We start from the raw sequence: 129,625 nt of genomic DNA on the forward strand, positions 1-129,625 counted from the left end.
GAAAAACCTCACGTCATCCTCGTGGCACACGACACTTTCCTCTGAAACCTAAACTAATAAAACATTCCAGATTATCCAACTCTTTAAAAAGAAGGTGACTTATGTGACCTACTGAGGGTTAACCTTTCCACCTACTGTACCCATCACTCAACAATTACGCGATGAGTTTCCTCTCATCACAACGCGAGTTTGTTTTCTGTTTTATTGAACTTTCTATGGAAGAAAGTGAGAATTCTTCAGTGTAATCTGCAGATTATACAGAGTAAGACGGTCACTGTTTGTAGAGTAGTAAGGTCACAGTAGATAGAAGTAAATAAATAAAATCAGTCACCTGCATTGTGCTGAAGTGAAGCCTGAAATCACAAATACAGGACAAAAATGTTGTAATTTGCAAAGATGAACATGCTCGTGCTTATCTTCAGTTAGTTTAACACACATCATAACAGCAGGAGACAAAGTCCAACAGACAACGGATATCTGATAAAAGGCCGACATATCGATATGTACTTGGAGGCGTCTGATTCCACAAATACAAGAAACTCAAGGACAAGCATATAAATACACACACACACACACACACACACACACACACACGAGCAAGCAACTGTGACCACATGTTTGCCTGGTAGCAAGTCAATAACCACAGTTAAAAGAGCTTCTTCCTCATCAACAGGAAGCCCCCCAGTTCAGAAGCTATGAACAGGTTATGGGATCATGTTCACAATGCAATAAAGACACACACACACACACACACACACACACACACACACACACACACACACACAGGTTTACATTACACTAGTGTGTGTGTGCAGAGTAAAACTAGGCCTGTATACACTTAATGAGATGGAAGTGGAAGTGAAGGTGGGGATTGGACATTAACTGTTTGCATCTGGCTCTCTCGCTTTTGAGGCAGAAGGTTTGTCTGAGTTTATGTTTCCACTTGTTTAGAAACGCAATAATAAGACTTGAGGCACCGAAGAGAATTGTTTTTCTGGAAGGGGAATTTACTGATGTTAAACGTAACGGTGTTACAGTGATAAATGCCTCTCAGAAACCACATACTTGGACATTCATTCATACCACACCGTCTTCATCAGCAGATGACGTTTGCTCAGTTGTGAACGTTTTCATTCCTCTGAATGTTTTTAAGGATTCAAAACTTGTCTTCTTGGAAAAAAAAGTGACCACAGTATGTTTTAAGACCTCCAAAGACTACATTTGGAAAGTCTAGGACCCACAAGTAGCACTCTACACTATGAGAGCAAAGTGTTCTAATGGGAACATATGAAGGAGCTTATTAGGTGATGAATGATAACTAACATTTTAACAGATCATAACATTACATAAACTAATTGAGACTTCTGGTCTTTTCTAGTGATGATTTTTGTTAAAAGATATCAAAAAAACTCCAGGTCTCCCACCACTCTGCCATCACGCTCAGTCTGCAGGATGAAACCGAAGATGCATAAGAAGAAGAAGCAGTAAAGCCAGAGAGGAAGCAAAGGATGTGGTGGAGAGAGCAAGCAGCAGTCAGCGGAGTGCACCCCCTTTGTGTGGCTTTTTTACTGCTTCCTCCTGACTCGGCCACATCGCTCACCACATCTCCACCACTGGAAAAACATAAACAGCTTAAGTCTCCGTGCTGGGAGAGAGCACGCCAAAACTTTTCACAGTCACTGGTGGAGACAAGAGACACTGTGACACGTATCACGTAAATAAGCTTTACCCTATAACAAACAAGAAAATCAGGATTTATCAACCACAGAAATCCCTTTAAAGACCTGACTGAAAAATGTAAAGTGTACTTAAACCATAGAAAGGGCCCGAGGACATGAATCGTATATCATTTATTCATATAAATTATGCTCGTATGAGGAGGTGCAGCACAACTTGGCGTTGCAATCTGTTTGCAAAAATGCAAAAGTAAATAATAAAATGTGCAGAAGCAACAAACAGCTAAAACATGTGCTAACACACACACACACACACACACACGCAGAGGTCATGCGGCAGACATGCGACGTCTGTTTTCATAGCTGCAGCTGGCTGTGCTGGATGTAACAACCATATCGACACACGCACAGAAATGGAATGTCTGCTTGGCTGTACAGCTGAATGTCCTTAAGAAGTGAAGTAAGACATAGAGAAAATATTTTGGTGTTACACACACGCACGCACGCAGACATGAAAAAACCTTCTTCGACACAGTCCAAATCCTGATTAACCCACTGAGCCCTGAGAGAGACCACCATGGTGGACATTTAGTATCACAGACACTCATACAGTATGTACACACACACAGTCCTGGAGTTAAGCAGTCTGCGTTTGAGCTACAGAATGAGGCGAGGTTGTCCTCATGTGAAATGGACAGGTGATCCATCTGTCTCCTCGCTCTCAGTCCTCCGCCTCTCTCTGGATGCTCGCACATCCTTGAGAATCTGGGACTGGTGTAAGAGACACTCCTTCAGCTTGTCCTCAGTCAGGGTGAGACGCTCCTCCAGCACCGAAACGGTCTGTAGGAAGTGAGGAGGTGGGGTGGGGGGGGGGGGGGGGGGGGGGGCATCAGAACTTTAATGTAGTCATAGAATAATTGGTAACAAGAAGAGAATCAGATGCTCAATGCACCAAAAATCATCAACATATCAAAAAATAACAGAGCTGAAGTGAGAGCTAAATACGAAATAAACAAATATATATATAAGGAAACTAAATAGGACAAAAAATACATTCTAGGTTATCTGATGATTAAACCATTAATTCACCATGTCTCTATGCACCTGTTCAAACAGGTTTCCAAGTGGGCAGGTAAACCATAAATCATACTCTAAATGCTTTGAGCTTACAGAAGGGATTAAAACCTGTTTTGACTGACTGTCCTAGTGGGGAAAACAGATCAGATTACAATCTGGATCCCGCAGAGGGGAATTTTGGTGTGTGAAACTAACCCAACGGAGGGAATCAACCCTAAAGTGAAAGATGATTAACTTTCAAACATTTGTTGGCTTCCCTCTCACACCTTTCATCTTAATTTATCTGTTTTTATATTAACTTAAAATGCTTTTTGTAGGGTTCATCTTCTGCCAGCATCATTGACAGTTTGGAACTTTCGAGTGATTTACCTGTGTAAGAATGTCCAACTGTTGAACAATGTGCCTCAGGATGGAGTCCAGACTCGATGGATGACCGGAGAAAACTTCAAGTGGGTGTGTCTGTCCTCTCGCCTCGTCCTCTGTCCTCCCTCTTCCTCCCACGCCAGCACCAGTCTGTCTCCCAGCAGTCAAACCTGCTCTACCGGCACTGTGGTCCACTGTCCATCCGTCCACACTTGAAGTGGCAGCGTCACGGGCTGGCAGGCCATTGGAGTGGGGACTGTTGGCGGCAGCCTGAGTGGGCGTCAAGTGTGTCTGACTGTTTAAGAGCTGGAAATAAAAGCAGCAGAGAATGAAAGACTTGAGCTGAAGGTCTTCTGCTGACTGATTTTTACCCGGGTGTTTTCTTTGACATGCAAGTGCTGTGCTCAGATGATGACTTTTGCCCTCATCAACTGCATTGTGTCCCACAAAGGACCCACATTAAATCAAATCGCCACTGTAACATGTGACAAGGACATGCCACTGAAAACAATGGGCTCTCAAAATAATAGCCCATAACAGGCGCCTCTGATCCAGTCGGTTTTAACAACCTGCTGGAAATAAAAAAGAAAGGAAAGAGAGAGAGAAGCAGAAAACATTTTTAAAGAAAATACAAGTGTATTTGCTTTGACTGTGAAATAGTTAGGAAAGTATTTCTTAAAATGCTCCTTTGGAAATGCATCTAACAAAAACTGAAAGAAACATCGGCTGAGTACAAGTACACAGAACGCAGTCAGTCGAGTCAATGGAGCCTTTCTGTAAATAACTTGCCTTATTGCCCTGAAATGTCCAGGAATCACACTCAATAAAGCACAGCCATATTAATTAGCCTGACTAATCTGTAACCGTGATACATAATGCTATGCAGGGTTAGCCAACATCCTGTCTCATTGTTCTGTCACTGGAGTAGGCCTTGAGCCTGTTGTAACTTGGCAGACTGAAGGAGGTGGATGACTCATACTGCTGGATTACTGACTGAATGACAGACTCTGTGACCCACTGACTAACTGGCAGGTTAAAAAGTTCTCAAGGTCATTTGCACTAAGACGGTGAGAGCAAACAGAGAAAATCTACTTTTACTTTTATTAGTAATTTTGACAAAATGATTTTTCTTTTCACGAGTAGAGAAAAACACATGTCAAGGGGAGACTGAGAACATTATGTTCAGTTCAGCCAGGGACACATCATTCATCATTTATCCAGAGAGAAACAAATGTGCATGACTTCACACATGCAGTGTAGCTTTACACTAAAGAAAGTGTTAACATGCTAATATCTGGTAGTTTTCTGTTCAAACCACTGCCTTTCCAGGCTCAAGCTTTTAATTTAACTTTGGGTAAAGGATGGATTCACTTTTTTTTACATTTACATGATCACTAAACATGATTTTACCTGCTGTAACAATTCCTCCTGTTGCTTTTAAGAGATGTCTCCAAAAGATCCTCGCTTTGAAGACAAGGCTAAAGTGTTCAAAGCACAAATTCCTCCATTTCTTAGTTGCTTAGAGCAACTAAACAGGGATGCACTGTGAAAAAGCAGTCCCTCCCTTATACCTAAAAGAATTTTACTTTGGTAATATCCACTTGATTCAATAAACCAAGACTATTGTGCCTCATTTTAGTAAGAACAAGGACAGTGGGTTTTGGCCTTCATCACTTTGTTAGGAACTTTAAGAAGAGATCTCTTTGTGGCCTGCGTGAACACGAGGAAAGATTATTGCAAGAAAAACCTCTTTTGCTGGTTCATAATAGCACTTGACCGTTGTTTTAAGCAGCAAATCTTCACATTTGGGAAGATGCACCAAGTAATGTTTGACATGTTTAAAAATGACTGATCAATTAATTAATCAAGACCATTGCAAACAAGGAAACTTTCAACAGCTGTACTCAGATCGGTGTCTACACTAATAATAATCTGCAGCAAGTGAAGCTTTCGGCCTTGTGTCTTCTGTGAAAGATGGAAGGGGGTAGATGGTGCATTGAGTGCATGAAGAGGAGCAGAACGGGGGAAATAAATGAGTGATGTGTCGGGAGGATGGAGGAGGAGGGGGGTCACACATTCCTGGCCTAATGCATGGAGCAATTGATTCCTGCTCACTTCCTGAGCACTGCCCTCACTTCAAAGAGAGCGTGGAGGGAGGCAGGAGAGGAAGGAGCGATGGCAGGAGGAGAGGAGCAGTATGCACAAGTATGTGTAAAAATAAAAAAAGAGAAGAAGGGGCGGGGGGGTACTATTAACTCCTGAGTGGAGGTGAACAAAGCTGTTAGTGTGTGAACGCTGAGTCTCACTTGTTATGTTCTCTCTTTATTTTCTTCTTGATTTATCCCCCACACCATACGCCCACCCTCCGTTTCCACATCTGGCCAACATCTGCTCAGCTCATTTACACTCAGCAGATCCAGGCCTCAATCTCTCTGTGCACCCCCCTCCTCCAGGAAGTTTGGGTGCAATCAAATGTTTAACAGAAAGGGATCCCCGGCTGAGTGTCAGTCAATACAAGCACACAGAATACAGGCACATTCAAATACATTAAATCACACACACGCGCACACACACCTGAAACAGCACAAATACAACTGGAAATATTGAGAGTTTTGCAACAAATAAATATTTAGAACATGAAAGTGGTAACTTTTTTCATGTGAGCATGTGTAAAACTGTGATAAGGGTTGTTCTTGAAATAAAAATCATTGTTATAGATGCCAAGGGTCATGGATTGCTGTAACTGGTCAGTAGTGCCAGCCATCTGTCTGATGGGAGATGAGTGGGTGGTTATGCCTGGATAGCAGAGGAGAACAAAACTTGATGCTGTAATAATAAGGGGGCAGTGGGAGCGACGTGACAGTACCCCAGTGCTCATAGAAAGCCAACAATGTCCAGTCTATGTGGTGTTGAGAACAAAGCGCAATTGTATCTCATATTTTGTGGGAGGTTTGGTGCAGAATGGTTTTTGAAAGGCTTCTAGGTCATGACGGGTGCTAGTAGAATGAGAACAAGTAAGTAATTAGCCAAGTAGATGTTTAACAGTGTGTCGCTGATAATCAGATGTAAAGCGAGAGACGATGCAGACTTGAGTAGCTACTGTCAAAGTAGAGACACCAGTAAATGCTAATCAGTGATTATTCATTGCTCTTGTTCTTGACAGCATCTTTCCTCTTCACGACTGCAGCAGATGTACCCAACATGGTAGTGTCACCATTAGAAGAGCCCATGTTAAAATGTTAACACGAGCTGTGATGTCTACGATCAAAAGCATCCGCAAGAACAGAGCTCAAAAATAGCCCTCCATTTCCAAATCACAGCTGCGTGATCAAAAACATGATTACCATGAGCAACAGAATTAGCTGCCCTCTCTCTTATGGGAGGAAACCTCAGACACTGTGACCCTTACATAGAAAAGCTGTTTGATCTTAACTGAAGAGTCTCTCTGATGCTTGCCTCTCCTCACTACCTCCCTGCTTTACCTGAAGCCACACACTCAGCTTAAAAAAAAAAGCCAGCTTATTAGGCAACACTGGAAATCTTGATGTGATGTTTTCCATAACTAAAAAGTTAAACTACACTTTTATATGCAGTCCTTTCTATGCAGTTTCTGCATATATTCAACAACTTTTTGACAGTAAATAGCTGACATTTTAATTGTAAATCAGCAGGGGTGAGCACACCTCATTAAGTGGTCTGTCACGTTGGTCTGAGCACCCTGTCCACTGGAGAGGACACAGATGGGTTCTCAAGCCGTGCGATGTTTAGTATTCAGACTGAGCTGCCCGCTCTCATGATGCCAAGTACCGGCTATGTTTACATGTTGACCACAATGTGACAACTATTATAAGCATACTTAATATGCACATACTCTATAAAATGACACATAATAAAATAATGACCTGTCTACTGTGCAAGACCATTATTTAAAGATAATGTGTGAATGTTAAAAGTGATATATATATATATATGCACATATATTTAGATTTTTGTTTTTGTCTAAATATGTGCACAAACCAGCTCATAAAAAGTAGCATTGTCTTGTGTTTAAGCAGCCAAACCAACAGGTCTGCGGTTGGTTCACTTTGTCTCTCGTTGTGGTGCACACAGGATACAGACTATTAGTAACTGTCAAGCTCCATCTGTTAAGAGCATTGGAAATGAACCACACTGCTTTACTTCCTCCAATGCTCTTTGTCCAGTTTGTCACAGTGACACAGCAGCTTTATCTGTGAAAACTAAAATGAAATAAAAAAGAAAATCATCTATGTGTGAGCAAATCAGTAAATGAAAACTAACTCAGACAGGAGGTGATGAAGTACTGTGTGTACACACTTTTTTAAATAAAAAATCCGACTGTGCAGGTGCCAATTTGCCAAGGTCACATTCAACATGATGGATTCACTTTGTGTGACTGTATACCCATCATTTATGACTGAATACAACTCATTGTACAGCACTACAATTTAAAAAGAATTACCTACAATGACTCTGGTGGATATCTATCATGTAACCTCTCATGTACTTTACTGTATGAGATGGTAGGTGTTTTACTGAAGTTTGTCCAGTGATGGGAACATTTCCTGGTCACAGGAAGCTCTGTAATGCTGTTAATAGACCAGGCTCCACAGAGGGGGGGCATCCTTGTTAAAAATCAAAGCAGGCATTATCTGGCCCTGACCCTCCTCCCTGGTTTCACTTTCCTATTTTTGCAGGCCAACACACACACTTGCACATGCAAACAAATAGTTGCCTTCTGGACACATAGACATCAAGCAAACATTATTGGTGGCAGGAAAACACACACACACACACACACACACACAATTGGCTCCTATCGGTACCAAAACACAGACACACACAAACAATTATTCACACAGCAACTGCCACCACACACCCAAACACAACCCACAGCTGGAGTCACTCTCAAGAATTCTTTCCTTGATTATTAGCAGCAGTCATGACCCAACTTTTCTCAACACACAACAAGGCGACCATTTCGAACTTTGTGACACTTTAAGCGGGTGTTAAGACCAAAGGTGGAACTGAATTAAAAATGCAAAGGCCTGCATTAGTTACACATTACAGTGTGGCCAGTTTGACTAACTCTTTCATGAGCGTGAAAGCTTAGACACCAACTCAACTCTTTACCAACACTGACAATGAAATGACTCTATCCTCCTCCGGGACGCTGTGTGTGAAGGTGAGGAGGGTGGTGGAACCACCACTAGCTACAAAACACCAGAATCAAACAATATTGTACAACACCACACAACTTTGTTCCAATGTACACTTCTTTATTTTATATAAACACACACACACACACACACACACACACACACACACACACACACACAAAAGTGAGCTTTAAGCAAAACAAACTGGAAAACAGATGTTGAACTAAAAAATATCCCTTCAAGTGGTATAAAATTAGCAGCAGCAGCAGTCTTGGGGCAGAAACACACCAGGCCTACATAAAATAACTAGTAGTACATTACATTGCCTGTGTCAAAGAAAAAGAAGAAGAAAGAAGAAACATGACTCTAAACACAAAAATGTCAGACTACGGCTGACGGCAAATAACGCTCCATACCTGTGGGTGGCAGTAGTTTTGGGGTGTAGGGTTCCCATTCCCATTCAACTGAATGAGAAGTTGCATGAAAAACCTGTGTTGTTCTCAGTCTGAATGCTTCCTTAATCATAGCAGCAGTAGTTGCAGTAATAGCTTTAGCAGCAGTATTACAACAATTATTAATTGTTAATTATCACATCAATTCATAGGCTGACCGCAGCTGAAAGATATCTGTAGTTAACCTATAAAGGTAACCTACTTCCTGACACTTCACACACACACACAATATCTCTCCCCCACCTCTGACCCTTAACCTTTAACAGGAAGTCAGCTTGCAGGTAGAACTGGAAAGAGATCTGAAGCCTGTTTTTTCTGTCGGCCCTGCCAAGACACCACATCATAGGATTCATTTTTCACTTATGTCGGTCACACATAATTACCATGTGCCCAGGTGTTGTATCCACACCCACACCATGGCATTGTATCTCTTCAAGCAGAACACGCACGCACGCGCACACACACACACACGCACGCACACACACACACACGCACGCACGCACACACACGCACGCACGCACGCACGCACGCACGCACACACACACACACGCACACACACACACACACACACACACACACACACACACACACACACACACAGTTAAGGATGTTCACACCCACATACTGACACACAATCCGACACACCAAAACATATGCACACAAGGAAAGAGCAGCCAAGCACATGGTCACATGAACCCTTAGACAGACACAACGTTACTATAATATAGCTGGTCTGATATAATCGAAGGTTGAGGCTACTTTTATTGTCTCCCTCAGGAGAGATTACTTTAAAATAAGGGGAAATCACTGCATACCTTAAACCATATAACATCCATGTCAATAAAAATACATAAAACTTTCAATAGTTCTTAATCTTACAGGAGCTTTATCAAAGGTGTAGCAACTTTGATATTTTGTAAAAAAGCCTGAGGTGAAAGATGAGCAGGAAGCTGAGAGAAGATTCATGTGGCTTTGAGGAAGTAGATACATCCTCTTTATTTCTCACCCTCCCTCCCTTCTTCCCTCTCCTCTATCTGTCTGTCTCTGACATCCGCACAGCAGCCACCCACACACTCAGACGAAAATATCCTGCTCCGCGGCAGACTGCCATTAAATACAGTGTGTTTTCTGACCACCACACACACACACACAGACATGAATGGGGACAGTAAACACCTCAACCACAGCCAATATAAAAAAAAAGCAGCTGAGCCGGATATCTCTAGCTCTGGTGAACACACACACATTTCTATTTTAAACAATATGAACTAACACTTAAATGTGCATAGTGAACAGTCCAAAAAAGCAGAAAACAAACTGAAGCACACAGTGGAAACTCACACAACACATTATCAGATAATCATACAGGCACAGTCACTTAAGCTCACAATCACACAAACAAAAAAGGCACATCTACACAGAAGCACACGTCGCATACACACATACAAATCAGTCAAAGAATATGTGTGTACGCATTCCACATATCATAGAAGAAACTCTATTTCCAAGCCAAAGCGCACACACAAACACACACAATAATTCCTTTTTGAATACAAATCCTACGAAAGCAGTGACTCGGCCATTCATTCATAACAAATGCTCGTCACTAATGACTGAGCTTTGATGTAACAAGGGACCTCAATGGATGTGCTACGGTAACACAGTGTCAGCATTAGTTTGATAGTAATAAATTCTGGTTCTTGAAAGGTATGGATTCAATCCAAATGAGGCATATTCCTAAAAGTATCTGACATGAGTCTGAGGATGAGAGACAATAACCATTACAATACATTAAATACATCACACTAACTAGGAGTCTTCCTGATTCTAAAAAACACACCCATGACCCTGTCCTGGTGATCAGTCTGTTTATATACACACTAAACCTCCATTACAAATAAGTAATACTATTGTAATTTGTGAAACTGGGAATATTTTAGTAACGCAAATAAGAAAATGTGTGAAAAAAACTTTTAAACCATGGGAAGAATATGACATAAAACAAGTTTAACCCTGCAGTTCCTGTGCCACCAGCTGTGCCACAGAAGCGTCCCAGAGGTTCTACCATGCTGGAAAGCCTCCAGCATGGTATATTATTTATATATAATAAACAGGTAGACTCCATTTTACTGTTGGACTCTATCAGTATTCCTAAAAAGTCTACTCTTTATACATGGCACGGGTATATGTACAATAATTCAGTGTATCATTTAGAATTTGTAATGTATCAGTACCTTTAGATAATATATAAGGGTGAAACTTTTCTGTGTGTTCAGTCCTGTGCAGCCTGATGAACAGAGTACAGTACTTCACATTGATAAGGTTACAGGTTCCCACTCATGCTAAAATTGGATTCAGTGTTGGCAATAGAGGGCTCTGAAAAAGGCTGCCCAGCGTTCATTAAACATGGTCAAGTACTTGCAGCGTTGGTGTTAGAAACAGGCTTTGCTGGCCGTTGGGACTGCCAGGCTGCTTCAGCTATTCTACCCTCTCCCCATTTTCAGCTTTTGGTCTGAAGATGCCTTTAATGCATGCCCTCCGCTTGAAGGTGGAAAGTGTCACATTAGAACTGAACATAATCAACACTGGTTTTCCAACTAAAAAGAACAGACTAATATTTATAATATATGGACTGCAAACTGTTAATTAATTTGATTTAATTTAATTTAAAAAAAAGTTTTGGCTGAGAGTTCAAATGAGGACAGCATGTTTAAAGGTTTTGGCAGCAGTAGTTAGATGTAGTCTTTGGGCAACATAATGGTTAAAGCACAAATACAGAGTTTTAAAAAGGCAACACCTGTGAAAAAACAACTGTGCTTATACACCGCATAGAGTGCAACTGAAAGAGGATCAGAACTGACAGACCACATGTGCAGGTGGTCAATCTGTAATCAGATCTCAGTTACAGTCAGTCAGGTGTAAATGCAATTAGTCCAGCTCGCTTGCCTTTATAAAAATGTGTTTGCCTGGGATCTGGTTTCCCTGTGACTAGTTTTAAGAGGACACTCCACCCGCTTATATAATAACATCATGCCAAAGATGAATCATCATCACGGGACACAGAGGTTAAACTTTCTGCAGCTGCCATGAAAAGCAGAAATACTGTCATGTTAGAGACAGAAAACACTCCGATACAATAACAACACACAGAGACTCACCAGCATGTTTGTCATAAAAGGAAAGCTACATGACATGTCCCGGTTTAACACTATTAGATCAGCTTTATCTTAACTTATCTTCACCCTAAGGGAGGTAAACTTATCCCTTTCACAAACAGTCTCGTAGAATCTTGCCAGTGATTACAACAGATTGATATAAATGCTGTGTTTACGTGTGCATGTATACATTTCAGTGCTGAAAACAGGTCAGCCGTGTAACAGGGAGGTTAGACAGGCTGTGGCGGAAATAAACAAATGTGTGGCACTGCTACAATACATGAGAGCAGGAAGCTATTAACATGGCATTACCAGACCAACAAGAGTCAGGAAATTCAATTTGGCCGCCTCTGAGGAGGTTATGTCACAGCCCTCCCTTGTGGTGGGTAATTGATAATTATGTCTTTCCACAGCTTCTGTGCTCATATTTGTTTTCCACTTGAACATAAAACGTTTCCTACATTTAAGATGCAATAATTAGCATGATAAGCTACCCAGCATACCTCCTGCACCACCAACTAAACGACATTTCTGAACCAAACCATAAGATATCTAGATAAACAGCTGCCAAATGACAATATGTCAATGTAAAAGTTCTGCCCTTACCAATCTTGGCTTCAGTCACTCACTTTTCTTCTAACGTACAGCCACTGAACTCACTCAAGTGTCAGCCATATTTAATCAGTGACTACTGTAGGCTCCCCCTCTTATACCCAGTTCAGTTAACAGGGAGTGATCTGCCAACAAAACCTCTACAATCTCCACTTTGCAGATCATGGGTTTCCAACCACACTCCTCTTCCTATGCTGCCAACCCAGTATATCTAAGTTAAATGGTTGGTTTCTACTTCATGCATGTACCCATGATCTGTCATCTTGACAAAATACTCAACTCACTTTGTGTCTGACCACAACACAAGATGGTTTTAGATTAGTAGTAGTGATCTCCTGAGCCACTATGACTTGTTCATCTTCACAAACAAGCAAAATCCCATCTTGTTAACTTTTTGAGGTTACTCTAACAACTTTGCTCCACAGGACTAATTCAAGTCTCTTCAATCTCACATCTTACTCTCTGTGCCAGCTGCTAGACAATGCAGCACTTATTGCATGAGACTTGTTTTACAGCATGATATAATGTGTCAAATGCACATGCTGAGTTCTGTCCTCACTTTTCACTTGCTTCTCTTTTAAATAATTGACGTATTAATTATAAATAATTGACTCAATAATTGACTTCATGTATGTCAGGTTGAAAGCAGAGCTAAAGAAATACCTCATTATCTAGTTTATGCTTCACCCCATCAGCAGAATCCTTCATCTTAGGTATGAAAAAACCCTCCGGCCCCTCTCCAAGCCCTATTGGCATAAGCTTACTACCCTGATAAGCCTCCACAAACTCACAACTGCAACACATTTGAAGCATTTTTACACAGCTTGTAGGACACACCAATAGGCCTAGAGGTTTATGTCAACCTTGCACACCTAACTACCATTTACATGTATGTCAAGTTCCCTATCTTTCCGTCTCTAACTCTATCTATATTTAGTTTTTCTAAGTAAAGTCAGAAGATAGCTGTAGTCAGAATTAAGCAGATCTATAGTGATCAGTGAAACAAGATTGGAGGGGTGTATGCTGAAATATCTAGCATTTGCTGTTCAGAGAAGCATTTGCTAAAAATTGCATTGTACAAGAAGAAATCAGCATTTATCATTATCAGCCAGTAAGGAACAAGTTGCTCATTTTATACAGAGGTTTATAACATTTATTTCAACATCCTTGACACTGTTCTTGAGAAGTCATTAGACATACAATTTTATTTCTATCAGTTTTCAATGTTGCTCATTAAAATGCAACAAACAAAAGGCCACTTCTTACTGTTACTGCTATCCAGAGCTGCTGTCATATTTTGTAGTGTGTGTGTGTGTGTGTGTGTGTGTGTGTGTGTGTGTGTGTGTGTATGGATTCCAAACTGTAATATGAGTAGAAACTCATGCATCCTTCATGTGAGTAAAGATCAACTGGAGGGCAAATGGAAAGTATGAATTGAAAAGCAAATACTAGTCTGAAGATTATAATCGTTTGCATGTTATAAGGTTAAGCTCATACTGTGTACACACACACACACACACACACACACACACACACACTAAATCTAACCCAAACCTTGTTGATCATTAACGCCAAAGACCAGGTGGGTTCTGTGCCAACTTTCTTTACACCATGGTAAGAGGACAAAGCAAACTCCTCTTGATTATGACAATGACAGCAAAAGGGCACCGAAGGTTCTAAACCAAACAGAATGTTGATTTGGAATTTTTGAAGATTGAATGTGCCAAGTTAAAATAAAGATAAAACAAACGTGGTAATAAATTTTCAGAATAATGGATTAAAAGATTGAGGCAAAAAGAAAAGGCAAGAGGTGAGGAAAAGTGTGCCATTAAACAAAGTTGGTTGAGGTGACCCCAGTGCATGCAAACATACACAATCACCCACATGCACACATGGAATATCAGTATCACACACATAGACATGATCATACTCATGCAAATACACCCACACACAATTCTAGCCGATGTCCTGAAGCCGTTAATTCTGTTTACTTTAAGTTACTGAGCTACTGTTTAATATGTCTACCCTAAGCCGGTTTTATATTTGCATACTTCCCCACACCTGTTACACTGACCAATTTACATGACCTTGAAAAATTGCTTATGGCTTCAGAACAGTAGGTTTCTTTTAATTTTAGAATCAACAAGCCTGGATTCTCATTAAAATCACCGTTACCAGTATTAGTGGCAGTTGAAAAACATAGTCAGGAACATTCTGCATTCTGACTGACAACCCCATGGTACTGTTGCTTCTGTGGAAATAGGATGTTAACTGGTAAATGTATTGAACAGCCATTCCCCCGTGACTGACAGCGCTGTGAGAGAAACACACAGTGCTCCTTTTTACAGTTTACAAAACTGTGTTAACTAAAGCAATAAATTGTGAAAAGTGACTTATTTAGATGTCTGCAGAGAACTTTGTGGTGGTTTTAGTCTTAGTCTGATTTTTAGCGGACTTAAGTTCAAAATGAGGCCGTATCACTCTGTGCATTGATCTCTCCTTTCATCCCGCTGCACATCTCAAGTGATAGTGGTAGTAATGTAATGTATGTGCTCTCGAAAAAAAGCCGTAACCACGTTTTCTGTTTACCACTGTAACCTGGTTACTTAAGTGCATGTAAACACATTATTTGAAAGGCAGGTATTCACTGGCTCCTGACTTTTAAACTCATGGTGTGTTGTGAATGACACATAAGGACTGACTAGTGCCACAGCTGCTCAGCACAATTAAAACATCAATCAGTGGTCTTGGTGTGTCAGGGTCTTTACAGCCTTCTACATCATCTTACAAAAACCTAAAAAGTAGTTTCTACTTAGTTGTGATTGTAATATTCTGTATCTACATATATCATTTTTTGTGAGATCAGAGGTCAAATTTAAAAGCAGAGCAGTACCCCTAAAATAATCAGTGTTTTGCTGAAAGGCTTTTCTGCAGGATGTTTACTGTCATGGGGACTTAAACATGAAACATGGCTCACATGTAGTCAACTGATTAAATTGATGTTGCACATATGGATAAGATTTAATAGCAGACTTGCTGCTAAAATGTAAACAAACAACCTTTCAAAGAGCAATAAATAGTGCCATAAAGGGAACACACAAAACTAAACGAAGACCAACAATTTGGGTCATCAACCCAGACACCAGAGATTTCCCTTCACTTTGCTCTAACCTTTGGTTCCCTTCTTGTTTTGTACATTATATGAGTCAGTAAATCTAGTTTCCCTTGTTTCATTGCTCTCCAAATTTTTTCTTCCTCTCTCCTACACTGTGCTTCCTTTTTGTACTTCCACTTTTCTCTCATGCCAAAAGCTCTTAAGGTTATCTGATTCCTTGTTTTCCCCTGGGTACGCCCTACAATAAGTATTTGCTTATCATCCATGTATTGCATCTCTTACTAAACAGCAGACCCACAAAAAGGGGAAGAACATGTTTAATCATCTTCTGTTGTTTGGTTATTGTCATTGCAACAAAGTGAAATAACAAGATATTTTGCATAGCGTGCAACATGGAGTAATGAATGCCTTGTTGTGCTGGAGAGTTTTGCTTTTTTTCCAGTGGAGTATGTGTTTTTATCCAGGTGTAATTGGGGTGTAGCATACACACCATGACTTTAATAAATGTGTTCTACGTGGTCCATTTAGTTAGTTTCATATCTCAGATAATTTTCCTTTCTGAAGAAATGGGTCTAGGTTCTTGTGTGTAAAGTTTCCCGTTTTATGGTACACAATTTTTAAGAATTCCTAATGCAAGAGATCAGGTTTGTGCTACGTGTCTGGATGTTTAAAAGGCACCACTAATTTTGTTGTTATGGAAAAAGAAAACTTAGACTAAGTTGTTTATTGTAAGTATCTTATAAAAGGAAACCAGGATTACTTGAATGTTACATTAAATATTAGCTAAATGTAAAGGAATTTACGTTTAAACCACTTTGTATTAACCAACTGTTGTCAGTGTTGACAATTTGCATCTATTGCTTAAGTATAGAATTCCTTTACACTACTTCAAATTGAGTGCTGGGATTCCTGACAAAAAAAATCTTGTTAGAGAGAAAATTAGGGTTTTGACAAGTTCAACAACTCATATCTAATCTCTTTCCCACCAAAGGCTCAAGTGGAGGTGAATTCTTTCACAGTGAGGAAGTGAATGAGCATTATTGTGGCTTTGCATGGGATTAGCCCATTTTAAAGCCCCTTAGTAAGATTTACCCACATTATTAACATTTTAATGGACATTCCAACCCACACATGCACATCCTGACTAAAATCTAAATCTGCGGCAATGAAATAAGGCGGCAGGAGGCTTAATGCAAGAAAGGGAGAAATATCAAGGTTCATTGACCTCACCCAACTCTAAGTATTGTGCGGACATTGTGCGATTATTCAAATAATTAAAATGGGGAAAACAGGCATACAGGCGTTGTACTTGTCTAGATGAGTATACATGAACATACAAAAAGTATTTAAGGACATAACTCAGTGACAGCAGATACCTGTACAAAACCAATCAAAACATGGAGGTGAGTGCATGGTGCACTATCATAGCTGTGATGGCCTCGAAACAACAACAGACAGCCTCCCACATAGACATTTCCCAGTAAGGCAGGGGCTCTTTGAAGTCTTTAGTAAAAGCATACTACATGTGTCATGTCTATGTGTGTCATGCACTATGTAGTGCAGCAGTGTTGAAATATTGCAACCAAAATACTGATGAAAAAATAGTTATATGTAATCTAGACTTTGACAAAACAGTTAACAAATTCTGTTCACTTTGAACCTTGATATCAAGTGTTTCTTGAGTAAGTGTGTTCTATGAATATTATAGCTTAAAATAAATCTCAAAAACATACTATGCATATTTTGCATTTAAACACTATTCACATGCTGTATGTTAAACATTTAGTTGTTGGAGAAACGCCGCATACTACAAGTAGAGAAAAGGACTAATGATACCGTTACACCGGGCAGCATTGAATGAGGCCCTCTAATGATTTTGACAAATTAGGTTACCACCCTGCTCACACAAGCACTTGCTTACACAAGTAAATGCTATGCTGAGGAAGTATCCTTATTTAATTAGCACTGTTAGTAATTGGTCTGTTCCACTTCATCAGTGCAGAAGCAACACTGCATGAGAGTCTAATAGTTTATCTCACGGTGGCAATTAAAAGAAAGCTATTTTCATACACTGTGGTTGAAAATGTCATATTGAGTTTGGTAACTGAAATGAAGTGAAAGAGCCAGCAGGCAGCTCTAACACTCTCTAGCACCTCACCAAAATGCCAACCTGTGGGAAACACTGATCGCAGGTGGCTAAATGAATGGCAAGGAAAGGCCAGCTGATGGGGTTAAAGAGGCCCTCAGAGAGGAAGCAGTGAGCACTGCCACCATTGAGTAGCATCACAGGAAAGGAGCAATGAAAGAGGGGAGAGGTGGCGTGGTGGGCGGCTTGACTGGCAGTTGGAGCAGTGGGGGGTTAGAGGTCATGCTGTTCCTCTGCCCTTCACAGTACAGGCAGGAGGGAGCAAAGAGAGTCTGTCCGAGTCTGTGGTATTCACAGGTGGGCTTTGTGGTCTGTCTTCATGGGTCCTATAGTACCAAGCTGTCTCTCAGCTCTACCAGAGAGACAAACAAGTAGGCTTTTCTGTCCCTGTCTGTCTGTGTGTATATAAGTTCTCTTTGCTCCCTCCCTCCCTCCCTCCATCCTTTATTTTATGTGTAGACCCATATGTGGCTGTGTGTATCTTCATACCTATGCTTCTATCAATATTATAAATAGCTTTGGTTTGTGTAGAAGCTCAATATATTGATTGTGCATCAAAGCAGTATTAACAGTAAGACTGTAACTGTAAATCTCAGGATATACATTCAGATGAAACCTAGGGGTTCCATTCTCTTTTATGACTTTGTGCCTATTCAGGCATTGACTTTGTTTCTCTGTACTCATCTGTTTAAGTAATTATTTTTTCAGCATTCACGTAGGTTTCGAGATCGTGATGTCATGCTGCATGGATGAAGCCGTGCAGCACTAAGGAGACAGATTAGATCCCGGCTGGAAGAGCTAAATTAGGCTGACATCCGCCGCTAAGACCTTACACATCAAACGATGGGATGCAAGAGGACCATGATAGATTTCCTTAGAACAGAAGGTACCATGCAGAGTGTGTGTGCATTTGTGAGTGTTTAAGTGTGTGTACTTTAAAGCTTTTTGATATGCAGTCCAGACAGTGTCCAGAGAATCAGGTCCGGGCATTGTCTAGAGTTGCCCTTTCACACATGTAGCACATAACAGGAGATTGTGTGTATCGGACGTGTTCTCACCTACTGGAAATACCCTGTTTGATTTAGGCAAAGGGTGGTGCCTGCAGAGTAAGCAGGACACAAAACTTAACATGCTGCGGAAATCCCAGTATTTAGTTTATAGAGCATCCACATGCCCACTCACTTGCGATGAATTTACATGAAAATTACAATGCTCTATTCACATACAATTGAACCTTAAATGGACTTTGTATGTTTAATATCCAGACTAACTACTTTACACATTTGCGTTCTCACAGGCAGCACCTGTCTAGTTAAGTTCAGGATTCCAGTGTTTTAAAAAGGCTTGATATTCACAGAAACCGTATATAGTATATTATATATAACAGGGTACGGTACTACCTTTTTGTTACAAATGAGACGCAACGTGATCTAAAATCAATTCCTGTAAATCGTTAAGCTGCCAATCTCAGGTCGAAGAAAGTTCCTCTTCTGGGATGTTTAAGAAAATTTAGGGATTTGTTCCTGATTAATTCGTCTGTAGGTCCTGTCTGGAACCTGGTAAGCCTGCATACTATGAGCTTTAGAAGATGCCAAAAACAAAGAGATTAGCAATTTAGTCTTGTTTCCAAAGCTGATCAATCCAAATGGCAAAAGCAATGTTTGACCCATTTCTCTATGCAGAACATCTGGTAAACCCAGTGAAGGTCCTGCACTTACCCTCCTCCTCTCACATTAAAGCCAGGTTTTATGTGGTCATCAAGTCTAAACAGCACAAGGGATAGTTACATCAGATACAGTGTATATTGCAAATATATTCAAATATATACGCCAACATAGGCGTCCAAGCTCTGAATGGTAAAAAATGTGGTAAATAGTAAATTGTGTTCACACATAACACTTCAAGACTAATATATCATTAAATTATCCTGGTTGGCTCAGATTCTTTATTTATGTAGTACCCTAACTTTATACTGAAGAACAATCAATCCTAGGTCATCATCTTCCTCACCAGCCTCACACACAGCTGAAACTAATGTGCAGACTGGAAATATAAGCTGTATTGTATGCATTTGTTATTTTTGGGAGAGAGAAATGCAACAGCCTACACTTTCCAGTGGAGGAAGAAGACTCCAGAGGTGGGAGATGTCCTGCTGGGCAAACATCTGAGAACCAGAAAAAACATGTGAGAGACGAGGAAAATCATTCGAACATTGAAGCCCTTTTGTCATTTGTATAATACCACCTCCACAAGAGTCGGGAGTCAAACAAGCCAAACCTTCAAGCCCACGTCTTGAAACAGGTGGATCAACAGATTATCACGTGTTTCCTCCTGGGCACTTCCAAACACTAAAGGCTATTGTGCTTGACTGTGAGTTGCACTGAGATGCAACTCATTTAATACTAGTGTACTACAAAGTTTAGGTTTGAAACTGCCTTCTGCTTTTACCATCTGCTAAACTCTTTATGGTATGGAAGCTAAATGTCTATCAGATGCTGTTCTTCATAGACAATCTGCTCAAGTAGTCAAGACACTTAAATTTTGATAAATTAATATACAGTAGTTTCATAGTGTGTTCTTAAGGGAAAACCCTAAGACATTTGAATTTCTCCTTCCTGATCCAATTGGTCCTTGCCTAATTCACACTGCATTCGCTGTGTTACTTGTTGACCAGACTTCTTGTCATTGGCCCTCACGAGAGCCTAACATAGCTCCTGTTGTTCTTGACCAGGACCATGGCTGTCAGTTCAGACCAAGGCTTTTGAAGTGTTCAAATGAATAATCAGAGCACCAAAGGGATTTTCTAAGAATAATTTACTGTAGAGAAGAAAATAAATGGGTGACTTCTTTTCATTAGGCTCAAATAAGTGTTCAAATATAGACGGTCACAAGGGGACTGGCTGCACAAAGGTTGTGTGTGGACATCTCACACAGAAAACTGTAGTGGGCCATACTAAGGTATACATAATGTACTTTTTAATACAGCTTTCTGTCACAGTAGGGTTGTGCAATATTGACAAATGTATGATAAAAAATACCTTTCACAAACCTCAAACATGCCACATTTACATTTAGTCGTTTAGCAGATGCTTTTATCCAAAGCGACTAACAAAGTAAACGCAGGGTAAGTGCAAAGAGGTCTTGCCTAAGGACCACTACTGGAAGTAGGCCAGTAAAACAATACTATGATCAATACTGTGACTATACATAGCATGCTTCACTTTCTAATAGTAAATATCCTGATCTGCTTGGCTTATTTGAAATTTGAAACTGTGATATTCTCACTGCTGAGTTTGATTTGACACGATCAGCAGGGCAGTTTTCCATCTGTTCCAAGCAATAAATATTTCAATCGCATATCAAAAGAGGAAAAACAAAGATATGAAAACAAACTACAAGTTTTAGGCACTTGCAATCCCTGTACAGCACTCGCCGCAGTATTGCAGGTTATAAAACCAGTGTCCCTGCCAGCGCGCCACATTGGCAATGTAATACATATGTGAATCTCTCCTCTTACACCTCTGCGAGGATAAAAGTTTATACAAGTACAGACAGCTATATGTATTTTCAATGTGTATGGGTCAATAACAATGCTGTTTGGGAGATGAAGGCCAAGTAATTATTCATTGTCAAGGCAAAGAGGCTAATTAGACAAAGTTAGCTAGTTACCTAACACGAATCCATAATTTTACTGTCTTCACTTCTCTGTCTTCACAGAGACTAGCTTTTGTTGCATTGTTGTCTTTACATAGAAAGCACAAACTTTAACTTTTTAGCATGAAAACTAAATATTAATTCATAATCAGTCCTGCTGCTTTAATTTTTTTAAACTTATATCAATTCAGATCCATCTCTCAATAGCCACCAAGACAATCTTCACCAGTATTTTGGATGAATTAAATACCAATGTGTAATCATTCTACACAGTTTGCTAACTGACAAGCATCCTTCATTAAAGTATAACATTTTCCAAACCACATTCATGCGTGAAGCACCAAGCTCTGTAGTAATGAGCAGCCAAGTGTTACACTACCATTCACAAGGTGTTCTGTTCTTCTGAAAGACAGTTACACAATGCTGTCCAGCTTGACCAAGTTAATATTTAAACAACTGTGTCATGGCCAATAACAATAAACCTGGGTGGAAGAATGGGTAGCAGGATACAACTGCAAATGCAACTGAAGGACAATCAGGATTTGTATTCAAGAAAGAAATATGTTGACATATGGAAGGCTTAGGTGTTTGTAGGACAACAGGAGGTTAATCTTGTAATCTTGACACATATCCAAGAATGAGTCATATCCTTTTACATCTGAGAAAGCCAACCTGCAGTCATTATACAGGTAAACAACTTAAGAAGAGAAAGAGTGACAGAGATGATGGACAAACAGCAAATGAGATAACTCTAAGTGTCACAGGAAATCCCGTGCATGAAGTTCATCTGCAGAAAATACTCATGTTAAAGAACATAAAAAGTAAAGAAAGAGCATCTAAACATCCAAATGCATTCAAATATGCATGGTCCATTTACAAATACTGTAAATACTAAAGTAAGTAGTAATGCAATAATAGCAAATATTAAAGCTAACATTTCAAGGGAAGTAGCTCTCACAAAAAAGTGCCAAACAGATGGGTATCAACAAGGGAGATTAGATGGCGGTGCATTGCCACACAAATGCTTGCTAATCAGATTTAGCACTTAAGATAATACCAAAAGGACTGCAAAGCACCTGTGGGAAACTCATTGGTCATTCAGAGTAACCCCACTGCTTAGTGCTAATTGCCACTGTAAGACAATGCAAGCTCTAGGCTAGTGCTGATCTCCCTCTCAGACTACGCTAGGAACCTAATGTTTCCCATGTTCCCACGCATACTGGGCTCATAGCCACTGCACATGTAGTTAAGCATCTTTAACCAAGACCCTCACATCTGAACTTTGACAAACAATCAAACAAAAAATAACAATAATGCCACAAAAAACTTTCTCTGGATCAAAAAAATGACTCTTGATCTAACAATATGAAAATTGTTTGGTATGGAGACCATAATCACAACTGTTGGCATAGAGACTACATTTCTTGGCTGGATGAGTCTACATCTGATTAAAATCTTCTCAAAAGATCAAAAAGGTATCAGCAAAGTTGAAAGGCTGAAACAATTATAATTCCAGTGCAGAGTGGTTAGTGCAACAGTGGAATAGACGTTCATATTTATTGTAAACAACATAATACTTGTACTTTTGTATTTAAGTTGAGTTCAGAGCATGTACTGAGTACTTCAACTTGACTAAAGAATTTAAAGTGGTACTACCTACTAGTCATACTTCTACTTACAACATGGGACACTGTAAAAAGGTCCATCACAAAACCTAGATCCTGGAAGAACATTAGCAACGATGTACTACTCAGGACTAAGTTCTCTACATTACGTGTACTAAACGTAAACAACGCACATGTGACATATGTCCTGGAGTTTAGAGTAAGTGATATTAAATGGTGAAAGATTCCCTGGATAAACGTGGCACATTTGCACATTCCCCAGACCCAGCTGAGGAGCAGTTGTATTAAGTTGTGATACATGTTAAACAATACACTCTCATCATGAAGATGACATATACAAATTAAAAGCACTGTAAACCAGTTTCAAGTTGATTTGGTAATTATACAGGTTATTTAATTTATACAATTTCCTGTTTTCTTAATCTGCTCTTTACATTTACTCTGATTTTGCTATTGATTAGCTAATTAGATCACAAAAATAAAAATATCCGCATGGAGAGGACTTCAGAATGTAGGTAATGTTTCAACATAAAATTGATGCTGCAACAAAACCTTATTTCATTGAAAAGTTGCATATGTGAAAAAGACACGGACACTAAGTGGAAAAGAGGAAAGAAGTCATGAGCAGACAGAGTAAAGAGATAAAGAAAGGAGATTAGATTTGGAAAAGAAAGAGTAAGAAAGCGGATATATCAAACAGTAAAAGCCCATTAAAGCCATCCATCAGTTCGGCTGTGGCCAGAGGTGGGGGATCCAGTTATCCCTCTCTAGGGAACAGTGAGATGAATGACTTCCTAACAGGTGGACTATGAGCTTAACAGGAGGGGGGTAGCAGCAAGGGGAGATGGGATTTAACCTGGCAGTTTTGGGTTACAGCTGCACCTCCGGAGAGAAACCATGACCCTGTTGCTTTCTCACTGACAGGAAATGGATTTGTTTTCCTATTCCTTTCCCAGTAATCCTCCTTTCACAGACACATGTTTGGGTGTGTAGACACAAGTACAAGGAATCCTACACACAGAGTGACATACAAAAATATACAGGGCCTGGCCAAAAAAGTCACACAGTCTCATATATTCCAGGCTGCCTTCTGCTTTGCAGCACACATTCGCTGTGACATCATTTCAATAACCTTACGCAATGTCACGTTTATTTGCACTAATTTCTCTTGTACTGATGATGGGATTGGACTACTGCATAATGTCTTCTCCAGCACATCCCAAATTTAGGGTCTATGGTGGCCAATCCAGATGTGAAAACAGTGTTTTATGTTCCCTAAATCAGTATTTCACAATTTAAGCTGATGAATTCTGATGATGATGAATTGTCTTCTTTGGAATATGCCAGTACCATCAAGGAAGAAAAAAAATTATGGAATAACCTGGTCATTCAGTATATTCGGGTTGACAGCCGACCTCACTGTGCTAGCTGTAATTATCCAGGGAAGGGGAAGGCTCTTACCTATTTGTTTAGTGAAATCCAGGTGGTGGCTTTTTTTGGTCAGGCAGTGTATGTGCAAGGAAGACAAATGGACAGATATTTTTGGAGACAGACAAAAACAAAACTGTACTTAGCATAAAATATGGATTTGGGTATGCTACTGTACACACATATACTGTATATATAGCACAATTAGTATAATATGTGGAAGAACTATGCCACAACACATATGAGATGAACCAGTACTGTATCTATTCCCATCAAACAGCTAAACAGCTAAAAATGGCAATAAAAAAAAAAAAATCAATTCTATATTCAAACCTAAATCCACTGCGAGTCCAGTAAAAGTAACCTTCTCCCCAATCACTCAAGGTCTGCAGGTAGATGCCACACAATGGGTTTAAAAAAGAACACATAAAAATGTTCAGAAAAATCAATAATTTGTTTCTGTGCAAGCCTAGATGAGCTGTACAGAAATAATCCCGGCCGGCAGCAGAGCCATGAGGTGTCTGATCTGCCTACGCAGTTCACCGGGCCACATCCTCTCTGCCTCCACTCAGGAGAAAATAGCATCAGCGAACAACACAGCCAGATATTAGCCTGTTATTTCCACACACATGCATACAGTGCCTAGCAGTTCCTTTACATTTAGTTTAGTTACAGTGGTCCACCAATTAGACAAACCTAAATAGTCTGAATATAAGTATTTAGTCAACATGTTAGTCAATAATACAATAGAAACCTTTTTAGTTAAACAATCTAGAGCTGTTGATTAATCTAAGTAAAGTTCATCTACAGTACACAAATAGCACAGCACCTAATGGACTTTTTTACTGTAATTCTCACAACATACAGTGAAAAACAATCATAAAAGGTAGCTGGAATATTGATGTTGAAACATTGGCAAAAGCACTCAGGTGTGCAGTGAGGGGAACATGGGGAACTGAAGATAAAGGTAAAAACATCATTTAGTTTAATGTTGCTCTTCTTAATGGCCGGTACAAAATGCACCGAGTATGGCAAAGGATGTTTCTTTTTTGGCACACTGGAAGGGGTGCTAGTTCACAAAGCAAGTCAACATATAAAAGAGTGTTTTTATTTTACTGTTTTTCATCAGATGAAAATAGGAATGCTGAACTCCTGAGTCATGGTTATCTTTCTACTTTGCTTTTATGAAACAGCTTCCAATACAAAAGAAGAAAATAGAAGAAAATACTTAATTATCACTTTGAACAACCTTCACTGGAGATTATAAATATAAAAAAATAATGTACAATCTCAAATACTGAAACCTTATGTGAGAAGAGCACAGATTTAACAAATCATTAGAAAATATATATAAAAAACAAATCAATCAAAACATGAAACAATCACAGAGTAGGAGGAATACCACAGTTGTTTTTGCTTTGCTTTTTCCTCCTCTCTTCCTGCTAGGATCTTACAGGCAAGATGACGACAACATAGTTAAATCTCGCATCTCATCCAAGGTCTATTTTCATCTTTCACAAAGCCTCCCCCTATTTCTCTATGCAGGGATAACAGCAAGCAAGGAAGAAAACACAACACATCATCATTTGCCTTTCAGGTGTCCCTGGTACCTGTAATAGACCTTTCTGGTTATTTTTAGCCTCTTCCACGGTCCAACTCTCAGAACATATCCAGTAGAGGCCCCTAAGGATACAAGCTGTACCCTTGAGAGAACACATTGAGAGGGCTGGGTGTTGGTTGAATGCGGAAGGATAGCGGAGGTCACATGCAAGGAGGGAAGCCCGTGCAGTGACAGTAATGGAAGTAAACAGCTCTCAAAACTCTCCAAAATGTTGAAGAGAAAAATACTGTGGCAAAAATAGTGATGGCAGGCATCAGATGGCTTGAACACTAGATAACTGTTTTTCATAAGTACACTTGCCAGATTTAAATAAGATACTGTATGTAATAGTATAAGGAAGGTTTCAAGACAATGAACTAGTTTATTCTTTATTTCACATTTAAAACCCTATATCTTAAAAAAACAACCCAAGAAAACAGACATCCAGTCACATGCTTCCACGTCTCACCTTGGTTATACATATTCATTCACAACACAACAATGTGCATAAAGACTTCATGGATTACAGTGTCCTTCCAAGACCACAAAGTAAACAAGACCTTTTTTATTTATTAATTTGTCTCTAAAGTATGATCTCTTATTACAGCGCTATTTTAAAAATGTACAATTGTAGTTCATGTTTTTCTAGAGATTATTAATAATTAGCAACATATTTTCCATAGTGGTGGTTATGCAGAGTATTCAACTTGTAAAGGAGACAAAAATACGTTTTTATATGCAACAATCCAAGGTCAGAAAAACTATACTCCTGATGAGCAGAGAAACTAAATGCAACACGGCCCTCAAGTGACCACCTGCTACAAGTGTTAAGTAATGCTGAGAGCAGGAGAAACAGGAAGGCTGACAGAGGTGAGGTGAGGAAAGAGAGAATCCTGCTGAATTAGTGATGAGGCTTACCCTCCTCTTGTATTTTTGATGAGGAAGATAAAGTTTTCGGACACTTGAATGCCAGCACCAGAGAGGCCGTCAAAGGGAGTCTTGTGGCAAAACAGATTTATTGAACGAGAGCGGTATCCCGAGACAGGTTTCCTCTTTGACTTAATGTTGCTGAGGCTATCAAATGGTCAGGAGCTAGCATGTTTAATCATAACATTCTTAGTTATGTATTGTCCCATTAAATACATACACAACTTGGGGCAACATGTAGTTCAGTTGGTAGAGCAGTCATCTATTAACCCCAGGGTCAGTGCTTCGACTCCCGGTTCCTCCTGGCTACATGTCGAGGTGTCCTTCACAAGACACCAACACCCCCACAGTAGCACTGTCATCTACTGCAGCTGTCAAAACAACAATTTCCCTAAAGGGATCAATAAAGTTTGTTGCCGTTAGCTACATTATGTGCTTTCAGCACACTATTAGGACAATTTCATATTTTAGTTTTGTTAAATATGCACTTTCAGCTCTAGTTTGGTCTCCACCACTTCTGAGAAAAATCTCTCTCTCTAGTTAAATGTTCAACCTTTTGCTTTATTCTGCTGTTGTGTGGTTAACAGATAGTAAATTGTACTTTGGTAAAATATATTTGTTTTAATTTACTAACTTTACTAAAGGAATAAAATGGTTGTACTGCACATGATGGTTTAATAATAAATAATAATAAAAACACTATTTGTTTGAGATCTAACCATTCTGCATGGTTTTCAGATTATATCTGCAGTAGACTGAGTGTGAGAATAAAAGCCAGTATGAATGAATGTGCTTGACTGTGTTTCTGACTGAGCATGCACAGGGGTGTATGCGTGTGGGTGTTTGTGAGTGTGAGGGTGTTATACAGCCTCTGGGAGCCTATGTCCTGGTGAAAAGTGAACCATCCTGCCCCCAAGAGTTGTTACTATCTTTAGCTTGCTTCCGTTGTGTCATGTCACTCGTGTTCTCCTCTACAGCACTTCAATTTGGTATCTAAACCTCTGGGCTATCTAGTATCCTGTGCACATGAAGCTAAAGAGAGATTAGGGGCGGGGCTATATATGTTACAGACTGTGCAATTACACAAATGGGTAATGCTTTACATTTTCACAGTTGGTTAGGACAATTAAAAATAAGAGCAGGGCACAATAAATCTACTAAACACCGTCACGTATGATCAAGATTAATTTACACTGGATGGAGAAACACACGTCTACAAAAAGAAACACATTCACTTACAAAAGGTCTGTGACACGAGGCCTGTTGATAGAGGACACCTTGCGATGTTTAAAATGTCCCTTTACCCTTTAGCCTTATTGTTATGCAAGTAAATTTCATTAGCAAGATGCATAAACTCAACTTGATCCTAACTTTGTCTCTAAACTCTGAATTAAAATGAGATTAACTGTTACATGACAAACTGAAGTGCAAACTTGCCCTAACTTGCTTTCCTCTGGAAGATTTTTATGGACTTACCTATGTGGACATTAGGGTCCTCATAAAGACAGACAGACACTCATAGTATAACTTCCTCCTTGGCCTCATTTCATGCTTGCCATTCTTCATGTATTTCACAGATGACTTGATATCTATTCAGTGCAATGGATTTGACACTTCCCGTGTCGTCACCCACTCTGCTGCCTTTCATCAAGAGGAGAGACTCAAGCAGACAACAGACTGCACTAAATTTTAAAGAGACATCCTGTCACACCATTCAACAAAAGTATACTTTCTTTACTATTATCAAAAAGATTCCACACTTATTTTCATTTTTTGTGGCAAAAGAATCGCAAACTTTTTTTTGTAGGATACATTTTCTACTCTACCCTTTTCTTAATCTCATCCTAAATTGAAAATAAGACAATTGGAAGGAAATAATTTATGTATGTTGTGCACATTAAAAAGGACAAATTAAAGTTTCCCAGTTAAATTAAAGTCAGTCAATGAGGAGAAATTAACATTGCTTTATTTACATTTTATGTCATTTTCTAAGTCTATTTAGCTGGCAGCAGGTAACTGTGGAGCTCTTTGATTAAAACAACCTCCTTCTAATTTAGCTCAGATACATCCTGGAGGTCCTTTAACAACCTCACTCAAATGTAGCTTGTGTTATCCAGAGTGAGGACAAGTACAGAGCTCAAGAACACACAGACAGGAGCACTGTGTGACTGTTGGCACAGGTGAGATATGTCATTTTATGGTTACTGGTGTGTCTATTAAAGCTCTATAATGTCAATGGAAGGTGAGGACACTACTCATGGCCTCTCTCTGCTCTGTAATGACACTGTGTTTGGTGATAACACTGCCTTCAGAAGCACTAAACCCTGCTAGTGTCACTAGCTCACAGCACAGCTTAATGGTTAATGCAGAAAGAGACTGAGAGAGGGAGGAAGGACACAAAGCCACAGCTGATACCGCATCAGTGTTATCGTGTTATTACTGCCATCAGCTCTCTGTCCATACAAGCATTCGAATTTCGATGTTATGTGCGCATGTAAGAGATTACAAACAACTTGAATGTCTTAAATGTTTCTGCCTCTGTTGGCAAGTCAGCTGGACTTTATAGCCAAAAATGTATGAACATCACACTATTACAATTTATTACAACACGTTCTTCTGAGAAGGCCGTCTCACAGATCTATCAATCAGTTAATGTTTGCTGAAGTATTAAGACTTCTCTTCACTCGAACTAAGAGACTTGGGACAAAATAGGATAAACATTCACAAAAAAGTGCAAGAATGTAGTGGACAAGGTTATCCTTGCCTCAGCCAAAAGAGGACATTACAACATATAATGCAAACTATGATCAACAGAGTTTAGTGGCACCAAGGCCAAACGACAATGTGAAAGAAAAATAATGCATAAGTAATAAGCGGGGAGACCCTAACTTAAGGACATGAAGGTCACTGATGGCAGAAGTAACTGAGTAAGGGAACCTCCCCATCCATCCACCTACGCACCAACCTCAGGCCATTTGCATCTCCCATCCTTTCCCCATCTCTCTCACCATTTGTTTGTCAGGCTCTCTTACCCCTTATCTGTCCGTTTCCGCCTACGCTTGGACCAATTAGGGCAATGGAGGGGAAACACCGACGCAAGGCGGAAGGGAAAGCACTCTGAGGACATCAGCCATGATGAAATGAGGAGGAAATGACCAGGGGGGAAGGATGAGGAAACACAAGAGGAAAAAAGGATGAAGGCAAGAGAAGAGAGGAGAGGAGAGTAGAGGAGGAGTTTCGCAGTGATGGAAATAAGTTGATGAGAGCTGACAGGAGGAGTAGCACTGGGGGCTGCCTGCTCTGAACCAATCTAGACATAAATTACCCTCATAAACACACATCAATGCAGGTACGCACAATCCAACCCCAAGTACCCACACAGATAACTTGAAAAATTCACAAATCTGCTGACACATGTACACGTTATGTAAACGCACATGCAGGCACTGAGGCAGGTTTCAACAAAGGAGGCGTGGAGAAGAGATGATGTGATGTGAGAACTTTGTTTTAAATTTGACCACAGTGGTGCACTGACTATGTAAGCATGTTGTGAACCAGCGCTAATTTTACTATTTTTAGCAAGAATACAACCGATGTACATGTATTAAATGTTTGTGACACAAGGGTGCACTGAGTTAGTTAAGCAGGCAGGCAGTACTCCAGCTAGTCTATTATTAGAGCTAGGGCTGCTGCTTCCTGGCTGGGGCCCCCAGGGGGCCTGGGAACCGGCACGTGGATTCCTACCTGCCCCCCCCATCTCTGTGATCTCTATTCCTCCCCATCTCACAAGCATTTCCATTGAGGCATGCTCAGCCGATTCATACAGGGGACAAAGACAGGCTCCTTCAGCAACAGAGAGAACGAAGAGCAGGAAAAAAAGGAGGAGGAGGAGGATCAGGAGGAAGAAACAAAAAAAGACAGGAGAAGGAGCTGAACCTGAGAAAGAGGCTGCTGAACTACACAGCTTGTTTTACTTAGCAAAAAAACAAGAGCCCAAAACCAGAATATATGCATAATGAAGCATTTTCTAGCAGTTTGTATCCAACCTAGCTGTTGCACTGTAACTTCCCTATGATTTGTTTTCAAAGCAATGTAAAAGAGTATACTGATGCATTTCCTTGGATGTTGTGTTAAGGGAGTCTTCATTTCTGTGGGTGGTTTTATCTTAGATCTGTTCGACCACAGTGAGTATCAACACATCAAGTAACTACTTATTTACCTTTTTAGTAAGATGAGACTACTAGACACGTCAAATCTGTCAGAAAGCCCTTCCAGAAAGGCTGCTTCACTAATAATGACTTTCATACATCTAACAATATAACAGAAATCAGCCATAACTGTAAAGACATCCATCTGATACTGGGTTAAAACAAATAGCTTCCTTTACCTGCACAGTTCCTTGGTAACATCATAATGTCAAGTCATGAATGGCAGTTCAGTTGTGTGTTTACTGGACTCCTGAACCCAAAACACTTATCTGACTTGGCCATCTTCACTCTAAATAACTTCCACTTGGCTTGGTTCATTCATGGCTTTCTTCCCACACACAGCAAACCAATGGCAGGGAAGAAGACACTGAGACAAGTAGAGCGGCACACCACAGAAAAACTGAGCTGTCACTTATATAGACTACAACATGCTTCATTTTCAATGATTTAAAAAAAGAATTAAATAAAATACTTATTATTTAATATTTATGATAACAGGCAGCTGGATACCGTAGTGGCAACATCACAACCATCCATGCAGGAGACCGCAAATCCTGGCTGTGACCTACCTATAAAAGCATCTGACAAATCACTAAATGTAAATGTAATACCTATAACATCACCTTTTCCTAACAGCATAATAATGCCAGCTCAATGACAACAATATATATAATATAAAATGATCCATATACAGCTGTGCAATGCACTCAAAAGACCTTCACACAACTTGACTTTGAGTTAACTTCAGAAAACATACCCATATCCAAAAATAACACAGGGCCCACTCACATTCATCTGCTTATACAGCAGCATACTCTCATTATGCATCCCAATGATTTGGATGCAGAATATAAGTAAGTTTAAAAAAAAAAAAAAAAAAAAAAAAGAAAATCGATGAATGAATCTTTAATAAATACTTAAATGGCATTTTCAATGACACACATATACACATATTACAATATATAGTGATAATTTTGTCTGTGCTTGACTGAAGTCTTTTGTACAGGCTATGTAACGCACCATGAGAGCTTCTTTACCACAGTAAATGTTTAGTTCACGTTAAAAAAAGGTTAACAACCATATGTCATGACTATCTGCTTTGTCCTTATAACGCTCAATGTTTTGTTCCTCAAACTTGTCATTCTTTTTTACAACACCAGAGGCCAGTAACTGTAACATCCCTGGGACACTGCACAAAGGAACAGTCTGCTACACCTTGCAACATAAAGTGAACTCGCTACTTAAGTTCATGTCCATGTCAATACTCTGCCGCCCTAAACGAGGTCTGAGCAAAAATAAAAACTACTGGAAGGAATTATCTGATAACACAAAGTGGCATTCACAGGGTTGCTGGATGAATACCAATAATTTAGCGAGCAGATGAAACAGTTGGAGAAAGAAGCTTATAATGGCAAAAGGGACATGTTGCTTTGCCCATGAATTTCATACTTGTTTAACTGTATTGCAGCTGTAGGAAGGAACAGGGTATTTGAGTAGTGAACATCATCATGAAGTATTCTGCTAGCATCACAGCATTTCAACAAGTGATAGGAATATTTTCCTTATAGGCAGGCTGCAGCAGGATCTTACAGTTTTTCTCAAATGCTGAAACACTATAACCAGGCAAATGTCATTTATCAAAAAGCACAACCAATTCCCTATACTCTAAACACTACTCCCCTGTTTTGTCACGAGCCAGATTTGTTGAGCCTACACACAAATCCCTTCATTTCTTATTGCGTACACCATGTGGTCCTTTTGCGGTCAAAGCACAAAATTTCAGCATTCAGTACAATTCACGCTTGTGTGTGATATCTGAGGACAAAGTTTGTTTTTTCAGCAACTATGAATGTTTGAGTGTAGAGTTTCAATTTAACCAGAAAATTTAATATTTGGGGAATTGGGTGACACGTTATGGATTTGAGTTTACTGTTCTGAGAATACAAGACACCAGAGTGTCTTTCACACAGTAAACTGTAAAGACTGCATGGTCTCCACTGCCACCTGGTGGTCACAGGGACAACTATTGACAAATTGGACAACCTTGAATCTTGAATCTACAGGTACAAATGTTTAATTTCAGCCTCTAATTGGCAGCACGACTAATTATTTTAATCTGGTGAGTGACTGAATATATCATTTTTTCCTTTTAGGTAAATATCCTAAGTGATAAAAATCCTGAGGTTGTGTGATTAAAGTTCAGTCATTCAGTTTGCCAGCTTACCATGGTGCTGTGAACAGCTTGGCCCAACTCTATGACATGCGGGTGGGTGGACTGAGTGTCTGCCACTGTTGGACTGATCTGTGGAGAGAAACAAATAATTTTTACCTTTTACTTTTTGTTAGGTATAGAATGTCAATATTAAACTGTAGACAAGGTTTCTTTTAGCATTTGTCAGTACAATAAATGTACAGGAATAGTTTTAATGCTTGAACATCAGTTATTTATAACAAAACAAGAGACTTCAGTTAAGTCTAATTTCTGTTGTGTTCACGTATGTATGGTGAATGATGTGTTCAAGAAAAACAAAACTAAGCTATAACTGTATACCACCATGATTTTAGAAAACATGAACTAGCAACTCATCATTTTTACAAAGAACTCTGTTCAGTGTGTAAAATAATTAAAACAAATAACTAGCATATAATAACAGTAATAGTATAAAATAATTTGCATGTGTATTTTAGAAAAACTGAACTGACCTGAATAGCTGTGGACTGTGGATGATGAACGTGAGGTCCTCTAGGATGGACGTCGCTCAGGTGTGGTGGAGGATCAGGGGTGGACCTCCGGCTGTGTTGCTGCAGAACATCCTGATAGGATTTTGTGTCAAAGTTTGTCCTCCACATCAGCACCTAGATGATTGAGGGACCAGCACAACTTTAAAGAACCAAGACCCCTGATGTTCTGCTAAAGTAAAGCAACACTGAAATACCAAGAAACACCAACCTGACCATCAGCTCCTCCTGAAGCAAAGAGATCCCCAGCTCTGGAAAAGGCTACTGTCATTACAGCACCCTGAAAAAATGTAACATTGTTAGTTAATTTAAAAAAACATGACAAATGTTACCAAAGACTAATCAGGGGAAATACTTGAGCTGCTCAGACTGCCTATGGAGTCTGATGTCTGCTGGTGAAGTGAGCAATGCTATAGCATCACCTTGTGTCCATGGAGGGTGTAAATGAGGCGTCCCTCCAGCAGATCCAGGATTTTAATAGTGCCGTCACTGGAACCGCTGATTACATAGTTGTTGGACGGGTGGAAGGAAAAGCTATTGATTCCAGCACTGTGGACTAAACCAAACATTAACAAAAATAAAATAGATGTTACATCTACATTATGTATATCCTAATGCCCAGTAGAATAATAATGGTCAGGATTCTCTTTGAAATTGAAATATAACTAAACAGAATCCATTATTATAACTATGGCATACCTTGATAATGCTGAATTAGCTTGTTGGTCCGTAGATCCCAGATTTTAAGTGTACTGTCTGCCCCCGAGGACGCAATACAGGTGCCGCTTGAGTTGAAATCAACAAATGTTGCTGATCTAGAATAACAGAAACATTCAGGAATCACAGACTTACAGCACATTAAAAGTCTAGAGCCACCTGCAGGAAAAACTTAGAACTTGCATATATTTGAAAACTGAAACAGCTATTTAGTAATAGTAGTTTTTTGTAAGAAGTCTGAATCTACATTGTGTACTCATGTCTTTCTACTATTTGCATTAAAGATGGGAAAGTATATATGTTCAGACAGTTAAAATAAAAAAGAAATTCTGATTTAACTATCTAGATAAATAAGACTTTAGTTGCAAAGCTAGAATTAAAACTATATCCACAGTGATGCAAACATTACAGTAAACAAGAATACCAGGTCTCAAGCTGGCGGTTTTTGGGACCTACCCTCCATAATCAGAGAAACAGTTGATACAGTGTTTGGTGGATGTGTCCCACAGCCGGACAGAGCGGTCGTCCCCACAGGAAGCTATGAGTCGCCCATCTGGAGAAAACCTGAAGCAGAAGAAAATGTATTTTTACCTTGATTTTGATTATATGATATTCTATATACATGCATTCAAATGCACATTGTAACAAGAGACGGCGCTGACAGAACCATACCTGGCACAGCGCACCCAGTTTGTGTGCTGGTTGAGAGAGTAGACAAAGCACTGCCGGTGAACACTCCACACTTTGACCGACTTGTCATCAGATGCCGTCACAAGTCTCTGGCCATCATTGGAAAAGGCTACACTGCGTACGGCAGCGGTGTGGGCTTTGAACACTGTTGACTCTCCTTTCCTATAAAAACACACATATAATGAATATAACTGACCATATTGCCAGTTTACTGTGTTACAGTATCGTCATCCACCAAAATGCTTTACATTTTATATTATTGTCAGTGTACTTATAGTTAGATAAAGATTGGGATTACGATGACATGAAAGCCTACATGGAAGGGGTCCACAGTCGGACAGTTCTGTCCTTTGAGGAGGTGGCCACCAGGTTGCCAAAAGGGGAAAACTGCACACCAGTGATGACATCTTGGTGGCCAACAAAGCGGAAAGCCCTTGCCTTTGGAGCTAGATTCCAGATCATAAGGCTCTTATCCACTGACCCAGAGGCTAGACAAAAAACAGATGAACGGATAAAATTTAGTCAACGACTAAATTGCAGTAGATTTAGATAAAAGGTACTTACATACATAGATGCATATCTATTCGTAAGATCTATTATATTATTTCATAAAAGGCTTTGACTAATTACACTACGGTTTATTTTTCAGTTTCAAGTCAGGCTAATGCTTAACAGTTTTAGGCTACAATAAGTGAGAAAATAAATGTTTCAGCACAAATATTGAGCTAGTATTAGGTCATTTTTGGGTGACAACAGCACGCATTTCCATTTAGTAATTTGGCAGACGCTTATATCCATAACGACTTGCAAGTGAGGTACAAGGTACAAGGTCTCCCGCATGGAGGGTGGCGATGTAACCACTACACTATCCAACCACATGCTGTACAACTACAGAAGCATCTGCCTACTGACAAATAAAGTCTGAATCATCTCATATTCTTAAGCTTGTTGTGGCAGTTACCCAGTTGCTTGCGGTTAGGATTGAAGTCTGCACAGGTGACAGCATCTTTATGTCCCTTGAAGTGTCTTTCCAGGGAAGGATCCTCCTGCAAAATATGTTCACAACCAGTCAAACTCTGTTTCTCCATTTTTTATTTTCTTATAGATGTAGCTTGCATAACGTGTGGTGAACATGTTGGGTCTTTCATGGACTATACAGTCATGAAAACAGCATTTTAAAGATGGCTGGTAGGAGTAGAGCTGAGTGATCCACTTGGTTCAACACATTTCACACAGTAATTGAGTTGAGTGCACATTAAAACACGCTGTTTCACACTGATGGTTCAAACTTTTCTATCACTTAAATCCAGGCTGAGGGACCAGAGCTCATGTTGTGTAAGTGAATGGAGTTAGGGAAACCGTTAAAGAGACATTACACTGGGAAAATCCTCAAGCACTGGAGCACTTTCCTTTTTTAACCAACAAGTGAGACTACAACGACTAAAAGGGAGCCACGGTGTGTTAGCTTCATCCAGTAAATCCTCTTAGTTTAGCAGAGACGCTGCTAGCAAAGTCGCCGACTCAGCTAGCGTTACGATTAACGTTAGCACCACCGGCTCACATTATCAAGTTAGCTTTAATGAAAGTATTGAAACAAAGATACTCACCATAACAGACGCCATAGAGTGAATGTGCTGTCGTACAGAGACAGTGTTGTTTAAGGGAAAGTTGGTCCTCTGCTCTCTAACGTTACTTCCATGACTGTTAAACACAGCGCCTTCAACAACCGCCTCAGACCTGAGCTGTCGAACTCAGATAGCTTTATACTGTTACCCGTTCAGGAGACTTTCGAGCACAGTCAGTCAGTTTAGCTGACTTTTAATGCGAATTCGTAATGAAAATTTAGATTTATTGGCCTGATTTCGCCAAAACAGCTCAATAGCTAAAGTTAGCCACCTGTGGCTTCATGTTGTTGTGGCTGAGAAAAGCGCGATGCTGCATTCATGACACACGGAAAATACGAGTACATAAAAGAACCCAATACGATATTTCCATTAATAACTTGAAAATCACAACTTGACTACAAATTCAAGTTAAATGTATGCTATCAGTGTATACTGATTTCAAAGCATAGAGCGTTTATGATAAAGAGTGGCTAACATTCGTTTTAGCAATTTCAATATACCGCCAACGCAATAGGAATTACAGCACAAAAGTTACTGTTATTCCCGTGGACTTGAATGCAGCACGTCATTAAGGTGGAGCGTCTTCCGCTGCTAAGCAACTACCCAGCTATATCATATGAGACGGCTGTGGAGGAGAGGGGGCCTAGTATCGACCTCTCTGATTGGTCCATGAAAAGGCACTGACGAATCACCAGCGAGGTTGTTTAGCTTGGAAATTGATGTTTGGTATTACGGTTTGAAAATATGTCGCTTCGTCGGAGCATCGGTGATGTCGAGGTAACGTTAGTCAGTGAAATGACAACTTTAATGTACCTGCTAACTGCTAATGCTGAAGTATCGAGGATATCATGTACTGTGAATAAAGTGTAGTTAAAATAAACCTAACAGAAGCTAGGTTAGCTACCGTGCTAGTTAGTTAGCTGTGGCCCGTGTTAAGTTACCATATCAACAGTGCACCTGTGAGAATGAAACACTAGCGATGTAACTTAGCGTCAGTTAGCTGCTCCTGCTAAAAGCTTTGGACAGGCCAAGTTAGTACTTCACTTTTGTTAACGAGCCATTGCTTCTGGTGATACAGCTAATGGAAATCCTGCTGTCTTTTTCTTCTAGTACATGAAGAAAAGGATACCAAAAAACGCCAAGTACCAACATGTCAAAACACGACTGGACACAGGTAACTTGTCTGTCAACAGATGCTATAACTACCCTTACTATGTATAAGCCAGTGCTCTTATTATGTCTTGTTATGTCAGTTTGTTTAAAGCTGCATTTTATTCCTTTCTTATGTCACTGTCACGCTTCATTCGACAGGATGCAGCCTAACAAAGTATTTGGAAAGACTGGAGGACATTAAGAAAAGTGAGTAACTTATTTAGAGCGCAGATGACTAGCATCATAAAAGTTACACTAAGAGACTTTTTCTAAATTAAAAGAGTAAAAATGATGAGAACAATTTGATGTATACCTCAGGTAAGGTTTGCCAACCTGGCACCGACTTTTCCCACGGATCTGTGGGATTTCTTTTCTCTGTCTGCTCGGGTACTTTAAGAGGTAAATCAGAGACGTTCTTAGTCACAGATAGTTAAATAAGTTCTTTGTGGATAGTGGTCATTTGGTGTTGACACATCCCCTGATTTCTCAGGGATAAGTGACACTGATATCCTAGTTTCTAATGGAGTACTGCACTGCTGTCCACAATTGCTCCTCTGTGGGACTGGTTGTGGACAATGGGAACATGCTGGTCAGGCACCTGCAGGGATCTTTGAGAAAGTGTGAGCTACTGGGGTTACATCAGTACCGTATACAGTACAGCACTGTTAAAGTGGATTCTGAGTAGTGTAGTAGAAGCAGTTTTGGCTTAAAGGTAACATGGAAGTAGACAGAATAGAGCTGAAGCTTAGGAAGGCATTACACAGGAATGAGGAGAAAGAGGACCTGCAGAACACAGGTGAGTTGCAGTGCTTGAATGCAGTAGTTAAGAGCATTGGTTAGACGAGTGCATCAGGAGTCATCCTACATTAAATATTTCAAAGCTGTGATCAGGGCTGTGAAGCACTATTGGTTTTCTTAGATTTGTTTTTATGTTGTTTTGTTTTTTCTCAGATTACAGGTATCGAAAAGATGAAATTTTCAAACGGTTGAAGGTGACAACATTTGCACAGTTGGTAAGCTTTACTATTTGTTTCCTTGCATATATAATAATGTTAAATCACAACATATAATATAATAACCAGCTTTGGACATAAATCTCCAAATTCATTTAACCTTCTTTTATAGACCGATTTCATTTGCACATTTACTTTCAATTTATTGGCAGTTTTTTATTCTTGGTGAAAGTCTCTTAGATTTCCAAACCTGTTTTTCACATCAGGTACTTCAAGTAGCCTCTGTGTCAGACCTGAACGAAAGTGAGAATGACTGTGAATCACATGGTCTGGAAGGTAAAGCAACTCCTGAAATGACTTATATTGTAAAACTATTTGTCTCCAGCTCAATGACATTTTAAAGCTTTGGCCATTAACATCACTTTTCTTGGAAATAAGTTGTTACCAGGTGGTGACAGTTGATTTTCCACTCGCTTGCAGATGGTGATGTGGTGTCTAATGCAGACCTGGAGTGTCTGTCTGAACGCACCAATGGCTCCCTACAGGTGTCACCTCTTTCAGATCGCCAGGATGCTGGTGACACTAGGGAAAACTGCTACTCTGCTAGGTCAACACTATTAAGGTAATGTACCCCACAGATCATGTTACTATTGTTTCTGCATACAGAATGCCTCATTAAATCATGATGCAAATGCATGAATTTTATTCCACTGCACAGAACAGTGTATACTGCAGGGTACATATACAGCTTTAATGGGGGATTACTGTGTCCAGGAGTCTTAATTTATTTTTTGAATAGAAAAGCATCTGCAGGATCTGCTAGGTTAGGTCCATAAATTAATGGCTTCTGAACAAGTTTTAAAGGGACAGTACGCCAGAATTACATGATCCTCAGTCATGCAGAAAAAATATATTTTTCCCAGGTCTGCCTAAGTAATTTTAGACAAATATGCATTTTGATTCCATGTGAGCTGACGTTCAATACATAAGAGCTATCAACTCTGTCGACAGTAACAAATACTTCATCACACCAAGCATCCAACAGTTTTACTCCTGTAACTCTACACCCACTGTCTCAGCACCAAGCATAATGTACAACCTCTTTTTGTGCCAACCCCGCTACCCTCCTATACACTGTACAGTAACCTCCCTCAATCTGTTCTTGGTGTCCCCTCCTTTCACTCGCACCTTCTACAACTTCCAGGCTGAACAGGAACCCCCAAGAGAACTCTATCTGTGGCCGCAGACTCGGTCTGTTTAATGGCAGGGCTTTTAGGCCACTTTCATCTTGTGGGGAGGACAGATGGAGAAAGAAAGTAGGGTAGAGCTGGGATAAAACCTACCTAGGGGAAAGTAGTGAGCTTCTACAGCATTATTTGGCTGTTTTCCAGTGGACCAAACAAAATACACAAAAACTACACTACACTGATAATCACAGATGTACTCAAAGTAAAATAATACAGAACAACAGATGCAAAGATTGTGTTTCCACCATTGTTGCTACATGTCTCATTGTGTGGCAGTTAATATTTAAAACCTACAGAGCAGTCAACAATTTAAAATCAATACACATGATTTAGAGCTGTGGCCTTTAAGTCATTGAATCAAAGTGAAAGTGCCAGTGTATCTGTATTTTTTTATTTTTTTTGCACCATTTCTCACTGAATAGCTGGGTGTCTTGTACTGTTGGGCAGACACAAAAAGACATTTGAATCTTTGACCCTCACAGTGTTATCAGTGGTGTGGGAGAGTTGAACCTCGACAGGAACAATCAGAAGACCCCGAATGAGTTGGTGTCCACCCCCGAGCCGGCTGACACACCGTATCCTGACTGCCCCTATCTGCTGCTGGATGTACGGGACAGAGACCAATACGAACTCTGCCACATCATCAGTGGTACGTGTCAAAAATGCTAAGCTGGGTTATAAAGCTTTTCAGTCCAGATAGAATAATTTTAATGCTTTCATTTTTATCACCTTTTTTTTCTGCAGCACAAAGTTTCCCCATTGCAATGTTGTCCCGAACAATGAACCCCTACACCAAAGAAGTCCTGGGATATGTATCCTTCACTATAAACCACGTTGTCATTTTTTTTTTAAAGCATTTCTTTTCACATAAAAAATTATAAGGTTTTTAAATGCACTTGCAACTTAACCCACACTCTGTTCAGAAAAATGCTGCAGGAAAGATTATCATCGTCTATGATGAGGATGAAAGAATAGCCAGCCAGGCAGCCACCACCATGTGTGAGCGAGGGTTTGAGAATCTGTTTATGCTGTCCGGAGGTCAGTTCTAATATATTAAAAATTAATAATTTTCTATATACAGTATTTAGCCAATGTTAAAAATTCAATATTTCCTGTCTCAGGTCTTAAAGTAGTTGTTCAGAAATTTCCAGAAGGAATGACAACAGGCTCCATACCAAGGTCATGCCTGTCCTCTCCAACGTCATCAAAAGGAAAGAAGAGCTCGGTGCAGCAGCAGCAACAGCAGCAGCAGCAGCTGCAGGCAGCAGAGAAGAGGTGGCGGTTTACATCAGACGAGTTGGCAAAGATCCAGGAGCAGCTAGAGGAGATCTTCATTCCCAGTAACTCCAACAGTAAGAGCAACTATTTCAACACCCCTTTTGTGTATTAGTTGTGTATTAAATATTATGTCATTTGACACTAGGTTAAATACAGCAGTCCACAGCAAGTGTTTCCGTGTGGTTAATTGTATTTTTACATACATTTGTTGATATCTGGAGAAATTTTCCCACAATTAACACTAATTTCCACAGTTACTTCCAGAAGCCTTGCCATAAAATTTATCATGTATAAGCTGTTGTTATTAGAAAGAAAACTACACTGATTATTGTCGTTTCCTCCCTGTCTCGTCACTTCTTGTTTGCATGTGTGCTCACTGCAGGCCGAATGTCCAGTCGCATGTCAACCATCAGCTCCCAGTCTGGAGCGTCCAGTGCTCGGAGTCGACAGAGTTCCTCTACAGCTGGGAGGGACAGCAGCAGGGTTCAGAGCAGTAGAGTCTGGAAATAACACCACCCCGATTTCAACCACACAAATATACGCAAATATACCTCCAACACAAAGTTAGTTTTGATCACCTCTGACACAGATGCTGAATATTGATTCTTCTCACGTTTTTCAATTTTGGAAATGAATCTTACTTTGGGAAAGTAATTGACAAGTAATATACAACACTGAACAAACAATCTAAAGTTTAATTAAGACCATGACATCTGAACAACTGCAAACATAAAAACTGAAAACATACATGCATGAAAAGTACATTTACTGACTCTTTAGTCAACAATGGAATGTTGCACTTCTGCAGATTAATGTCGGACTATAGTATTTTCCTCATACCTAATATTTAATAAATTGTGTACATGTGAATGTCTGCACAGTGCCTCATCTGCAAACTTAAAAACATATGAATAGTTTTGCACATTTCACATAACACTATTCTTTTTCACCATTACCTGAATCTGTTCATGAATCACTCAGTTCTGTTTATTATTTATGATTTATTATTGCCACAAAAGTCATGTTTAGCTCAGTCAGTATGGCAGCCACCATATAAGTTACAATCCTAAAAGATGCTTTTATTGCTGGATACAGAATCATTAAATGTCGATATGACATGAAGGATATGCTGGGAGTCTCTGTATAACATGGGACCTAATCTACATACAAGTAATGTTACAGAGTTTTATGTAAAGTTCAGAAAAGCTGTGCTGTATTTATGAAACATGTTTCATGCTGTCATGATGTCTTATTGGAATTCTTTAACTCATGTTTATGTGCAACCTTTGAGTCCACTTATGTGATCGTGACTTTGTGTGTGTGTTGATCAAAGTACTGCTCAGACACACAGGCATCATACACTCAGTGTCACTAAAGGAAGGAAATGGTAAATAACGGTGTGTTTAGAAATGTGAAAAACAGTATTTCTAATTTGGGGTGTTTTATTCTGTTGGTTATTGACTTTCATTGTGTTTGCTCAGTTTTCCCTTCACACGGTCTTCTATGAAGTGCATTTTTATTTTTTTGTGGTGAACATTGTGTTATCACCATCTCTCTTACTGTAAATGGATTTTTCCAGCTGATCACATGGTTTTGTTATTAATTAATATGTGTGAATAAAGTGTATGATTGTTTCTTCTATCATAGTTGTTTTTATGTCAAATGTAGCACTTATAAAAGATGCTTGTGACTTACAGTGACTTACTGTAGCCTGAAAGGGGGGGTGTCGTGAAGTAGAATTAATTGTACACATTTTCTGAATATATCCATATATGTGAATAAAGTTTATCCTATTTTTTAATAACTTAAATTTGGATTTGCACAAAAAGGGACAGGGTCAGGATGAAACATGAATATTGTTGTGTTCCACAACCAAATTAGCAACTCTTATATTTAAGTAATGCAGACATGTTTGAATGACTTGCCATGAATTTAAAGACTGAACTTTTATATACAGAGCCCATCCAGAAAGTCGCACACTAATATTTCATCGGACCGCCTCTAGCTTTGATTACAGTATGTATTCACCATGCCATTGTTTCAATAAGCTTCTGCAATGTCACAACATTAATTCTCGTCCAGAGTGGCATTCATTTTTCTCCATGATCTTGTTTTAATGATGGGAAAGTCAGACCACTGCACAAATTCTTCTCCAGCACATCCCAACGATTCACAGTGGGGTTAAGGTCTGGACTCTGTAGGTGGCCAATCCATGTGTTAAAATGATGAGTTATGCTCCCTGAACCACTCTTTCATAATTTGAGCCTGCTATTATCAACTCGGACTATGTCCGTGCCATCAGAGAAGAAAAACTCCATTGATGGAATAACCTGGTCATTCAGTATATTCAGGTAGTCAGCTGACCTCATTCTTTGGACTCATAATGTTGCTGAACCTTGACCTGACCAACTGCAGCAACCCCAGATCATAGCACTGCCCCCACAGGCTTGTATCATAGACACTAGACATGATGGGTGCATCACTTCTCCCTCCTCTCTTCTTGCTCTTCTTACCGTGATGCTCCATCACTCTGGAACACGGTAAATTTGGACTCATCAGACCACATGACCTTCTTCCATTGGACATTTCTTAACCCAGTTTTAGTAGTTTCATGAATCTCCTTAGATGTTTTCTTTGATTCATGTCAATAATTTGACCTTTCTGTTCCTTTGTCTGTTTATGTCTCATCATTTATTATGATCTTAAAAGTGACATTTTTGCATCAGGTTTTTCCACTTGCATATAGGTTCTTGTAGATGTGATCCATGATGGCCATCAGAGCCAGCCAAGTCTCCTTGGCAGTGGGGATGATTTGATTGGCTGGCAGGACAAAGCCATAGAAGCCAGTGTCTCTCAGCTCAAAGGTGTAGGAGTACTTGATGCCCTGGCTGTATGCCCAGTCAACACTGCCACCACTGACTTGGTCTACAGTGACAAAAACAAATGATTCAGAGAATTAGTCTTCACAAGTGATTAAAAACTGCAGCTGTCCTCGTTTTCAGCTTTTTAAATCCATTCCTCATCCTAACCCTTACAGCTTGTCCTCTTAGGGTTCATGGGAGTGCTGCAGCCTATCCCAGCTGTCATGGGGAAGAGGCGTGGAACACCCCGCACAGATCACCAGTCCATCATAGAGCCAATTTTACTGAGGTCACAGTGGGTAAAGTTGGGTAGAAAGATGTTCCTAATATTTATATAAATTAGGTGGCCATAATATAATAAAAACACATTTCAATATGCTGCAATGCTGTCAAATATCAATGGAAAACCACTATCTCAATGATAAATGTAGTTAAAATACCTCTGATGTTGATCAACTTTGTCAAGCATCAAGTTATGGCTGGAGTTGATTGCATTATACTGTATGGTACAGGTGTACTTAATAAATTGGCCAGTGAGTGTATATAACTACGGTAATAAAGAGTATTGCTGAAACTTACAGATGGTTTTGATGGTGCTGCCATATCTGTATTTGGTACCGTACAGGGAAGCCAGGACTTCGACAGCCTTCTTAGCAAGACTGTGCTGTAGAGAGAGAGATTACCGTGATCCACCTAAAATTATTTATGCTTCATTTTAGGGAACAAGCTGAGAGAATTAATCTTTATAATAATAATTTGGTTTAATATATAAGACACTGTTTTACTTTTTGGATTTCAGGGACATTGCACATTCATTTACATTATTGTAAATGTGCCAGTGTTAGAAGGATAATTCTCATCCGTTTTCCTTTGGCCTGATGTTAAGCAGACATTAAATGTTCAATGCACATGGATGAGTGCAATGTCATGCAACTTGCAAAAATAACAGTAGATGCATGTTCTCTTCTTATTCACTTATTAAAAGTGTTTACCAGCTCAGCCTGGTCCCTAACTGGAGTCGTGGTGTAGCCATAAGGATACAAAAGCATCTGGGAGTAGGAATGGATGGAAATGAAGGCCTTGATGTTGCCGTGGGACTTCACAAAGTCAAAAATGGCCTTGACTTCAGACTCAGAGTGAGGACTGGGTCCACGGTAAGTCTCTGAGCATGAGTTGCTGCTGGCACCAGGTCCTGCAAATGACAAGAGTCATACAGAAGAAAACATCACGGTCTATGAACAGCATCTAAAGATTTGTGATTACTGCTCATATTATAAGCATGAGGAAAATTTATGGAGTATGGTAATACTCACTGTATAAGGGTTCCAGGTTTGACAACAGTATGGCTCAAGCACTAACATATGTTATTGCTTCAATGTGTACTTTGTGGTTTAAAAAAAAAAAAAAAAAAAAAAAAAAAAAAAATCAGATGAGTCTAAAAGATCTAGTAAGATCATCCTGTTTAAAGCCATTTTGTTCAGGATATGCAAATCTCCCACTTTGGCTGTACGTGATGGTAACAATATGAATACAGACAAAGAGCAATGAATGTTGCAAAAAAAAAAAAAAAAAAAAATTTACCACAATCTAATGAATGTTTTCTATTGTTACTCTTATTATCAAAACACAATTCAAGTCATTCCAATAATTTCCTTAAACCGTTTTAGCCCATTACTCACCCCCAAAACCAGCGTCCCAGTTCCTGTTAAGGTCGACTCCAACGCAGCTAGAGCCAGGGTTGGGCTTCCTGGTCTTACGCCACATACGATGCTGGAAACAGAGTAACTCCTCTGTTTTTCATTAGACTTGCTCTTATATCAGTATTGTTTCTGCCTCGGTTGCCTTTTTATTTTGATATCATACAAAATTAAAAAAATGCTTTAAGTCACTTGAAAACATTTCTTGCTTACAGTAATGTAAATGGATGCTGAAACTTGAAGACGGACATTTTAATATGAAAACCTCAATGTGAACTGTCAAGGACCTACACTGTTGTGGGTGTAGTAGAAGCCGTCAGGGTTGGTCACGATCTCCAGCAGGATGTCCATGTTGTTGAGGATGGCAGTCAGAGCGGGGTCGGTGCCATAATCAGTCACGATCTGATGACACAAATGGAAAAGGGTGCAATATTCAGTGCAGTGGGTTAGTGGTCAGAAGCTGCAGAGACAGAAGTGTCAAAAGTTAAAGTTCAAAGCACCTTCTTAGCAAACCAGGTGCCGCTGGCCTGAGTGACCCACTCTCTGGAGTGGATTCCAGTGTCGATCCAGATGGCGGGACGGTTGGTTCCACCAGTGCTGAACTAAGACAAAACAAACAAACAAACAAATTGACTTAACTGTACTTCAAATATCTTATTTTCTATTGACTACAGTCTGAGAGATGGTTTAAAGCTTTTCCCGTTCTCAGCCTGACTGGAACATTAGTTCAGATTTGTCACTGTGGTCGTTCAGCATGAGGAGATCTCTTCATTTAGGGTTGTCGAGTTCTTTTGTAGGAACATGTTTTAACTAGTCTTCACGTCTTGTTTGTGTCGTTTACCTTGAGAACGTTGAGGGGACGGCCCTCATAGCTCTGACCGGTGACTATCTTGCTGACCAGGTTGGGATTCTCAGCCACCAGCATGTCCTGGAAGCTGTAGATCTAAACCAGAGACAGAATCCTGGTATTCAAGGACTGGACTGTTGATTCCTTCTAGGGAAATAGCAGGTTAATCAAGAACAATGCAAAGATGTAATGTTTACATCAGACAGTTTAACAAGATCCAAGCCATCAACACATTTAACCTGTCAGTCTTCAGATTCCCTTTTGGCATCTTTAGCATTTCTAAAATTCTGTTTTCAATTTGGGGAAACAGTCGTATAAATAACATAACTGAAAAAAGTGAAGGCGTCTGAATCCTCTCAGTGGCCAAAGCACCAAAGAGGGTGCATGTACAAACCTCACTAAGGGTGTGGTAGGTGGAGTAATTAAAGCTGTCAATGTTTCTGGGTGGATCAGTCTGAGTGGTAGAATTCATCTCCTGCTGCTCTTCATCCAGCATCACCTGGAGACCAACATCATTTAAGAGTCAGTTTGTTTAAGCACTGGCCCAAAAATGTGCACAAATGCTGTCAATCACTACTGTTTCTGTTCCAGCCTCGAGCTGACAAATCAGCCATTTCACACCTGCAGGTCTTTGATCATGATGGAGTACTCAATGTTCTGAGCCTCCAGGTACATTCGGACAGGCTGCCAGCTGTGGAGGGGAACTCTGACATCCACAGGAATGACAACATCTGTCACACCTCTCCAAAAGTCCAGCTGAAAGAAAAACACTGATGCTGTATTATGCAACAAATAATAAAAGAAACTCTAATTTCAACACATTCACTGCATGTTTTGAACAAAGAAAAAAGGGAAGTGTGTTACATATCTGCCTTTTCAATTTAGATTTTTATTTCTACTTTAAAATATGTTTATTTATCATTATTAATATAATTCATAGATTACCTGCAACTCAATCATGTCCTCCAGGTCCTTCAGCAGAGACAGCTGGATCTGATCCTTTGGAATGATGTGAAGCACCTGATGCCTGCACAAAGAACCACAAGGTTTTAAAACCTTTTCCTGAAATCAGGTTCTCAGAACAAGAGAAGTTGGCACACATACTGAACATTTCTCAAGGCCGACTGGTTCTGCTTTGGCAGGAGTTGCAGTCAGAACAGAGTGATGATGATGATGATGTTTGAGTTTGTTAAATTGGCGAAAAGCCTTTTGTACAGTACACTTTTAAATAAAAGAGTTGATGAGAGTTTGTGGAGGCTAAATTTAAACCACAAAAACAGCACTCCTTAGAACTGAGTACTATGATCTACCTGTTAATGGCAACAGGCTTTAAATCTATTACATAAGTACAAATACAGTGTAACTGTCACTAAGATCCAAAAAAAAAAAAAAAAACTAACGTGAGGCTACTTGACTCCTAGATAAGTTTAATTTATTGTGGAGGAGGTATTAACACTGTCTGATCCACTTAACTACACAGTAACTTCAGTGTGCTCATTGGCACTACTGATTTAAATACATCACATTTTGTATATACACCACACAGCAGCGCGAGACTGCAGCAGGCCCACTCACCCCTCAAATTTCTCTTTACCATAGACAGTCACAAAAAGCACAGCAAGCACGATCAGCCCTCTCATCATGGCCAGCAGTGGGACCCTGTGAGGGGAAAAACAGGCTCTTGTGGCTGAACGTGTTCAGTCACATGTCCAAACCACGACCTTGCTTAACATGATGGAGGTGTTATTGGTTGTTCCCTTTCCCACAGCAGCCTGGAAATATCAGAGGAAAAGGTGGTTTTACAATGAAACAAATGTGTGTAATGTGTGTAAACCGTAATGAAGCAAAGCTAATTTGTTTTAGCTATATACTGAAGACATGTGGGTTTAAAGGAACGAGCATTTAAAAGTGTTACTGCAGTCCAAATTCTGAATACTGAACAGAGCCAGAGCCACGCTCCTCTGCACAAACCTTCACTTATTAGTCATTAAATGACGAATAAGAAATTGAAAAAATGTTATAATCAAGCAGGCATCATTGAAACTTTTTGATTGGTAAAATTACAAACCTTGCTCAAAAACATTAAGAAGCAAATATCTCTTCCACTGCTAGTGCTCAACTTCACGAGGAGGCATCGACGGAGCCTCGCCACAATAAAATAAGCTTAAAAGCATATTTCTACTGAAGATTTGGAATTAATTTTTTATTGTAGCAGTCCAATCCCACACACTCCCACAGGCCCCCCTACCAACCAGAGCACCTGCACCATGAGATACTCTCTGTTCAGCCTCCTCTTCCTCCTCAATGAGTATGGACAGAGAACTCTGGGGGTATATCAGAGTGTCTTGACTTCTGTCCTCTAGTCTTCTGCTCCAATTTCACCAACCCCTGTCTGCCACCATCTGCAGCTGTATGCCACCTACCTCATCCATCCATCACCTATCGGCCACATTGTGCCCCACCACCACTATTCGCTCTGTCTCCATCAGCCTCCACTCACCACTCTGGATCCTTTATGCCTTGGGGTGATTTCACAAGCACAGTTACCATGTTGCCACCTTTTCAGTCACATTTACTCGACAGTACAACAAAAGCTCTGTCACTCAAAGAGCATCTCCTCACACTGTCTACCCCTTTTTCTTCCCTGTCACCCGGTTCTTGTACCTGTTGGCCTGTCACACCATTGGCTAAGGCTGAGCCTCTAATTTAACACAGGTGTTAGGAGTTAACAGTCAGTGGCAGGAGGTTAAGTTTGTTAAACATAAGCATGCATCACAGTAGCCATCACAACATAAGCATAACATATGCAACCAAAACAAAAAGTGAAAATAAAATGCACCAACTTGTGCGAGCCACAGATAAACCTAATTTTCACCTGGAGAAAGTTACAGTACAGAGACATGGTTAACTCCATCATCATGGCAGCCCACTAAAAAACAGCAATTCCTAAAAGATATCAGGGCTTGAAAGAGAAGAATTTATTGTTGCAGTGATGGTATTAGATGCTAAGATCAGGCCTTCACACAGACAGCATTGTCTCCAATAGTGCACTAGTAAATGTAAAGAATAATGCTGCTGATAAGTGACCTTTTATTGCTGTTAAGTGACTTTCTTTGTGCTTGGCCGTTTTTCTTTGATGCACTCTTCGTGGTCTTTGTTTTGTGGTCAGTATTGTGTTGTCACCATCAGTTTTAAACAGATTCATAAAGCTGCAGTGTTGCAGTTATAAAACGAGAAATAGCAAGAAATGATGAATGAAAATCAAAATGATCAAATGTGTATTAATAGAAAGTGTAATGAGAACAGTTTGTGTTCAAAAAGTGACAAGATCAGGATGAAGCAGGAGAAATAAAGTAAGGGAGTAAAGTGTCAACATGTGCCAGGTCCAGAATTTATTTCTCATTTAAGTACTGCAGACATGTTCTGAATTAAAAGTTACATATAGAAACTGCAGTTTTCCAGTGTGTTCGTTTATTTGTCTGTTTCTGGTTTTCATGACGTCTGAATGGCCGTGGAACCAGACGACGACGACGACGATGATGATGATGATGATGATGATGGTCATGTCAGTCGTAAAGATGACATCCAGGCTGCACCATAGGGTTTCCCACTTGCATACATACATTTTAATATGGGTTATTGTAGGTGTGATCCATGATGGCCATCAGAGCCAGCCAAGTCTCCTTGGCAGTGGGGATGATCTGATTGGCTGGCAGGACGAAGCCATAGAAGCCAGTGTCTCTCAGCTCAAAGGTGTAGGAGTACTTGATGCCCTGGTTGTAGGTCCAGTCAATGGTGCCACCACTGGCTTGGTCTACAGTGGAAACAAACGTCATTCAGAGAACTATTTTTCTGGTATAAAACAACAACAACAATAATTCTGAATACGTCATATATAGCTTTTTAGAGTTAAGGTTTGTTATAATTTTATATCAATGTACATTATCAATTAGACTTAATAAGTGGTTCACTGGTTAACTAGATAAATCTGAAATGCTACCCAGTTGAATGATAATAAAGATATCATTACTACTGCAAATGCAGTTGAACTGAAAATGAAAAGAATAAAACTGAAACCCTTTAATAAACAATGTGTTGCTGAAACTTACAGATGGTGCTGATGATGCTGCCATATGTGTATTTAGTGCCATACAGAGAAGCCAGATCAGTGATGGCCTTCTTAGCCAGACTGTGCTGTAGAAAGAGAGAACCAAACCATGATATCACGTAAGTGCTGATTCCTAGATTCTCCTTTTGCTGCACATGGTCATTTTGGGAACAACAAAACAGGAAAGCTCAGAAAATATCTTACAACTATAATTAGTTCTGAATAAAGACGTTAGAAAGTGTTTTTACCAGCTCAGCCTGGTCCTTGGCTGGAGTCGAGGTGTAACCATAAGGGTACATGAGCATCTGGGAGTAGGAATGGATGGAGATGAAGGCCTTGATGTTGCCGTGGGACTTCACAAAGTCCACAATGGACTTGACTTCGGACTCAGAGTGAGCACTGGGTCCACGGTAAGTCTCTGAGCATGGGCTGCTGCTGGCACCAGGTCCTGCAAACGAGGACAAAAGGGTTTGAGTAACAAGGAAATGTCACTGTCTGATGGCTTTAACCTCTGACTCAGACTGAAGAGACAAACATTTGTGACCCCAGGAGGAGTCAAGCAACACAACGTGTTTCTGAGAGAAACCACATGAGGTCATTCTGTTTAAAGTAGGATACATACATTTGAGACGTTGGTTGTATCATTTCCTCAAACATCTTTACATATAAGACAGTTTTGGAGCTTAAGAAATAATAATTGGGAATGACATTAGGTATTTTGGTATGTTTCAAGATGGTACCTCCAAAACCAGCGTCCCAGTTCCTGTTAGGGTCGACTCCAACGCAGCTAGAGCCAGGGTTGGGCTTCCTGGTCTTACGCCACATACGGTTCTGGAAACATCAGAGTAACTCATCACAGTTTGTTTTTCATTTATATTTTATAATAATTTTTCTTTGTCATTTGTTGTACACATCTTTTGTGAGGATTGTCATTATCTTCACTCCAATATAAACGGATACTAATTCACTATTTTTATATATTTAATCAGTTTGAACATGTATCATACAAATGTTTCCTGTATGGTCACTGTAAGTCACATGACATCCATCACTGGTCTTGAGACCTAAGCAGAAGCCACTTAAGGACAGTTGACTGTCAAGGACCTACACTGTTGTGGGTGTAGTAGAAGCCGTCAGGGTTGGTCACGATCTCCAGCAGGATGTCCATGTTGTTGAGGATGGCAGTCAGAGCGGGGTCGGTGCCATAATCAGTCACGATCTGATGACACAAATGGAAAAGGGTGCAATATTCAGTGCAGTGGGTTAGTGGTCAGAAGCTGCAGAGACAGAAGTGTCAAAAGTTAAAGTTCAAAGCACCTTCTTAGCAAACCAGGTGCCGCTGGCCTGAGTGACCCACTCTCTGGAGTGGATTCCAGTGTCGATCCAGATGGCGGGACGGTTGGTTCCACCAGTGCTGAACTAAGACAAAACAAACAAACAAACAAATTGACTTAACTGTACTTCACATATCATATTTTCTATTGACTACAGTTTGAGAGATGGTTTAAAGCTTTTCCTGTTCTCAGCCTGACTGGAACATTAGTTCAGATTTGTCACTGTGGTCGTTCAGCATGAGGAGATCTCTTCATTTAGGGTTGTCGAGTTCTTTTGTAGGAACATGTTTTAACTAGTCTTCACGTCTTGTTTGTGTTGTTTACCTTGAGAACGTTGAGGGGACGGCCCTCATAGCTCTGACCGATGACTATCTTGCTGACCAGGTTGGGATTCTCAGCCACCAGCATGTCCTGGAAGCTGTAGATCTAAACCAGAGACAGAATCCTGGTGTTCAAGGACTGGACTGTTGATTCCTTCTAGCAAATAGCAGGTTAATCAAGAACACACAATGTACATTTGAACCAAGGATTAAGTTGGTTAATCAAAGTACTAACCTCACTAAGGGTGTGGTACTTGGAGTAGTCAAAGCTGTCAGTGTTTCTGGGCTGAATAACTCGACGTCCTGACTCCATCTCCTGCTGCTCCTCATCCAACATCATCTGTAAACGAATGGTATCATTTGAAGTGAGATAAAGCACTTGGTCCAAAATGAACTCATTACTACTGTTGTTATTCAGAGCTCGAACTTAAAAATGTGACTATTTGCACAAGTCCTACCTGCAGGTCTTTGATCATGATGGAGTAGTCAATGTTCTGAGTCTCCAGGTAGATTTTGATGAACTGCAGGCTGTGGAAGGGAACTCTGATATCCACAGGAATGGACACATCGGTCACACCTCTCCAGAAGTCCAACTGAAAGAAAAACAACACATCAAGGTGTTTTTTTAATTTCTTTGCATTTTTTGTTTAAAATGTTTTTGAATTATTAATAAAAGTTCATAAATGACCTCAAAATCAATCATGTCTTCCAGATCTTTGATAAGAGACAGCTCGATCTCATCCTTTGGAATAACACGAAGGACCTGGTGTCTGCAAAAAACAGAACCACAATGTTTTACAAGTTCTTACTCAACTTCAGTTCTATAGACTAAGATTGAATCATGCACGCATGCATGTGTTTAACAAGTGGTGTCATATTCCACAACTGCAACCCACCTGGAGTGACCAGAAGTACAAGGTGTTCAGTGCTCAGAGACATAGCCAAGGTAAAGAAGGCCGAAACCCGACCACCACTGAACAGGACACATGTTGAAACATCAAGACCGGACCAAGACATATCTGAAGACCGATTTTTTAAAGGTTTTATGAACTGATGAGATGAGAGTTTCTCTTGATGGACTATATGGATGATCCCGTGGTTGGATCAGTAATGGGCTTGTGGCTGGCTACTTCAACCTAGACTTCAGCCAGGCGGAGGTGGGGTACTGTTGTGGGCTGATTATTAAAGATAAGCTGTTTGGACCTTTTCGGGCTGAAGATGGACTCAAACTCATCCTTTTGACACTTTCTTCAAGCAGTGGTACAGGACAAAGTCGGCATCTTTCAAGAAGACCATCACACTGTGTGGCTAGCCAGTGAACACCTTAAAGATGAGACCTAAACCCTATCGAGAACTTGTGGCCATGTCTCAAACAAGTGATTTAAACAGTACAGGAAAGCAGTACAGTACATCTCTGAACTGTTCGAAGGTTTATGACTGTTGTTGAAAAGAAGGGTGACTATATTGTTCACTGTTTTTTTTTATGTCGGAAACATTTATTTGCACATTTTGATCGATTGAGTCATTGTCATCTCTTAAAGTGAAAACAGTAAACGAGTGAGATTGACATTGTTTCTGTTTTTCATTTAGTTGCTTAATAATTCTGCACACTAACAGTTGCCCAATAATTGTGCACACATAGATATTTCTCCTAAGAAAGTCAAAACCTCCCTTTTACTTCCTTGAATATTCAGGTTGAGGTTTCTTAACATTTTGGATTGACAGAGAGCACTGTATTTATTCAATGATAAAATCAATCTTCAAAAATACAAGTTGCCTAATATTTGTGCACACAGTGTACGAAAGAACCAAAAGGGTTCAAGCACCTTTTGAAAAATAACGTTAATAGACGTGTGTTTGTCTTGGGCATACATTACACATAAATATAACTTACACTGCGTTCAGCAGTGAGAGGCATTGACAGGCCCACTTACCCCTCAAATGTCTCCTTGCCGAGAACGGCCGCAAACAGCGCAGCAAACACGAGCAGCCCCCTCATCATGACCAGCAGTGTGAGCCTGGCAGGGGCAAACACAGGCTTTTATGGGTGAATGTGTCAGATCACGTGTCCAAACCACGACCTTGCTTAAGGTGATGGAGGTGTGTCAACGGCTGTTCCCTTTCCCACAGCAAGGAACTATCAGACCAAAAGTGACACCGTGGACTAATGTGTATTGAAAATACTGAGGCTGTGTTTAGTTTACAAAGAAAGAGGAGCGAGGTTCAGGGTCAGATCATTTGTTTTTGGTTTCTTCTGAAACAACCCAAGAAATTTATGTATTTATTCATTCACTTTCAATATTTATTAAAGGTTCTACAGAAGACCCAGTGCAACATTTTCATTATCTATTAGTTTTTGTATAAACGATTTGAACAATCATTGAATTATCAGAACTGTCTATTCACTGTTCTGTTCAGTGACTCACTGACTAATCAGCTGTTTGTAAAAGGGGTAGTATTTAACAGTAGCATTATTCTTTATAGCACTCACACGGGTTCTTCACTTCTTTTGCTGTCAAAGGAAGATTTCTGTGCCTAAGTTAATTCATTTTCTGGTCAGGGGTAAAATTTAAACATGGGTCCACTTTCATGTTTGTCCTTTAAAACAGTAAAAAGCCGCAGTCAGCTTAGCTTAGCATTAAATGTGGAAACCAGAAAATGGCTAATTACAGAGAGTCTTAACGTCACAATGTCTGATGTTTGAAAACTTCTATCAAAATAAAAGTCACAGACACATTCTGGTGATTATAGTCATCGAGAATGATTAAACATTGAGCAATGGACACTTTTAGTAATTATGAACTTGTTCCTTACAGAGACAGCCCCCTGTGCCCTGATTGCAAACTACTGTATACACGTCCGAGTAAGTAGTTGTTTAAAGCCATTTTACTAATGATGATAGTAAAACACCTTGACTCTACCCATTAATACAACCTCTCTACAACATACAGGACACACAATCCATGAGTCTGGCTGATGCAACCCAGCTGATAAAAATGCTCCAAATGTAAGAGACAAGTGTGGAAAACACCTGCAGGAGTTCACAAGGACTGACTGTAAACTTACCGCTGTGTTGCTCCACATCCATGTGTTCTGCTGAAGCGTCCTTGAGCAAGATACTGAGCTTCTACGAGCTTGATCTCGACATGATGAGTCATCGACCAAGTGCTCAAAAGAGACAGATGCCGAAATTCTGTCTACCTCACAGTGAAACAGCATTTTGAATAAGTAGGACTTCCCTATTTAGTGTTTTTGGTCGTTCTTAGTTTCTAGGTAGTAAATGTTATACTCTTCTGACAGAAATACAACGAAATATACATTTAATGATCTTATTGTTCGTATAATATGTTAGAATTGAGGTTTATATGGAGGAATGCAGCACCTCTAATTAATACTGATATAGACTAGACTGTTCAGTTCGGTAAATGAACAATATGGCCCAGTTTAAAAGTGCTCACACTGTTTAAATGCTGCAATATACGAATACAATTTTTGCATTAAGGATAAAAAGTGCAAAAGTGATGGAGAACACATTTGGCAAAGTCTGACACTGTTGCAGGGAAAATCTGCCTGAGGTGGTGAAAAAAACTGTGAAGTCAGACACTATCAACTTGCAAAGTTTCCACACTTCACAGTTTAAATGTTTAAACGAATTCTCAAACTAGACCTTAAAGTGGTTGAGCTTAAAAAAAAAACAGGAGAAAACAAGTTGATGAAGGTTGAGACTGATGGATAAAATCATCAACAGGTTTGACACAAAGTGTATAAATAAATGATGCTGTTTTATTGTTTTCTGGTGTCTTGAGAAGATAGTGTGCTAACAGGTCAGTTCTCAGATTTGGCCTGTGGCGCCACCTACAGCCTGGAGCCAGCAATGACAGGAGTGAGAAGAGTGAAAAACTAATCCAGTCCACAGGAAACACAGCTTGGGTTTTTTTACCTCTGGATTTACATACATGTAGATAAAAAACCAATAACAAACAGATTTTTGTTTTATAAGTACAGTCTTTATAAAAATCTGACCTGTAAGTACATTACATTTTATTTTTATTGTATTTTATTTTATTTCAGGGACATTGCATATTGATGTGCCAGTGTTCAGCACAGGGCTAATTTTCAACTGTTGTGTCTTGTCCAGAGGTAAAGCAGTCATTAACACGGCAAAACACACACCATGGTGGATAAAATCATGACAAGCAACACAAGACGTGGAGCAGTTAAACAAGACATAGAAATACTAAGATGAGCATTGTAAAAAAAAAAAGGTAGAAATACAAAGCAGACAACACACAACAATATAAAACAGGCAATCAGCACAGCAGTTTTAATAACACAAAATCATCACACATAAAGTACAGTCAAGGTCAAAATGGTTGATCCCCCTTCAAACCAAGTCAAACCAAGCTCACCAGTGGGACGACAACATCCCCTCTCTAAATGTCTAGTTTGTCATCGCTCCTCCTGCTCATGCTAGGATTTAAAATTAAATGCTTTTAGAAAACACAGCCGTTGTTTGGTGCAAAACCCTTTAGTTTATCTGAGGCTGCAGTAATATGAGGCTTCAGATGGCTGACTCATCCTAGATTACTGCCTTTGAGTATAAAGTTCTCTCGTACAGTCGGCTGCAAAAACAGAGAATGTTGTTGGAAAAGCACTCATTTAGGAAAATGACTTCTTTGTTCTCACTGTTGAAACTTCATGTCATTTTGATAAATGTGTGAGCAGCACAGGCATCTGAAGAGTCAGCCGTCGGATAACATGGGATTATTATGTATATATCATTATGTTTTTTCTAACAAGAACATTGTTGTCTATCAGTCGATGTACACAGTCTTGTTCAGGGTTGCATGAGCTGCAGATCACAGGCGTTCAGAGGGATAAACACACACAGCATCTGTGGGAGTGGGGAGAAACAGCTGTCTGAGAGTTTATAGACACAAAATGCTAAGATACAAGCATTCGTCCTACAGATGTTCATTCCAGACTGAATAGATCAAACATCGCAGCACGTTAGTGTAGAAAACAGCTCACACGCGTCTCTCAAAAGAAAACTCCCTGTGACTTGTCATGTCGTTTCCTCTGAAAAGGCCATCAGCAGGTCACAGAGGAAGCTGCTTAACACCATAGTTTCCTGTCATTGAGGCAACAAGCAGCATTTCACAACCATAAAACAAGATCTCACAGAATAAACCAGCTGTGGTGTCTGTGGTCTGTACCTGTGGGATTCTGTCAGTGTACAATAATGTTTTATGTTCATGTTTATTATCTTTTTAACAGGTCAAGTGTTTTTAGAAACAATTTAAAGTACAACAGGACTCAAACTACAATTATCCTTTGTTATGACGGAACACGCCCCGCTGCTCTCTGATTGGTCGTCCTGCGCTCAAGTGGCTGCTTTATAGGTTCCTATTGGCTGAGTCAAAGGTCCATCAAAGCGGAAGTGCCCCACCTGCCCGTCCATGAAGTGAAGTGTGAGAGGTCGTCAAGCTGGACAAAGACTGCTACGTAGTTCCGGTGGTGAAGATAATTAACTTTCAAAATAAACACACGGAGCAAACGAAAAGGAAACAGATATTCGTGCACAGCTTTTTGTAATATTATATATATATGATGAAAGTGTCATGTATTGGAATCTTTATTTGTTTTTCAGGGGTTTTCAACACTTTGATCTGTATTCACTAATACATACATACATACATAATAATAAATACGTTGTTTTGAGCTGAGTTTTGCCCTGAAAGGCTTTTTAAAAGCTGTTCTTATAATTTGAATCTCACAGGTGATAGATTTTTCATTTTATTAAATCAACACCAGGTCCATCGTTTGTGTGTGAGTTTATGGGCCGCTTTAGAAAGCGTTGTTTTATTTTGAAATCCCTGAGCGGAAGCACCTAATAGAAAGCTGCGTGGCCTCTGAACTCTGCTCCGCTTTCTGTCGCTTTTTGTTTCTGACAGCTGCGGTGGGAGAAGCTCCAGTGTTCGCTTGGTGTGGACCCAGAAGACCTGAAGTTCCCAGACACCAAGATGGAGATAGAGAAGGAAGTGAAGAAGGTGAGCTGTGCGTGCTCAGTGCGTGTCCTCCGTGTCCCGCACGGAGCGGGGGGAACGCCCTGAAAAGGTGCGTGGAGCGCGGGGCAGGTGGAGAGAAAAGTTCCCCTGTCACACACGGATCTGTGTGTTTGGTGGATTGAATTAGTTTTAAGTGGTTCAGAGTTACTTTTAGTCTTTTTATTGACATGCGCAGTAGTTTCCGTCTGAATTAAACAGCTGATTAATTACACAGATGTTCTTCTGTTCCTCTTTATGTCCGAGCACTGACAGGTTTAATGGAAGAATAAGATCTGTTAAAGGTGGATGACAGTGACAGTCCAGAGTTTGTCCAGTGAGGATGATCATTCTCTCCAGATCCAGGTCTTTGCAGCTGATTTCCTGCAAACCTCTGATTCCTAATGTTCAGTCTGGTTGTGATATAATTAATCACAGTAGTCTGTCATAGGTGCCGCTGTTAGATCTTGTGCAGTTTGCATGTGTCTGTTTAGTTCAGCCTGAATACACGAATGTGGCCTAAAGGTGCTGTCAGATCCATGGGATCCTTGCATAGACCTGCAGATACTGTAGCTGTTGGTGGATCAGTATCGACTGCTGCAGGGGCAGACACTGGCTAGTGTGTGTGTGTGTGTGTGTGTGTGTGTGTGTGTGTGTGTGTGTGTGTGTGTGTGTGTGTGTGTGTGTGTGTGTGTGTGTGTGAAGCTGCAGCATCAATCACTCAATAAGCTGCAGCTTTAATTTGTCAACATTCTGGTGTCAGTCATCCATTAAAGTTACTGTATTTGTATTCTGCCTGCATTAAACATCACTGTGTTGCCAACAAAATGAACCAAAGATTCCTGCTTCACATGCACGGACTCAACTCAAATGTGTTGCATGAATGTGATGCATAGATTTGTTAGGTTCCCTGGGTGTTTCGTCTTTCCACAAGGTCACACTTGGTTCTTTTTTTGCCAGTTTTTGAAATAGAGCATAACAGAATTCATCACAGTCAACGTCTCTAATGAGGTAGGAGACGTCATCCTGCCTCGTTTACAGATCTGCTGTGTGGCTGCTGGTCAGTGAGATGTGTCAACGGCATTAAAGGACAGGAATCATTTTATTTACTGTAAGCAGCTGCAGCAAAGTGGGTTTGAGCAGATGAGTGACCCAGATAGCCTCAGTCTGACATCTGCTTTAAATCTCCTGAGCAGTTAAGTCTGCTGCAGCTGCTGGAGCCCCTCAGTCAGTGAAATGCTGCTGTAATAACTTTCAAACTATAATTGCTCTTTAAAAAAACACACAACCTCTGTGTTTAGGTAATATTATGCTCAATTAAGCTCATGCAGTCCTCCAAAAAAGGCCGGAGTAATGGGATGTGACAGTGAGTACACTGTGTACAGGCTGGGAATCAGAAAATCACTGAGGTGCTGTTAAATCGAAGTTGGTTCTGGTGGTTTTTCCTCTGAGGCTCTGACATAATTGGGAGCCATGTTCCTCTCTAAACACCAAAATGGTTAGTTGAAGCTGCCAGAAGCCAAAAAGTGTTGAGTGATGTAATCCTACTAGGCTTTCTCAGTTTGCTCAAATAGATTTTACATTTCAGACATTAGAAAGAAGTTAAACAAATCACATATAAAAATACAAAACTGTCTCCAAAATAGCAGCAAGGAGGCGGAACTAAGAAGTTATTTTGGACGTTAGATACTGGACGTTCAACCCACACAGATACTTCAAAGGAGGAAGTTCTGGTCGGAGGAGACTGTGCTGTATTAAAGTTGATGCCTGAAATGAAACCAAAGTTGAGCAGCGGCTACAGTGGCAAAAAAAAGGAAAGTGCTTATTAAAAGTAGAAAAAGAGGTTTTCAAACGTTGGGTCAACACATGCCATGGATGTCAGAGAACTTTCCAGTTTGAAGTTTAACATGTATTTTGGCTTCTTTTGAGTGTTTGAGACAAAAGATGTTGAGGTCTGACACCAGGTGCAGACCTGAAATTAAAGCGGCGCCAGTAGCCAGTGACTAACGTCATCACAGCAGCCGCTGACCTGCAGCTCAGCTCAGCTCAGCTGCAACAAAATGACTCCTGAATATGACTCATCAGACTTGAAGTGTATAATTTGTGTCCGAGCAGCCTCAGTGCAGAGAATGAATCACCCTGCAGGCTCAGTCATAATCCAGAGTCACCGATCCTCATCCACTGTTAATACACACAACTGTGTTCTGAAGAACACACACTGAGTGAGCCAAAAGGGCCAGGTCACTCCACTGTACCAAGATCAATATTTACACTTCCTCAAGCAGTCACCACCTCAAATCCTTTTGCATTTTGCTTCACTTGCACAGAACCAGAACAGGTTATTTGAAACCGTCAGATCACACCCACTTTTAAAGAAGTGTCGGGGGCAAGTTTGTAGTTCACAGCACGGACAGAATCCTCATCTCTCTAAAATAATAAAACAAAAACAGAATATTACCACGTTTGTGAAGGCAGAATTTATTTCAGAGCTGTTGTAGTTTAAGCTACATGTACATAAACTGATTCGTCTTATTTTTGTCTAGATTATCTAAAGAAATTAGGTCAAGACTGCTACCAGACATTTTTTATTCATCTGTGCCTAGAATGACGGCTGATGATGGACAATTTGTAATAAAAGGAAGAAACGACAGCCTGGACATATTTGCATTGATCAGCTCCATCACTTCTATAAACTCAAACACATGTGCTTCAACTTTTAGCAAGTGGGTTCAAAGATGGTCCGTTCCAATCCTGTTATTCTCTGTAGTGTAATTAAACTTTCTTACAGTGTGTAACTTTTTTCTTTTTGCCAGAAATTTGCTCCAAATCATCCAGTCGTTCTCCTGCTTTTTGTTTCCAGGCCACTTTTCCGTGTGACTAGAAGAAACTGAGGTGAAATTATTCTCGTTAAATTCATTTTACACTGCGTATGTGCAGCTTCGCTGAGGTTCACTGATGTGGTTGCCACTTAAATTATTGTCACAAATCATGCTGCTAAATCTCAGCCTTGTGCTCTTCAGTGGATCCCAGGGGAGGAAAATGTGATGACTCTGGAAGTTATGATGACAGCTAAAATGTTGGCATCGCTCCTCTGCCGTTACTGACAGGAGTCACTGTCTGCATTCCTCAGTAGTGAGCGTTGTTTGGGTCAAAACCTCCTCTCTCACAATGGGAGTGCCTGCTGGTTCCCACAAGGCTTTCAGCATCAGTGAATAGTTGGCCATGTATGGTCATACGCTGTGCTAATGGCTTAAGGCGGACACACGCATTGTTTGATGTAGACCTTAAGGAGAGAAGAGCGAGACTAAAGCAGATTTGAGAAGGCTCCCAAACAAATCTGCATTTTGTTGTTCTCTGTGCTTCAGCTGATTAGTAGTCCCTCTTTGGCTGTAAGCTTTGGGACATTGTTGACTAGCGGTTAACTGTTGTTTAAGTCTCGGTGCAGCATGTTGGCGAAGGACTTCTCTACAAGCTCCTGTTATGAAATCAAGCATTTCTTCCTCTTATCGTGTTATTTCTTTACTGCTGAATGTGATGCATTCTGGCCCCTTTACCTCTGAACCATTGTCACTACAGAGAGTTGGAGAGTAATTATTTATTAAGAGTTAGGGTATATTGTTTGGGTCACAGCTCCACAACAGTTCTTTTCAATTCACCTAAGGAAAACTCTTTTCTATCTGGCAGTATTTCATATCATGATTTAAACTTCACATTTTTACCCAGTTGAATGATGCATCCCACCCCAAGGAAGCTCATCATTTCCTTTCAGTGGATGAGCACTCAAACCATAACTGAGATAACACCTAATCTCTGTCGTGCTCTGTTTACAGTTGACCCTCGGCCACGAGTTCGGGGCGGGAGCAGCCTGTTTGAAATGCAAGGACAAATGCGAAGGCTTCGAGCTGCATTTCTGGAGGTTTGTATGAGTTTCTCTCTACAGCATAGAATCATCACAGAAACTCATTTGACTGCACTGTCATGACATCCTGACTGCTTCATTTTGAATTTACTATGGAAGTGGAAAATTCAAATGGTTCCGACTGTATTTAGTCTCACTGCTTGTGAATCTTTGTATGTTACTCAGCTTTCCTTGATTAATAAAAGGTAAAAAGAAATCCTCTGATCATTGACTCATACTGGTTATGAGGAACAATAGCATCACTGTCCTCTTTGTTTAGTTGAAAATACTCCGATAGCAGCAGGAGACATTGGCCTAATAGGCGCATGCTTCCTGCTCCTCGTGTTTGTCTTTGAACACAGTCCCATGTCTCTCTGGCTTATTGTTACCAACTGTGATGGCAGTACTGGAAATATTAGAACAGCGTGTTGCTACAGAATGTGACTTAAGGTCTGATTAGTGCTGAGAGCAGCGGGGGCTCGAGCCTTCAAAGGATGGAGGGGGGAGTTCTGATCCTAATTCAACTGAAACACTATAATTGTAGGCTGATCATTTCCCTCCAATGCACGCCTCTACAAACATCCTCACAGAAGTTATAGCTCAGACAGCGTTGTCTTAAAAGTTGGACAGTGTTACAGGTAGTCCTCACGACCCATGGCACCCTGTCTTATTTACCCTGTCTGTCACTATATGTGCATTTTTTTATGGACACATGAAGCACTGGACAGTCATCCACACTCAGTTAGATCTCCTAAAGACCCTGATGTCCTCCACTGCAAGAGCACAAAGGTCCACGAGAGCCAATGAATGTAGGATTGTCCCACTATGACATGTCAGACCCATTTTAAAGTGATCATATCACCTATCTGGAATAGAAATGCCGTCATCATTTCCATTAGTTCTTTCTATTTCATTTATACACAGTAAACAAAGTGTGTTACACAGCTTGACACTGCTGAGAACACTGTTCACCATCATGCTTGAATGCTGTGGGGTGGACCTGCTGGAACCTGCCTAGCTTCATAAATTATGTCATGGTTACTCTGCAAATATGAAGTCAGTTTGTGTTGAGGCATGTAAAAATGTAGAAAGAAATGTGACTTTAACACTGAACTGTGTGTGAATGTCTTAGACAGCACCGCTATTATATACTGGTGTTTCTAATGATTGCACCAGTAAAAAGCCACCACCCAGTATGACCTTAGTTAGAAAAACATACAATAGATTTAACAGTTTCCACCGAAACCGAGGTTGTACCTAATAAAGTGGCCAGTGAGTGTATTGTTATTGCTATAAATCTCTAAATGTTTCCTGTGTCTCTGCAGAAAAATCTGCAGAAACTGCAAATGTGGCCTCACAGAGCACGACGTGTCAATGAACTCAGAGGAGAACAAGAAGGTGGGTAAGCTGTTCGAGGACACTAAATACACCGGCCTCATCGCCAAGCTGAAGACAGACGGCATCCCGAGCTATCAGGGCAACATGGTGACCATCAGTCTGCCCAGCCCTGCCACTGCTTACGTAGTGCCACCCAGTGTCTCCTCCACGGTGATACCTCCTCCCGCCGCAGCTGCATCTGTGCAGCCTGCTGACGCTTCTGCAGGTTCGGCACACACCGGTCGGCCGGCACAGCCCCAGCCTCAGCCGGTACCAGCCGGTGTCACGCCTGTCAAAGCCAACAAAGTGCCAGTCGCTATCAGCGCCACCTCAGCCAATGTGGTGCCAGTACCCAAAGAGGTTCCAATGAAGTCTGTCACCTATGAGTGGGCACCACCAGTAGCCAACAGATATCTGGTAAGAACTCAAACTAACACTGAAAGGGAAGTTTTCAGTTTTCAATCATTGATAATCAGGAACTTAATTTGTCAATTAAAGTGTAAAGTGCTTTTAAATTTATAAAAATCAGGTCAATACAGTTTAAGGTCGCTTTCACACCTTAATTCGTTTGCTTTGATCCGAATCAGTTAATGAGTTTGTAACATTGTATCAGTTTCTCTTCGGTTCGGTTTCGTTTCACACTGAGTAAAAATCCAAACGAACCAAAACACGTCACTTCAAACTACGTGAGAACATCCTCTCCTCTTATTGGTCAGATTGTTTCTGCCGCTGGAAATAATAAGTAAATACATAATAATAGGAAGAAGATAAAGTGTTGTTCTACTATGGTTTGTGTGACAGTAGGGAGATTATTTTTAACTATAAATGTTAATGCAGATCGATCATCCCGTTCATTATTGTTTATTACGTTACATCGCTTGCAGAGTTATCAGTCCTGGTGTCTGTGAGACACTTCACCTCCTCACGTCTCCACATTTGTCCTCCATTAATCAGGCAGCATGTTTTTGTTGGACAAACGAAAGAAATTGGAATCTACACACTACCCAAAGTCCTCAAATCTCGAGATTCATAGCGTTTGGTCCCGTTTTGGTTCGGTACGCGTTCCCACCAGGAGGACCGCACCAGAGTTCGCTAGATGATGCGGATCGAGACCACCTCATTTTGGGGGTCTCGGTGCGGTTGTTTTAGTGCGCACTCGAGTGCGATTACCGTGTTCACACCGGACAAAACGAACCGCACTAAGAGGGAAAACGAACTTGAGTGCGATTTAATCGAACTAAATCCTGTAGGTGTGAAAGCGACCTTAGTCACTCCGATACAATAGATGTGTTTTATTTCTTATTAGTAGAGCGACAGAGTCAGTTAAGCCACATCTAACTTGAAGTGTATCGTAATATGTAATTTAATGCTCTCACTCGCTCTTCCTGTGTTTTTTAATGTGTGTCTGTTTGTTTAGTCTTCTGCTGCATATGTAGGACCCAAGTTCTACATGTCCTCACACCACAAGACAAGACAGTTTCCCTTTACTCTCGTTCTGATTGGTCCTTAACGTCCGTCTGTGTACTCTTCTTATCACTGTCCTTCAAACATTTTCTTTATCTCATCTGAGCTAAACAGTCTCTGCTAATTGTCCTCCTGACTTCCAGGCAGCGCGTTACATCGAGCTGCTCCCACCAGAGAAGCGTCCGGTGGCTGGAACCCAGGGAGCTGCTTACAGGCGGCAGCAGATGGCCCGCCAGCTGCCTGAGCATGATCAGGACCCATCCAAGTGCCACGAGCTGAGCCCTCCCGAGGTCAAGCAAATGCAACAGTATGTTCGCAAGTACAAGGATGAGGCCCTGGGGGTTGGAGATGTTATGCTGCCTGAGGAGATGGCTCTGGTTCGGGCAGGAGGACAGGGTGGAGCTGGCAGTGTTGGTTCTGGAGTTGCAGGAGGGCCCGGATATGGTCCTGGAGCTGCTGCTGGAGCTGGAGCTGGAGCAGGACCAGCTAGGGCTGGAGTCAGTGCAGGTTTTGGACCTGGCTCAGGCGGCAGTGGAGCTGGGGCTGGTGGTGCTGGACCAGGTGGACCGTCTGCTGGTGTTGGGCCAGCTGGAGCAGCCTTGGGTACTGCTTCCACTGCAGGAGCCATGGGCATGCCTGGAGCTCAGCAAGCTGGACTACCACAGCAGAGCTATGTAGGACGATTATATTAATTATCTACCTGTTGATTGATCAGTCAGTTTGTGTTTTATAACATCGAGGCAGAATGAACTATCACATCATTATAAAAGACGATTCGTACATTCAGTAGATAATTTAAACACAATTTCAGAAAATGAATTACTAACATGGTCTTTTACACATGTAGGTTTTAATTTATTTAGGAACAGAGTGGGAAATGATGCTTTCTTTCATAACAGGGTGGAACAGTTGAGACACATCCTCTTTCAATGAGAAAAAATCTGATTCAGGCTCCTCTAACATCAGAAAGACAGAGTGAATTCCTCCTAAATCCAGGGACACTGTCCTGTAGTGGACTATAAATAGTTTCTCATGTCGTAATCTGCTGGCGGCCGTTTGTACAGTACGTTGTTTGCTTTAGTTTTCTTAGTTCTGAGTGTTGACAAGTACTGTAGCTGCAGTATAGTTCTGCTTGTGAACAATGCTTTTTTGTGATTTACCAGAATAAGACAAATGGTTATCGGACATTTTGGTTAGTGAGGTCTTGAAATGAAGACTCCAAACTTCTCATCAGAGATTCTTTATACTTAGTGTTCAGATTGATTCTAACTCTGAAAGCCAGAAAGAGAAAGACAGCCCTGGTTTGTGATTAAATTACAGTGTAATGCATCTGTAAAGTTTGTACAACCTGACAAAGAACAGTAATCAAGTCTGGCTCTGTTTTTATTGTCACACTGTTTCTCCTACAGATGACACTAGATGGCGCCATTAGACCGACTGACTGAACCTTTCCTGCTCTGAATAATAGACAATAATATAATTAGTGGGTCATGAGTCACCGCTTAGGATTTTTTTAAGATCTCATCATCATCACCACCACGTGCAGTTAGTTATTTCTTTCTGTGTGGAGTCCTGTGATTTAGTTCTTCTGTGTTTTTGGCAAAGGGTAGCGAAGCGATACCATGAGTCTTAGTGTTTTATTCTAAATAATTTTATTACTTTTTGTTTTTCTCCACCAACATCTCTGTGTAAATAGGAGGAATTAGACCACACAGTCTCTACACATGTCAGTCTCAACTAATCAGGGAAAACTTTGATCTAAAGAAAGTTCAAGTGTCAGCAGTGCTTCATCATCCTGTTGAGTTCGGATTTCTTATAATGACCTTCTTCTACTTTGGGACATCTTAATGATTAGAATTAGAATTAGAAAGATTAAATCATAAATCTACCATGATGCCAACCATTTTATCTTCTCTCTTTCTCTTTCTCCAGTCGTGCCATCACTGCCATCGGGACATGCGTCTGGGCGAACCGGCCGTCTATGCCGAGCGGGCCGGCTACGACAAACTGTGGCACCCAGCGTGTTTCGTGTGCTGCACCTGTAATGAACTGCTGGTGGACATGATCTACTTCTGGAAGAAAGGAAAGTTATACTGTGGACGCCACTATGGGGACAGCGAGAAGCCACGCTGTGCAGGATGTGACGAGGTGAGAGATGCTGTGATTCGTGAGGCAGATTCTTTCTTGCTGATTGATTCGTGTCATTTGACAGTTTTTCTTCTTTGCTGCGTGTTCAGTAACAGTTCACTCGACACGTACGTTTCCTGTGTCTGTCCACAGCTGATCTTCAGTAATGAGTACACTCAGGCCGAGGGCCTGAACTGGCATCTGAAGCACTTCTGCTGTTTCGACTGTGACTGCATCCTTGCTGGAGAGACGTATGTCATGGAGAATGAAAAGCCTGTCTGCAAGCCCTGCTACATGAAGAGTTACGCTGTGGTGAGACAGACTCTCCTTCTCCAAGTTTCTGTTTTGTTTTTGTTTTTTTAAAATGGTTGAAATAGTTTTATTTGTTTGGTTGGAAGCTGTTATTCAGATCACTGAGTGAGCACATTCTTAGATTGAGAAGCCCAAATCCCAACAAAACAAAGATTACTCTTTTGCTCTTTTTGTCTTTATTTCAATCTTCTCTTGTTCCTTCATTTTGTTGAAGTGGTTCTGGGTTCCACAGGTCACAAGGTTTTGTTTAATAGTGTCTGAACTGAACGACAGACTTTATTGTAGAACTCTTAATGAATGCTGCCCACCCAAAATCAAGAAGGTGAAGCACCCAGTATGTGTTTATCGTCTGCAAAACAAAAGACAAAGACAAAGAAAAGTGTTATCTGGTAAATACTTGACCGTACCAGACAGTATTTTTACTGGATTTACCATAAACCTTAATTGGCTCTTAAGGAAAACTACATGTAAACACGTTTCTCACATTTTTCAGACACTCTTCTCTACAGCTGTTTCCACTATTTGTTAAATTTCATAGCTTTTTTCTTATCTGTGCTCATTTGTGCCGTATTAATACTCAATGAAATGAATGGTGAAAACCCAGAGATAGAAATATGTAATCGAATGAAAACTATGAGACTTGACATCATTATATCCTCCCTCATCCCAGAAATGCGCAGCCTGCCAGAATGCGGTGGAACCTGAGGCCCAGCGGGTTTCCTACGGCGAGCACCACTGGCACGCCGAGCCGCAGTGCTTCAAGTGCTCCGGCTGCTCCAAGTGTTTGATCGGCCAGCGATTCATGGCAGTGCAGGGCTTCCTCTTCTGCTCTGTGGAGTGCAAGAAGAAAACCCAGCCTTAGAGGGCCAACACAGCACCCTCCATGTTCTCCGCAACCACTTGTGAAACCAAGACGGGTTCAGCTAAGACTAGAACCAGAGCAGGGAAAACAAACACTGGTGCAGCTGCAGTTGTGCCTAATACCACTAATATAGAGAGGTACTCTGCCTAATGCCTCTTCTCCTTTGATTCATGAAGACCACAGTATTGATTAACCTGTCTCCGCTGGGACTGTCAGCTTTGATTCCAGCTCCTCCTTTGCCTTAAAGGTCGTCTTTTTTCAACAAGTAGATTTTCTGTCGCTTCTCTTGCACTTTTCCTATTGATGAGATTAGTTTTGTATCAGATGTTGTCTTTCTTTTTTTTAGTGCTGTTCTACTCTTAAAAAAAACCTACTGTTAATTTAATGTGCAAGTTTTACTGCTAAAAAAAAAAGGAAAAACTACTGATAAACACTTGTCTATGCAGCAATATTAGTGGGTGGGTGTTCCACATCAAAATGAAATCAAATTATGTTAATAATCATGGGAAGCATGTATACATTATCATTTCATATATGAATATTTAAAGTGCTTTGACTGAAGAAATTACATATCCTGAATTTAAAGGTACAATATGCTACTTGGAAGAATCAAACATGTGGTAGCTGCCAGATTTGAAATGAACCCCCCCACTCTACCCTGCTCCACCAGGGGCTAATGAACACTTTCTTTTCCAGCTGTCTCCATCTGCTGACAGCAGTGTCACTATAAATGCTTGAACTAAATCAAATGTTGTCCGTTTCTTGTTGGTTTGTCTTCTTATCTATTTATTTTACACTGTTCAGTGAGTCTGAGTCTGAAAGAACTGAAAACAAATAGCTTCAACTCTGACAGCAACATCTGGCTTAAGCATCTGTTATAGTCATGTAGCATCATCCTGTGAGGTACGGTAGTATGTAAGGAGGAGGTTGATTGCAGATATGCATAATTGCAAGAATGCCAGGTCGTACTATCCTTCTCTGAATATGTTATACTGTTATGTAGTTCAGTGTAGTACAGTAATACTGCAGCACTGAATCTTCAGAAAATGTAACACGAGCTTCACAAATATTCAGCAGCTGTATTAGATGAATTAGATTTAGCAAATGTTTATAAGGATTTAAATAAAGAATTACAGTAAAAAAATAAAAAGGAATAAGCTCAACAAACCTATCATGGACTACAGAACATGAAACGCTGCTCCTGGAATAACTAAACTAAACTAGTTTAGTTGATAAGATGGGGTGAAGTATGATAAGACATGAATACCAAGGTTAGTTTTAGTTATTAGAAGATTTTCTTCTGTAATATCAACAGATCCTAATGCACCTGAAACATCATTATTTTAGTATTTACAGATGAAATGTCGATTTTTTCAAGATCTGCTGCATGTGATCAGTTGTGCTGCCGTTTTATTTCAACAGGACATTTGAAACATTAAGCCTGAGTCGGCGTCAGTCAACTAACAGTGAGTAGGTTCTGCCTGCAACATGTGCGACAGAGCCAGCAGGGTGGTAATCAAGGTGTCCGTACACACACTGTCGAAGGAGGGATCAAACTAAGCATGAGTGAAACAACTGGTGACCAGGGCTCTGTACAGGTTTTGTCTTGGTCACCTGTCTTCTGAGGATTTAGTGCCGTTACCTTCTTCTTGTAATTCATGTCTTTGTGACGACCGGTGGAGGTCTAAGAAGTGAAACTGGAAACACCTGTGCGTGTGCAGGTCTGTGACACTGCAAATTACCAGTATCACAGCTAAATCAACCTCACTTCACTTCAACAGAAAGCAGAATGTGTTTAAACCCAGGTTTAAAGTGAGTGACTTGTTAATGACCCCCGCCCTTATTTCTACACCCAGTAAACTGTCCTTGCCTTTTACAGTGTGTACTTTAGGTGAGGCACTTTCCCATTAAAAACCACTTCACCTTCATCAGTGCACCTCTCTTTGACCCACAGGACCCCTGTTGCTCTGCCTCACTGTACATGTCAGTTACACTCTGTCGCAGACCGGCCATGATGGAAAAAGTACCTCTGAGGGATTTGTGTTTTCACTTAGTGTTTTCATTCACTTAGTGGAAACTGTGCACAATTCAAGGAAGCTCCATCTCTGACGACCCCCATTGTCCTAAATGGCAGTTAGCCCAAAGCTGTGCTGCTATTTCCCTTCTTTCAACCACAGATTTACCAGACCTGTTGTGACCAAATTGCCTGGCCAGCTCCAGATTGTCACCTCTGCTTCACTGTACTGCATATCTACTCATGTCAGAAATTCCTTTATTTCATGTGATTTGCTTTAGACCTGTAGTGTTGCTCTAATAATAAAAACGTCATCCATTAACTATCCAAAGAAGAGAGTCGGCAGTGGAGGGAGCGGTGGGGTTCTCCCGAAACATTGTGTGTCTGCTGGCATTTGCATGTGATTTGCTTCATACTTTACTTTGCATTGTGCTGCAGTTTAAGCACAGACATTTGCATTGTGATAAATTTCTCTCTGGAGTTTGCATCATGTTAAATGTTTACTTGAACACCAGCTTTCCCAGGAGTTCTTGGAGTGGAACTTGTTTAGCTCTCCAGCTCCATGTTTGCTATATGAAAATAGAGCTGAGACGTTCAGCTGTCGATGGGTGTGGTTTATCTCATTAATAGATTTAGATTAATGTTTAATGGAATTAATGAACAGACAACCCAGAAAGAGTGGTGCCCTCTTCCTCTCCAGGGTCTCTAGAGTGTCTTTGTTAATTGCATTAAACATGAGCTCCACTAAGCAACGCTAGACATGGTGCAAAACAAGCGGAGCACTTTTTGAAACACAAAGGCCCCAGATGGAACCAAACTGGGGGCTTAAATACCTTAAATAAAAGCTTTTAAAGTGTTTTTGTAATAATAGAACTGAACTGAAAATGTTCTGCATCCTTGAATAAATAGTTCTATAACATGTTCCAACATAGTGGTGCAGCGATAATTGATCACGGTTGTTGCCCTGACATCATATTGTCGTCTCAAGGAATACACATTTTTTTTACTGGGACAAAATCTTTCCAAGCTGAGTATCTGGAAGACCACAGCTTCATAAATCATACTCAGAGCTTGTGCCCAGAAAACACTGAGTCATACATGCATTAATGTATGAGGGGAACATCTACACAGACCGTATCCAATGTGTAAACAGTGAGTGAGCCACAAAAACAGATAAGGATCCAGATGAGATTTGACCTTATTTGAAGTTTGACTTTCCAAAGCCTTAAGCTACAGAACGGAAACTTTCACAACTAACAAGATTGAAATATTACTCAATGTATGGTTCATCACCACCACTTCGGTGGGGCCCAGACACACACGCCCACACACAGAGTGTCAGTCAGCTTTTTATATGTAGAATATTGTCTTTGTTCTGTAAGAGGAGAGGCTGCAGGGTGGGGATTCTGGAAACACGTGAAGCTTATCTCAATCATCTATTTCGAGCCTCAGAGTGGAGATACTCAGTGTTTTTGTAGAATCTCGTGTGTAATTCCTTCCACACAAAACACACTTGGACTGTTGTGTTGAGCAGATTTTTCCTGAACAGGATTGAATAGAAGCCTGTTTATCATCATTTTTAACTTCTGTTATCCTGAAAACCTAAAAGAGAAATCCTGCTTTGTAAAAGGGGGGTCTTAAAGTTTGGTCTTAAAGTTACAATAAACAGGAGTTCAGCAAGATGATGCTGAGCTGATGCTAAGTCGTTGAGATGACGGTTCAAACCACTGCTGTAGTCCCAGATGGCCGTGTGCTAATCTTCATTAGAGAGGGGGAAGTTAGGCAGACATGTATTTGCAAAACCAAACAGACTTAATCCTTGAAGCCTTTCTCTTGTAAAATAAAAAATATCGTTTGAAAACACTGAGATGAATTAAAAACTCTCCTCAGTGTGGTGTGCTGAACCACAATGGGCCGACGCTGCTCGCTGAGGTCGGAGGGTGGAAAACTGACTGGTACTTGATGATTGGTGAGATCTGCACTTTTAGAGGGCGTCATTCCCACAGTGGCCACGAGGGTCAACAACAAGCCCATTCCACATTTAAAAATACTTTTCAACAAGCAGCTCCAACATGTGATTCATGCTCATTTCAAACAGTGTTTATTACTTCCCTAAGGTTTTCTATGGGAACCATTTAGGAATGTCTCCGATAATCAGGGAGACACTTCCAGACAGGGCTGGGAGCAAACTGTGCACAGCCCTGAAAATGATCTTGACTCACGTTCTTCTAGTCCTGGCTGCAAAATCCAAACCAGTTAATATATAGAGGAACGTCAGAGCATCTTAATTAAACATAAAATATGAGAGCAGCTCAGGAACGTTGTTTTTATCTCTATGATTAGAGAAGATCAGAGACCTTTGAGAAGCTCAGGAAGGAAAGACTGGAACCAAACAGGTGGATTTTAAGATTCACCTGAACCTGAAGCAAAAACATCTTAACACAGCTGGTGTGAATGCCAGCTCTCTGATACCGAGATAACTCACCACCCACATTCCTCCAGAGAAGGAGGAGGCAGCGAGCTGGAGCGATTCACTTTTCTGGAATGCTATTATAGCAGAGGCCTGGTATTACAGGCTTTGATGCAGCCAACAGGAGCAATCATGTTCAGTGATACAGTGACTGCTGAGTGTGTGTGAGGCTCTAACTGAGCCTCGCACTTTATCTCTCTCAGTACTATTACAGTACATTTCCAGTACACTGCCGGCTACGTGCCAGTCCTTTTTGCTATATTAATGTTCTGGTTAATCAACAGATAGTCTGACTACACTGTTTTTATCGGAGCTACCATACTTTCTATAAAACTTAACTGAACTGCAGCGAAGCTCTTCAGTGTGATAGATTAGTTAAAACAGGGAGCTGCCAATCAACTGAATTCCTTCATAAAGGAGTCAGATATTATTGAGTCTGTTTCATCTGGTGGGTCATTTTAACCTCATTCTGTCTTACTCCTCCTCCGTCCTTACTCCATTGCCACTCTCTTTTTTTATTTTATTGTCCTCTTTCTCCTCTCACATCAAGTCTCCTCGAGCCTCTCCTCAGTTTTTGTCCTTCTGTGGTGGATGCTCTTCCTCATCAGTCTTTCTACCTGTCAGCACCACAGGCCGGACACATAGTGGTGCCAGATACTTGCTGATGTGTAGCTCATGCCCAGGTTTTACTTTCTTCTTCGTGCTGCTGTGTAGAGGCCAGCAGAACATAGTCCTGATGTTAAGATTTCACTGTAACCTGCCTGGTTACATAGCAAAGCTGCATGTTGGTGGAAGTGTTTCTAGGGTTGTGTAGAGTCTGTCGCACATAAGCACGCGGCACATGTTGATGTTTCCAGCAGGAGTCACTCTTCCCTTTGGACATGTGTTTCATAAATTAGTATCTGTAAGAAGGTTGTGATGATTTTAAAACTTGTGCCAGACAATGTGGAAGCACCTGTTGAGCAAATGTTTAACAGAGCTCCATCTTTAAAAGCTCTGACCGTGATCCTGCCTGTTCAGCCGAAGCATTTCCTCATCTGACTGAAGGGTTTCATCCTGTGTGTATTTAGAGGCAAAAGTGCATCCCATAGCTCACTGAAACATACGAATCAAGCAGCCTCGGTTGTATGTTTCTCTTTGTCAAACGTTTCATATATATCAGCAGAGAAGTGACTTTACTGCAAACTCTAGTCAGTCTTTGTTTGGACCTTTTCAGCATCCTCGATTGAGGAATCCAAACTGAACCGGTTGCCATAGCAGCTCAAGCAGGCATCTTCACTGTGTTTACATCTCAAAGGGCAGATCGGTGGTTTGAGACCATTCAGTTACTGAAGAATCTCATGTTTGAGCCCTGCAGAAACTCCTGTGAAGTCATGTATATTTGTATATAGCCAAAAACGATATGTTTGGGATCTAGAGTATAGACTAAGATTAACTGTGGTTCTACTTTCTAACTACTACTGCTGTAACAGTATCTACTGGTAAAACAAGTGTCAGATGACTGTAACATGTTGGAACTGATCCTCCCTCATCTCAGTTGAGTCTTATTCAAGTGGACAAACAGGCTGTGTTGGAGACGTTGCTGGAAAAAAATGTAAATGTAATAAAGAAATATTAGAACATTTTGGAAAATCAGTCCACTAAGACAATTTGGCCCCTGCCCGACCTCCAATGCTCAGGGAATAACATATTTTACCTTATTTGCTCAATCCACACACTTGGTGCTGTGATACATGTTATGTCATGTATTTCATGGACACAGCAGCCATAGCAGAGTCTCAGACAGTAAAATGGATCACACCGTTGCCAGTTATTGTTTATTTGTTTATTCCTCAGATACAAAAGTGCAAAACAGATATGTTGCTTTTTGTGGCCACAATATTTCATCAGACAAGATTAATAATCTTCTGCATTCCTCAGGTAACAGTGATCAGTATCTGTTTGATGTAAATTAGTATGTAAAAGCTCATTAGCACAGTCAGTCCTGCACAATTTCTATTGCTAAGCTGTTGGAGCCTTGCAGTGCATCAGTACTTTGACTTCACAAGTTAAAGATGGTTGTCACCTGATGGTTATCGACCTTCTTATAATTTGGATTTTCTCAAAGATTTAAGAATAACACATTTATCTGGCCATTTTAATTCTGGTATGATGCGTATTTGCGGGGCCACCAGCATAGCAGAACACTTTCTGTCTATTTTCAAGCTTCACTTCATCCATGAAAGAAGTTTGAGACAGAAGTGATGATTAAATCTAATCTACAAATATTTACAAAAGAGCTTTATGCTGGCAATGAACAGATCCTTCCTTGTCTTGGCAGAGTTTTATTGACCTGCTTCACATTAACTTTGGGTCTCCTGCTTATTGTTTTCAATGGTATTATTATTATTTTAACTTTCATATAACTTTACCTCTTTGCTCTGCAGTGCTTTCTCCAAACCTCGCCATGGTTGCTTTAGCAGTTTAGTGTTTCCCAATGCCTTATATCTAATGTTCAGATAAGCTCAGTTATCCGTTAAGTAAAGTACGTCATGCATGTTTTACAGTACGGTGTCATTGTTACTGGAGTGAGAGCAGTCATGCAAGTTGCTATAGAAATACTTCAGACAAATTGAGGATGTAGTAAATACAGTACACTTGGGACTAAAGGCTGCATTCACAGTATATTTTAAGTTGTCAAGAATAAGCCTGCAGGCTTACGTAGTAGCTACAGCCAAAGCTCTCATGACAAGTTTCCCTTTCCTGCCATTGTCGACCACACTCTTCCTCTTTTCAGTGTTGTAAGCTGGAAAAAGCTGCAGCTGAATTCTCACAGAAGTAATCAGCACTTCAATCAAGGTTAGTGTTGGCATTAAGATGGTGAAGCTCCATTTGGAAAAGACGGACTGACCGACTCACCTGACTGGGAACAAATGGCAGTAAATTAAATTAATCTTTAAATCATGTGTTTACAATTTGAACTGTGTCAGAGAAAAACTGCAAACCTTCCCCTCCAAAAATAAACTTCTGTCTTTCTTATTGTACTTCATCATCCAGCTTGGCTCCATTAATTTCCCATAAACCTAAATGACCTTGGGAAAAACTTGATGGTCAACAATCCTATAAATAAGGCAGATGTGGCCACAGCTGATTATGTGGTTACCACATTCAGGCAGATGTCTGTTCTTCCTTATGTCCTCTATACTGAAATGTGTCCTTTTTAACAGTATGTTATACTAAAAAAATTAAAAATACTAATGCACTCATGTACCTGCAAACAGTTACTCACACTGATAAATACCTAATTGTAAGTCAGAGATGTTCTATTGTGAGATGATCACCTATAGCAGTTGTGTTCCTGTGGCAACATCAGGTCATTTTAGCTCTGCAAAGTGTGTAGAGCACCAATTTATTAGGCCCCACATTTTGGCTGTTGAGATAAAAAACGTATTTTCAGCATGCCTGGAGGTGGGAGCCAAGGTTACTCAGGATGCGTTCAGGTGTGTATATTTGCTTTAACAGGTGTAACAGAAGAATCAAGATGTCTTTCAAACACAATCTGCACTCAGTCCTGAGTGGCGGGTCTAATTATAGCTCATAAGAGTCAAACCACCTGCGTGGGTGCACCATGGGTGGTGGAACTTATGTTATTCCTCTAATAATGCCACATGATAAATGTTATAAACCTTATGAAAGAAGCTAAAGTATGTATAAATGTGTTTCATCATATACACTTATATTAATGTGTCTGTACAGCTCTCTGATACTGAAAAGATGTAAAGGTGGGAAGTAAGTTTATCACCAACGCTTCTCTCTAAACTCCACTGACCTGGACACATAAAATCAGGACCTTTGTGTCACCATTTAAAACAGATACAAGTTTACGACAGGGAACGCTGCTCCACAGATAATCTCCACTCTGTACTCAATATGTATTTTCATGGGAAAGTCTAAAAAACTCTGCAGCCAAATTCTGATTGTTTCCAAGAACTCTTATTTGGATTGCATCAGTAAATCCACTAAATACTTAAACGTGATTAAAACCTCACTGTGGACCTGGTTTCTCTACCTGTGTTCTCAAAGCCAGTCTAAATCTTGTCGTATCCATTTTAATTTATTTTTTTAACTGTAGGAGGAAACGTCTCATTCCACATTTACACTCCCATGTAGCAGTTTGACCTCATTTCATCCCCACCCTTATTTATGCCCATTAACCTTTTACAGGCACTCATACCCCCTTCCACCACTCATCATGATCCCATAACTCCCCCCATATAGTAGAAAATGAATAAATGGCTCCTGTACTGTAGCTAGATAAGAATTCCTCTCCAGAGTTTTGGCAAGCACCAGGAACAGAGTTTAAGAGCCTGTAAATGTCTGAGGCAGGAATGCGAGGCTGCCTTGTATGGTCATAAAAATTGACTGCTGGTTCTTTTTTTATACTCACTCATGTCTTTTGACTTTTTCTGTGGGGATTCAGGGTTTTGATACAGCTTCACAGAAGGGTGCACAGCCCCTCTGTAAAAGACAGTGATAACAGAGTGGGGTTTCCCTGAGCACAGGTGAGGCTGTTACCATTACACAGAGTCATCGTTTTAATCACATAAAAAGTCTCACGTAGTGATTAAGTTGAGCTGAAGAATAACAGATTGTTTGATTTGACAAATACTAATCCACAAATATAAAACACCAAATCCTCAAGCTGACCTACGTTTGCTGAATCATCAGTATCACACCACCTCCTACATCCCAAAGCCTGCAGATCCTGTGCAGGCTTCAGGTGAGCAGCACCTCCACAGGTAGTTTTAAAGCTGCTGGTAAGCTATGTTGGAAAAGTGTTTAGCTAATACAGTCATGTACTATCACTAACTAGCACAGCAGGGGTTATGTGGCCTTTAGGACCAGGCTCACACTGACTGCATTATTAGTTTTCTACCCTGGTTACTGAAAACCATCAGCTACATTCACAGACTTTATTCCCTGCTGATTTAAAATGCATCTGAACAGAATGAGTCACTGTTGAACTGGGGAACATTTTGTGTGAAATCATTTTTCAAACTCCCACAGGAATTAAAGTCATCATGTCATGTCAACATCATTACACAACAACACATTAGTGGATTTGTTAAAAAGAAGGTTTAGGAAACACAAACTGTTTCACAGATGCAGAAGGTAGAATTGAGCAGCTTGTTGTTGACGTCTTTACAGCCTGTACAGACAGACCTGCTTCTCTCATCTCACCTGTCTCTGCCTGTCTCTGTTGGTTGTTTTTCCTGCATTTGAAACAAAAGACGCCTCAGTCACTTCCTAGCAACAGTAGTAAACACCTGCACACTGATAAAGGAGCAAACGCAGCACGAATGCAAACAGCAGTAAACATATGTGAAAGCAGACCAGAGGGCTCAGAGTGCTGGGTGATGGTGAATCCACCTCCACTAGGGGTCCTTAGACACGACCTCCTTACGCCTACCCTGCCAACCCTTGTTAGTTGCTTTGGAAATAAGCGTCTGCCAAATGACTAAATGTAAATACATATCCAATTCACAGAGACCCACATTGTTTCTGCCTGTTTTTTGCAACACATGCCCGAACAACTGTGTGTGTGCTGGTGGGTGGGATGTTTACAGATGTGTCCAAACTGCTTTGTACTTCTTTCTACTGTATCCTCCTCTTTCCTCTATTCATTCCTTAAACCTCTGCTTTAAATCTTAAACCATTGAACTACACACTAAACATCACCTGAACAGAATTCACGTTGTTTATTTAGCTTCATAATAAAAATGATGCTTTTATATGTGATCTACTTCATCATAGTCATGTTGCCGTTATTTATGTGGAACCTTATGAACAAGTTAAACCCTTGTTGACAAGATGTATTATAGCTTTAAATAGCCATCATCATCATCATCCAAGTTTCCTGGACTTCCATTAAATGCATAGAGCACTGAGGTCTGGAGCACCTGCTCATGACTAATGGTTTTAATTACAGTATAATCATCAAACATCTAAATGTAATAATAAAAAGCAGAGAGAAGAATACTTTTTATACTTATGTTAGATTGATAACGATGTAGTTTCACTATCTGTCGATTTAATCTAGGTGAGGAGACACAGAAGTGAAACTGTTCAGAGACGTTTCTCTTTGATCTTCCCACAGCTGAAATCGAGCAGAAAATGAAGGGAAGACAAATGAAAGACAAACTGTCTTCCTTCTTCCTCACTCTCTCACAGATTCCATGACATAGATGACACTGCCCTGCTGCTCACCTTGTGACCTTTGACCCCTGACCAAAGGCACTCTCCTCTCCACTTATCCTGTTTGCCTGAGTGAATATTTCCATGGACGGCTCTGTAGCTGCAGGAATCTAACATGTCGTGAGTCAGAGGAAACAAATGCACCGCAGGTCGTTCAACAGTGATTTCAGTGCAGACGGAGCAAAGTGTAGACACAGATACGGATCCATTAATGAAATAAAGGAGACGCTTACAGTAGAGCTACTGTAATCACTTCGTCTATCCCGGTGGACGGACTCGTTTGCTGGATCGTGTGACGAGTCTAAATTAAGCTTCATTCTTATAATTACACGAGTGCTCCCTGAACATCTCATGGATTTAATCCTGTGACATTATTCCATCAAAATGATTGACTTGTTTCAACAATACTTAGCATCATGATTTCCCACAAGCATCGGCGTCTGGGTCTGACACGTTCTGTGTGGTTTTTGGTGCACCGGCCTGTACTTGTTGAAAGAATGTGTTCATGGGAATGTTGTTATTGAACACTCGGGTCTTTACTTTCATAGGAAATATCAGGGAGACCCAATAATTTGTGCTAAATTAGTACTGTGGCAGTAAACGTCAGGACAGATGTGGATGTGGTCCGTTAGTGGGCTGGGTTTCAATAACCTTTAGAGGAGAAAAGGGTGTATCAGCCCTTTAAGATCTCACCTCTCATTCTAAGCAGGTCTCTCGTGTTTAAAGGTTTCTTATTGGTTCATTTGATGAGTTCTGGATGTGTGTAGGTCTGGACCAACCTGCTCTGCATCATCTGTCAGTGAGATGCCAAACGCTGGCTTCCTCACACATAGCTCTCATACTCCACGAGTGAAGGAAGTGTGTCGGAGCTCACTGGGGTGAGAGAAGGGTTTGTACTGACGATGGTGCTGATGTAAAGCTGCGTTTGACCAAACACAAAGACACAAAGCACGTCATGAAAGTATATTTTAGTTTAGTCCATGAGAAGCGAGCGTTAGTGTCAGAGTTTGGACTCTCAGGCCAAATCTCTGATAAAATACACAGTTAATCCTGGAAGCTGTGTCGAGACCCAGCCGACTTTGACCTTCCTGACAGTGTCTTGAGAGTTATTTTGCTGATAAAGGTGAGACGGATCAAAAACTTTCTCTTGGCACCGACTTTAACCCACCTCTCATTCTTTTTGAGTTAGGTAATCACCTGGACACATTCAGGCTTGATGGGCAGAACTGAGCTTGTTTCTTCTTTTCAGGTTTTTCGTGCTGCATAACTTCCTCAAGGCGCTGAGAGTTCTGTACACACGGAACAGCTTCAAATATTCGTTTAGCCACAGTGTTGTTGCACAGACAAGAGAAACCCTTGAGCACGTATTCAAGCACGTATACAAGCACCTTTTTAAAGACGTTAGGTCTCAGTTCCCTCTTACTATTGATGATAGTGATACATGAATCAAAGATTTTCTTTAGACTTTTTTCTTTGCCCACTCATCATTACAACCTTTTGTTTAAAAGTAACATAGCTCATACAGTAGCTGGTTGTTATGCAAGAGAACTGTAGGCCGAGATGTGAATGATGTGTATCTGTCTGCAGATAAATCAGTGTTAGTGAGCAGATTCAGTTTCTGTGCAAACATGTGCTGTATTTAGCTGAAGGATCTGTTACTCAGAGCTCATGTGTTGATGTATGTGACGTGACGTATTTACTTTTTAAATCTATTTATATTTTTCTCGATCCACTGTTTTGCACATCTACATCTAAAAACATGTAAACATAATGTTTATGTGCAAATTTATTAGAAAATGACATAGCTTACTTCAATAAAGAAAAAAGGTGCTTTCACTCATGGTTAATATAGAACAGCTGGAGATGAGCTCCAGCCCAAGAGATTCTGTATTTTTACTGACCAACTTAATTATATTATGTTGGCAAATTTAGACACAGACACTCAAAAAAAGTTTAGACAGAAGTAAAATAAGTAACACTGATCGTGATGGTTATAAAATTGGCAGGTTAACTGGTAGCAGGTGAATGTAGAACGACATTTAAACATGACAGAATCACAGACGCACGCTGGAAGCTGCTGTGGCAGAGGGTGATAAACAACGAGCAGAACAGGTGATCGGCATCAGCCCTGATTAATGGAGACTCAAGGTCAGAGCCAACGTCTGTGGTAGGATAGGGGTGTATTAGTGTCCACGTTGACATGCATATGTGGGATGAGGAGGTGTTTTCTGGGAGTTCTTGGAGACTCAAGACTGTAGGGCTGCGTGTGTGTGTGTGTGTGACTGTGACTGTGACTGACTACATGTAACATGTTCACAGAAGCCTATATGTCACATCAGAACATGAAAAGCGTAATATGACCCCCTTAACTTGACAAATTGCTTCACATGTTGATCTGGAGCCCGGACCAGCGACGCTGACAGTCTCCTGTGCTGACTGGGTCATGTGTTTCCTGCCCAGCCGTCCAGACAGACACCACTATGAGGCCCATTACAACCCTGCAGTGTCCCTGAAAACAGACTCCTATTCAGCCAGCCAACACTCTTTCCACAATGTCATTGACGAATTCGTGTCAAAGTGGGGCTCACCCTCCATGATTGGACTCAATTAAAGTCACTCAGGCGTGAAAGCACAGCCTCAGGAGTATGAAAATCACATGTGCGCACCTATAGTAATGTGTGCAGGCAGGACGGGTGAGCACAAACACAGACTGATGCAGTCTTTGCAGAATTTCCACCTTTTACAGCAAGCTTGATAAATTACTGCTGCACTTTGGCTCCATCCCCACGAGAAACTGTTTGGAAAAATGTTTGTTCTCTCTTTCTGTGGTCGTGCAACAACGCGTGACTCACAGATAACTGATGATGTGTCCTGGAACATGCTGAATTGGTTCAACACATGAGTGACTGGAAAATTCCTCTGTAAACCCTCAGATATTTTAATAAAAGGTATTCCCCCAGATGAGCTAATGCAGAGATCTTCAGTACCAATCACGGCACCCGGTCTCCCCTCCCTCATCCTCTTGTCTCCAGGTGGTACTGTATGTTCCACATCCTGGTTCAGGGATGTTCTGGCACGATTAGAAACACACACATATAGTTATCAGTACGTGGACAGTTGTGGTTATGATGAGATGCAGCTGTTGTTTGGCAGTGTGTGCTAATGAGTACTAGTGGTCTGGTTAATTCTCATGTGGGGTGAACATGTCCTATGAAACTGTCTAGAATAGTCTTTACATTTAATGCTGTAAAAAAAACTGTGCATTCTGCTATTTTTAAGTAAAGATTCAGATTTTTCTCTTTTTCAGTCTTTGTCATGCTCACGTACCTGTAGGGACCTTTTTGATAAATTACTGTTTATCATATTAGTAATATATTTGCAAAATGTTTTGACAAAAGTAGAATAAATGTACTTTGTTAAAACCTAAAATATTTGAAGCGTCTCCACAGTATTTAAAAAGCTAATCAGGTAAACGGAGCGACACCTGTGTGGCTGCACCAGTGCAGTGTGGATCCTAAAATCTTCTCAATCAATCTAAAGTTTCTCTATAGAAAAATCTGAAGTAAAAAGCTGTTGAGATTTTAAATGACTTTAGTGCAGTGTCAGCGTGTAGTTGTGTCAGTCCCCTACATTTCACCACATAGAGTTTAAGCAAAAAAGAAAAGCATTGAACTACTGTCGTTTTCACTCTGGTGAGATGTGTGTTGGTTCCTCACCTTGTTTTTTTTTCTTTCCTACAGTTTTTGGGGTCTCTGTGTACGGGTGGGTGTGAGATAGGATCATTATTAGCACCGCTCTAAATCTCTCTTGTGACACGACACATGAACAAGAGCCTCTGTGTTTCGTTGTGGCTCTTGAATAATACACTTGGTCCCTCTCGCTGTAATAAATCGTATCTTCCCACAAAGTGCAGCACCATGGAGCCATGGAAGGAATTAACACTCACAGCTCTTCCTGTGGTCATTAAGAGCGTGCATGCTTGTGGTGCTCAGGCTGATCGGACTGTAAACAACCTCTGTTGGTGTGTGTGCGTGGACCTGCATGCAAAGCTGGTGAATAGTGTGCATGTCTCTTTGTTCCTGTTTATGTGACCTGGGTGTGTGCACAAGTATGTGTTACACTGACTGTCTATGTGCGCACAGAGGCCGTTCCAGGTGAAGCCAGCCAACTGAAGCTGGAGAACGCGTCTTCCATGATATCATGTGTTTCATTTATTGATTTCCATCTGCTGGGGTAATTCCCGATACTCCACCACATAACGTTTGTGTCAGGTGCGTTTGTTCATCTGACATGGAAAGTTTACACTTCCTGTCATTTGCACCGCTGCCCTCTCAGCCACCCATTAACCTACAGGGGCCTCCCTGTATGTGTGCTGTAGGACTAGTTTTCAACTTTTAGTTTCCTAGTTTGAGCTCTTGTGTCACACATGACGTGATTTGATAAACTGTCAAACTGTGTAATGGTCACATCACTACTGCACCTCTACCTGTTCACTCACACAATGATCCCAAAATGCTCTAAATATAAGTCATTAACAAGTCTTTTTGGTTCCATAGATCCTGGTTTGGATTAAAATATACGTCTTACTTTATGGTTTGAGTTATGGAAGCAGAAAAGAAATGCTTCTCTTTTTCCTTTACCCTGCACTTACGCAGAAGAAAAACCAGACAGCATCCAGCAGTGGAAACCCCAAATTAAATCCAGAAGTCCGATCGTTAGCTGTGGAGGAACATTTGGTGAATGAGCGAGTCAGCTGGGGACAGTAGACTTCACTTTGATCAGAAGCAGAACAAGATTAACAGTGAGTGAATTAATTAGAAACCGAGACTGAACTGGGCCTGAGGCCAGCGTGCACCACTAACAAGGGAGAGAGAGAAGACCTGGACACACATCTGATGATCCTGTTTTTAAGTTTTCTTTTTACACGGACGGTCAGATGAACACGGCCGACTGTTCGAGGACACAGAAAGTGAAAAGAAAACCCTGCAGCTTCATCTTTGCCATCAGGATACAAATTATTCGGCGATGACTGTTTGTACCAATCACACGAAGCCTTTTCAAAGGAATCCATGACACAGTTTCCTCTGTGCGCTAAAGGGAAAACACACAATAGTTTGCCCCCTCCGGGATGATTCCCCCAGTCATGTTTTCATATTTCTGATTAAGTTGAAGAGACCCTGTGAGGGGAACCCTTGCCAAGCCCCTCTGCTGTAGCCCCCTCCCCATTGCCTGACAATACACGGAAGCAGCCAGCTGAGGCTTATTTGAGTAACAAGAAAACACTCTCTGGGGTATCGTTTTCACATCCAGAGCTCCAAAACATGGCGTCATAGCCATTCTTCCAGACGGCGTACAATACTTTGACATGGGACAATGTGAGCCAGAGGATGAGGGCGTGTGCCTGCACGACCCGGCTCATGGACAGATTTACACACATCAACTGACTGCTCCATTAGCGGAGAGTTCCACTAACACACTGAGGAAATCCCTGCTTCAGGCCCCTGCAGTACGTGTCCAGGCTCACAAAATAGATTCCATCATGCAACTCATTCACCCGTTTGTGCTGCACCACGTGGCCATAGGGGTGTCCTCAGACATGCGAGGACGCCGAGCGGCATCTCTCTCTTTTTTTTCCACGGGTTTTCCCTCCTTATGTCTTCTGTCAAGCATGTGTGTGTCCAGTTGAAATCTTTCTGTGTGTCTGCAAATATGTTTGCAGGTTTGTGTGTGTGGTGAGAGACCTTGGAAGGAATTTCAGGGGATGGTGGGGTTTCCCTGTCAGTTAGACAAACTCTCCTACGCAGTTCCCTCACATGTGGCAGATGACACTGTTATTCTTTCCAGCTCAGCCTTTTTCCCGTTGCGCTCCAAGCATACAATCATTTTAAATTCTTTGAGTAAAAAAAAATAAAGATAACCCCATTTAAATACCACAACACATCCATTTAATCCTCTAGTTCTGTTTAAAAAATCCACACAGTTCCAGACAAAGGCTGTCAAATGTCTCTGTGATGGTGTCATTTGTTTTATTCATTTGTCAAAACTGCTTGGGTAGCCCACTAGACGCACGAACTGTGAGGTAAAGTAAGTGAACTGACCAAGTGACTGATGACTTGCTTAAACATTAATGAGAAAAACACACAAACGTCTCTCTACCCGGCGAGCCCTCGGTTAGCCTGTGGTTTTCCAAGTTGGGATAGTTCATAAAAATCTCTCTGAATCATTTTTGGGTGAGCACAAGTATTTTCCAAGGTGTGTGCTTGGCTCTGTGAATTGCCCTTGTCTTCTTTAATCAGCTCTGATGTTTAGGAGCTGTGAAGCACTATGTTCAGTTCATATTAACATGTCATTAGTATCACGTTAAACACACCTCACAATCTAATACGCATCGAATAAGCTGCCGAGGTATCGAGACTCTTTGCTTTTATTTACTAGATCATCACCTTTTTTACAGATCCTCTAAAGTCCACTCCAGAACCCGTGGAAGCGTCTGTGACCACAGTTTGCAAACTACTGTTACGCCACTCGCCTCCCTTTGGTTTACAACTGTCACAACTTTTTTCCGACAAACATATTTCTCATTTCGGAACCACGCTTCATTTAAAAATACTATCCAGGCCAGTTTGAATCAAGTCTGTAAACTGTAAAACAGTGCAGTGCTTGTCGTTTACTCTCTCTCTCTGTCTGTGGAACTTTATTTTCCTCTTATGTCTTATTTTGGATCCGAACTTATCCTGTCTGCTGTGAGTCAGCCGTGTTGTCCCAGAGCCCAGTACAGTATCCAAATCCATCCTGCCTCCAAACCCACAGAACCAACAGGGTGGGGGTGTGGGGGGGTGGTGGTTGGGGCAGTCATCCCTCAGTTATGTAAGAGCCTTACCCCTGTTGTCATAGCAACCCAGTGTTGTCATAGCAACCTGCTGCCAACAAGTTACAACTACGGGAAAAAGAGGCGAGTTCTCGTGGCTTTGGAGGACGTGTAAACGTCATCTGCGTACTATTAGTGTGGTATTACACACTGAATTTTGTTAGTACCTGTGTACTTGAGCTGAGTGAAGTTCTGCTTAAGTTGCTTAAGGGATTTTGTTGATTTCTAAGGTAATTAACAAAGTGTATGAGGACATATTGTTCTTGTATTACAATTATTATTCCCTGGCAGCTACAGCAGAGCTCAGACATGCAAGACGCAAGCACATGAATTTAATTGTGCTCATGTCTACATACCTTTATCCACACTTTGTTTCTAGCATTCTTAGCAGCTAAGAAGAACCCCGTCATGGATGAGGAGCCAAAGATGGCCATGGCTGCACATTGGATTCAAGGGCACTCCCGTCAACCTCCATTACCACATTTACCTCTCTTTCAGACTCATTCATCATACTAATTGCATCTAAATTAATTGCAGTATCAATTATTCCAACAAAAGAAGATTCTATACAACAATTTATTTATTTATTCAGCTGTTCCTGAATCGTGTTGCCTTCAGTGTGATACAGAGACAGCTCCTGGAAGCTTAATTTGCTTTTACATTTCCCACCAAACACAAGGAACAAGATGTTCAGAGACTAGACAAAGGTGCAAACTGACATGATAGAAATTCTATCAAGTTGAATGAAGGAACAAAAGACAATTAACAACCAAAGTCACATAAAAGATCCAATGTCATACAGAACTATGCACATAAAAAGTGACCTTACTTGAGAAACATCGCCACTATGTCCCTACAGTCAGTACATGAGCTTCAAACACTCTAATTAAAGGTTCAGCTGTGTTATTATTGTTGTGACATGGTTCAGGATAGCACAATAGATTTAAGTTATAGAAGGAAAAGCTCTGTCATGTTGCCCTTTATTCAAAAGAAATCTAGCGTTAGCGTGCACACACACTGAAAAAACACTCTCTGCACTGGCCAGTCATACAGAAAGGAAGAAGGAATCTCTGTTATTCAAAGGCAAGACTGAGTCACCAGAACCGAGGAACACCAGAGAGGAAAGGCAGAATTCTTTCATCACCGAGGGCGTCAGGATCAGGACAATGAGGAAGATGGTAGGAAAAGAGAAGAATGGACAGAGTCTAACGTTAATAATAAAAAGAATAGAGAGGTGGAATGAAACACGGTTATAAGAAGAAAACAGATGTGAGAAAAGGAAAAAGGAAAAACTCTTTCATCTTGTGTTCTGTCGTGATGGTAATTAACACAACGGTCTTTTCACTTCCTGCTGTGTTCCATGGCTAAAACTTATTATTGTAGCTCTATATCCTTAAATTAGATGTTGTAGTCATGTTGAATAGAATCGTTACACAACACTTTGTAAAGGAGGTCAGTGTTTTAATAAAGGGACCGGTTTTAATGCCAGAGTGTTTTTTTAATGTCAAAACGGTTTTTAACACTCAGCAGAAATGTTACAGAAGTCATATCTGAAAGGGACTAGAAAGAGAAGCACGAAGAGGGCAACACGAGGGTTCTCATGGTGATTTGAGCATCTTGATTTTCCCACACTCTGTCCAGATAACACAGACATCTACAGACTGTTGCCTGATGGCACGGTCAGGCAGTGTTTGTATCCTTTCTCTTGGACTCACTTTCTGATTGTGTGCACGAGTGTGTTTGTGTGTGTTTTATTATTGTATCCAAGGCAAAGCAGCCGTCTCTTAGTTTCCATCCTCCTCCGCCTCCTTCTCCTCCTCCTTCTTTGGCAATTTCCTGAACCGAAGCCAGGAAACTCTGCGTCGGTCGGCTGGGCAGAGAGGATTGTGAGGAGAAGGGGAAGGGGGAGGAGGCAGGCTTTATACAGACACTTATGCAGCTACACCTCGATCTGCTGATGTTAGCGGCGAAGTGCTCTCAGGGAGGTATTTTATAAAAAGAGGGAAGGCAAGAGTCTCTGTCTGGGTAGGAGTGAGAAATGATGCGAAAGGGTGATGGAGAGATAGAAGCAGAGAGGTGACAGGGTAAAGAGCAGAGCAATGAAGCTTACTGTAAAACGACACAAGAGCAAAGCAACTGCAGAGACGGATGGAAAATAAATGAAGCACAGACCGACAAGCTGCACAAACAAAGTGCACGTCAGCCACTCACCTGACCCCCCACAACCCACAGCCTCAGCAGAGTGATGAAAGACTGTTTGATTTTACCACCCACATCACATCACTGCACACACACAAGGTTTTAAGGGATTTTGCACTTTGTACTAAAACCTTCAGTATGACTTTTTTAGAAGTTATCGGCATTTCTTCCTTATATAAGATGAATAAATGTGCAGTTTGAGGAATAGTTTAAAGCTGCATTCATTATTTTGTGCCCACTAGGGGGCAGAGACCTATAAAGACGCACTGAAACACACAGGGATCAGGAGGGAGGACGTTTATTGCAGCTTAGCCCAAAGCTTAGTATCATCCTGGTTGATTTTTTACAGTAGGCTTTGGATTATTACAAAAATATGCTCTGTGTGTCTCCATATGTGAGCCCTGTGATAGACTGGCAACCTGTCCGGGGTGCACCCCGCCTCTCACCTGATGACAGCACTCCAGGAAAACAGAGGAGCCTTGAGTGGTGAAAAAAAATACTTATAAGTTTTCTTCAGAAAGAAAAACAAATGAACACTGCTTTTCTAATTTCTGAATCTGAGGCCTAGATATGATCACCAGACTTAAGGAGAAGGGATCTGGAAGTGCTGAGCTGTTTTCAGCTTTTAGGAGTCATTACTACAGTACTAAGTAGACCTGGGGTCATGTTCACAAAGCTTTCTAAGTCCAAAGAGTTTTCAAAGAGGCTTAAACTCTCATAAAGACCTGTAACATCTCTCCAGTGGTTGACCTCTGACCTGAGTTTTCCTACAAGGATCCATTAAAATTGCATCTTGTCAAACGTGGCAACCGGGGGCCTGCGGGACTGAGATAACGTCTTTATTTTCATGTTCAGCCACACAAAGAAAACAAATCTCGTACTTCCTGGTCATTATTAATTTGCCTTCACTTGCTTACTTGTGTTGCTTATCCAAGATTCAATGGCTGATATCCACACAGATACACATACATGTACACTGAGCTGTTGCCATGTGCTCATTATTTTCCTTACACCACTTCCTCAGTGGAACGTTGAGAAAGGCTTGTCTCGCTCTGGCGCGATGTTGACATCCCTGGCACAGCGAGATGCTGTTTGTGTGTGTGTTTCTGTCTGACAGTGAAACACACTGACGGAGCAGAGGTAGGATTCCTGAAGCGTGAGCTCATCGGAGCCTTTCGAATTGAACTAACTGTGGAGCGGCAAATGTTCTTTGTCTTAGAGCGCTGATTCTGATTTGCATGTGTTAGTGAGTCACAAAGGAATCGGTCAAAAAGACTCATATGTTTATGACAATAACTGTAGAAATCCGGATATCACCTGGGCTACCTGTGTAACTGTCCACTGCTGCTCTGACCTCTAACCTAAGTAATTATTTTAACCCAAACCATAAACTTTAAATATAAACCTAACTCAAGTGTTGTTGTGCTGAACCTCACCGAACCATGATTTCTTATTTTTGGACACATTTTAATTCTTTTTCAAGCAGCTGTCACTTGAATGCGGTTTGATTACTGCAGACCTTAATGTGATTATATGAAAGCATTATTTAATGACGTGTGCAATTTCCTTCTATTGTCTATTTATGGGAAGTGCAAACATGACTGGATTAGTGGTGACAGGCCATAAGAAAAGTAGAAAAGTAGAAAAGGTTTAAAAGATGAGAACTGAAGACATTTAAGTAAAAACCTATAGAATGTAGGTTTAATGTGTGTAATTAGAGACTAACATTACATTCAGAATAGCTCATTTTTAATGTTACACATCCACTTTGTGGACACATGACCTCAAAATGTTTAAAAACTCAACAAGTTACAATAAAAACTCATGTTGGACATGCTAAACATCACGTAACCTTAATAAAAGTTCTGGTTTTGTCTCATCTGCCCAGAAAATGACAGCGCTTCTTCTGCTAGTTTCTTTTTGATCCCACGAGGAAACCCCCTTGTTTCTTTTCATTTTGACTTTTTGGGTTAAACATGAAACATAATTTGAGACGAGTTTATTCTAAAAATAGCTGACACTCAAAATAAACACTCTCTCACACACAGTTTGAAGTTAAATGTCAAGAGTCCATGTGCAATGTGTCTGCTGGAGCTGATTTCTGTGTGATGAAGCCAGAAAGAATGCCATCCATAAAAAGAAGTGAATGCCAGTTTACATCTGCTCGTTAGATTAGAATAACGCCTTTGAACAATGACGAACCAAATGTTTACCAGAGCACTGGTGGAGAGAATTAGAGGTGAATGAACAATTTGATTGTGACGGGTGATACAACATCATTCTTTGTGAACATTTTTGTCAGCAAAGATTTTTGGGGACCTTCAAGATGAAAATCTGTGAAACAAGCACAAATGCATGCATGTGCAAACCGCAGCAAGGTGCTCGTCGTGTCAAACGGCTCCATCTAATCAGTTTGACAGTTTCCAGGTGTCAGTAACATCACAGTGAGGCAGTAAATGTTGAAACACTGTGGTAAAGTTAGAGACTGTCCACCTGTAAAGAACAACCGTGTAGGTCTTCATCTACAGAAGCTTCTTAAACATTTTATTGTGAGGTGACCTCTGGAGGCCATAAAGGTCACAGGACAGAAAATTGCTTAACGAAGCAAAGAAGATTTCCCTAAACCTAACCAGCATTTTTCTTTATTGACCACTTGAACCATGATGATGAAGGTCTGGTGTGGGGGCGCTGGGGGTGATACTACATAGAATACCCACTGGCTGGATAGACAGTGATATAGAACCAAAATTTATCAACACAACCACAGAAAGACATACACACACACACACACACAAACACACACACACACACACACAAAGAATAAATGGAGTTTTCTTCGTAACAGGTTACAGGCTCTGTCTTTGCTTTTCTTTCCAGCAGATGATTCTCTGGCTTTTCTCCACTGGAGGCACTGTTTACATCCCATACACAACTCTGACTGTGAGTCTCCCTCTCCCACAAGGTGGGATGGGTTACTATTTCACAGCATAAATAAACCCACAGCCTCAGTAATGTTTTCCTCTTTGGCCAGCAGATTTATCAGGAGACTAACCATCATATTATATAAAGTGCTTCTTATTGCCTTTAATAGAGTTTAGGTCGTTTGCCAGCTGCTCTGTGTGTTTTCCCTGATCTGCATGAAAGAAACGTCTCTTTTGTGTCTGTTTGTGAGTTTAACCATTCAGAATCATCATGGAAATAATTTTAACAAATCACTTTCAATTCAAAGAGAGAACTTTACAATAATATTTTAAACACATTATTAAAATATTGAATATAAACGTGATCTAAAATGTTGTGTGCTGCAGGTATCCACATATTAAGTTGGCACAGCATGTAAATATCAGTGTGCAGTGTGGTTTTGTTCTTCTATGTAAATGATCCCACCCTGTCGGCCACACCCACATCCAGCTCAGCTCCTTTTCTTCCTTCAGCTTTTCATTCTGTTTGTTAGCACATCTCTTGTCAACTTGTCAGCACAGTTCTGCCAGATTGTTCGTCTCCTTAGGCAATTATTATTTCCCTTCTAATGCTCAGCCACTTTGTTATTGCTTCATTCAAAGGCTGTGAAATGTGCCGACACAACAAAGTGGTGTGCCACAGCTTCCAGAGAGGCGTTTGAGGGACGGGAGGACTGATAAGCATTTAAATCGCTCCTGGTCACATTTACCTCCAGCCTCCTCTTTTCCTATCTGATGATACCTAGAGTTATTGCCTGACTGGAGGTTTCTGCTGTTGCACTCATTAAAAATCTGCTATAATGCTGTAAATGTCTAATACAGCCATACAGTCATCCATATCTGTATATATAGATGTGGGTACATGTGATGATGAACCCAAAATTATAATATATAGGATGAAGAATCAGCTGAATCATTTCTCACCACAAAATAATTTAAAATAATAAAAGACAACATCCATCTGATGTGTTTTTATTCATAATTTAATTGTATTAGCATCTTAATTGATTTTTATTTTGCTGGCAGTGTGAGACTTTGTGGGTGTGTTCTATTTTGGAGCCAAATTCTTTGCCCCATTAGTCTCTTTCTTATCTCCAGTTCCTGTTTTTAGACACTTGCACAACTCTGACCGGCTGCTCCTCTACAGCCACAGCTCCGTCTCCTCCTTCGCCTCAGATCCTCCTTATTTTCCTCCTGCGTGGAGTCATGGGGCTGCGGCCTTTGAACTCAGAGCCGAGCCCATCGTCCCACCAGCGCTGCAGGTTGCGTTCCTCAACGGAGGAAATGTGTGGTCCGATATCAGCTGCTCTCACTTACACTTACACAGGAATTTTCCTCGGTTACATACATGTAACAATGAGCCCCAAAGGACCCAAACCCTGCCCTCAAACACAAAGGCTGGAAGACCACGAGGTGGAACAATGAAATAGTTTAACCATGACCTTTGACTGGAGTTAACGCTGAACGTAACCATTACATAATGAACATCCAGCACATGGTGATGATGCCATACAAGCACTACTGAAAACCTATGTGTGTATGGTGGTGGTTGCATGTAAATTAAATAATAATAATGCCTCAAAGTATCTGACCACTGAGTTCTCAAACTCATACCTGGTGGAAACTGTGAATATCCCACTTGTTGATGCAGATGCATGATACTGTTAGTCTGTTCTGTTTCATGTTGAAGTATGACAGGTTGACCTTTGCACTTCACCGCGTTTAGCCTAAATTCTGCTTTACTATGGCACCACACTGCTCTGATCAGCTCCTCATCTTGTCATCTGTTGTCAAAGCAGGCTAAACAAACAGCTGCACTTGGTCAGAGGGCTGAGCTGTGCATGCCAGATGAGGCTGTAATGAGTGAACGAATTGAGTTCTCCTCCTCCAGAAGTGGAGCAGAGTGCTTGTTTGTGGAACAAGGTGGAAAGAAAATGGGAGGGGCGGTGGACCCCTAAAAATATCATCCAGGAGCAGTTTTGTCAAACGTACCCAATGTTCGAGTGGAGTGAGGAAAAAAAGAGAGAAGGCAACAGAGCGAGCAGTGTCTGGGTTTGGATGATGTGGCTGAAGCGAGCGAGTGAGAGACAAGTGAAGGAGCTGAATGTAGACAAGTGAGGAATCAGGAGTGATTACAACAGTGAGTCAGGACAATTTTAGCAAGGGAACTCCGTGGACTGGTGAGAAGAGGGGGAGGTAGGGGGAGGTGCCCTGTGACTCAGAGAAGGGATATTTGTTTGACTGGCCCTGCGGTTGCTTCCCAACATGGCAACCGCCTGTTCGCAGCATAGCAACTTCTCTGCCACAGGGAGATTCCTCAGCACAACACATCAGTTGGATTCACTGTGGAGCAGATACTTGTCCTTATCATCAGAGTTACCCAGGCAACACTGTAGGCCATTCAAATGCACAAGAGGATGCACATACAGATGTTAGTTACTGACATGTACCCTGCACAAAGCTGCTGCCATTCACTTTTAAGAGCTTCCTGTATTCTGTTCTTGCAACTGCAAACTCTACAAAACATGGAGGAGAACTGGTAACTATAACAGCACTGCCATGTCCCCCAATACTACTTGACACTAAACACTAAAAGTCATGAATTATTGGTGTCATGGAGCCTTTATCCTTACTCTTTTCTTCCATGTCACTTCTGTATCAAGTCAAACTTCCGTTGCAGGAGTTCCTCTGGATGGGAAATGCATGTGATATTTGGTTGAAGAGAAGTGGGTGCTGAAAAAAAGCCACACACAAGGCTATCCATTCATTTTCACAACTTCTAAGGCCTTGTTTTTTTACCCAACATACGCTGCCAAGAGTGACTCTGAGCATAAATGACATGAATTGACATTTCTGTATCAACTCAAGCTTCTGTTCCTTGGATCGACGCCACCAAGACGCAGTTCTGCACATGGATCGACAGGAGCAGTATCAAAGCAAACACGTCAGAGTTTATCTAGCATTAAAAAGGTGGAGGACAGACGTTAAGTGTGTGCAGATAGGAGGAGACAATGAAGAGCTGTCTTGAGGGGGAAACCCTGCCACAAAGTGGCATCATTAAAACCAGAGTGTTCCCCTCGCCGTGTTAAAAGAAAGCTTTGTGCTGTTTTGAAAGTTATCCAGCGGAGGCCATTTTGTGTGAAAGCATCATTCACATCTCGAGGTAAGATTTCTGTGGAAAACTACCGGGGAGGCACTCTACGTGTGTGTGTGTGTGTGTGTGTGTGTGTGTGTGTGTGTGTGTGTGTGTGTGTGTGTGTCAGACAGCCAACATGTCTATTGGCTTGTGGCTCCTCAGCTCACCACACCCTGCATGTGTGTGTCAGGTGTGGACGTACGGCAGGAATAGAGAATAACTCAGCACACTGAGGACGGGGAACCTTGCACAGTACGTGAAGAATGTGTTTTTAAAGGCTTATCTGCAGCCTCTGAGCCAGTAAGACACTGATTCATGTGTTATCAGCAGTGTTAGTCACAATGGCAACAGAAGATGTCAACAACTCAATAAGATATATAAAGTTTATTGAGTTTATCTCATTTAAATGCTTTAGAGTGATGCTGCTTACAAAGACAGTCAGCATTTAAATGGTTTATCAGAAGCAGTATTGACCAAGTAAGAGACTCTGATCCCTTTACTATCATCCTTGCACCAATGTAACACAAGACATTTGTTCTGTTGGACTCATGTTGTGTGAACAATCCAATGACAACAATCAGTGCCAATGGAGGAAGCTGTGTACATTATGTGTTGTGAGTTGGAAGCATGGATTGGTGTCCAGGATCTGGCCTGCATGTCATGTGTGTCTGATGTTGTAAGTTTGCCCTCGCTGACATCAAAGTGGTCAAAAATGGCTTAAAATGTAGTCGACGAATAGGCTGAAGGTAAAATTACATAATGTAAACGTCTCTTCACTGGAGCAGAGAGTGTTGTGAGCTGGAAAACTGAAACATGAAGTACTAGTAGTAGTATTCACCAGTAGTAACATTAATATAGTATAATGCTATTACAGTAGTAGATGTACTAGCATGTTGCTGCAGTAGTGTTGTTACTAGATATGAAATTCTGCTAGTGGCAAGAAGATGCATATTCCTGTCTCCTGATCCTTAGAATTAAACAGGTCAAATAAAACAGTAACTAGGTTCAATTTCGTTGTTTGGGTGTCCTGACCCTTTAACTTGTATAAGCACATCATCTGGGAATGTGAATGTGTCTTTGTGGTTCTTCCTCCAGGTGTTTTTCAGTCTTCCCACACTCACAGGTAGTGAGTGTTGTTGATCCTCACTATGGATGTACAGTATGTGATACACCTGTCGCGAGGTTTCCCATCTCTCTGTTACTCCATACTAAATTAGGAACTACCCTCCGGTGACCCTGAACCGTACAAGTGGTACTGATCAGTCATGGATGTTGTGTTGAAATATTCTGAGAGCATTTGCATTCTTCTCTCCTCTTTCTGCTCTTCTGTTATTTCTGTTATGTTATTATTAAATAATCACATGCTACATGTAGATAAGTGTCAGGAAATCTTCCTCATGTACTTGCTCTATTGTTTTGTCAGCTACACTGTTTCACAGATCTTGTTTTTGCCAAGCAAAAGCCAAGCCCTTACATTCCTCGGCTTGATGGAGGGTGATGGAGCATACAGGGCTCTAAAAGAGAGAGGGAGAAGCAGACATCTTTAAACTGTTATTCAGAGCTTCCAGTCAGCGCTGCTGTGGTTTGGGATGGGATGGGCTGGTGCAGATGTGTGTTCATCTTGATGAGGATGTGCTGATTCTCATGGAGCGGCTGGGTGTGTCAGGCCCAACCCATATTTGTGTCGAAGTTATAGGCATTACTAAGTCTTCATGGTTAGAAGTAGTGGGAACTTCCTGAGCGGTGGAACTCCTACAGACCCGATTCATGCAACTAAACACATTACTATGAGTTATAAATGTCACAAATTTAATAATTGGTTCATTAAAGAAGAAGACAACTGAAAGATGCATCATTAATGAGACATTATTAACTATTTAATCTGTATGTGCTTCCTTTAAGTGTTTAACTTCATGTGTAACTGGTTATATGGCACAGGACGTTGTATTTTCGTGATTTAGAGTTCTGGTTCACCTGTAACCTGCTGATTTCTAATTATGAAGTTATGTGATGCCTTGAATTAAGCTTTACCCACCAAACAGTTGCAGTCTATAATTATGTACCACCTATTAAAGAGGAGCCAGTCTAGGGGCAGTACAGTTTGTGCAGTGTATCCTTTGGCAACAGCAGCATAAATAAGTGATATGGAACAAAAGTCAAGAAACTTGAAACCATTTCCCTGGTAAAGTCCCTGGTATTGTGAAAATGTGCAGCTGCACCACTGATTTGAGTGATTTCATAAACACTTTCACCTCTGACTCAATTTGTACAAAGGTTTTACTGTTCTGCTGCTGCTGCCTGGAGATGAAGCCTGACATCCAGGAGTGATGGCTTTTCTGTTAGAAAACCAGTCGGAGCAGAATTAATGATCTGATAAAGATGTGAAACACTCTTTACTGTGAGTTTTACACAGTATTATATCATAACGGACTAACTTCAGCTCATGACACATCATGAGCGTCCGTCTCCTCAGTTATTGTTTCCCACACCAACTTCACTAATCACCTTTCAGCCGCTTTTCAGACAGTGCAGTTGAATTGGATCCTGTTGGTGAGATAGACCACTCTGACTGACTGTTCTGCTTGGTGAAGAGACCAAAGACTAACAACACCAGTGCAATTTGCAATTTCTCTATGGAACAAAAGTCAAGAAACTGTCCAATCGTACGCCATCTTCCACTTTCCCTGTTTGAATTCCCTCTCATGCAGCTGCACAACGTACATGCCCATTGGCTGTTGGCTGTAGTCTTTGTTGTGTGTCCTACTTTTTGGTCCATATGAAGCAACGTGAGGCGACACAACAGTCTGCCTTTGTCACTGCAGGTTCTTTGATGTCAGCTTGGTGTGTCTCTGCCCTTAAGCTGTGGCAGCACTAAGCGAGGCCAGCATTTATTGCTAATAAATGAAGTGTTGCACACGTGAAAGGAAAACAATCTTATTTCAAATAGTTAAAGTTATTTTATTCGCACCGGTTTTGATTATCTAATAACACCAAATGTCTCATGTCTCCTGGAATGAAAGTAGACACACTAACCTGAAGCTACACTGTTTTTCTTTTCATGCCTAAGTGCTTTTCTTCAAAACAGAATCAAAGGTTGCCAGTTAACAGTGGGTCTGCGGGCTCCGGCTGACTCAACACTAGAAACATTGTACCAGTGTGGTGCATGTGCATGATCCAACAGCTGCTCTGCATACCTTCCAGTGCTGTCATCCTTCATGTTCACGTGATCTCCAGCTACACAATCCTCATCAAGGAAGGTGAAAAAAACATCAGTGCTTTCCACCTGGTTGGAGCCAACACTCATCACTTAAGAGAGTAATTCTTTGTCTGCCATCCATGAGAGGAAATTACATCCCTTTGGCACAAGGCGTGAAATCTCTATCAGTACTGGGATGACAGGGTGTTCCCAACAGATTAGTAGGAATGTGGTGTAAATGATATTGTTGCCATTTTCTCTTTGAGATGCTCGCTGCATTAGTGACTTTGTAGTTTCCCTAATATGAGTGTAATAACTCAATCAAACACATGAACAATAATTTTCTCCTTGGGGTCATTGCACTTGCAGAGTGTTTATATTTCAGTGAAGGAGAAAAAGCAGTGACAGGTGCACACAGTTCTCCTGCTCGAGTCTTTGCCCTGAAGGCTTCGTAGCTCCAAAAATGGAAAATATGGCCTCACATAGTTTCCATTTTTAGAGTTATGAAGCCTTTAGGGTGACAAGGTGATGACAAAAGAGACAGTTTTATGGGTAATTCCCACAGCAATCTGGACTCTACCTGAAACACGATCGAACAACTAAACTAATTAGAGATTTTTCTGTGGTTTGGTTTGTTAGATGGTTGCACACAATAATGTCATTGTTAAACAAGAGAAATATTAACCTTAATTAACTAATTTGTTCAGCTACTGCACAGTTCTACAACTGTAGTGGAAGTATGATTACAAGTCCCAGCATATTACTTTAACTCAGAAAAGAAAATAATTATAATTATGTTGTAATACTGTTGATTTGTTCAGTTCCATAATCTCACATTCTTGCATACTTCATGTGTGTCTGGCTCTACTCCTTCACACATTTGGTGACGCGGTTCAAGTAAACACTAAAACTTAAATGGGTATTTTTGTTTTAAATGATGTGCAAAGTTTAAATTTAAGATGTGACCAGTGAACTTCTGCACAGCACAAACAATCTTGTAATAATTAATAACAAATGGAAAATATGAAGCTGCAAAACGACAGTTTATTTCCATTTATTTCCAGATTTCAGGCCCAATACAGTTCCACTGTCCCACTGTGCGATCTACATAATTTAATAAAACATTTACAAACCTGGTTTCTTTCTTTAAGGAGGTATACTTTAAATATTACAGTATCTTTGCATCAGCAGGGCTTCATGTTTGCTCCTCAAGCTATAATGCAAAAGGAAAACAGCTCCCATCAGTTTTTATGGTGTTTGTTTTGAGCTGGTCATGCCAGCGGATGGTGCCTGCTCACTTCCTACAAAACAACAGGAAATAGCGTCACCATGAGAACCCATGAGCATCGAGGCAACCTGAGTAAACAGAGACTCATATCAGGAGATACTAATGCACCGGTGATACACTAAAACCATATCATATAGAATTCATTGACAGACGCAGGTTCATTTAAAGGTGAATGTGTTCTCTGTATATTTTGTTCTATAAAGATGTTATTGTGATTAATAACGACTGTCATTAAGTTCTAATCCAGGTATGACCCACATTTGATTTGGAGTCAGATCCCAGAAGAACTGTGAGTCAGATTGAGAGCAGAGAGACAGGTGACACTGACAGACACAAGTTTACAGGTTAAATCAAAGCTGTTTTGGAAAATGGTTTGATGGAAAGAGGCGCTGGCGAAATGTTTCCACCAGTTAGAACGAATGTGACAGTCAGAGCCTCAGTATGCTGGGGCCTGTCAGGACATTCCTCCCTCCAAAACCAAAACAGTCCTTTTCCCGCTCTCATGTCTCCATCCATCCATCAACCACATCCGAACTTTAAATGGGAAAAAAGGTGCAGAGACTGTGTAGTATCTGCTAAATTCAATACTGAATCTGGGTAACTAAGTACTTTTACTGTGAACTAGCAAAGAAAACCTGCTATAAAGATACTGATGACCAGACGTAGTAGAAGTACACAAACTCTGCTTTAAATTTTTATCTCAAGAATTATGTACTCAATTTTGTGAAGGGTAGTACTTAAGTAAATGTAGTTAGTTACTCTACACCTCTACTGTTGAAAGCCTAAAATTACCACATGAAAAAGGACTTATAGAGCTGTGCAATTCGAGGCAGCTCGATCTTATGCACAATAATTAATAGGACACTTCTTAATTATATTGAAAGTAGTTTACTCTAGTTCACAGTAAAACTCGCTCTCACTGCTCTGTATGAAAGTGACAATTTCTAGATTTTATTAAACAACTCAGAACCCAGGGTTGCATTATGCATATCATCTCATTTGCTCCACACAATGTGTGTCTGGCCATAATTAGTAGCTTCTTGAACCAACTTTGGTGCAGACAGTACGTTGTAGAAACACAAAATGTCAGTTTGTGGTGAAGCAAGAAGTCAGTGCTTCAGTGCTTCAATCAGCTTCTCATGCTCAGGTTATGTTGCCAGGAGTGATTAAAGGTGCTCAGGCTCGCTACAAGTCTGTCTGTGAATGACAGATGTCTTGACGTTGACAAAGAGACTCAACTAGAAAGATTTACCAGATAAAACAGGAGACACTAGTACAGTTCAATGAAGGTCAGACTGAAGTGATCATTTTTTCTCTGTGTATCAGTGGAGTTGACCGGTCTTATTTTGCACATGTGTACTTTTGTTTCATTTTAATTATTACAGCTGTACTGTTTGCTGTGTATATTCCCCATAACGAGGCCTTGGTAAAATTTAGATATAATCATTTTTGTTCCTTTACTTGCAGCCCTGTGCCACAAAGTAAAATTCATTATTAGTGGAAAGAATTTTGAATGAGTCATTCTCAGAGACGGCCCAGTGTGCATGTCATATGCCCAACTGGTTCCCTCCACTTCTCTCACCTAAAAACCAAAACTAATTTAGGGAAAGATCAGATGCAGCTAACTAGGGAGAAACGGGGAACCTACCAGCTACGACCTCTGGATCTCCACAACAGACGCTTCTGTGTATGTATCAGCCCAGAATAGGCTGCACACACCTGAACTGACAGAAACACACACATACCGCTGTGCAGGCATTCACAAACAATCATGGCAGAATTACATTAAGCAGACAACCTCATACAAACACTACATATACTACGTGTGTGTGCTCCCACATAAATATAGACATTCACACAGGCTAAGAACATCACACAAGTTCTGCTTTTATACATTTTATTTAAGACAAACCTGCTTCATCAGATGAACTCTTGCTAAATACATGTGTCCTGACACGATATATATTCATTTATCACAGCGGTGGAAATTTCAGGTTTATGTATACAACGATCTGAGTCATTTATCATACAGCGTTTCTGGTTTGGATCAGATCAGAGACAAATCCAGGACTTATTCTAGAGGATGTTATCGTGACGCAAATATTTTAGCAATTTGAGTTGATTTTCTCTAATAAATCAAAATGTTCAAGTAATTTCTAGATTTAAGCGATAAATAAAAGCTTTAAATAAGAGTTAACAGTTAAAATGAGCTCTAGGTTAGCAGCTTTTGTACATGTGCTGATGGAACGATCCTGTCTTGCTGGTCTTTTCTGTTTTATTCTCATTTGTTTTATTCCTTTGAAACTATTGTATGATGAAATCCCAGATTAAGTCAGAGCACTTTTAATGATTAGAGTGTTGGAATGTAAAACACATCTCGAGGTGGAGAAGGTGTCTTCCTTCAATCCACTTAAAGTGTGCACACCGGCTCATGTAGTATTCTCACAAGTCAAGGCTTTTTCCTCACTGTCTTTAAAGGCTGTGCGTTTCAGTCCACAGAGGTGAGGGTCCTTTGGGTGTAACAGGAAATCCCTCTGCACTGCGGGTGCGCTAATATCATTGTTCCTCTTGGAAACTCCTGAACAAATATGCATTTGTTCCTCTTGAAGTCAGAGGAAGTGTTCCACGCCACACCAGGATGCAGATCCTCAAGGGAATGGGGCTGTTTGGTGAATTAATTCTATTACCTGCAGGATTGTAGGCCAGAGGAAGGTCAGCCGGTAATGCCTGTAGCGAATTAGTATTCATCACTTGCATGCAAATACAACATATCCACCATTTAAAACTGGAATCAGTTAAATAAAATTAGAAACACAAAAAGATAACAGGTTATTTACTGTATGCACGACCTGGTATTATGGTGAGCCAGAGAATGAAGGTATTTTAAGGTCAGGTTCAAACAAGGATGGACTTGAACTTGAGCTAACTGGTAAATAAAGCACTTCCTGCTCAGTGTTGTCTCTTTACTGTCCAACTGTGAGTGTGTGAAATGTTTTTACTGCTCTACCAGCTGGGTTAACTGCAGTCCCATAAATAAATACACAGGTTCCACCGAGATTTGAACTCGGATTGCTGGATTCAGAGTCCAGAGTGCTAACCATTACACCATGGAACCACTCAGTGATGAAGTGATATATCTTCCTGCAACCATGAGCATAGACGTTGTGACGTAATATCAAAAGTGAGAAGGTGAAGACATAACGAAAACCAATATGTGAATGATAAAAATATGGTGCACGGACAGACTGAAGGAACCGTTGCAGCTAATCTACCTCTCCACACTGTCGGTATCCGAACTGTAACACGAGAACTACTTCCTCTGCTGCTCTCTTTCACACACTCACATTCTGTCCTGTCAACACTGTCCTCTCACCCACAGGGCAGCCAACCAGCCATGCCCCCCTCCCACTGAATGCTTGTCTTCTGTGTGTTAATCCAGGTGGATTGTAGTGTTGTATTGTGGCCACGCTGGGGCCAGTGATCACTCTGATTGCTCTGAATACCCAACATCACTCTGTTCTGTCTGCCGTGTTTCTGCTTTGCTTTCAATCACAGTCCTGTCCTACTTTTTTTGTCTCTGTGTCATATTTCCAGCCAAGGTCTAAACAATAGAGGATATTGTTTACAGGTTACCCCTCCATAGGCAGGATGCTGGACCTGCCGCATCAACAAATGACATGCAAAGTGCAGGGCTGCTGGCAGGTTGGCCTTTTTACTAATAGAATTAGCATTTTACTGGCTAAACCACAGACCTGTGCTGATCTGACTATGTTGGTATCGGGCCTAAGATCAGCATTAGGAAAATAAGTGTAGTCATTGAAACTGATGCTGTATTCTTATGGTATATTGTGACGAGAATTCCTGTTTTGTCATTGCTGTAGTTAGAAAACCAGCCTCTTAAAAATGTTGACACATCTACTCAACCAGTTGTCTCTGCCTCTGTTCACTGGTGACACATCAACAGTGACACCCATATCCAGTTCCCTGTAGGTTAGCAAGCAACCTACAGTAGAGCTTCTTCAAAACCTGTTTACATAACTTTGTGCAAGCAAGTATCTGTTTGTATGAATACTGAAGGTGAGAAGGCTTGGCATGCACAAAAGTGCTGTTTCCATAAATCTGATAAAAACAACACATCCTGTGAATGTAACGTGATTTGGTTTTTTGTACATTATGTGAAAACTTTAGTTTGCTAGTGTGCTGCCAGAGGTTTTCATGTAATTACATGACATGGTCACTTAGTGGCAGCACTGAGCGAGACGTGGTTATTCAGCCACAACACTGCCAATAGCTAAAACATTCAGGTATTTATTCCTGTTTTAGTGCAGAGAGGCTGTAGAGTTGCAGAGGAAAACGTATGCTGCATTTCCATCATGTAAAATAATCAGTAAATAAGAAAAGACCGTGTTAAAGCGTGCGTAGTCAAGGGGTTATCTGTTGATATTTTAACAAGTGGCTTTAATTTAGATACAGTAGGAGTAGATATCATGGAAAGTTCAGCCACATGCTGTCAGCAGCTGTATTTCCAGTAAGGTAATGTGAAGACCCTGTGCACCTCAGTCTTACCATACTTAACTACGACAATTAGCTATATTTATAAAAGCCATAAACAGACATGTTGCGTCGTGTTAAACCTCGTCCCTCAGAAACACTGGCTGCCTGAGGAACACGCCTTCCTGTTGTGGTTCCTGTTTAGAGATCAGAAGACCTGAAGTTATTCTAACAATGTTGGCTGGTTGGTGTGAACTGAGCCTGAGAGCAGCCACAGAGCAATAAATCCACACAGACCCAAAGTACAGAGAAAAGAGAATTTGTGGTAAATCAACTGAACAGGTGGAACAGTGTGTTCAGCTAAAGCAACAGTCACAACCAGAGGTTTGTAGATACAAAGTGTTGTGAAAATAAACATGTGGGTGTTTCTGGCCTGGGGGAAACTGAATCTGTATCATAAGTGGTTACATTTATGTTAATTAACTACTACTATTAACTAACTTCTAAAGGATTTTTACTATTAAAACTGTTCTGCAGGTTCTGCTCTCGGCTGCTTATCAAGCTTAATCACATGACAGAGGGTTGGTGTAGTCAGCTGGCATCAAACCCTGAGGGCTCCTGCGTTTCCCTGGCTCATGAGCTGAGACCTCTACAGTTCACAGTAGTGTCCATCATCCCTGGACTGTTAAGCGAACTGGGAAAGTAACTTTGAACTTGTTGTGTCTCCTCTGCCCCACGCAGCGCTGCTTTCCATACGGGGCGGGGTGCCGCTCAGTCCGGCACAGAGCGCACAGCGCACCGTCTCCAGCTGCCGTCCGCGCACCGTTTGCCCGACAAAATGGGTCTGGAGAAGGAGAAACTGGACACCAGCATAATTATGGACGAAGACGAGTTCAACAGATCCATAGAGCCCATTTTGTCAAAGAAGGGGACGGTGTATTCAGCGGCGCCGGACCGAGATCCAAACGACATCAACTCGCACTTGAAGGTAAAGTCGCAACATTGTGTGGAATGACTCTTTGAAAGTGAAACTACAAAGGGTTGCTGCTGTCAAGGTGCATTATCAAGGGCACCAAGCAAGATGACCTTATTGTTTTCATGTGATATACTGTGCGAGTGCTAATCTGCACCGTGAATACCTGGAAGTCGCTGCCTGCGCGTCAATCCATCATCTCCAGGCACCTTCCTGCCCGCTCTACACAGCTCCCTGATCTTTTCTGTGCATACTGTCTCTCTGAAATCTTGTTTGATCCGACAGGTTGGTTTTGAAGATGTCATCGCGGAGCCCATCTCCGCGCACAGCTTCGACAGAGTATGGATAGGAAGCCACGCCGTGTTTGAGTTGGTGAAATTTGTTTTTTACCGCCTGCTGACCACGCTGCTGGCCGTGCCTATGGCCTTCATCCTCGGACTGGTCTTCGGGGTGCTCAGCTGCATCCACATCTGGTAGGAGAAAGTGCATCAAAGCGCAAATTTCGGTTTAGTGCATTTTGAGGTTCAATTTTTGGTCTCTGGCGCAGTGCCAAAGGATACCCTTACACCAAATACTGTATATCGATGTTTTATGAAAACTAAAACATTTCCTATCCATTCACGGATGCTGATATCAATCAGAGGCCTATTTTGAGCATTAAATCCCTGTGAGTAACAGAAACATTGTGTGACTTCTCCTCAGGGGCTCACTGCTACTTGCCAGCATTCCTGTTCTGGCTCTTTAGACAAATATTGACACAAGCTATTTTCACAGTTAGCATCACATGTAGTACAACATTTAAAAATGATGTCATCAATTATGTTTTTATTTTCAGTCAGCTGAGTTCACCTGCAGCGACACTGACTGGGTGCTTCCAGGTTTTTGCTATGTATGCACATACATTCCCAACCACAACCCAAAGTGTTCGTCTATTAGCAGCTAATGAAACAACATTTTATGCCCAGAATTAGCTCTCTATGGAAACTTGGAAGAAATGTTCCACTGGTGTGGAAAAAAACCACCCCGTGCCCTTTGCCAGATTGCTGGCATTCAAGCAGCAATTGAAGCCTATTTTCAGACCAGAACGGGACATTCTTCAGATGCAGATAGAGTGCTGCACAGTTTCTTTCACATGGCCTTTCACCTAGGCGAGATCACAAGCTAGAAATGATTCCACCACAGTGTTTGATGGAAAGAGCCTCAGGTATTCATCAATAGACTGAATGTTAAGAAGAGAGATCACACACACTGGTCATCATTCACAATGCTGCAGGAAAACATCATTGAGATAGAAGTTAATAAACCTGTCAGCTTTAAAGCTGCTGTACATATTATGATTGATATCAAGTCTCATGCTAAAGCGAACTTGATTCTCCAAAGTTGCATATTGCAGCTTTAAGAACGGCACAGGCACAGAAGTGTGAGTCGAGAAGCAAGCGTGTGATGGAAATGTCAGTGATTTGAATGAAACCTCCTTTAGGTCACCTCATTTGATCAAGGGTTAGAAATAAAGGGTGAAAGAGCTCATTCAGTCCAAACCCCAAGTCCACACGGGCACGCAAACAAGCACAATAACAGATGCAGCATGGTGTCAATCCGTCTGTCCTCATCTGTTCCTCAGTGACCGTTCGATCTTGTCTTTCCAGGCTGGTGATGCCGGTGATCCAGAGCTTCCTGATGCTCTTGCCGTCAGTGCAGATAGTGTGGAGGAGTCTGACAGACATGTTCATAGCACCGCTGTTCCACAGCATGGGAAAGAGCCTGTCCTCCATTCACGTTGAAACCACAGAGAACTGATGCAGACGCCGCTCTGTCAAAGAAAAAGAAGCAAACGATGCCTGGTGTGGAACACATGAGCTTTTTATGAGGTAACATGTGAAATCCTGTGCAAAGACTTTACATCTGTAGATTTAATTATAGCCGCAACCTGAACTGTTCATCGTGACTCTGTGTTAGTGCAGGTCATGTTCACTGGAGGTAAAGGTGAAAACTGATTTTAACGACTTTACTTTAGACATTATTTTTTACATGATTAGGACAAATAGGATTTAAACTTTATAAAGAGCTCATGCACACCACCCAAAGTGGAGCTGCTTTGCTGAGTGTGACTTTTAAAGAATTCTCGTCATTCCATAACTTCATAGCTAAGAGAAATGTGTGATGAGTTGGAGGAGTTGTTAAGGCAAACACACTGTCCTGCTGTCTTGCTGAGAGAGATGTCATATTTCTGCTTTTTATATATTGTATATATTGCAAATATTAGCTGCAAGTTTAAAGTATTGAACTGATGCAGAGGAGCTAGTGAGCTAAAGAGTGGTTTATCTAATTATTAAATGCTAACATGCAGCTTGTTGCACATTTGCAGGCTTATTTTATCTGCTGTGTTGACTTCACAGTGCATTGGGAATAATATTGGATATTTGCTTTTATATGGGCCTAAGCTGTGTGGTTTAACTTTACACTATGTCCCAAAACAGGATCGGGTGGCTTTCTAATTTATTATTTATGCAACGACAGATTCTTGATGGATAACACTGACATTTGTTGCTGTCAAGCATAAGAGAAGTTCCCTTGAGTAACTGGAGGGTGATGAAGTTCATATATTTCATAAACACCCTGGTTGAGCTGAGACTCCGGTACATGCATATTCAACGTAGAGCTGCTTGCTGTTTGTTGCAGCCTTACTAGGTGGTGGACTGAGTTTAGAAATACTTCTACAGCCTGGAAGAATCCAATAGCAACTGGATTTGTCCTGTTTTTACAGTAGGTTTGATAAAGTAGAGTTTGAGCTACAAACCTTCACACTTCCCACTTGCTATGAGCTGCACAATCTGGAATTAAGGAGGTAACATATAGAGTTATTGTAAGAGTTAGGGATCTTCTGTCAGTGTGCGCTTGTTGTGTGTCATGAGAAATGCATGCCTTGGTACAAAGATGCATTTTTTCCTGTCTTTAATTATTGGAGCTTTAGTCTATTTTTATGTTAAAGGTCCAAATTGATGCAGCTATAACAGGTCCATTTTAATAGATGGGTTTAGATTTGGATGCAGAAGAACTAGACAACAAGCAGTAAAATCCACTCCTCAAACTAATTATCTCACTGTTATGATATGATAAAGATGTTAATATTAGCATTCATTTGGAGTCATGTGCCATTCCAATATTCACTGTTCTATAAATGGTGTCATATAATATTTTATTAGTAGCATTTTAGCCTTTAAGCAGCTAAATGTTTCACTTTCATTTGAGGCTAGATGCTAACTCAGTCTGCTACAGGACGTGGTGCTGGTAAAGTCTGGCTGTACAACTGCTCACTATAACAATGCTGACTGTTATAAAGTGGGCATGTGAAAGAGCGATAGATATAACAGCTGTAATGAACTCATTGCATTATATTTTGGGTTTTGATATTTGTGACTCATTGCTCATCACTGCAATGCAAGTTGGAAAGGTAACCAGCTGAACTAAACCAGAACAGAGGTCAGACAGGCAGACCTCTGGCACAGCAGAGCACAGACACTGAACTACATGGCGTTTTGTTTGCAGCTGACTGCTGATGCCCAGCAGCTCTATCAGAGCTTTTGTAACCATTTCAATGACATTAAGCTGCTGACAAGTTGTCAGCCAATAAGCTAGTGTTTAGTTATTCAATGCTCCAAGACAATTTAAGGGAGGGTGGTGCAATAGTGGAATACACAGGTGTGTGGCTAAAGCTTTTTCTGTTCCCAGCCATAGCATGTAGCACTAAGCAACCTCAGTTCAACCGAGCTACTCCTCAACTGTCATAAATCACAATGTGACGTGCAGTAGAAATGTATTTTATGTTTCCATCATTGTTTTAACTGTTGCTTCACTCAAACTGTGGATTTTCTCATTTTGTAATGGAACTGTTCTTCGTCGTGACCAAAATAAAACTATTCCTTCTCAGTGCCGTGTTTCTGTGTGGTTTCTCCTGTCTGTCACAGAAGGTGAGTGCGGTTGTGATAAGGATCTGAATGCCAGAACAGTCTTATAAATCACTTTGCTGTTATTGCATAAGGCACTTTCCTATACAAAGATAATCTGTAGATCGATGGAACATGACCTGAGGCCTCGCTTGTAGACCTGCAGGCCTGCACAGCATCTCTACCTGTTCCACTCCACCAACCTCTGCACAGAATATTTCTCCCACAGCAGGATTTTATATTTGTCTGTACTGTAAGTCTGAGGTTAGTGTGTGAAGGGGAATGAGATACCACCACACACACTGCTGCATAGATTTACTACTGGTATTACCCGTTTGCAAAGCTTCACAGACATCTTTAATACTCTAAGTTGAGCATTTCTGCTACAGCCATGCACAGTACACAAGGTCAGCAAGGTCAATCAGAAACAAGGTCACTCACTATTTGCACCTGAGACGGACCCGAAGCTGCAAGTCAAACTGTCACAGACTCACATTCCCTAACTCAAACAAGAAAACATCTCTGGATTGCAGCTTTACCTAGTGAAGCTCAGTTGCTCTGACTTGCAACTGAAACGTGCTTACAGCAACGTGATCAACCAATCACAGCCCACCCTGAAACAAAATGGTGCGTTTTTGACATAGAAAGAAGAACTTCAAATTGAAATCACAAATGTCTGTGCATGAGGTAAAGGACTGTCCGGGACCTTCTGATGTCCTAATAAGTATGTTAAAGTCATAAAGGAACTACATAAATGCTCCTAATATGCACCTCAAACATGCTGGCATTATCCATTCATTTATTATCCTAACCACAATTTAGAGTTTGTTCTAGAAAGCAGGAGCCGACACAAAACAAGGAGACATGGATTCTGCAGCAGTTATTATTACCATTACTACTCTACGTCTTTCAGGGTGGTGCTGTGTGAGTTGGAGTATTATATTCTTCTCTTTGTAATGGGTAGTATAGATAAAGTGACCACGTGTATGTGACAGCACCACACTGCAGCCGTTACATCCTCTGTGTCATAGACAGGGATGCTTATCAGCCTTTTGTTCACTTAGCTCAACACAGCACCTGTGATAGTGACACTGTGCTGTACGTGTTGGTAAAGAAGTCACACGCCTTCTACTGAGTGCAAATGAGTCAAATCAGTTCTCTGTTTGTGTTTGATTCTGTCAGTGAATTAACTACATTTACCCCCTTAGCTGTTATCAGTAGCCTTTGTCATGTTGCACTGGTTAAATGTGTAAAGGTTTTTTTCACACTTGAGGTATCAGCTGTTGTAAAAGAGCAGGCGTCACACTTTCCAGGTTGAAAAGGTTGCATTGTGGACAGGCTGCCCCTTTACGGGGCCAAGGGTTCAAGGGTTAACCTACCAAACCTGATGACGACTGCTCTATCATCCAGGCTGAAAACACCACGGGCACAGAGGCATAATCAGATGATTAAGAACCCGTTCTGTTACTGCTTTGACTGACACACGTGCCTGTTTTTCATCTAGTCAAATCTTCAGCTGCCTCGACATAAGGTTCTCACTGCCCCTGTTTTCCCACGAATCCATAAATGACTCAGGGGTTTAGAATAATGTGTGATTGGTGAAGCCCTCAGTAAATAGTTTTATATCTTAACCCTAAACTTAATTTCTGTGAACGTTGAATTCAAATGAATTCTTTATTTTTGAATCAGTTTTGACTCTAAAACCATGATCTGTCAAACTGTAAAACATGTTTCAAATAACTGCCCTGACCTCTGTGAGTCTACAGCAGCATCTTCATTAGAAACCTTGTTCATATGGTTTTTTGATCTCTTTTCAAAAGTAACTTGTCATGTTATGATAAATCCTTATTTACCTGGTGTTTGTGTCCCACTAGCAAGACACGTGCTTGGACTTTTTAAAGCATTAGCTCATGGAAAGGTGCGGTGCATCGGCATTAAAATCAACATATTTCTTTAATTATAGATCTGTGGCATTAGCAGAGAGTCAGAAAAGAATACCATTTGATTAAAGGATTCATTCTCACTCACTCTGGATTCTGTTCAAATTACTGTTTTGCTATAATCAAAAGCCTGAAAACAACATTGGGGCTGTCTACTACACTATTTTCTATTTTAGATTGCTCATATCAGGTTTACTTCCTGAACACAGCTGTGTGCCTGGTGTCAATCCACAGTGAGCTGATTCAAGAATGTAAACAGACCAGAGTGACCAGCATGGCTTCCAAACCTCAGAAACCACAGACACATTGAAACAGAAACAGACATATTCTAGATTTGTTTGAACAGTTAAATGGATTCTGATTGCTCTGCTAAAAACTCATTCAGTTTGATTTATTCATGGTTTTTTTTGCCTGTTGACTCTTCTCCCCACTTTAACCAGTCGCTTTGGGCTCCCTCAGGCTCAGCTATGGCGCGTCTCCACACCTTGCCATTCCTAATTAACGCCCACATTTCACTGAACAAAACGTTTATTATACTCTGCCTTGATCCACAAATTTAAGTAATTCCACACAAGTTACAACAGCTCTTTGAGTCTAGGCTCACGTCAGTCTCCCTTCCAGGCGGGCAGGTTACACGGTGCCTCTGCTGCCTCTGCTCACAGGTGACTGCTGGACTAGGAAGGGGCGCTCTGCTGCACCGGAGGAAACTCCGGAGGTTTCCCTAACTGCACTGGCATTAAATTCCAGTCACGTTCAGCGAAAAGGGCAGGAATTAGATCACTACGAGTCCCTGAGAAGAACCCCGGTCCTCTCAGTTTGCATCCACGCCTCCCACAAGGCTTCCTACATTGTGCTCTTGTCTCTTTCACTTCGCTTATCTCTTTAAACTTGAGGACAGCATGACAGGAGGACTGAAGGACGACGAAACAGAAGAGGTACAGTATGACTCTCCCTTCCAGCTGACAGTTTTAGCTGACAATAAAGTTTTTCATCCAGGAGCTGATTATTCTCGCTCATAATTTGCACTCATTAATGACATTTTGCTGTTTTACCAAAGCGACCTGTCTTAATCTTATGTGTTTTTTCTGAACGCTTCTCGCTCATCAAACGATAGAATGTGAAGAACCACTCTAGGCACCAGCCCGGGGATGTGAGATTTTACCTGCTAAACGTTTTTATCAAAATTGCAACTGGTCATTGGTTTTTACGCACCAACTCTGCCTTCACATGTTCGTGATATCATTTTGGTCGTGCATTGTGCACGTGCTTTAAGTCGTGAAGCTATCTGGCTGTGTAAACAGAAAGCCTCGCGAAGGACTGTGGAGACCACTGGAGTCTTTACGCACAGTTTCTAAAGCGATTGGCAAGGAAACCCTACATGTTCTGCTTTTACTGTGAATTTATATTCACAAGTATGATAACTAATCCACTCCACTGTCACTGTGTAATAAAAAAAATGCCATAAATATATAAAAAGATGCATCCTGATGAATTTGGAATATGCGCTTTTACGCATTTCTTTCAAAAGTTACCCAGCGCGGAGTAACTGTTGAAAGGTCGCGATGTTTGCAATGATTTCTATCTGGGTGGTGAGGACCCCTTGCGGCTGGATCGAGGGGTGTGGTGCTTCACTTTCTATCAATTTAAACCCATCCCTGTTTGTAGGACAGGCTGGCAACTCGCAACTCCAGTCTCTCTCCCTCTCAGAGCACTGCACGCTTTCGCTCCTACTCTTCACTTTCTTCTGTTTCTGCCTCCTCCGGATCCTGACAGGAGTTTGTGCATTCACCGTTCATCCGAAAACAAGGGAACATATACAAACCCAACAACAAAGACATGGACAACGACAGTCTGAACGAGAAGACGATGGAGGATGTCCACACTAAAGAGATCGACCTGGTCAACCGAGATCCTAAGCACATAAACGACGACGTTGTCAAGGTGAGTCAAACCTAGAGGACTTAACTTCAGCCCTCGATATATACACATTTATTTGGTTTAAACTAAAAGTTGTTCAGTACTTTTTCTATGTTTTCGTGGCAGCTGAAAAAACAGCTCCAGCACCGTATCTTCTGCAGAGTTTCTATTTTATTTATACTCAGTGCACAACTAGAATTAAGTAAACCAGCTAACTGAAATTAACTCTGTGAACCTGTCGAGCTTCTGTCTGTCTGTGAGCTGTCAAACCGGTGCTATGTGCGAGGGAGCGCGTCAGAGGCGCACGCAGTGCTTTTGCGCACAGTTGCGCGCTGTGGTTTCAGCAGCGTCTCCCCTCGGTGATTTTCCCCTATTAGGAAGCGGCTTTGGAAAGGAATTGAGGCTCACTGAGGAGATCCACTGGCCAGTTCACATGCGTAAAAGTCAGTGCGTGTGTTTAAGCGGCGGACTTGAAAACGTGAACATTAGCGCACCAACAGGGGAAACATTACGAATTTCCTGTTGTTGGAACACACGTTCCCACAATCCGTACTGCACACGCCTTGGGAAGCGGAGTTTTTCCATAAGAGCAACCTGACCGCACAATACGGAGTGTTTATTTTCCCAGAAGGCGTTAGCAGAAGGAGCGAGTGATGCCACCTGGAAGCCACCTGACGCGGCTGTCTGAGCCCGAGCGCCCTCCATCCGCGGCAGGTTTTTACATCAGAGGGAGTCAAACATAGCACCGTGTGGGACTGGAGGGGTCAGCTCTCTGAAATGCCTGATCTCTGCCCTGTTAAAACAGGGAAACACCCAAGACGGTGCTTAGTTTGAGGGGATATCCCTCAGCACTCTGCACGACTCCTCCCTTCTTTCCTCCCATTTTACTGCCAGCATGCGTGCAGTTGCGTTAGAGCAGCAAACGTCCACATGTTGAATGACCTGGCTCTGGCTTAAAAATATCCTCACAGCAGAACCTCACTTATTATCAAATAAACCAATCAACTGTGTTCAGAGGATTGGATTTGGACTGAGGATAATTGGTTAATACACATTAACCTTTTTATACCAGGTTAAAGTACGTGTAAACACTTTGTACTGATTTCATGATGTGTACTGTTTCACATTTTACATGTTAAATACTGAAATGTGTTCAAATTCAACTAAGTTTGTGTCATTATACCTTAAGGAAAAGAAGCTTCATTTGTTGTAGTGGAGGATTCCTCCAGTCCTCACACATGATCAGTTTCAGAAAGGAGACTGTGAACAAGCTTTTCTCTTTGAAGAGAAATCCGATAAGAAAAAACAACTCCAGTTTCCACTTTCCCAATTTTTTCTGCCTCTGTCTCCACTTCTTCCACCAGTCTCTGCGCTCTCTCACTCCCTCCCATTTCTCCTCCATTGTGACAGTGACTCAGACTCTCCTTCCAGTTTCAGAATAGAATGCAGCTTTATGACTTTCCGGCCCCCTCTAATCAACAGACCGCTGGTGAAACGATGCAAAATCACATGTGCGCACTGTAAAAATGAAAACTATTGTAAGGAACAGTTTGTATCCAGTGGTGAAAAGTAAATTAGTAGATTAAAAGCCACTGTACCTAACTACTGATTTCAGTTTTCTTGTGACTTCTTGAACTGTTTTTTAGAGCTTAGACTTAATGAAGCCCCGTAGTATTCTGGGAAACTTCTGACACATGCAGAGGACTTTACTTTTGCTGATGTCAACCCTTGAGAGCTCACCGCCTGCCTCTGGATTTCAGAACAAACTCTGATGAGCCCTGAGTTGTTCCTCTATACTGCAGCTCTGAGGTGCGCTGAGGTCAAAGAAATAGTTGTGCCAAGTAGTTGCGTGTGTTCGGTGTGCCCCAATGAAAAGCACTAGCAGGGAATCCCTTCCAGCAGCCCACACGCCGTAATCCTCCGTGCCCACACCACCATGCAATACTCACATGCAAATGTGCACGTAACGCACATTCAGGAGAGTAGATGCACAAATACACACGCTGCATTCTTGTAATCAAAGGAATACAAGATGTTCTCCTGTAGCTGCTGCAGCTGGCCTCAATCACCTGGCCACATCAAGCAAGTTTCATTACAAACATCCATGTGGAGTTACTCCGACGAGGAGAGTTTTTTCCTCCAGAGACGCTGTGGTTCTTTATATAGCAGAGAGGAGGGTTCAGTGGAGGGAGACTGTCTCCACTGGAGAACATTTTTCAGAGGGAGTTGTAAGACGTTTGAGCTCCAGCAGCAGATTTAAACTCCCGAAGGTCAAACCAGAAAAATGAAACACTCCCTCTGGAGCAGCGAAGCCTGTGATTGGTTGATTGTATTTTTGCTAACTACTTCATTAAAGATGTCTGATTAGAGTTAGATTCAAGTTTATATGAGGGAATGATTTGAGGACATTTTAAGATTTAACATTTTTTACAACTTTATAAAATGAGTCCAGAGCTCAGGTCTTTTGGTCTCCGCTGTCAATCATCCTAATCTCTCCCCTGAACCAACCCAAACGTCTCCCCTGACAACCAAAGACTTCAAATCAACACATCAGTCCATTAGTGCACCATGCACTGATCTTCTCTCCTATGCCTCCACTTTGTCTATTGAAGCGTCGTACACAGCCAGAAGATGGAGCCCTGGAAATAGACCATGGCTTTATTTACTCAATAACACAGTTGCCTTGCTGACTGGTCACATGCTGACCACTTGACTCCATTGTTTCATGTCAAACCTCTGACCACAGAGATTCACTCTTTGACTCCTGCAGTGAAATCTAAAGTAGATTTTGTTGATGCCGGTGATTTTCTCACAACAGTGTTTAGAAAACAAAGAAGCTGGATTGAGAATAGCAACAAACAGTTTCACTTTATGGGGTTAAAAACTCTCCACCATCACGCTGTGGTTGTGTTTGTGCCACTCGACAGAAGCCTCTCATTTAGTCTCAATCAAAGTCCTGGAAACTGGCACAGAGCAGATCCACTTTAAAATTTGTAGCTGTGGAAAAATTAAGTGGACGCCACACTGGTTTTGTGGCTGCAGTAAGATTTATATTATAAGGCTGTAGTGAGCTCCACCAGTTGATTCTGTTAGAGACGCTTTATGCTTTATGCTGCTGCTGCTGCTGCTTGGAGTAAAAGAACCGGACGAAAAAATGCAGGGGTATTCACAGATGTCCAGGGCTGGAAAAATATACATTCAGATATTATAGTTAAAAAGAGTTTCTTGTTTCAATAGTCACATAAAAATAGATGAATCAAACCTGAAATCACAGTTCACTTATGTTTTTGTAGAGATTAAACTAATAAGAAATAATGTAATGTCAAGTTTCAGAGGTTTTCATTCATGTATTTAGTGACCTCTGGACAGATCAAGAATACCTGTTTCCTCTTATGTCCAGTCTTTATGGCACCTACAGGCTAAGCTAAGCTTCTCAAAAAGTATTACTTTAATACCATAGAGAATGTTTTATTCATGCAAACTCCAAACAAAGCGAACCAGACTCAGAGTCCCCTGGATTTGACCTTCCGGAGTGAGGCTGCTAACTTCTCCACAACGATCTGTGTTTCGATCTGAATATGTGTCGTTATAAAGTAGAGTTCGGTCTGAAAACTGATAATAGAATCATCATCAATCATCAAAATGATCCAGGACGTTTGTCTTTGTCGTCAGCAGTCAGAGGGCATCATGGTTGCTAAACGATGGTTCAGATCTCTTCTAGGAATGAAGCACTTTACTTTTCCATTTCACTGTCGGTGTGACACTGGCTAATATCTACATGACTTATTGATATTACAGCCATTAGGCCTCAGCGGACCAACTGGTCTGTTAGAGGAGAGACAGTCTCCAAGTAACTGTAAAACAAATATTGACACTGTGCTCAGGACGAAGAGAGAGCAGGAGAGTCAGGAGAGTCTACTTTGTGTTTACACAGTGTGAGTTGTCACTTTTCTTCGCTCTGTTCATTAAACAGCGTTGGTCAGGTCACGGGAACTTGAAGGGACGGTCCCATTAAAGACCTGAGGGATGTGTTTACAGTGTGGAGAAGTGCAGTGTCCTGGTTCACCTGTGCACCACGGGGTTTTTTCAAAATGCCACACACCGAGTGTTTAGAGCAGCAAATGTAAAAGCTTGTAGGAGCTGGAACAGTCTGTCTATCTATCCATCTATCTATCTATCTTCTATCTATCTATCTATTAAATTCAATTCAATTCAATTTTATTTGTATAGCGCCAATTTACAACAGAAGTTATCTCAAGGCACTTTACAGTGTTTAATGTTTAAGACCTTACAGAAAATATTTATACAAAAAATTATAGAGAAAACCCAACAATCCCATTTGAGCAAGCTTTAGGCAACAGTGGAGAGGAAAAACTCCCTTTAGAGGAAGAAACCTCCAGCAGAACCAGGCTCATAATGGGCGGCCATCTACCTCGACCGGTTGGGGTGAGAGGAAAGAGAAGAGAGAAAAGAACAGCAGGCAATAAAGACAACAACAAGCAGCAAGAACATTGGGCAGGTCAACTGGATTCTGGAGATGTACAGCTCCAGGCCGAGGATACCTGCAGAAAAGTACAGAGAGAGGGAGACAGAGAGGAGGAAACACAACTAAAAGAGAGAAGACACAAAGTTAATGACATGCAATGGTGGCATTTGCATTGATACAGGAGAAAGGAGAGAGGAGAGGAGCTCAGTTTATCAGTAGAGGTCCCCCAGCAGAATAACCTATATCAGCATAACTAAGAGATGGTTCAGAGTCACCTGATCCATCTCTAACTATAAGCTTTATAAAAAAGGAAAGTTTGAAGTCTAGTCTTAAATGTGGAGAGGGTGTCTGCCTCCCGAACCTGAACTGGGAGCTGGTTCCACAGGAGAGGGGCTTGGTAGCTAAAGGCTCTGCCTCCCATTCTACATTTGGAAACTCTAGGAACCACAAGTAAACCTGCAGTCTGAGAACGGAGAGTTCTGCTTGGAAGATAAGGAACTATGAGGTCTTTAAGATAAGATGGAGCCTGATTATTAAGGGATTTATAAGTGAGGAGAAGAATTTTAAATTCAATTCTGGATTTAACAGGGAGCCAATGGAGGCTAGTTATTGGGACAAACTATTAATAATGAATTACAATAGTCCAGTCTGGAAGTAACAAATGCATGGACTAGTTTTTCAGCATCTATCTATCTATCTATCTATGTCTATCTATCTGTCTATCTATCTATCTATCTATGTCTATCTATCTGTCTATCTATCTATCTATCTATCTATCTATCTATCTATCTATGTCTATCTATGTCTATCTATCTATCTATCTATCTATCTATGTCTATCTATGTCTATCTATGTCTATCTATCTATCTATCTATCTCTATCTATCTATGTCTATCTATGTCTATCTATCTATCTATCTATCTATCTATCTATGTCTATCTATCTGTCTATCTATCTATCTATCTATCTATCTATCTATCTATGTCTATCTATCTATCTATCTATCTATCTATCTATCTCTTCTATCTATCTATCTATCTATCTATCTATCTATCTATCTATCTAGGGGGGGGGGGGGGGGAGAAAATGAGGAGGGGGGAAAAAAGAAGTATTGGGAATCCACCGAAAGGCAGTTGAAGGACCCTGGAAACCTTGATAACAATTGTGAGGGAGAAAGAATAGTTCGGAGCTGCTGGAGCAGTGACACAGTGGCAGTCGCACTCACTTTCTGACAGTTGTTGCACAGACACTGAGACTTAATGAACTAAACGTGAGGAGTGAGCTCAAGTGGGTAGATAGTGAGTGTGGTGGAATTAGTGACAATCTTCTAAAGGAACATATCACCGTCCTTGGAGATATACAGGCATGAGGTCTTGAAGTTTCATTCCTCCTCTTTTCCAAAGTGTAAGAATACTGTGTACGCTGCTGCTAAACGTCTGCTACGTCCATCTTAGAGCTGAAACTGGTCGTTCGGAAGTTCTGAAATCAGGTAGTAGTGACTGATGTTGCTGCAGAATTCGGATAAAACCTTGTTGTCTGAAACGTTACAACCGATGAGACAGAAGTTTCACAACCACCAACTCACACCTCTGTGGTCCCTGTTGTTGAGGACTGTGTTTTTCCTTACCCCAGGGTTTTCTGACCAGCGGCCAAGGGGTGTGTTCTGACACAGGTTGTGTTTTGTGGTGTGTATCCGTGGGGTGTGTTTGTGGCTGCTGTGGTGGTAAACCCACTGTGGCTCGGGCGCTTGTCTTTACGGGACCAGCCAAAAGGAGCAAGTAGAAGGAAAAGAGGCGCGGTGGCGACCCTCACCTGCTGGCACGCAAAAGCGAAACCCCACGTGTGACACAAAGTGCAGGAATACCGCATCCTGCAGCCCAGCACCTGAAACACCACTGTTCATGTTCTATTCTCTGTTTTGTTTTTTTCTGCTGAGATAAAAATGTGAAGGAGAAGAAGCGGCTGCATAGTTTAGTGTATGAGTGTCAGAGTAAATAGTCAATTCACTCAATGACACAAAGATTCTCCTGCAAATGAAGGTTGATGTTTCACCAAATGAGCAAATAAAGTCTAATTGTTCTTCAGTGTATTTGTGGCGTAAAGAAAAATACACGAGAAACGTATGTGGACATGTCTTTGACAACTTTGACCGTTTGGCTGTTTCAGTTGCAGTAATATTTTTAATTAACACTCTCCTGTTTCAACATGACATGTGTCCATAAAGACATGGTTTTCCCTCATTTCACATGTACATACTTGACCACCCTGCACCGAGCCGTGACCTCCACGCCATCTCAAATCTTTGAGATGATCTGGAATGCTGACTATAAGCCAGGCTTAATGGACAGACATCGGGTGGGACTCACTAATGCCTTTTGGCTGAACGGGGACAAATCTCCAGGTTCCAAATTTTTGTGGAAAGCTTTCCCAGAAGAGTGGTAGCTCAGATATATGTTCACAAATCGATATGAAATAAATGTTCACATACTTTTCATCACATAACGTGTCTCCAAACCTGCACAAAGAAACACAACTGTCTGCATGTTTAAATACAGTAAGTAAAGCTTTCTATCAGCTTCCTAGTTCATATAAAAAGATAAAATACATACAAAAAAGACAAAGCATATAAGTCCTGCTCAAAGTTTCAACAGATGAGTCTCTTTTAAAGAGGCCACAAAGTTCCAGAGTTCAAAAGTCTTTTTGAGTTTGAAGTTGGGAGCGAGAACAACCAACCAACCAACCCTGTTCAGAAGATCTGAGAGACCTGATGGCAACATAAGGCTGCAATAAATCTGATGCAGGCAATGAAGTAGTAGTAGTAGTAGAGTCAGTGATCCAGGCATCAGGAAACCTGCTGTAAACCTGTTACTACAGCAGCACACATCTGACTTGTTATGGTGCCACCTGCTGGAGCTCTAGTGACCTTGAGAATTGAGCGGAGTCTGAAGCCCGGACAATTTTCCAAGACACTGAATAGAGTGAGGAGAGAGTAAAGTGGAGACAGTAAGTAATCACACGGGATTATCAGGGGACAGCAAGTTTACTGTTTTGTCAACCATCCCATGCACCTAAACCTCGTGGAACAGAGGCGATTCACCCTGCAGGGTCAATACAAACCCTGGATAACTGCTGACCAGGACAGTAAACTGATTGATGGGCCTGACCCCTCCGGCGACCTTCCCTCTTACAGTTCCTTCAGCTCACAGACAGACAGAGATAATTAGGACGGTGCAGCTTCTATCAACCAAGCTGCGTATCTTCACAGACAGGCTTCCTCAGCAGGATTTTTACCCGGTCGTAACAATAATGACGGTGGTTTGTGAAAGGTAACATGACAAGGGAGGATTTTCAGCTGACAGTCTGACTGTAATGTTGAGATATCGCTTCAGCATCTGCAGACAAAGCTGCTCCCAAACAGAAAGAGTGAAGGGATCTAGAACTCACGTAGACCCAAAAATGAGCCGTTGATCCTGCAGATAGTTTTTTTTTTGTTACCTTTGAAGGTAACATGGCTTTTTTGCAGGTGTTTATCTGTTTAGCTGGATCCACTAACACTAAGAGAACTGTATTTACTTTCTTGTTACCTCTTGGTCACGGCTCTGCAGTCATCACACCACCTGAGTGAGAGAGTCCATATATATATTGGAGAGACAGATCCGTGCCCCCATCTTCCATTACCTGTGGTGTCAGATAGAGACACGCCTAATGAAAAAGGAAATCAAAAGATTATCATCTCATACGTACACAGAAAGGGTGACTGGAAGCAGACGGGGAGGAAAAGTGTCCGTCAGTAAATCACTGCTGTGTGTTTATCTGCTCATCTGTCGAGTCATGGATGGAGTCAGCACAGCTCATATCACAGTGAAGTTATAAACCTAATAAAGAAGGAACGGTATCAGCTCAGGAAGGAACGTGCGTTACGTTTTCTAATTTAGACCATATAGTTTTTCCATATTTTCATGGTTAGAGAAGAAAGAAAAGCTAGTGGATTAGAGGTTATGTTTTTAAGACACCCCACAAGATTTCAGTTTTTTCTCACATGTGAAAATGAATTAAAAATATGTTAATGTAGTTTTTATTTTATAACATAACGAGATGTTCTCCTTCAGTTTCTTCAGCGCTCAAGTGAAAAAGAAAAACAGCCACGCTGTGAGATTTACAAGACAAATGACTTTGCACTTGGACCCCTGTAAATCCATTTTATTTGGCACGCCGTACATCTAATCGAAGAAATCAAATTTAAATTATAAAATATTTATATCAGCGTAATAAAAAGAATTGTTCCTTATTTAGCTAAATAAAAGTCTTCAGCATTCTGTTCCTGTTTCCCTGCGCTGTGTCAGTCTCGTCCTATTAAACAGTTATGTGAAGCCTTCAAGAGCTCTTAAACTCGGCCGTCCCAGTTGTTTATGTGTGGAAGCTCTGATTAAAATAAACCGCACCAAGTGCCAGTGAATTCACAGCACAACACGCTGCGCTTTATGTTGCATATAACAGTATAAGCCGTTTCTGTTCTCACTGATTTTCTCCTTCTTCCTGTTTTAATGCAATTAACAATCCGGTTGCGATTAATATTATGAGACACTGTTATCGTGAACAAAGAGTTCACACTTTCATCATGAAGCCAGAGGTGCTGTCCTGTTGATTTGTTGGGCTGTTTTACGTTAACAAACTTCCTGCTTGTCTTTGTTTCTGCAGGCTCTGAATTAACAAAAGATACATAAGTCAACTGCACACACATCTGTAGAAGAGGACAGCACATCGTTAGGTCATCATGAAGTCAGTCATCAGCAAGTCTCCAGAACAGAACGGCTTTGTTATGCAGATCAGTGCAATCTTTGTCCAAGTTGTTTTATTATAGTGAAAAGCCCAAATCTACGAGTGGGAGGTGACCTGCTTTTAGTGGAGTCATCATTTCAGGTTGTGTTTAGAGTACAGTGAGGAACTCAGTGTTGTTGTTCCAGTGGGAAGCACAGCACCGAGAAAACAAGAGTGACACAGAACCACCTAATGAAGCTGTTCCTGATAAGATTATTGTGGTACTACTGCACACAGACACGGTACAAGTGACTTATATATTTGACTGACTGGCTGGAAAACCAGGTGTGCTTGAGGGGCGGTGGTAACATGTTCAGTGAGGGGCTAGTGTGGAGGATGGCAAGCTTGAGGGGATGGATCTGTGCCAGCCTTCCTCTCGCTTGATGTCATAGCATGCTTCATCGTCTTCAGTATCCACTGCTGTAACAGCTGAGAGGCACACAGCCAAAAATGATTCAAATTGTTCTTCTGCACTTGTTGGATGAGTGATTTTGCCTTTGTGTGTGTGTGAAGTCCTGTTTTAATTATACTCTGGTTAGAAAGGTGGCATGACACAGTGAGATGCTTTGTAACAGCATTACAAATGTGGTGTTGTTATAACAAATCAACTAAACTAATACAATAAATCATGTATTCATGGTGTATTTATGCTTTAGGTTAATGCAATAAGATAAGAGACAACTCAAACAACAGTTTTAAGTTTAAATAAAGATATGAGTTCAGTTCATTTCCATTACAGCTGTAGGAATGTAAACTTATCCTTCAGGCGTGTTGTGTGTGTGTGTGTGTGTGTGTTGTGTGGTTGGTGTGGGGGGGGGTCAAATCAGGAAAGCAGCAGCTTCCCTGAGCCTTTGTTTGTTCAAGCTAAATAAAGAGAACACGCTGGGGAACACACAGGGCAGTGTGTGCGCCGTGACCCAGAAAAGCGGCTTTGTAAGAACCCAGAGAAATGTGTTTGAGCTGCAGACTCATGCTAACAGATCGCAAGGCCAGCAGAGGAATGAGCGGTCAGCCAGCGCCCACTGATGGTCGTGAACCACAGCACCATGATGCACCGGGGATGTGTGGTCTGTAAAAATCCACTCTACAAACAAGTCGAGAAAAAAACTGTGGGCGGAAAAATGTCTTGCGTAATTACTGACTTTATCTATCAAAAATAAATTCAACATATCTTTCAGTGAAGAACCTGTCCTGCCTGTGTCTAACTCTTTACACAGGGGTCAGAGGAGGTTACCTAACAAAACCCACCGAGCTGAAGCTGTGAAAGTGGAAGGTGAACGTCTCAACTCAATATAATTTGACAGCAACAAATCACAACAGCGTGGCTGAGAACACCTGTATTGCTGCTGTGTCTGACGTGCCCTCCGTGAGAGGGAACAGCTGCTGGTGCTGCAGCAGCCCCCAGGTGGTTAAAAGCTGCTCTGTTTATGTCACCGGGATTCTGACTTTCCCACTAATGAACGGACTACGCACACTGAGTCAGTCTGACTGGGGAGGAGAGAAGACACCGAACATCAAGTCCACCTCATGTGTGCTGTAACATGTTACCCACCTGCTGTCTCACTCTTTGATCTTATTGGAGGTAAATGACATGTGACGACTGATTTGAAGGGATTAAATTAGTTTTATAACAATCACAACAAAGAGGGAGAAACTGTCCCACCTTAGTGACATGAGCGAGTTTGGGTGACTGCACAATGTGACCCTGTCCGTTTCCTTTAGTGGGACAGCTGAATGGTTGTTCAGGGTTTTTACTGTGCAAACGTTTAGGTTATGTCCATTTCCTGTTTCAAGGTGACACTTTCTCTTGTGCATAAAAATATAGACTTCCAGTCAAGGAGAACTCGAATGTCCTGCACAGAATCTCTGATCTCAGTCACATCCAGCACGTTAGGGATGAACTGCATTCAATAAATATCTGTGTTGGGCCTCTCTAGCAGAGTGTCAGGTTTGGGTGTACAAAACTTTTCACCAATTTTTTAATCTCACTTGCACCATAGAGGGAGGTGTCGTACTGTGCATTGAAGTTAGTCAAAACCAGAGAGAGATTTCATTACAAGCCTTTATTAAACTGATACTGAGCGGAGGTAATCACAGAGTGATATTGTACTGTAGGTGGTTTAGAGTCTTAAACCTTTATTCGGTAAAGATATTATATAAAAATATATATATATTATAATTAATATGTTTTATATTAATATTATAATATTTCTGTGCAGCAAGGCGATGTTTCCTTGTGAAAAAAAGACCATGGAACTGAAGAGACACAAAAGTATGTGAAACACTTCACTTCCTTCTGTGTCATCCTGGTTTCGCTTGTTTTCTTAGTGCTTTACTATTTAGTGATGTTTTAGAGCTACAGATCCACTTGGAGAAGGTCTTTTCCTCTGTGCAGAAAGCCTGGTCCAAAAAGAAATGCGCTTGTTTGCTGTGGAAGACCTGCAGACGGGATTTATTTCCACATTGCATTTTTTGTGGCTGCATGGGAACATGTCAATATGGCTCCATAAGACCAGTGGAGAGCCTGAAACCAGAGCCCATGGATTTAAAATGACATATTTAATCATTGCACCAAGTTGCAATGTTATGTGTCCAAATAGGACACAGGTATGAGGTTTAAAACTGAAACTAAAACCTAGAAGCCAGATTAAAGAATAGTCCTGTTCCTCTTCTTGTCTCCACCGTGTCCTTGGAAAAGAATCTTGAAGGACTAAAACAAAGATTCATTGTCAAGCTGAGCTGACTAATTACTTGCTTTGCTTTTGGTGTAAATAAACCGAATACAGTTAAGAGACATGAATCCAGTCTCATGAGCATGCTCAACTTTTATTTGTTGATGTATTCCATGGAAACGTGGTGCCAGGCTTGGAAAATAGGGCCCATGAGCAGCTCTACGGTCCTTACACAACTCATCAGATCCACACAGGCCTGGGGGTGGGGGTGGGGGCCGCTGCGAATGATTTCCAGCTACTCTTGCTATAATTCTATGTATTTCTCTATCAAGGCATGCTCATTCAACTGGTTCCTGGAGAGATGAATGAGTCGTACAATATATCTACTGTGAATCGTTACACAATTAAATCTGCTATGACTCAGTGTCACAAGTAAAACACTACAAATACTTTTATCATTATATAATTGATATCTGACATTCGTGGAGAGGCTACTGATCCATTCATCCTGCTAAGGATCCATACTGATTAAAAAAACATGAACAACTGCACACTGGAAACATTAAACTTTAATGTGCACAGCATGATATTGTACAGTAAAAAGCAAGAAAGGAAAAAACATTTCTTATAAAAATACCTTTGGAGCTTAAAAAAGAACTCCATTGAAGAAACAGGTGCTATGAATCCATCCGTGTGAGAAGACATCAGGTAGACTGAAGGTGACAGAGTCAAAGCGAGCTTAGTATCTGTATAAAACACTCCACCCCACCACTCCAACCCCACCCAGTAACATCACATACCCTCCTTTTGTCATCTCTGGTGTGGGAGGTGTCAGTTTGATTTTCAGTGTGTGTCCACAGTGGAGACACGGAAGCAGAACACAACTGTTAGATAAAACAAAACTGAAGAAGAGGACAAAACGGGAAAAGGTGCAAAAAATCACCAGATAACAATAAAAAAGCATTCAAAGTCACACACGCCAACTCACATTATCTTTATTCCAATGCATTAACCTGTGTAAGTACCACAGTGCGTAAGAAAAATCTCCACACAAGCTTGTAACTGCACGTCCTTTTGGTGCGAAGCGTCCAAAAGTAACTCTTAGTACTCTACATCTTTGCAAGAAAGCTATAAAGAGATTTTCATTAGCGCCATTCACTTACAATACTTTTCCAGAGATTAGTGCAGTGGAATGAGGCTGTAGCAGTGAACTCGTATTTTCTGCATAAACTCCCATACAGTGCATAGAATATCAAAACAATGGCATTGAAATTCTTCATATTTATAGTGTAGAAAAGAAAATCAATTCACTATGGAACTATGATGATGTGCTTTTAAAAGCACAAGCTTCACTGAAAGAGAGTAGGTCTAACCTGCTAACAGTCTCTGCACGTATGTCGTGTAACGATGGAGGACGATGAAACCTGCACTGAAAGGTTTGGCGTGAGGCGGAGGTGAAGAAAGAAGCTTAGCAGAGAGCGAGCGAGCGGAGACTATGGGATGCAGCTCGTGTCTGCATCTGGGGCGTGGCAGGCGTGGCAGTGGTGGACGGCAAGTTGCTGGAAAAGGTGATGCAGGTGCATGCAGGGACGAGGGCAGGTTCAGTGTGTCAGACTGCTGGAAGCTGGGTAAGGACGGGGGGGCAGGAGGTGGTTTTGGTGGGTTGGAGGTCACGTGGGGCAGCGGGAGGGCGTGTGGTGTTTGTTTGGTTTGCTGAGTCAGACAGAATGTGGCAGCGCTCTCTCTTTCCCTCTGCTTTGACCTCCCAACCCCAGCATCTCACCATCCTGCCCTGCCCTAACACCCCCTCACGTGGATCAGTCTCCACAGAAACAGTAAGAAGGGAAAATTTACTCATGTGCAAAACTCAGAAAATCAGAAAATAGATGTACACTCAGTTGCCTGCTTGACAAGTTAACAGTGTGGGAAACAAAAAACTACAGAACGCAAACCGAACAAAAACCTTGGAGAATGACCCTTTGATTTCCTGAGCCCCCCTGTTTGGTTACTCAAACACTGGAGAGAAAACAGCTGGTGAAAAACAGTAGGCCAGGTGCCAACGGACCCCACCCCTCGACCAAAACATCCTGCGCCCAGCTCTGGAAACATCCAGACGTCTATTTTTTTCTGTTCTGACTTTTCCCTCCATCTGTGATTCTCCAGCCCTCCCATCCTCCCTCCCCCCTTCCATGAATCTCCTCCTCTTCCTCTTTTTTTCTGCTACACCTCCTTGGTCGTGCGGATTCGGATGTTGCTGAGGCACTTGCCATGGCCTCATACAGTGGATCGCAGAAGGTGTGCACGCAGATGGAGTAGACGCGACTGATGCAGTGGATCTCAATCAGGTAGCTCTTGAGACATGGTACCACGGCCCAGATGTGCAGGAAGGACAGGATGGCAAAGAAGATACCCCAGATCAGCGCCAGAGGAATACCAACCAGCGCGTCAGCAGCCGGTAGCACCAGTACTTGGTGACGGTGAAAGTGGTGAGATGGCTTCCACACCGTCGAAGCTGTAGTCCCTGCAGGCTCAGCGATCACGTCCTCGAAGTCCACCTGATGAGGAAAAAGAGGAAGAGAGAGGTGAACAATGTTGGAGACGTCTGTAAGTCTGAGCTGCGACAAAAAACACGTTGGCAGAGGACAAATGAAGTTATAGATAAAACATGGAAGAAATTTAAACAGTGACATCTGGAGCGTCAAGAATCAAAAATATGAGTTCTGGTCATGAATATGATGCTATACCCAAATATACCTGTGTTTATTGAAAGGAAGTTATAGTTTGAATTAAACTGAGAACAAAAACACTTTTTTCCAAACACAATTTTCAAATCCAAAAACTGAGTTGTATGGTATTTTATGGTCTGCACCCAATGAATGGCAGAACCACCCTCGTTCACATTAGTGAATCAGTATTCACAAGAGTCCGGTATGATGCAAATTTAACTATTGCAAAACTTATAGTTCTTCAAACCTGAACCATTAGTTCCTCATAAATCAGCTGCTTCACTCCCAGGAATATGTCAGTTTGCACAGAGGGAAGATGGGATTTACATCTCAAGCGCGAGTGAGGTACACAGTAATCACCAACATCTGCCACACCCAAATACTGATTCAACATCCACTAACCCCAGCATCTGTTTTGGTTTCTGCAAATCAGCTCGAGGATTTTAGTCTCCAGAGTGTCCGATGATGATAGATAGATAGATAGATAGATAGATAGATAGATAGATAGATAGATATAGATAGATAGATAAGAGAATAGTATAGATGAGATAGATAGATAGATAGATAGATAGATAGATAGATAGATAGACAGATAGATAGATAGATAGATAGAAGTAGATAGATAGATAGATAGATAGATAGATAGATAGATATAGTAGATAGATATATAGATAGATAGATATAGAGATAGATATATAGATAGATAGAGATAGATAGATGATAGAGATAGATATAGATAGATAGATAGATGAGATAGATAGATAGACAGATAGATAGATAGATAGATAGATAGATATAGATAGATAGATAGATAGATAGATAGATAGATAGATAGATAGATAGATAGATAGATAAACAGATAGATAGATAGATTATAGATAGATAGATAGATAGATAGATAGATAGTAGATAGATAGATAGATAGATAGATAGATATAGTAGATAGATAGATAGATAGATAGATAGATAGATAGATAGATAGATGATAGATAGATAGATAGATAGATCTGATAGATAGATAGATAGATAGATAGATAGAGATGATAGATAGTATAGATAGATAGATGATAGATAGATAGATAGATAGATAGATAGATAGATAGATAGATAGATAGATAGTAGATAGATAGATAGATAGATAGATAGATAGATAGATAGATAGATAGATAGATAGATAGATAGAAGATAGATAGATAGATAGATGATAGATAGATAGATAGATAGACAGATAGATAGATGGATGATAGATACGACTAGATAGATAGACTAGATAGATAGATAGATAGATAGATAGATAGATATAGATAGATAGATAGAATAGAGATGAGATCGATAGATTCGATAGTAGACTGTAGTATAGATAGTAGATAGATAGATATAGAATAGTATAGATAGATAGATATAGATAGATGAGAAGATAGATAGATAGATAGATAGATAGTAGTAGATAGATAGAGATAGATAGATAGATAGATATAGATAGATAGATAGATAGATAGATGATGATAGAGATAGATAGATAGATAGATTAGATAGATAGATAGTAGTAGATAGATAGATAGATAGATAGATAGATACGATAGATAAGATAGAAATATAGATAGATAGATATATAGATAGAAGATAGATAGATAGAGGATAGAATAGATAGATAGATAGATAGATAGATAGATAGATAGATAGATAGATAGATAGATCAGATAGATAGATAGATAGACGATAGATAGAGATAGATCAGATAGATATAGATAGATACGATAGACTAGATAGATAGATAGATAGATAGATAGATAGATAGATAGATAGATAGACATAGATAGATAGATAGATAGATAGATAGACATAGATAGATAGATAGATAGACATAGATAGACATAGATAGATAGATAGATAGATCGACTAGACGCTCGATCGAATAGCATCGCTGCTCGCCCGCGCTCGCTCGCTAGCTGCCGCTCGATCGCTCGTCCTCGAGCGTCTCGCTCGCTCGAGCTGCTGCTCTGATCGATCCGCGATCGCTGGCTGCTCGACGCTCGCACTGCGATCGCTGCTCGCTAGCTGCTCGCTCGTCGCGCTCATAGATCGCACCGCTGTCGGCATAGATTCGCTCGCTCGCCTCGCGCTCGCTCGCTAGCTCGATAGCGCGCGCGTAGATCGCTCGCTCCGCCCTATAGCTCGCTCGACTCGCTCGCTCGCTCGCTCGCGCGCTCTCTCGCTCGCCCGATAGCTCGCTCGCCCGCTCGCTCGCTAGACAGCTAGCTACTCGCTAGCTCGCTCGCTAGACGCGAGCTCGCTCGCTCGCTCGATCGATAGACATAGATAGATAGATCGGAGAGACAATAGCTAGATCGCTAGATCGATAGAAGATAATAGATGATAGTAGATAGATAGATAGCTAGCTCGATGATAGCTCGCTCGATCGATTG

General features: G+C 41.0%; 7 protein-coding genes, 1 non-coding gene and 1 pseudogene across 11 annotated transcripts in view; 4 read left to right on the top strand and 5 right to left on the bottom strand.

Moving 5' to 3' along the window:
* Nucleotides 1-220: 220 nt before the first annotated feature.
* Nucleotides 221-37,270, bottom strand: poc1b (POC1 centriolar protein B). Of its 2 annotated transcripts, XM_026365988.2 has the most exons (13): nucleotides 36,969-37,270; nucleotides 36,323-36,407; nucleotides 35,678-35,849; nucleotides 35,344-35,523; nucleotides 35,128-35,235; nucleotides 34,654-34,769; nucleotides 34,377-34,510; nucleotides 34,166-34,234; nucleotides 33,919-34,071; nucleotides 33,440-33,517; nucleotides 19,881-19,937; nucleotides 3,123-3,422; nucleotides 221-2,516 (listed from the first exon to the last, which is right to left on the bottom strand). In XM_026365988.2, the coding sequence occupies exons 1-13, from the start codon at nucleotides 36,981-36,983 to the stop codon at nucleotides 2,358-2,360; spliced, it is 1,626 nt and encodes a 541-aa protein (XP_026221773.1). In that variant the 5' UTR covers nucleotides 36,984-37,270; the 3' UTR covers nucleotides 221-2,357. The 2 variants fall into 2 exon arrangements, with proteins under 2 accessions (XP_026221773.1, XP_026221774.1); XM_026365989.1 differs by lacking the exon at nucleotides 19,881-19,937.
* Nucleotides 37,271-37,678: 408 nt separating this feature from the next.
* Nucleotides 37,679-43,260, top strand: cep41 (centrosomal protein 41). The gene is made up of 11 exons (XM_026365990.1): nucleotides 37,679-37,763; nucleotides 38,097-38,160; nucleotides 38,298-38,345; nucleotides 39,090-39,151; nucleotides 39,358-39,427; nucleotides 39,572-39,713; nucleotides 40,821-40,987; nucleotides 41,083-41,150; nucleotides 41,262-41,376; nucleotides 41,460-41,690; nucleotides 41,999-43,260. The coding sequence occupies exons 1-11, from the start codon at nucleotides 37,731-37,733 to the stop codon at nucleotides 42,124-42,126; spliced, it is 1,128 nt and encodes a 375-aa protein (XP_026221775.1). The 5' UTR covers nucleotides 37,679-37,730; the 3' UTR covers nucleotides 42,127-43,260.
* Nucleotides 43,261-44,323: 1,063 nt separating this feature from the next.
* LOC113165898 (carboxypeptidase A1-like) lies at nucleotides 44,324-48,671 on the bottom strand. The gene is made up of 11 exons (XM_026365694.1): nucleotides 48,597-48,671; nucleotides 47,967-48,048; nucleotides 47,643-47,777; nucleotides 47,416-47,520; nucleotides 47,016-47,117; nucleotides 46,675-46,776; nucleotides 46,466-46,576; nucleotides 46,157-46,247; nucleotides 45,470-45,669; nucleotides 45,057-45,141; nucleotides 44,324-44,541 (listed from the first exon to the last, which is right to left on the bottom strand). Exons 1-11 carry the CDS (start codon nucleotides 48,662-48,664, stop codon nucleotides 44,339-44,341), a joined length of 1,284 nt encoding a protein of 427 aa, XP_026221479.1. The 5' UTR covers nucleotides 48,665-48,671; the 3' UTR covers nucleotides 44,324-44,338.
* Nucleotides 48,672-50,383: 1,712 nt separating this feature from the next.
* On the bottom strand, nucleotides 50,384-54,801 carry LOC113166389 (carboxypeptidase A1-like). Its single transcript, XM_026366497.1, has 11 exons — nucleotides 54,718-54,801; nucleotides 53,472-53,553; nucleotides 53,242-53,376; nucleotides 53,019-53,123; nucleotides 52,788-52,889; nucleotides 52,447-52,548; nucleotides 52,238-52,348; nucleotides 51,870-51,960; nucleotides 51,378-51,577; nucleotides 51,131-51,215; nucleotides 50,384-50,835 (listed from the first exon to the last, which is right to left on the bottom strand). Exons 1-11 carry the CDS (start codon nucleotides 54,783-54,785, stop codon nucleotides 50,648-50,650), a joined length of 1,269 nt encoding a protein of 422 aa, XP_026222282.1. The 5' UTR covers nucleotides 54,786-54,801; the 3' UTR covers nucleotides 50,384-50,647.
* Nucleotides 54,802-58,679: 3,878 nt separating this feature from the next.
* On the top strand, nucleotides 58,680-69,628 carry tes (testis derived transcript (3 LIM domains)). Its single transcript, XM_026366378.1, has 7 exons — nucleotides 58,680-58,833; nucleotides 62,658-62,743; nucleotides 64,051-64,519; nucleotides 65,710-66,240; nucleotides 67,499-67,714; nucleotides 67,847-68,005; nucleotides 68,676-69,628. The coding sequence occupies exons 1-7, from the start codon at nucleotides 58,807-58,809 to the stop codon at nucleotides 68,865-68,867; spliced, it is 1,680 nt and encodes a 559-aa protein (XP_026222163.1). The 5' UTR covers nucleotides 58,680-58,806; the 3' UTR covers nucleotides 68,868-69,628.
* A 32,647-nt stretch (nucleotides 69,629-102,275) lies between these two features.
* trnaq-cug lies at nucleotides 102,276-102,347 on the bottom strand. Its single transcript has one exon. It is a non-coding gene; the product is annotated as a tRNA-Gln (tRNA).
* Nucleotides 102,348-103,996: 1,649 nt separating this feature from the next.
* On the top strand, nucleotides 103,997-108,623 carry cav2 (caveolin 2). 2 transcript variants are annotated; one of them, XM_026366545.1, is made up of 4 exons: nucleotides 103,997-104,107; nucleotides 104,261-104,711; nucleotides 104,982-105,169; nucleotides 106,343-108,623. In XM_026366545.1, the coding sequence occupies exons 2-4, from the start codon at nucleotides 104,562-104,564 to the stop codon at nucleotides 106,491-106,493; spliced, it is 489 nt and encodes a 162-aa protein (XP_026222330.1). In that variant the 5' UTR covers nucleotides 103,997-104,107; nucleotides 104,261-104,561; the 3' UTR covers nucleotides 106,494-108,623. The 2 variants fall into 2 exon arrangements, with proteins under 2 accessions (XP_026222330.1, XP_026222329.1); XM_026366544.1 differs by lacking the exon at nucleotides 103,997-104,107 and having other exon boundaries at nucleotides 104,208-104,711.
* A 2,544-nt stretch (nucleotides 108,624-111,167) lies between these two features.
* The window catches only part of cav1 (caveolin 1), a 22,871-nt gene continuing 4,413 nt past the window's right edge, over nucleotides 111,168-129,625 (top strand). The window contains exons 1-2 of one of the 2 annotated variants that reach the window (XM_026365716.1): nucleotides 111,168-111,515; nucleotides 112,354-112,521. In XM_026365716.1, coding sequence (XP_026221501.1) covers nucleotides 111,480-111,515; nucleotides 112,354-112,521 — 204 coding nt within the window. In that variant the 5' untranslated portion in view covers nucleotides 111,168-111,479. Of the gene's footprint in view, nucleotides 111,516-112,245; nucleotides 112,522-129,625 lie in introns of both variants that reach the window. The other variant, XM_026365717.1, reaches the window with a different exon arrangement.
* Nucleotides 126,557-129,299, bottom strand: LOC113165375 (annotated as a pseudogene).

This window comes from Anabas testudineus, chromosome 6, assembly GCF_900324465.2.
Source record: "Anabas testudineus chromosome 6, fAnaTes1.2, whole genome shotgun sequence".
NCBI classification, from domain to species: domain Eukaryota; kingdom Metazoa; phylum Chordata; class Actinopteri; order Anabantiformes; family Anabantidae; genus Anabas; species Anabas testudineus.

Coding starts and splice junctions, on each gene's coding strand:
- poc1b (XM_026365988.2), bottom strand. Junction 34,770..35,127: donor TGTTTCTCTGATTATGGAGG/GTAGGTCCCAAA, acceptor CTGTTATTCTAG/ATCAGCAACATTTGTTGATT. Junction 33,518..33,918: donor CACAGTCCACAGCTATTCAG/GTCAGTTCAGTT, acceptor TTCTCTCCACAG/ATCAGTCCAACAGTGGCAGA.
- cep41 (XM_026365990.1), top strand. CDS start 37,731: ATGTCGCTTCGTCGGAGCATCGGTGATGTCGAG. Junction 38,161..38,297: donor CAAAACACGACTGGACACAG/GTAACTTGTCTG, acceptor TTCATTCGACAG/GATGCAGCCTAACAAAGTAT. Junction 39,714..40,820: donor GCTAGGTCAACACTATTAAG/GTAATGTACCCC, acceptor TGACCCTCACAG/TGTTATCAGTGGTGTGGGAG.
- LOC113165898 (XM_026365694.1), bottom strand. CDS start 48,664: ATGATGAGAGGGCTGATCGTGCTTGCTGTGCTTTTTGTGACTGTCTAT. Junction 48,049..48,596: donor GGTAAAGAGAAATTTGAGGG/GTGAGTGGGCCT, acceptor TTCTTTGTGCAG/GCATCAGGTGCTTCACATCA. Junction 46,577..46,674: donor GCACCTGGTTTGCTAAGAAG/GTGCTTTGAACT, acceptor TTGTGTCATCAG/ATCGTGACTGATTATGGCAC.
- LOC113166389 (XM_026366497.1), bottom strand. CDS start 54,785: ATGATGAGGGGGCTGCTCGTGTTTGCTGCGCTGTTTGCGGCCGTTCTC. Junction 53,124..53,241: donor TCATGATCAAAGACCTGCAG/GTAGGACTTGTG, acceptor ATTCGTTTACAG/ATGATGTTGGATGAGGAGCA. Junction 50,836..51,130: donor CAGCATCATCAGCACCATCT/GTAAGTTTCAGC, acceptor TTTCCACTGTAG/ACCAAGCCAGTGGTGGCACC.
- tes (XM_026366378.1), top strand. CDS start 58,807: ATGGAGATAGAGAAGGAAGTGAAGAAG. Junction 58,834..62,657: donor TAGAGAAGGAAGTGAAGAAG/GTGAGCTGTGCG, acceptor CTCTGTTTACAG/TTGACCCTCGGCCACGAGTT. Junction 67,715..67,846: donor GCTGTGCAGGATGTGACGAG/GTGAGAGATGCT, acceptor GTCTGTCCACAG/CTGATCTTCAGTAATGAGTA.
- cav2 (XM_026366545.1), top strand. CDS start 104,562: ATGGGTCTGGAGAAGGAGAAACTGGACACCAGCATAATTATGGACGAA. Junction 104,712..104,981: donor ACATCAACTCGCACTTGAAG/GTAAAGTCGCAA, acceptor TTGATCCGACAG/GTTGGTTTTGAAGATGTCAT. Junction 105,170..106,342: donor CTCAGCTGCATCCACATCTG/GTAGGAGAAAGT, acceptor TTGTCTTTCCAG/GCTGGTGATGCCGGTGATCC.